The 144,179-nt window shown below is 44.5% G+C and overlaps 1 protein-coding gene across 1 annotated transcript; it reads left to right on the top strand.

Annotated features, from left to right (window-relative positions):
* The first annotated feature begins 49,023 nt into the window (after positions 1–49,023).
* On the top strand, positions 49,024–143,053 carry SLC35F6 (solute carrier family 35 member F6). Its single transcript, XM_078649968.1, has 6 exons — positions 49,024–49,587; positions 117,660–117,732; positions 123,600–123,771; positions 128,892–129,104; positions 136,067–136,177; positions 142,194–143,053. Exons 1-6 carry the CDS (start codon positions 49,511–49,513, stop codon positions 142,670–142,672), a joined length of 1,125 nt encoding a protein of 374 aa, XP_078506094.1. The 5' UTR covers positions 49,024–49,510; the 3' UTR covers positions 142,673–143,053.
* The last annotated feature ends 1,126 nt before the right edge of the window (positions 143,054–144,179 follow it).

Here is a 144,179-nt window from a genome sequence, read left to right as displayed (position 1 = left end):
CAAAGAGAGGTGTAGAAATAGATAGGAAATGTGCAGAAAGGGAACAAAGGTACAAAAAGAGGCAAGAGAGGTACAGAAAGAGGGAAGAGGGGTGTAGAAAGAGGCAAGTGAGCTGCAGAAAGAGGCAACAGAGGTGCAGAAAAATGCAAGAGAGGTGCAGAAAGAGGCAATAGAAGTGTAGAAAGATGCAAGTGGGTGCAGAAGGAGGCACGAGAACTGCAGAAAGAGGCAAGAGAGTTGCAGAAACAGGCAAAAGGGGGCAGAAAGAGAGAACAGGTGTGCAGACAGAGGCAAGAGAAGTGCAGAAAGCGGGAAGAGGGGTACGAAAGAGGCAAGAGGGGTGCAGACATTTGCAAAAGAGGTACAGAAAGAAGGAAGAGAAGTGCAGAAAGAAGCAACAGAGGTGCTAAAGGAGGCGCAAGGGCACAGAAAGAGAATGAGAAGTGTAGACAGATGCAACAGAGGTACAGAGAGAGGCAAGCAAGGTGCAGAAACAGGCAGGAAAGGTACAGAAAGAGGGAACAGGGGTGCAGAAAGATGCAAGAGAGGTGCAGTAAGAGAAAAAAGGGGTGCAAAAAGAGGCAAGAGGGGTGCAGAAAGAAGCAAGAGGAGTATGTATGTATGTATGTATGTATGTATTGGCATACTTATATAGCGCTATGTCTGTCATCCAACGGGCATCCTGGCGCTTAGACTTTGATCATCCATACAAGATGTTACCAGCTACTGTCCCACTTACTCTGGGAAAGAGGTGAGTTTTTAAAGCTTTCTTGAAGGAAGTAATATCTCCCGTGTTTCTCAACCCCAGCGGCAAGGAGTTCCACAGTCTTGCTGCAGTAAACCTAAAGGATCGGCCTCCCATCCGGGATCTTAGAATCTTGGGGACTGATACCAAGCAGGCTGAGGCCGAACGGAGAGATCTGGAAGGAGTATACCAGGAGAACATGTCTTGCAATGGTGCCGGTCACTGGCCATGAAGGCCCCTTAACACCAAGCAGAGGGCATTAAAATCAATCCGCTGAGAGACTGGCAACCAATGGAGATCCTTTAGTGCCTTTACAGAGGAATCAGAGCGACGACGCGAAAGAGCCAATTTAGCACCAAAGTTCTGCACACGCTGCAATTTCCCCACCAGAGTCGTTGGCGCCCCCAGAAGTAGTGCGTTGCAGTAATCAAGTCTACTCAAGACAATGCTCCGCACTACCTCTGGCCTAGCCTGCGCGGGGAGCAAGGGTAAGATTTTCCGCAGCGTGCGAAGCAGGGCCATACAAGTGCCCACCGTTTTGTTCACGGCCACGTCCAGCTGAAGGAGTGCAGAAAGATGCAAGAGAATTGCTGAAAGAAGCAATAGAGGTGGAGAAAGAAGCAAGAGAAGTGCAGAAAGAGGCAAGTGAGGTGAAGAAAGAAGCAAGAGAGGTGTAGAAAATGGGAAGAAAACAGCAGGAAGTGGCAAGAGGGATGCAAAACAGGGAAGAAGGGTACAGAAAGAAGCAAGAGAGGTGCCAAAAGAAGCAAGAGAGGCGCAGAGAGAGGAAAGACAAGTGCAGAAAGAGACAACAGGGGTACAGAAAGGGACAGCTGGGGTTCAGAAAGAAGCAAGAGAGGTGCAGAAATAGGCAAAAGAAGTTTAGAAAGGGGCAACTGAGGTGCAGAAGGAGGCAAAAGAAATTCAGAAAGAGGCAGGAGAGTTGCAGAAACAGGCAAAAGGGGTGCAGAAAGAGGGAACAGGTGTGCAGATGGAGGCAAGAGAGGTAGAGAAAGAGTGAAGAAGGGTACAGAAAGAGGCAAAAGGGATTCCGAAATTTGCAAAAGAGGTGCATAAAGAAGCAAGAGCAGTGCAAATAGAACTAACAGAGGTGCAAAAAGAGGTAAGAGAGGTGCAGAAATAAGTAGGAGAGGTGCACAAAGAGGCAAGACAAGTACAGAAAGAGGCAGGAGAGTTGAAGAAAGAAGGAAGAGAAGTGCAGAAAGAAGCAACAGAGGTACAGAAAGAGGCAAGAGAGGTGCAGAAACAGGTAGGAAATGTGCAGAAAGGGAACAAGGGTGCAAAAAGAGGGAAGAGGGGTATAGAAAGAGGCAAGAGGGTGAGGTTCTGTAATTCTCGAGCCTGACTCCATTTTGTGTTGCCCTCACGTAGGCCTGTGAAAGAGGCCCGGCGAACAAGTGGCCTGGCCTTCTGAGTCCATGTATACATTAACTAGGTTTCTTTCTGACTCTGGAATGAACTGTAAGAAACTGACCTCTTCACCTCAAACTGATCTCGCAAAGCCAATTTCCCTGATCGATCTTTGTCTGAAGTTGCCAATCAATGTTCAGGACATCGTTAACTTTTAGTTTCCTTGCATATGCCTTATCTTGTTCATCATCTGTTACTGTTTCTTTTTTATGTTTCTTCATTACATGGGTTATGCTTTCAATTATAGGTTTGTCCGGCTTTTGGAGATTGAATTTGGGACATTCCTAATGATTAACTTTTGGGTTGGGATACTGTACATGTAATCATGCCATGCCCTGCAGTGCCATCTAAATCAGATTAACCTTTGTGAACTATGTAATTATAATGTTTTGCCCATATCCTGCTAAAACCCCAAAGGCTACTCACCTGCTGACCCTCCTGATTTTCCATTTGTTTAGGAATGTAATTGGTACAACTCCCTTACATGCCTTGAAGAACTGGGTTTTCAAGTACCCAGCGGCGCCAGGGACACGCCCAAAGTCCCCTGGGTTCCCCTGCCTTGGTATACAGAGACACGGAATACTTCTAGGTGGCGTCAGAAATCAAATTTATTAGCTGCAGCTAGTAGCAGAAATCCCAGTAATACAGCACGGTGTACAACTCAAGAAACTGCTCAATTTTACTAAGGCGAGACATCCCTATTTCTACACAAAAAGGTACATTTAAAATGCACGCCCCTGCACCAAAATTCAACCAATAGAAAATACATGACATCACACAGCATCATACAGTAAAGCTCATTTTACAGTGTCCCAACCCACAAGTTAATATTTAGGCATATCTAAATAATAATCTGGAAGGGCCGAACAAACCCTTAATTGAAAGCGTAACCCATGAAATGAAGAAACAGTAAAGAAAAGTAGTTTCAGATAATGTGCAAGATAACAGAAACGTAAAGAAACTTAAAAGTTAACAAATGTCTTGAATGGTGATTGGGAAAAGTGGATGACGATATTGCAGGGAAATTGGCTTGGCAGGGTCAATTCTAGGTGAAAGGCCAGCTTCTGAAATTAACTCCAGTGCACGAACAAAACTTTAGTTAATGTATATATGACCCAAAAAAGGTCAGACTGCTTTGCTCGCAGACTAACTTCTGAGGCCTAGTAAAAGGCAACACCAGATGGCAGTCACGACACATGGCAAAAACCCATGTTTAGAAAAGAAAGTCGTAAGGAAAGAAACAATTTAGATATTGTTTAGGATAAGATATGTGCAAGGAAACTAAAGGTTAACGAGGTCCTGAACAGTGATTGAAAAACTCAGACAACGATCAGCTAGTGAAACTGTTTTTTGCAAAAGGTCAGTTTCAGGTGAAAAGGGTTACTCTCTCTGCAGTTCATTCAGAGTCAGAAAAACCCAAGTTAATATATGCACGAACTCAGAAGGGCAGACCACTTGTTCGTTGGGCCTACTTCACAGGCCTACGTGAGGGCAAGACTAAAATGGAGTCAGGTTTGAGAATTACAGAACCACAGACCCTCCTTTTGCCATTACGTGGGCAATACCTAAACTCATGTCAATCTGAATCTAGGTCTATATCTATTCTCATCAGGTCATCAAGGTGTTGCTGTAACATCATCTTATTAGCCTTCACTTCTCTCGGGACGGGTCTTCTCACACAGATTGTAGCACAAAGACTACAAATGGCGGGACCACACTGGATGCAAAGGCAACAAGAGAAGAGAATAGCCAAAACCATACCAAGAAACGTCAAGATCTTCCATCCCCATGTGGACAGTAGTCCCCAAAACCATCCTGTCAATGACCAATCTCCTTCGTCTACGTGAATAGACTCAGAGATCTTGTGCAATCTAGAGATGGCCTGGTACACTGTCGGGGCATTATCTGGTATGTATATACAGCAACTGGATCCGATCAATTTGCATACTCCTCCTCGATCTGCAAGTATAATATCTAAAACCATACGGTTCTGCAAAGTCATAAGGCGGTCCGCTTGAAGCTCCGCTGTAATATTACTCAACGCTCCAGCTGTTTCGTTAATGGTAGCTTCAACTACGCGGACAAGCTGTCGAATATGCCTACTATTCATCATAGGACCCCAAAAGGGCAGGAAACCCTTAAAGAAGTCTCCTACTTCCTGTGCAGCATTATCTTCCTGATCGAAGACACCTCTACCATATCTTGTTCTATGATAGTCTGAGGAGGCAGTATATGTCGGGGGAAGCAGAAACGCCACATAACACGTTCCTGAAAAAAAATCAGGTGGCAACCAAGTGTAGGCTCTGTCGTGACAAACAAAATATGTACCTTTAGCTGGCACAAACGGTAGAGAAGTTCTGGATGCATAAACGTAGGTGTGATCACAAACACTTTTACCTAACTGAGCTCTCGGATTCCGACCATTACCCTGTAAGCAAAATTGACCTCGATGTGGCACAATCCAAATAGGAGGAGACCTTTTTTGTCTCTCCTTCTCTGTCAACTTAGCACTGTATCCAGTCACATTCCAACCAATGTAAGGCAGCACCTCATCCTTAGGGATAGCCTTGTACGCATCAATATCTCTGATCATATCGGCTATTCCCTTTATCAAGGCACTATTGCTCGGATTGACTTTCATGGAACGTAAAGGATATACCTCATTGGCATAGATGAACATAGTCTGGAAAGCCCATGCAGAACCATTAAAACTAAAGGGCAAAACCAAATATGGCATGCCTCTATCTGTTGTATGAGGCATAAGACCACACACCCAACAATTAGTGGTATTGACTACTAACTGATGCTGAGGCAACAGCTGAATAAACGAATTGTTGACAAACTCTGATCTCCTTATCTGTTCGTGTTCAGGCAAAGTATGAAATTGGTGCGAAGAAACAGTAGTAAAGGAAAGCATAGGTTGAGAAGTTGGTGCAGACGTCAATTGTGTAGAAGGAACAAACCAGAATATAGTAGCTAATAGAATACATAAAAATATTAAAATAGATAAAGCTATACCACACTTGGAGAACAACATTCTATAATATCGGTTTTTCATCTCTTGCCTTTTATCGTCATTCCTCAATACAATCTTCATTTTCTAATGTTGCTCACGCAATCTTGACAGAGTACTTCAGCTGTGGTTCTGAAAATCTGGATTCATATAATAGTTCTGGACTCGAGAATTAAAACTTCGTCGAAACATGACGAATTTGGTATCAAAAGACCGAGAATGACGAGTACATCATGTACATGTATTTTCAGCCTATTCGAGTGACGATTTCACCCCGAAATCGTCACTTACATTCTGACCCCTTCATTTCCATTTATGTGTTGCCCTTTACATAGGCCTTAATCCAGCTGAATTCGATTCCACAAGGACACATACTCCTTAATCGACTTTTCCATGACCTATACAAGTTGGAACCATTGCCCCAGGCCGAACTCGTTAGGTCAGTTTCCCTCCCAGTGGCCGAGCAAGATAGCATCTAGGCTCAACAAACCATAAAACCATTTCAGCGCGCACACCTGCCATATCTCGCTCACATCTATCTCCACTCTTTTGCTTCACTTACTTTATGGTGGGGAGGTGCCCGTTTTTATTAGGGGTCCAGTGATATCTGATGAAATGTTGGGCCTTGCCAAATGATTTGTTGTAGGCAGCACGAAGTGAAATATGGACATGTCATCATGACTCTGCTTTTTCTTTGTACTAAAAAATTTGTTAACGATTTACTTTACAACTAAGAATGTTTTGCCTGAAGCCTAAAATTGTGTATAAGAAGAGAAGCCTGACTTTGTAAAGGCGTGCAGTCTCCTGAGAATATACCCGTATTGTACTTCTAGAACACTTGTTACCTTGGTTGCAGCCAATAAACTAATCTTTGACTTCACCTAGAAGACTCTGAGTTTCTGTGGTCTGGATCAGGAAGAACCCGAGGTCTCTGGGTGTTGATTCCCTGGCACCGCTGGGTTACCGGTTCTGTGCCGGTTCTTAAAAACCCAGTACCTCAGTTGGAGCCCAACGTTTGGGGCGATTCCAGTGGTACCAGTCAGCCTGAAGATCGTGAGGAGCTTCGTGTGGAAATTCCGGAGGACGGCCAACCACCTCATCGACCCCTGCATGTCGACGTGGTCCGAAGGTCTTTGCTGCGAGGTTCCCCGCTTCCCGACAGCTACAAGGACTGCTGCCCTGGCTATCGCCCTGATTTGGACCCTTGAAGTTTGGTAGAGCGAAACACTAAGACGAGTCTTCTGGTGACGTCATCGATATTTCAGTTAAGTATAAGTGGAGCGTCTCCCAGTCCTTAGTTGGACTTAGTTTTGGGTATCTTTGGGATACAAAGTTTTGTATTGGTACTTGCAAGCACCAAAACCGAAGGACTCGTGTATTCACGAGAAATATCGTAATCGATAATCCTTTGAAGTTTGGAACTAGACTAGAGAGCGAAGATGCCTAGTCTTAGACTTGGAAACTTGTTTTGTCTTGGTGGTAATAATAGAGACTCCCGATTGGAGGACTCATGTCCGGTTCCTCCAGTTGGAACTCCGACTTATGAGCTATATGTAAAACATGGGGTAGGCCCCATCACCTACAACGAAGTATGGATTAAATACACCAGGAAATATGGTGTTTTAAAATGGCCCCAATATGGTAGCTTTGATTCCGAAATCTTAGACAACCTTGAAGTAAAACTCTTTAAAAAGAAAGCCCGGACGGCGATGTTTGACTCTTTCCGCTTATGGCGTAAAGAAGCCAAACAAAAAGAAATTAAATTAGCTAAGAAAAATAAGAGAGAAGGGGGACTTTCAGTAATGCAAGCTGCTGTGTAGTTTAAAGATAATGAAGAAGAGCAGATGAATGAGCAGTTGCACAGGCAACGTAAAATGGCAATAGGTAAGTGTTATCCAGTTTTGCCGTCTCTTCAGAAAGAGGCAGCAAAAGAGCATGAAAAAGACTCATTAATGTCGCATTTATTAAATTCACCACCCCCCTATGCGCAGAATGCCACAGCACCCCCGCAACCTTTAGTTGCGCAAACTACGCCTCCTGCTCTTCCACAGCACCCACCAGCTGTTCTTCAGCTGGCTCCTACTTCTTCGGTGCAGCCTCCTTCAGGCCCACCGACCACCTCTGTTTCGCCTGTGTTTTCTACGATTTTGCCTACTGTACTTTTTACATCTCCTAATGCTCCCTCTACGATTTTGCCTAGTGCCCCCTCTATTTCCCCTGATACCTCTTCTGCTATCTCTACCCCTGCCTTATCTCACCCCGTTTTCCCATCTGTTTGTCCTTCAGTTTCACCTTCCATTCGGCAGAAAATGGCCAGCACTGTTACTAATCTTCTTTTACCTCTTTTCGGGTCGCCTACTACGACCCCTAACATGGGAAGAAGACAGTTGCGAAGTCAACTACCTGATTATCAAGAGAGAGATTCACTGAATAGTTTACCGTGGAAATGGGTCATGGACACTGTAAAATATGATGTACAGTCTGTCATGGAAGTCTTCCATCAATGGGAAGCAGCGACACAGAGATATGTTTTCGAACAGATGTGTGTTTTCCTTTGCGAGGATTTAGAAGACAATGATCAGGAATGCATCCCACGAGAGATGTGTCGTGTACGGTTTAGGTTCGGAGAGGGTATGATTGTAGGTCCAGATGTGGAGAAAGCAGTTGAAATGTTGTTATCATATCGGAGTAAGGGAAGCAGTTCTGGGTCACCATCTGACTCTAATACATCCAGTAGGAAAAAGGCGCGACAATACCCTATGAGAGAAGTTCCCCCACAATGGAGAGAGGGTGACACGACTGCTGTCCCACCTATTCTGCCACACTTTCAGCGTGTATGGGTACATGTCCCATGGAAGCGAGCTGAAGTTTTAGCACTCAAACAAACATTACCAGATCCGCGTAAAAATCCTGCAGGGTACTATAAAGAGTTGTCACAAACTGCTGGGTCATGTATAATGAATTTAGCCGATATCGATATGTTATTTGGAAATGTTGTTCCACAGCCTTTATGGGGTAAAATTCGTCATATAGATCATGACCAGGAATTAGGGGACACATGGGCTAATATTACTGCTGCAGATGCCCGACAAGTTGGGGGTGCCAAGCCTGAGCCTTTGATAGCAGAACTCCCTGGTAAAATAGTAGTTTACATGAAAACGATAATGCCTGCAATACGCGTAAATTGGGATAAGTTGTCTGCATGCAAACAGAAGAAAGAAGAAACCATCTCAGATTTCTTCACCAGATTTGAAGAAACATTTGTTGACCACAGTGGTCAAGATATGACCACAGAAGGTGGTCAGAGATTATTTGTCGATAAATTCGTGCACAATCTGCTTCCAGAATTGTGTAAAAAATTAAAAGATTCAGAAAGTTCTTGGGCAGTCTCATCTTCAGCCCAGATATTGGCTACCGCACAATATTACGAGAATAGGGACAAAGATGAGAAAGATAAAGTGGAAAAGAAAACTAGAGAACTGAAAACGAAGGTTTTGCTACAGCAAGCCTATCCGCCACGTGGTGGTGGTAATCAAAATAATAATGGTCAAAATCACTACCAAAATACTTTTCGGCAGCCTCAACAGTATCAGAGAAATTCGCAAAGATTCGAGTATACTCAACCCTGTGTACCTGTAGGCCCCAACCAGTGTTTATATTGCAAACAAGAGGGTCATTACAAGTATAATTGTCCTATTCTATTACAACGTGCAAATGGAGTTTCTGGTGTTAGAGGTCGTGGCAGTCAGCAAGCACCTAGAGGTAGAGGGCGTGGAAACGCCCCTCAGGACACACGTCCCCTTCCACCACAAAACTCTATGAACAGGTTTGATCAGCAAAATAACGTATCTGACAGGACAGCTCAATACTACGTTGATGATTATTACACAGAAGATGAGCATTGGGAAGGTAATGATTGCTAGGACAGCCATAGACAAAGAGAGGGAGTTGTTTCAGTTCCAGTAGATCAGAATGGACCTTACGTTGAGGTGATTACATCAGGTGTGTCAGAACCTTTTCTGTTGGATACTGGTGCTACAAAGAGTTCTATTATGCACTCCAAACTCCCTGGCGCACCTTTGTCTGGCGAAATGAACGTTTCTGTAGGTTTTTCCGGCGCCCCAGTTAGAAATCCGATTTCTGACCCTTTATCTCTTTCTGTTGGTCCTTGTGAATTCGAAGCACCCCTTATTCTGACGACAGGTTGTGGTGAAAATTTGCTAGGATTAGATTTGCTAAAAAGATTGTATGCGACTTTGTACTGTTCTCCTTCAGGAGTACAACTTACTTTAGGTAAGAAAGTGGTTTCTCCCATGTATTTGTCGAGAGATGCACTTCCAGCAGACTTGTCACTTCTCCCAGATATTCTTTGGGCTACTGGTCCTAATGATGTCGGTCTTTTAGAAATTCCACCATATGTTGTAACATTGACGTCCAATGTCAAAATGCCACGAATTCCCCAATACAAAATATCTAATGAGGGTGAAAAAGCTTTGCTAGCGATTGTTTACGAATTGATTGAAAAGGATGTGATTGAGGAAACACGGGGCAACGTTTGCAATAGTCCTGTTCTGCCTGTTTTAAAACAAACTGACCCTTCTCAGCCACCTGTGTACAGATTCGTGATTGATCTTCGAGAAGTAAATAAGATAGTTGTGCCACAATTCCCAGTTGTCCCCGACATTACCACATTATTGACTATGATTCCAGCTTCTGCTTCGTGGTTTTCGGTAATTGACCTAAAGAATGCTTTCTTCAGCATCCCAATTGCTGAGGAGAGCAGGGATATCTTTTCCTTCAGTTTAGGAGGTAGAAGCTTCCGCTTTAAACGCGCTCCTCAAGGCTACTGTGAAAGCCCCTCAATATACAGTCAAGCTTTGAAAGCACAGCTTGACACGATTGTTTTACCAAAAGGTGCTACTCTTGTACAATATGTGGATGATCTGCTCATTGCTGCAGATACTGAGAAAATTTGTAAAAAGGCCACGTTGACATTATTGCATCATTTGTGTGATCTGCATCACAAGGTGTCACTTTCCAAGCTTCAATATTGCCGACAAGAAGTGACCTACTTAGGTCACCTCTTATCGAAGGAGGGAAGGAAACTGACCCCAGAAAGAATTCAGGCAGTAGCGAAATTGAGTGTGCCAAGAACACAGAGAGAAGTGCGTGCTTTCTTAGGCATTACATCGTACTGTAGACAGTGGATTCCAAATTTTTCGTTATTGGCCAAACCCTTGGTGGCATTAACGTGTAAAAATACACCCAATCCCATTCCTTGGTCTGAAGAGTGTCAGAAAAGTTTTCTCGAATTACGCACAGCATTATGTTCGGCTCCTGTGTTAGGTACCCCCAACTACAGTAAGCCTTTCACATTGTATGTCCACGAGAAGGAAGGCTGTGCATTGTCTGTGTTGACTCAGTTATTTGGAGGTAGACAGCGGCCATGCGCCTATTTTTCGTCAACTTTGGATCCGGTAGCACAAGCATTGCCAAGTTGTTTAAGAGCCACAGCAGCAGCAGCTTTTTCTATTCGACAGTCTGCTGGTCTAGTAATGAATAATACACTAATCGTGATGGTCCCGCATGCAGTAGACACATTGTTAAATAAGACCAAGACACAGCACTTAACTAGTGCTCGACTGTCCAGTTACGAATTGACGCTGCTAGCGAGCCATGTGCACATAAAAAGGTGCAGTACCTTGAATCTAGCTACGTTGTTGCCAATTGCAGAGGAATCAGATGCTTTAGAACAACACGATTGTTTTCTCGCAACAGAGGAAGAGACAAAAGGGAGAGTGGATTTATTTGACACTCCTCTTGCTGAATGTGATGGTACATTATGGGTGGATGGTTCATGCTTTAAGCTCCCAAATGGTAACGTGACTGCAGCATATGCTGTCACAACTTTGCACACAGTCGTTGAAACTGCGCGAATACCACATGGTTCAGCTCAAGCCGCAGAATTAGTTGCACTAACGAGAGCATGTATATTGTCTAAAGGAATGAGAGTGACTATCTACACTGATAGTCAGTATGCTTTTGGTGTGGCTCACAGTTTTGGACGATTGTGGAGAGAACGTGGGTTCCTGACTTCGCATGGAGCTAAGATTCAGCATGGTCAGTTGGTGAATGAGCTTCTTGAATCACTGACCTTGCCTCTGCAAATGGCGATTGTGAAATGTAGTGCTCACAAGAAGGTGACTGATGATGTTGGTCGTGGAAACGCATTTGCTGATGAGATCGCTAAAGAAACGGCAAAGAATGTGATGAGCCGAATGTATGTTGCAGGCCCTGAAAGATGGAATGGTGATGTTGGAATATGTGAGGATACGATAGAGAGTGTGAAATCCATCCAAGCTGAGGCCACAGAGAAAGAGTTGAGCACGTGGAGTGAGAGTACAGGTAGAATGGATGCAAATGGTTGTTGGATTGAATTGACAGAGCATCAGAGATGGTTGTTACCCGATGCATATGTGCTTGCAGTGGTTACAATGGCTCATGGAATGGCTCATATCAGCGTGAAAGGGATTTGCGAGTTGTTGGCCCCAGTATGGAAGAATTCAGGGATTCCCAAGTGTGCAGAGAATGTTGTCAAGAATTGCATGGTATGTCTGAAGCACAATCCTGGTAGGGGAACCCCAACTCCAGCTGGTCATTTTGCACCTCCTACGTATCCGTTCGAGGTTTTGCAGCTAGATTTCATACACATGGAGAGGTGCAACAACTTAAAATACGTGCTCGTTGTTGTTTGTGCTTTCTCAAGGTGGGTAGAAGCCTATCCCCTAAAAGACAATACTGCCTTGTCCACAGGAAAAGCCCTTGTAAAAGAGTACTTCCCCAGGTTTGGAATGCCTAGAATGGTCTGGTCTGACAAACGGAAGTGAATTTGTGGGTCGTGTGATGAAAAGAGTGTGTGAAGGGCTAGGCATTAGGCAGAAGTTCCCCACTGAAAATCACCCCCAATCAGCTGGATTAGTAGAATGTTACAATGGCACTTTAAAAGTTAAATTGTCCAAAATGCAAGCGAGCACAGGTCTTAAATGGCCTGATGCTCTACCCTTAGCACTCCTATCCACCAGAATGACTGTGCATTCGCGAGTGAAACTCAGCCCTTACGAAATTGTCTTTGGCCGGCCAGCCAACATATGGGGAGTGCCTAGACCCACGAAGTTCAGCGAGCTAGAACACCCTATTTTGCTTGATTACTTGTATGAATTGACGGCTAAATTGCGTGTTTTACATCAACAGGTCCACAACACCCTGCCTCCGGTCTCTGAGACTCCAGGTCACTCCATTGTCCCTGGATCCTGGATTCTCGTGAAAAACTTTCAGAGGACAAAGAACGACCAGCCCAGGTGGACCGGGCCACATCTCGTCCTTCTTTCCACGAGGTCAGCCGTTCGAGTGGAGGGGAAGGCCAACTGGATCCACGGGGTCCACTGCAAGAGAATCCCTTCACCTCCGCCACATGACCAGTGGGTCCAGAAGGGTGTCACTGACTCAGAGCCTACAACTGTGCCACGTATCATACCTTTCAGCAATGACCGTGTAAAAGAAACTAACCCTGAATGTGAAAACGAGGGCACTTTTCAAGAGACTGTGCCACCATCAGAACAATTGAACTTTTTGGAGCCTGAACTGCTGTTTCAGGACCAGACAGTACCAGGAAAAAGACACTACAATTTGCGACCGAGAAAAACGAACTAACACAAGTGATTCCTTTTTATGAATTGAGACCAAGACCTATGGACAAATAAAGATACCTTTTTTTTTTTTTCTCCCAAGTACTCTTTTTGAAAGTGCAGATCTCCCATCTAGGTAACTTGCTTATTTTTGTTTTTCGAACCACCATCCGGGTTCCGCTGCTAGGGCCGCGGTTGATTAAAGTCTTTTGGGTGCAGCTGACGACGTTAGGTCGGTAGTTCTGGTTAGTCCAAGGGAGTTGCCCTAGACTGACGGAAGCATCCTTTAGCAGAGGCAACCTCCCACCGCGGGCAGCACCTTAGAGAGGATGGAGTTTCCTGATGTGGAGAGACCTGCCAAACAAATGAACTTTAAGCAGAGACTGTGTAACACGATGACAAAGAAAAGTTTTATAATATTGTGTATTTTTATGCTATCCAGCGTAATGATCTTTTTGATAAGTTATGTTTTATTCTCTTTCCATGTAACATTTGCGCCCACTGCATCACCCATACCTCCTCCTACTGTTTCCTCTCATTCTTTCCACCCTCTGCCTGACCACGAATCAAATAGGAGATTAGAGTTCATTAACAACTCCTTTGTTCAGTTATTACACCAACACCAACTTGTAATGAACACAACTAACTGTTGGGTGTGCGGTCTCATGCCTCACACAACGGATAAAGGTATCCCCTATTTGGTCCTGCCATTTAGTCACAATGGTTCAGTATGGGCATATAGGACAATGTTCATATATGCATGAGAAGTCCAACCCCAACGTTCTGTAAAAGACAACCTCAAGACTAGCGCCTTAGTGAAAGGTATAGTTGACATGATCAAGGAAGTAACTTCCTATGAAGATACTCCGGATGATGAGATACTTGCATATGTAGGTTGGAATGTGACCGGATATGGCACTACTCTAAGTGAGAAACAACAAGCCAAAAGGTCGTCCCCTATCTGGATCGTACCCCATCAGGGTCACCTGTGTCTGCAAGGTATTGGCAAGAATCCCAGAGCTCAGCTAGGGAAGAGTATCTGTACAGAAACGTATGTTTTTGGATCTCAGACTTCCCGTGCGTTTTTAGCCGCTAAGGGTACTTATTTCATCTGCCATGATAGAGCCTATACATGGTTGCCCCCTGACTTCTCGGGCTCATGTTTTGTTTCATTCCCGTTGCCTCCCACCTACACAGCAGCGGCGGATTACCACCGGACAAGGGTAGTTAGAGGTGTTTTGAGTAAAGAAGACACTGCAGGTCAAGAATTTGGAGACTTTGCAAAGGGGTTTCTGCCGTTCTGGGGATCCATGGCTAACAGTAGAAACATAAGGCATTTAACAAGGGTAGTTGAGTCCACCGTGACCGAAACTGCTGGTGCCCTTAGTAACTTGACTGCTGAGCTCCAGTCGGATCGACTTATGACCCTTCAGAACCGGGTCGCTTTGGATGTTATACTTGCAGACCGAGGTGGAGTATGCAAATTGATCCAGTCTAGTTGTTGCATTTTCATCCCAGATAATGCTCCAACAGTGTACAGGGCCATCTGCAAACTGCATAAGATTTCCGAATCTATTCATGTGGATAAAGGAGATTGGTCGTTAATGGGATGGTTCTGGGAACTGATATCTGCCTGGGGATGGAAAATTCTGATGGTCATTGGGATGGTCTTAGCCATTCTTTTCCTGTTCTGTCTATGCATACAGTGTGCTCCTGCAATATGTGGCCTCTGTGTTACATCATGTGTAAGGAAGCCTGTGTCAAGAGATGAACTAAGTACTAGAATGATGTTACAGCAACATCTCAATGACTTTAGGAATATAGATCTGGACTCAGACTAACATGAGGATGATTAATTGCCTATGTAAGGGCAAAAGGAGGGTTTGTGGTTCTGAAAATCTGGATTCATATAATAGTTCTGGACTCGAGAATTAAAACTTCGTCGAAACATGACGAATTTGGTATCAAAAGACCGAGTATGACGAGTACATCATGTACATGTATTTTCAGCCTATTCGAGTGACGATTTCACCCCGAAATCGTCACTTACATTCTGACCCCTTCATTTCCATTTATGTGTTGCCCTTTACATAGGCCTTAATCCAGCTGAATTCGATTCCACAAGGACACATACTCCTTAATCGACTTTTCCATGACCTATACAAGTTGGAACCATTGCCCCAGGCCGAACTCGTTAGGTCAGTTCCCCTCCCAGTGGCCGAGCAAGATAGCATCTAGGCTCAACAAACCATAAAACCATTTCAGCGTGCACACCTGCCATATCTCGCTCACATCTATCTCCACTCTTTTGCTTCACTTACTTTATGGTGGGGAGGTGCCCGTTTTTATTAGGGGTCCAGTGATATCTGATGAAATGTTGGGCCTTGCCAAATGATTTGTTGTAGGCAGCACGAAGTGAAATATGGACATGTCATCATGACTCTGCTTTTTCTTTGTACTAAAAATATGTTAACGATTTACTTTACAACCAAGAATGTTTTGCCTGAAGCCTAAAATTGTGTATAAGAAGAGAAGCCTGACTTTGTAAAGGCGTGCAGTCTCCTGAGAATATACCCGTATTGTACTTCTAGGACACTTGTTACCTTGGTTGCAGCCAATAAACTAATCTTTGACTTCACCTAGAAGACTCTGAGTTTCTGTGGTCTGGATCAGGAAGAACCCGAGGTCTCTGGGTGTTGATTCCCTGGCACCGCTGGGTTACCGGTTCTGTGCCGGTTCTTAAAAACCCAGTACCTCACAGCTGTGATTATTAGCAGGTCGTAGGGACACCGCAAGTCCTGCAGACCAATTGCCACTACTCAGGTCACAAACTGAACCGTTGGTACTCCTACGTGACCCTGCAACTGGCAAATGGTAACCAATCAAACATTTAACAGAAAACCATAATACAATTTCAGAAAAAGCAAGAGAAAAAGAAAAACAAAAGTCAAATGCAAAATACTTGAAGAAATTGTCTCTTTTTGATCTCAGTGTGGAAAAAAATAATGTTCAAAGTCTCTTTATTTATTCCGAGATCGGAGGTTGTAACGTAATTTAGTCGGCACAGTTTGGTCCGTAAACAAAAGTTCAGGTTCGGTAGTGTCCAATCTCAAACGTGGCGGAACAGCTTCTTGCAACACATTGTCATTTTCCAGTTCAGATTGAGTCCATTCAAGCTGTGCGTCACTAAAAGGGACAAACCTAGGGACACGTTCTCCTTCAAAATCTCCCACACCCTCTCTAACCCAAGTGTCGTACGGCAAAGGCAGGGGTACGCACTTCGTATGGGCAGCGTGCACCCAATTCTTTTTTCCAAACACCTTAACAGCAGTCCGAGTAGCCAAAAGAATTTGGTGGGGACCAGTCCAACGAGGCTGTAGGTTCTTTGTTCGTTGGAAGTTACGCACGAGCACCCATTGTCCTGGATTGAGGGTATGGCCTGGGTCCACAGATGCTGATGGGAGCTGGTTGTGGACCTGTTGATGAAGGACACGCAGTTTAATAGTCAAATCGTGCAAGTAGTCAATTAGCATAGGATGTTCGATGTCGCTATATTCCTTCGGTCTAGGGACACCCCAAACATTGGCAGGACGCCCAAACACAATCTCATATGGGCTAATTCCCACACGAGAATGCACTGTTGTCCTTGTCGACATAAGAGCCAACGGCAAAGCATCGGGCCATGTAAGGCCAGTGCTTGCTTGCACTCTCTTTAACTTAAGCTTCAATGTCCCATTATAACCCTCAACCAAACCCGCTGACTGTGGGTGATTCGCAGCATGAAATTTCTGCTTCATGCCCAAGCCCGCACACACTTTCTTCATTATCTGACCCACAAACTCACTTCCATTGTCAGACCATACAATCCGTGGCATTCCATACCTAGGGAAAAATTCTTTGAGCAAAACCTTGGCAGTAGACAAGGCAGTATTATCCTTTAGGGGGTAGGCCTCTATCCATCTGGAAAAGGCACAAACAACCACAAGGACATACTTCAAGTTATTACATCTTTCCATGTGTATATAATCTATTTGTAGAACCTCGAACGGATACGTTGGAGGAGCAAAATGACCTGCAGGAGTTGGAGTTCCCTTGCCAGGATTATGCATCAAACACACCATACAATTCTTGACCAGATTCTCTGCACATTTGGGAATTCCACTATTCTGCCATACCGGAGCCAACAACTTGCATATCCCTTTTGAACTAATGTGAGCCAATCCATGAGCCATCGTAACAACTGGAAGCACATACGCATCTGGTAACAACCATCGCTGGTGCTCTGACAACTCAATCCAACAACCTCTAGGATCCAACATACCCGTAGTCTCTCTCCAAACACTCACTTCTTTCTCAGTCGCTTCAGCCTGAATCATTTTCACACTTTCTATTGTGTCTTCACACATTCCACCAGCCATAACCCAATTAGCTGGGCCTGCAACATACATACGGCTCATCATATCTTTTGCCGTTTCCTTCGCAACTTCATCTGCAAACGCATTCCCTCGACCAACATCGTCCACAACTTTCTTATGCGCACTACACTTCACAATTGCAATCTGCTTTGGGAGAGTGAGAGATTCCAAAAGTTCATTCACCAACTGCCCATGCTGTATTTTTATCCCATGCGAAGTAAGGAACCCACGCTCTCTCCACAAACGCCCAAAACTATGGGCAACACCAAACGCAGACTGACTATCGGTGTAAACATTCACTCGCTTTCCTTCTGACAACACACACGCTCTAGTCAGTGCAATCAACTCTGCTGCTTGCGCAGAATTCTGTGGTATGCGTGCTGTCTCAACAACTGTATGTAAAGTTGTGATAGCATACGCTGCAGTCGTTTCACCATTCGGAAGCTTAAAACACGAACCATCTACCCATAGGGTACCATCAACATCCGTAAGGGGAGTATCCCTTAGATCGACTCTAGCTTTCGTTTCTTCCTCTGTACGAAGAAAACAATCATGCTGTTCCTGAGGCTCTGTCTCTGTAGAGATCGGTAACAACGTAGCTGGATTCAGCACATTACATCGTTTAATGTGAACATGACTAGCCAACAATGTCAACTCGTAACCTGACAGACGTGCACTAATAAGGTGCTGTGTCTTAGTCCTGTTCAATAAGGTATCCACTGCATGTGGGACCATCACAATCAACGTATTGTCCAATACCAAACCAGCAGACTGTCGAATAGAAACAGCCGCTGCAGCTGTAGCTCTCAGACAACTCGGCAACGCCTTAGCAACTGGGTCTAACGTTGCTGAAAAATACGCGCATGGACGCTGCTTGTCCCCAAATGGTTGTGTCAACACTGACAACGCACAACCTTCTCTCTCGTGCACGTACAACGTGAAAGGCTTACTATAGTCTGGAGTACCCAACACAGGAGCCGAACACAATGCATCGCGTAGTTCAGAAAAACTTTTCTGACATTCGTCAGACCAAGGAAGAGGATGCAGAGTATCTTTCAGAGTCAATGCCAACAGAGGTTTCGATAGCAAGGAAAAATTGGGGATCCATAGCCTACAATACGAAGTGATAGCTAAAAAGGCACGCACTTCTCTCTGCGTGGATGGCACATTCATTCGTGCAATCGCTTGAATTCGTTCTGGGGTCAATCTCCTTCCCTCCTTCGATAAGAGATGACCTAAGTAGGTCACTTCTTGGCGACAATATTGCAACTTTGAAGGTGACACTTTATGATGAAGGTCAGACAAATACTGCAACAAAGAAAGAGTAGCCTCTTTACAAATCTTTTCATCATCAGCAGTAACCAACAAATCATCGACGTACTGAATAAGAGTAGCACCAACAGGTAACACAAAACCGTCAAGATGAGTTTTCAACGCTTGACTATAGATGGAGGGACTTTCACAATAACCTTGGGGAGCTCTCTTAAACCGGAAGCTTCGGCCTCCTAATGAGAAGCCAAAAATATCCCTGCTCTCCTCAGCAATAGGAATACTGAAGAAAGCATTCTTCTAATCGATGACAGAAAACCAAGCTGCCGAAGCAGGAATCAAAGTCAACAAAGCAGTGATATCAGGTACCACAGGAAACTGTGGCACGACTATCTTGTTTACCTCTCGAAGGTCGATCACAAACCGATACACAGGTGGCTGAGAAGCATCAGTACGTTTAAGGACAGGCAAAACAGGACTGTTACACACATTACCTTTCGTTTCCTCAACTACACCCTTCTCAACCAGATCATAAACAATCGCTAAAAGAGCTCTCTCGCCATCGCTCGAGATCTTGTATTGTGGAATACGAGGTAGCCTAGCATTTGACTTAAGGGTGACAACATAAGGTGGAATCTGCAAAAGACCAACATCATTTGGACCTGTAGCCCAAAGTGTATCAGGAAGCAAACGCAATTCCAGTGGCAAACAATCCTTAGACAAATACATTGGGGAAATCACTTTCTTACCAAGGGTAAGTTGTACTCCCGAAGGAGAACAATGCAATGTCGCATACAATCTTTTCAGCAAGTCCAAACCCAACAGATTCTCACCACAACCAGTCGTTAAAATAAGTGGAGCTTCCAATTCGCAAGGGCCAATGGTAAGGGACAAAGGACTAGAAACTGGATTACGAACTGGGGTGCCTGAAAATCCTACTGAAACATTGGTCAAGCCAGACAAAGGTGCGCCAGGAAGTTTAGAGTGCATAATAGAACTCTTCATCGCACCAGTATCCAAAAGAAAAGGTTCTACCGCACCTGATGTAATCACTTCAACATAAGGTCCACTCTGGTCTACTGGAACTGACACTACTCCCTCTCTTTGTCCTTGGCTGTCCTAGTTATCATTATAACCAGAACACTCACCTTCGACATAGTAATCCTCAACATAATACTGGGCAGACTGACCACTCGGAACATTCTGTCTATCAAAATAATTCGCAGAATTCTGTAGGGAAGAGGAACGCTCATTCTGAGGGATCACACCACGTCCCCTACCCCTAGGAGCTTGCTGAAAACTACCACAACCTCTCTGACCAGATACACCATTCGCACGCTGTAACAAAGCCGGGCAACTATTCTTGTAATGACCTTCCTCTCTGCAATAAGCACACTGATTAGGGCCAGGAAAGAATCGCTGAACATAAGGCTCAGGCTTCTGTAACAATCTCTGAAATTGTGGAGGTTGCTGAAACTAAGGCTGATTCTGACGAGACGGATGAGCTTGCTGCAAAAGTACTTTCGTCTTTAACTCTTTAGTTTTCTTCTCCACTTTATCCTTCTCATCTTTATCCCTATTCTCGTAATATTGTGCAGTAGCCAATATCTGGGCCGACGAAGAGACAGCCCATGAACTCTCAGAGTCCTTTAACTTATTAGAAAGCTCGGGAAGCAAATTAAAGACAAATTTATCCACAAACAACCTTTGACCACCCTCCGTACTCATATCCTGACCACTATGATCAATAAACGTCTCTTCAAACCTAGTGAAGAAATCAGATACACTCTCGTCTTTCTTCTGCTTACATGCTGCTAACTTATCCCAATTCACTCGTAAAGCGGGCATCATCGTTTTCATCAGATTAATAATTCTACCAGGTAATTCTGAAACTAGAGGTTCAGGTTTAGCACCTCCCTCCTGTCTACCATCTGCGGCAACAATATTCGCCCAGGTATCACCTAATTCAGCAGCATGATTCTCATGACGAATCTTCGCCCACAAAGGTTGAGGGACTACATTACCCATCAACATATCAATGTCAGCTAAATTCATAATACACGCTTCAACTGTCTGAGACAACTCCTTGTAAAAACCAGCAGGATTCTTACGAGGGTCAGGTAAGGTCTGCTTAAGAGCCAAGACCTCTGCTCTCTTCCAAGGGACATGTGGAGTAGTGTGGCTCACTGGTTAGAGGCGGCAGGCCCGAGAGCAGAAGTCGGCCGGGACCAGGGTTCAATTCCTGACGCGGCAGGGTCGTGGACCTTGGTCAGCGGACTTGATAATTCTCGCTTCGGTGCTTACTCTAATCAGGGGTTCCACTCGGCAACTCTGGGCATCAGCTTGCCTAATCTCCACAACGGCCCCACCAATTCCGGGGATGCCTGGCTCCACCTTGGGGACTCCCAGCAAGGGACCATCCCACAGGGAAAGCCAGGACGGGTTCCCCAGAGTTATACAGCGCCAGGAGACCTATGGACGGGTAGCAGTGCGCTTTACAAGCTCAAAAACATTTACAACATTTACATTTACATTCGCTGAAAATGCGGCAGAATAACTGGATTAGCGTTTGGGTCCCCTTCCTTCCAAATTGGGGGAACTTCTCTCATTGGATACTGTCTCGCTTTTCTTCTAACAGAAGAATCAGGTTCATACAATGTCTGAGGGGGAAGGCTAGATCTAAAAGCCAGTATCGTCTCTACCGCATCTGTAATATCAGATTCTACTATCATCCCTTTAGCAAAATCCGGGTTGCGCAGGAGGAGGCAAAACCATCTGTGGAATACCGGGTGGCTGAACAACAGCAGGAGGTTGAACAACAAAGGGTGAAACAACCGGGGGTAATAGAGGCGCAGTAGCACCCTGCACATAGGGAGGAGGCAATCTCAGTAAATGAGAGATCAAAGGATCTTTTTCAGGGTCTTCCATCACTTTCGGAGGAGAAGACGGCAAGGCCGGATAACATTTATCTATGGCCATGCAACGCTGTCTATCTAAAACTTCACTCGCACACTCTTCTCCATCTTCCTTAAACTGTCTAGCAGCTTGTAGTACTGACATATTCTTATCTTTCCTATCTCTCTTTGCTTGTTTAATTTCTCTCTGTTTGGCTTCCTTACGCCAAAGGCGGAAAGAGTCAAACATTGCCGGCCGGGCTTTCTTCTTAAATAGCTTAACTTCTAGATTATCTAAAATCTCTTTCAAAACTACCATGTGGGGGCCATTGCAAAACACCATCCTTTTTAGTGTAGTGGACCCATACTTCATTATAAGTAATAGGGCCCACTCCATGTTTTGAATAGAGGTCATAAGTCGGTTTTCCAACCGGAGGTATCAGACATGAATCCTCCAATTGGGAATCCCTGTTACTATCACAAACAAACCAATTACCAAATTTACCAAGACCAGGCATCTTGCTCACTAGTCTGGTTTCAAACTTCAAAGGGAATCAAAAAATGATACACTCGTAAATATACAAGCCCTTCGGCTTTGGGTACTGCAGCAACCAAATCAAAACCAAGGGACCAGACAAAGTCGTGGGAGCGACCCACTTATACTTAACCAAATATCTGTCACGCCACCAGAAGACCGTCTATCGTCTCGCTTTACAAACATCAATCGGAGGGTCCAAGACAAGGCGACAGTCAGGGCAGCAGTCCTTCGTAGCCGTTGGAAAGCGGGAAGCCTCGCAGAAAAGACCTTTGGTCCACGTCGACATGCAGGGGTCGATGAAGTGGGGGCCCTCCTCCAGAATTTCCTCACGTGGCTCCTCGCAATCTTCGGGCTTGGACCGGTACCACTGAAGTCGTCCCACGTTGGCTGCGCCAACTGAAGAACTGGGTTTTCAAGTACCCAGCGGCGCCAGGGACATGCCCAAAGTCCCCTGGGTTCCCCTGCCTTGGTATACAGAGACACGGAATACTTCTAGGTGGCGTCAGAGATCAAATTTATTAGCTGCAGCTAGTAGCAGAAATCCCAGTAATACAGCACGGTGTACAACTCAAGAAACTGCTCAATTTTACTAAGGCGAGACATCCCTATTTATACACAAAAAGGTACATTTAAAATGCACGCCCCTGCACCAAAATTCAACCAATAGAAAATACATGACATCACACAGCATCATACAGTAAAGCTCATTTTACAGTGTCCCAACCCACAAGTTAATATTTAGGCATATCTAAATAATAATCTGGAAGGGCCGAACAAACCCTTAATTGAAAGCGTAACCCATGAAATGAAGAAACAGTAAAGAAAAGTAGTTTCAGATAGTGTGCAAGATAACAGAAACGTAAAGAAACTTAAAAGTTAACAAATGTCTTGAATGGTGATTGGGAAAAGTGGATAACGATCTTGCAGGGAAATTGGCTTGACAGGGTCAATTCTAGGTGAAAGGCCAGCTTCTGAAATTAACTCCAGTGCACGAACAAAACTTTAGTTAATGTATATATGACCCAAAAAAGGTCAGACTGCTTTGCTCGCAGTCACGACACATGGCAAAAACCCATGTTTAGAAAAGAAAGTCGTAAGGAAAGAATCAATTTAGATATTGTTTAGGATAAGATATGTGCAAGGAAACTAAAGGTTAACGAGGTCCTGAACAGTGATTGAAAAACTCAGACAACGATCAGCTAGTGAAACTGGTTTTTGCAAAAGGTCAGTTTCAGGTGAAAAGGGTTACTCTCTCTGCAGTTCATTCAAAGTCAGAAAAACCCAAGTTAATATATGCACGAACTCAGAAGGGCAGACCACTTGTTCGTTGGGCCTACTTCACAGGCCTACGTGAGGGCAAGACTAAAATGGAGTCAGGTTTGAGAATTACAGAACCACAGCCTGGGGCAGGATAAAGAGTATATAAGACGTGAAGTAAGACCATTCTAGCAGACTGCCTCATTCAGTTGCTAAGGCTTCTGTGTGACATAGTCTCACCTCATTTAAGGTTAATAAAAATGTTCTTTTATATTTCAGCTTCATGCCCAAATTCTTTATTATTGGTTTGAATGGACTAAGTATCAGTGAGACCCCTGAGAAGGAGTTCAAATTTCTTCAAAACGCGCGGCCAATGCGGGCCTCATCAGAGAAGTGGCTATCTGAGGGAGTGATCTTGTCAGAAGACAGAAATCTACTGAGGAGGACAGGACAGGACTCTACTAAGGAGGTACTCTGTGCACGGAGGTTCTGGGGATTCTTTGTCTCTGCAGCCCAGTATATTTCTGATCTTCCTGATTTTGATCCTCCACATGATGTCACTCCTGACTGAGAACCTTTTTGGCGTGAGTATTTTTAAAAAAAGACCGTTAGGTCATTTAGAACTTGGCAGTTAGAATTTGGACAACTATTTGTTTGGTATAGCTTTGGAATTTTGGAATTTGTGTTGGCCAACTTTGGATTTGTATAGGTTTGTATATGCGAATTGCAATTCGTGTAGGCAGGTAATGAGGAGACTTTTCTCTACTTTGTATAAGATTTGAACGGTGCAATGTACAGAGAGTACCTTAAGCACTATTTTGATGATAATATTTGCAGATTTTGCAGTATTTTTGGCATACCTGTTTTCAAGCTCACATCAGAGAATGTGTTGCTTTTTGGAAGGTACCATAGTGTGATGTGAAGTAAATTAGCCGGCTCCCCTAGAGGGAAAACCTAAATAGGTTTAGGTATAAAAACATATTTCTTCCTTGGTGATTCAGTATCCCCAGGGAATTAAAATATGGACATAATACATACAAGGATCCTCTGTTCTGTGCAATTTTATGAATGAAGATATGCAGAGCGATTTTTGGTGTTCTGCCAGCCAAAGCTAGTGAATTGAGTGTATCTTGGCTTCTTGGAAATAAAGGTCTGTGGGGCTGTTTTTGCAGTTTTTTGGAACACTATTGAGAAGTGCTTCTTGTAAATATGACTTACAACTAGTATTTACAAATGGTTTGGTTTAAGTACAGTCTGTGGGCTGTCCTTTGTTTCTGTCTTGAGTATTGATCTGTGGGTTAAATGTGTGTTTAAATGTCTGTGTGGTTTTCCCATTAGTGCAACTTCTGTAAGTAAATAGCGATGGCGCTATTTATGAAATAAATGACTAAAAGCGCGCTGTATTGTGTGTCCTGAGTGTTTGACCCCTTTCTGTTTATGTCTGAAATGAGCTCAATGTGTGTTTGTGGTTTTTTCTTGATGTTTTCAGTCTGTTATGCAAAATGTTAGTTAATTAATATTAATCAGAAATTAAATAAAAATCCAGAAATTAACCATGTGATATGCTAAAATAGCTATATGTTGCTATTTAATTTATAGAGTAAGCAATTATGCACATGTACAATGCTTTAAAGGTAAAAATTAAAATTCACATTCACTAAGAATAAAAAAGCCCTCAAAAACGAAATTGTGTGTTTTGCAAAAAATAAACTTACAGCATTTTCCTTAGATACATTGTATTAGATATTAACAGGCAAAAACATCATCTGAATACATTGGATTTTGCTGTATTGCATACACATTTTGAAACTTGAAATGTCTTAGTTTTAGTTTTAAATAGACAGCCACCGTGCCGACGTTTTCAACACTAAGAAACAGCTGTTGCTGCCGCTAAGCAAGCAACACGAAGCAATCATGAATAGACAGGAATGTTTACTCAGTCAGGACTTTCCCAGTTAAACACAGGTGAACCTTTGCATTTCAGAATAGTGTTTTAAAAAGGTTACAAAAATAAGGTTCATTATTTTGTATTACAGGAAAACATTTCAATTAAGGGTTTCCTTTCTTTAAGCATTTTTTGTAAGCACATTTTTGGTTCTAATATTAAAATAACTGTCCTTTTAAATAAAAGTGGCGCAAAAAATTGTCATGTTTCAAGTTAGGCTTATGTGCTTAGGCTTGTGAATGAATGCGTTTAAATATGATAGGCAAGGGATGCAGCTTGCTATTATATGTGGAATTATTAAAATGGTTTTATTAAAAGAAAAATGACTAATTATGGAAAAATGTTTTTTTTAAATAAGTGCTTTTAAAATTGTTTTTAATATTTATAAAGCTTAATACTCATAATATGACCTCCTAGCATTAAAATTTAATTTAAGTTGTGTTGAACCGCAAAAATGAGAACATTTGTATATGGAATTTCACTTGGCGCAGGCATAAAAAACTCATTTTTCTAAGGATTTACATGAGATATGTCTAATGTCCAATCTCTGCAATCTGTAAAGAACATTCTGAGGATGATTAATATGTAGCACAATTATAGGATATTTATTTTTAAGTGCCACAAATATCAAAGTCGAATTTGGGTAAATAGACTATTTAAACAGCATTTTTTTCATTTAGAGTAGCTTTTAAAGTGCCTTAGGCTTCAGTAAATGCATACATTTAGGTATGATACAAATTTGCAGGTTGTTCTCATTTGGGGTTGCTCTTAATGGCTCAGTGAGCCAATGTGCCCGGTACAGAGGTTTGAGTTTAATATCAGGGTTGAAGGTTTTAACTCTAGCTGGACCTACTGAGACGTTCATCCATTTAAGGTTGATGAAGTGAGTACCATTGCATAGGGTGGTAACAAGCATTTGTTCTAAAGCTGGTATGTTGTGTTGTTGTGTTCTGCTAATTATTCATAGTAGATGTTTTTGAGTCTGGGAATAGGAGTGGATTGTGGCACCTAAAGGGAGTAATATATATGGTATGTGGTTTTGGATAGGGTTGGTTATTGCAGGTTAGAAACTGTTGGGAAGGCTTTTTTTTTCTTTGACAGCTTCAGAGTGACGAGCCGCGTAGTGCGCGACGCAGATTTTGACCTTAAGGTCTGTCAGGTGGGGGTTAGGAGTAAGTGAAAACAGATGTTCTGCTGAGGTGTTATTCTTAGCTCTTGGAGGACTGTGCTAGGCTTTCATGTATGTCGACATCTGCAACCTATTAAATCAGGGCCTTGTCTCCAAGAAGTGCATTCCTGAGTGGCCTCGCTCAGAGCAGGGGCTAAAAGGGGGTGATACATTTGTATTTCTGTTTTTGAAAAATTATGTCCATGTAAGTTGCTTTCATTTAACAGAACAAGAAATGTTGCATTAGATTTAGAAGATGGTTGGTTACAGTTGATATTTTGTGTGTTATGTGAAGTGTCAGCAGTATGTTGAAGCAAGATGTGGTTTTTGTATGGCTCCTTTGAAAAGAAATGTTCGTGTGTTTTTCACGTTTTTGCATTTTGTCCTTCTATGAATTGTTCCTGTTGGTCCTGTGTGTCAGAAGCGACACAGTAAGTTGTATTTGACAGCCGATCTCCACTAACTGGTGATCTGCTGTCAAAAAGAGGGTGTGTAAAGTAAAACAAAGTGTAATTTTAATTTTAAGCCTGACAAATTAAGCAGGCCCGAATATTGGGTTTTGGGCTGCAGGTTCACAATGCATGAAGTGCGTGCGTCACCGCTCATTTACATGTGCTATTGTAATTTGTCTATGCTTTTTGTGCTTGGTATACAGCACGTATTTCTGATGGCTTGATATGTGTGTTTTTTATTTTATGTATGTTTTTGTTTTATGTTGCTGCTTTTGATACTATTACAAGTTCCCCTGTGTTGTGAAGGGATTTGCATGACGATGCGTATCGCTGCACAACAGTTGGGTGGATTTGCTCTGATACTAAATTTCACAGATGTGATATTTTCATGCTGTGAACAAGACAGACAACACTTCACCAGTGTATGTCAATTTGGCTATAATAGTATTGAAAAAAAATAAAAGAGATATACAGGATCAAAGTGTGTCACCTGCAATTAGTCACGATACTGCCTCTTCCCTTAAGGAACAGGCAGCCCTAGATTTATGTTTCCTTGAATGGACCTAAGGATGAAATTATAGATCTGTGACTCTTGTACAAGGTGACCTAATTTCTATATTGCATTAGTCTGCGTCCTAAGTAGTGTATGGCTTTGTTCCTCAAAGGAAACCAGGTTTAATTTTTTCCTGAAGAAGGAACTGGAACATTAGCTGAGATTACCGTACATGGTGTAGCAGCCAGCGGTAGAGTTAAAATGTGTGTACTATTTTGACTTTTGTGCATCACCCATACTTTTGGTGTTGTGTCACAAACTTGACTATCACCTGAGTAATTTCTTGTTCTTCCTATAGATTTTTCTTTTGCCGCTTCTCCCCTTGATCGATGTCGCATTGTGTTTAGTTATTGGGGATTTTAGCTGTGTCCTAGTCCCATTTCCCTTTTTCCATATTCCTTTCACTAGTCAGCCCATTTATTATTATTATTGGTGTATTGTTCAGGTTCACACTTCCAGACTGCAGTAATGTACCAGGGACCCCCATATTATGTATAATTCCCTTTTGTATGACCAGACTGGTTTTCAAGAATTTTCTTCAGGCCTACTTTGATGTTTTCCAGTCTGACTGTCAGGGTAGTGATGGACTGGTTAACTGACTTGATACTATAGTAAGACAAGTTTTCCACCTCAATAGGAGATACCTTACGTTTATTTTTTGAACATGACAAATTCAATGCCTATTTTAATTTGGTTTTCAGTTCCCTTTTGTTCCTGCTGCTTTAATTTTTGGTGGGGTCAGATGTGTTCTAATCATGGAAATACTAGGATTTCTAGTTCTTGTCTTTTGTTTCTACATTTTGATCATTAGCCTTTGTATTGCATAGTCCACTTGATGCACAATTATTAAAGGGAGGTATCTACATGTCCCTGATAATCTGTATCATGTGATTTCTCCTTTGAGGTGTTTTAGATAAGGAATTTAGGAACACCTAGAGGTAATAATTGAGGAAAAAAAATGTTTACCCCATTAGACAATGCCACTATGTGTGAGGACATCCATTCAGATAGAATTCCCATGTAGCTATCTACCCTTAGATGGCAGAGAATAATGAAGACAACACAATTGAAGAGGCTAGAGGCACTGTTTTGCCTACTGCCTTTGTCTTTGTATTCTATGAGAATGACAGTGTATTTTAGATCACAATAGTCCCATGTCGTATGGACTCCTTTGAAGATTGCACCTGCTTGCAGTCCCCTTGTTAAATACAATGAACTGTTTTTGTACTAAATTGAAGAAAACTAACAACTGTGTCACATTTCCTACATCACTAGGTTCTGCGGTGTCAAGTCATAATAACCTGCAGAACATTTATTTGAGCCTAATTTCCATCAGTGACAGCTACAGATGAATGGCAGACGTCTTGGCCCTACAGTCCCAGCACCCAGAAAGTAGCAAGGCTGGACAGCGATCGCCAGCGCGCCATCAATGGTATCTCCAAAGCATCGTACTTGCTCCATCAGACGGCATTGGACATCACAGAACCAGAGTTTCAGTGCAAAAGAGCGAAAGAGAAGGATCCCTGTTGTTTTGAGGCTTCAGTTTTCTACCTGTCATGTGCTGGTAACCTCTGACAGTGTGCAATCCCTTGAGCCCCTTGGCCTGAGTTTTGGCCATCCCCCCTTCTTTCCTTTGCTCCAATGGAAGGGTGTGATGTATTCCTATAGGTACTGTATCGATTCCCCTATTCCTGACCCTGGTTTGGTTAATAATTAACTATCAGCCATCCAACGGTGCAAAAACCGTTATCTGATTAAGCCACACCACGGCACAGAAGCGCGTTATCTGATTAGGTCATAACGCATGCCATCTAATTAGACAAGCGATATTCCTCCAGCCCCTGATAAGGCATACGGAGTTCTCAAAACAAATCAAACCTACAGCGACCTGGGAAATTCCCATAGCCATTGTTTTGATTTCACCGAGAACTTCAGCAAAAGAATGTGCGAACGAGCCCGTTCATATGACATCCTTATTGACGTATATATGTCCATCCTTACGTCAATCTCGGCACCTTTCAGGTATAAATATTACCGACATTGCCTTAAGCAAACACATGCGGTGGTGACGAGATCGGAGCAGCGAGACGTGCTGAAGAGCCCAGCAGAGAGCGAAGCCCACAGACGCTGCCCCGCCTTCCTGACGCGCTGAGAACGAGACGCTGCCTTTCTCCTGCCGAGAAATCCAGCTCCGGCGCTTCCAAGCAGCCCGCGCAGGCAGCTGGAATATCAAGACCTGGGATAAGAGATACCAGCCCTCCATCATTCTAGATCTCAGGTACAGAACTGAATAACCCCTTGCAGAGAATTCTCGAATCAGTCCCTTGGCAAAACAAACTTAACTTAAACTGCTACTTATCTACTCCCGCCCACGTATTAGGCTTAGGTCAGGTACACTGGGGTAGGCGTGGTTAGAAGCACCAGTTGAGTATGATTAGTCAAATGTATATATGTATGTATCTATTTTATCCATTTTAAAGTATCATATGGCTCAGAAACCATATCAACGCTTTTACAGTATTATTTTATAATTCTGTCTCTACTGTATGCACTTTACTTAACTACAAGTATTGCAATAATAGCGATTCATTTCTCTTGTATGAGAAAAGAGACTGATCAATAAATAACATCTTTTATTGAACCACGCCCATCTCTTATTTCTCTACAAACTGGTGAAACTAAGAATGCACGTACTGACTGAGTAAAATAAGTTGTCTATTGTTTTCACACGACTCTAGAGATACACTCTTGATTAGGGGAGAGCAAAGTTGTCATGTTCTATGGTTGTCAGAAACTAAATCCCTTCTTGTCTATCCAGGGAGGTTAAAATCCTCCTTGCCTATTCGAGAAAGTTTCTAGTGAACTCTGAGCTAGCTGGCAAACACAAAACTTTAAGTCTAATATCGTCGGTAGAAGACCTAGTTAACCTCTGCCCTAGGTCTATACTATTGAAGATATTATTCCAATGCGCAGAGCCTATTGGGATAATAGGAACTACACTACATGGCGCCCAACGTTTGGATAGGCGATAAAACTAACGCAAGACATTAGAGTAACTCAGTCGTGCTTTTTCACACAGAACCCCTTTTTTCCCATAATACTCCAAAGACGTCTGGAGTGGGTGAAAGGTCATATCCGCCAAACCTCGCAGGAGGAGACTCCTATGTATGGTTCTTGGTTTATTCAACGTTGAAGGATACACTGTTCCAAAATATTGTGCATCTAATCTTTGTTTCCATAAAAACCTGATCTGCAAACAAACAGAATAACCTTCCTGTCAGTAAAATGACAGAAAGTGAAGAAGAAAGGGAGACAGTTAGACTAGCAGCTGAACTCCTAGTAGCAGACAATACTCTGCTGGAAAATGACCCAGATGCAATACTCATCCCGGTCAACATAAGGAAATCTATAACCCTAAAACTTATAGAAAATGGACTGACACCAAGAGGTGGTACAGTCATATTCGTAATTGAGGCACACGAATATCGGCAGACAGAGGTATTCTATTCATGGATAAACTTTCCAGCAGCAAACGCTGTAACAAAGGACTTCCACTATTACAAAATAGAGGAACCTCCTAGTGAGTACACTCCTTTCGAGGAGGTGGAAATACCACTCAAATTCCAAGAGCATCTGCTCTTGTTTAATGGCGCCCTAAAACATAATAATCACATCACCAGGCTCGGTCCACTAGGTAGACCAGGAGCAACGTGGCCGGTCCTAGCCGGATACACACCACATCCAGACATTGAAGAAATGCCTGCACCAGAACTTTTAGCACAGCTAAAACAATTAATAAAAATACATAGACAATTAGTCCAATATGTAATGCGGACTTCAACAATCCAACCAGCAATAAAAATTCCACAGCTGACCAGTCATCAGGGGAACACAAATAAAATTACACCACAGAACATACAGTCCTGTCTAGGTAAGGTACCCGCAAAACGGGAACAAATTCCTTTCTGGCTAGCACAAAAAATAACTCAAATAGAGGCGGTGTTTCCAGATACCACCCCTGTTGAGAAACATAGGATTCTGACTATCTGTCTTCCAATGGGAATCGCACCACATGTGGAGCATTGTGACACTTGGGGAACAGTCTTTGCTTCCATTTACACAAAAACACATGGTGTACCATCCATGTCAGTAATACCAGATGTGCTAAAACAGATTCAAGATGAATACGGTCCAGAACCCGCTTTAACTCTCGGTATGAAACTACTGAAAGACTTCAAGCAGGTCTCTGCAATATTATTAGCCAACATAAAGGGAGAAGCAGCAAATGTGGCGATTCGCCAGAGGTTAAAAGAGACAAATATAGCAGACCAACCATCGGAAATTGCCAGAATCATAGAAAAATCCTATGAAGAACTAGGAAGAGATAGTTTGGGTGGAATACCAGTGAAACCCCAACTAGTTGAAAGTCCTGAAAAGGTATTTATAAAAAATAATTTAAACACTCAAAAAAAGAGCTGGGATGGAAATAAGCAATCCAATCCTAAAGAAAAAAGATTCCAGTCCAGAGGAAGGTCTCCTTGGCGGAGAGAAAGATCTCCCGACCAAGGACGCAAGTCTCCCCAACGGGAGCCCTCTGTGAAAAAATACAACCTTAGAAATAGGGATAATATAAAGGAACCTGATAGATATCAAGATATTGATACACGTCCCTCTCAATCTTTTCAGACTTCCTCGCAGAAATCGGAAAGAAGAGGACGATCAGAACAAAGGGAAGAGCACGTCAAGTCCAAAGACAAAGAACCTGCTCATCTGAATAAAAAATTACAATTTCCAAAAAAGAAGGTAGCCAGTATTAAAGTAATCAACAATGCCGAGAATACTGAGGACACAGCTGAAAAACGGAGAATGGGCTCAGACAATGCTAGACAGCGCAGCAGAAGTGAGCATAGCTCGCAAAGTCCTTATGAATCATCTGGAGACAGTGGACACGAATGAATACATTCAGGTGGAAACTGCAGATACCAGAGTTAGCAAACCTCATAAAATATATGAAATAACATTGCGAATAGAGGGGGATAAGACTAGAAAAATAAGGGGACTATTTTGGGATAATCTGTCCAAGGGCTATGACATCCTTCTAGCTGAACAAGACTGGCCTCCAGAGTTTGTCAGGGAGTGCCCACATGGCGAAGAAATAATTATGCCTGCCTTCTCAAACCATATTCCAATTCATAAAAAATATACACTTGCAAGAAAGTGGGCAGTAGCTCAAGCCCCTGCCTTATATAAAAATCATGTGGGATGGGATGAGGACTCTCCTCCTCACAAAATCCAGTTAAAATCACAACTTACTGCACAGAGGCAGTACCCGATTAAGCAAGAAGCTAAAAAACAGGTAAAAGAAATCCTAGATCAACTTGAATACCAGGGGGTGATTGAAACCTGCACCTCACAAATGAACAACCCTTTGTTTCCTGTCTCCAAGCCAGACAATTCATATCGTCTTGTTTTGGACTACAGACACCTTAACTCATGTTGCAAAACATTTGCAGTACAAAACTCGCACAGTGCTGCACTAATGAATAACATAGTGCGCAAAAAATACAAAACAACCTTAGACATTTCTAATGGTTTCTTTTGTCAAAATATAGCACGGCGTTCTCAATAAATGGCACGCAAAAGAATTTCTGTCGTTTGCCCCAGGGGTTCAAGAACAGCCCAGGGTTATTCTCAGCGAGGGTAACAGAGTTACTACAAACCTATGATGACAAGGCATTATCTTATGTCGACGACATCTATCTAACAGACGATGACTTGGATACTCACTTGAAGAGAGTGAACACCATAATACTTGGGTTCGCAGCAGAGGGTTACAAATTTAACTTTAAAAAGTCAAGAATTGCCTATCTAACAGTCCTGTTTTTAGGATATGAACTATCAAGTGAAGGCAAAAGCCTGGCTGACAATTTCCTAGAGAAATGTGCTGTAATCCAAGCACCCAGAACACTAAAAAACCTACAATCAATTCTAGGCTTCCTGAATTTCGGAAGAACTTATATTATAAATTATGCAGAAAGGGTCAAACCCCTTTATGATCTAATAAAACCAGATTTTAAAAGAATCAATTGGACTCAAAAACACACAGAAATTTTGAGATCTTTACAAACAGACATGTTAATTAAAACAAAATTACAAACACGTGATAACACACGCAACCTTGTGATTCGAGTCATCCCAGGAAGATGCGGATTCACATACCTGACCTCTAATGAGGGAGAGAAGGTACCAATAGCATACAAATCACATTTGTACACAGAAGCTGAAAAAAGGTTCAGCATTAAGGAAAAATTGTTCATGCGGTTCAAACAGCTGTAGAAAAAGAAAAATACCAAGCAGACGGTAGACAGGTTACAGTCAGAACAGCAGAATCAGCTTTTGAGGCATTAACAACACCATGTAATTTACCGACAACTGCACTAAATCCAGAATGGATACAATGGGTAAATTCTGTTGCTACAGACAAAGTAAAATACTATTTTGACCCGGAAATGAAAGAATTAAAATATCTAGAATATGAGAAAGAATACCCTCTGCCAATCGACATTCTGCCTTTACGACAGTACGCCTGTGTAATACATACAGACGGGCATGCTCAACCCTCAGTTTGGGGAGAGCTGGCTTACAAGGCCACATGCGAAATTGTAAAAGAAGTGTGGCGCGGAGGTAAATTAAGACCTCTACTTACAAAAACACACTCAGTGGAAAATAATTCAGAACAACAAACTGAAATAATAGCGTTAAAAATGGCGCTAGATAATGCCGATCGCGAATTCCCGACACTTATTGTGTGCGATTCGTATTACTGCGTCAAATCATACAATAACGATTTACAGAAATGGATTCAAAATGGTTATAAAGATGACACAGGTGCAACAATAAAGCAAAAAGTGCTTTGGGAACAAGCAGTTCTTTTACAGAAAGAACTACCAAAAACTCACGTGATACATTCACTGAGTCATCAGCGTGATGGCGTTCACGTTGCAGGGAATTCATTGGCTGAGACAGCCACAGCGGTAGCAACTAAACCGGATTCCGTAGCTACAAAAAAGCGTGCAGTAAAATACATTGACGGTGAAACTGTGCTGGCGGTGAAAACATCATCAAAAGGCGACTGTTCAGCACTACTGATCAATTATCCACTCAATTATACATACATAATCGATGCAAACTCAGTCCCTTTTGCTCGAATCCCTGGAGTGGGGGATAGAGTAATTCCAAACAAGGACAGGAGAGGCTTGTTAATAGCAGACACACATATGGGTGAGGGTCTCAGACACCTTAAGCTAAAAGATTCTCTGGAAGAATTACAATCAGTGTACTGGTGGCCAGGCATGAGCCTGCATCATCACATTTTTGTAAAAAACTGCCCAGACTGCAATAGAGATCGCAGTGGCGAGCGGGGAGGACTATTGCCATGGCATTTCACTCCAGATGAACAACAACAATAAGAAAGCCCCATCATGAAGAAAAAAAAAAAAAGCGTTATATTAACATAAAAAGACTAATTTTCACTTATAATGTAGACCCCAGCGCTTGGCTGACGTCTGGACTGTTATAAAAGGATTTGCGAGTCTATAATGGCATATACGCTAGGAGCATGCTACGTTTTGACTAATGTATTCCTTTTAGCCTTCAAGCTTATGGGGAAGCATGGCCAAATGAGCATAGCATAGCGGGACTCTTCTCACTTCCTTCCTGAGGGATACGGGATGGTGTAAAGAAAAAACCAAGACATAAAGCAATCTATAACGGAAAAGGTATTAGGTTCGGGTGCTGGGTGGGTCAAACATCTAATAAGTGTCCAACATAGTCTAAATAACCTGCCAAGGAATTCTCTGAAAGGGTTCAGTCCGTACGAACTATTGTTCGGGACTAGAATGATGATCCAAGATCTTGATAGTCAGACTTCAGTGGTTAAAGACAAAAGCTTTGATATCAAAGATCGTTTGGCTATTTTACAGGACTTAAATGAAACAAGAAAAGACCTGAGCAACATAAAACTGAAACAACAGCCAACAACCACTGAAGAGAAACCACCTGTCCCAGCAAGGCCTGTCTGGATTCCAAAAGTCGGGGATCTAGTCAGAGAGAAGATCGCGGTAAAGAAGGAATTTGGGCCTTCTTACAGAAAAGCAGTTCCTGTCTTGTCTGTCAATGGGACAAGATCAGTAGTACTACCGCCCCTTGCTGGTAAAAAGGAGAACCGAGTTGTATCCATCGACCTGGTTAAACCACAATCATGTGGCCGATAACAAACAGTAGGCCAAGTGGACTCCCAAGAAGTAGCAGAACACCAATGTTTGCTACGAATACAGAGGCTCAAACTGTAAGACTGATCACATTTGGAAAATCTACAGTGAATCAACAAGGACTATGCAACAAAGCAATGGAACTTGAACCTCTTAAAACCCAAATTAAAACTTTTCATCAAGAAACAACAACCTATGATGATGTAACTGCAGACTTTGCTAATGAAACAAAGCAAAATCCAAAAACAATTGGAACAATTGACAGAACAGCATCCGGCTACTTCATCAACTTCGATGATTCATCTGAAGACCTGAGTGAAGCAAAGAAACAGCCATCAACAAAAACTTTTAAAGACAAAGCTAAGGAACTTTTTCAACAGCTGAAAGAAACCTATCTGATCTCTCCATGGATTGAATTTTGGGTGGCCTTCGGTGCATGTATCCTCATTCTTTGGCTCATCTTAGTACTATGTTTGGGACATTTCATTGAAGGGAAATATGCTAAAATGGACACAGCAAGCCAGAAAATCAACTTGGTCCTTAAACCACACACATCTTCACACATCGAGAAAGGAGAACTTTCTTCAGTAAACTTGACAGCCAATCCTATACCAGGCGGTGTAGCATGGGACAAAACTGATTATGAAATCTATGGTCCGGTTGAAATCCTGAAGTATCCACACCAATTCAAGATCTCATTGAGTGACTTTGTAAAACCAAGCTCATTTGCGGATGATTGGGACTTTGAAAGTATTAATGATATGATGTCTGATCTTGTGATGTCTGCTAAATTTACAGAACATGATTATTTGCAGGGTTCGTCTAATTATGATCAGATGTTCTGCTACAACCATTATGGTAACCATTATCTACATAAATCTGCTCAACCTAGAAATGTTTTAAATTATAACCAATGGGAACATTGTGCTACTCCTCCAAAAGATAGCTCGAAAACATTTTATGATAAATATTCATACTTTTCAGGGTTTAACACAAGTAAAGCAGAAACATTTTATTTCAAATTGTCAAATAAGACAGGTATGAAGACCATGCTTACAAACACAAAATTGATATATTCCGATTCATTCTTTGAACAAATGAATACATTTGGGTTTGATTTCTGGAACAATAATATTGAAACAAAAACTGTTTGGGGTACAAGAGATTGGCAAGTACAAGGTATAGAATCATTGTTTAGAGCCTGCATGATCCCAGAACAAATTATATTTTTGAACGACACTATTCAACAAACTACCTGTCTTGGCTTAGCCAAAATCAAAGATTTGAACAAACCGTCTATTCCAAAGCCAACAGTGAACAGTAATAGCTCTATAGATGTTGAGATAGACGTAAACCATATATTAAACCAAAACAGAACACATCCTGAATGGAAAAAATGGTTGATCTGGCCCACAGATACAAATAACTGTCAAGACAGATTCCTGAACAAAGAACAGGGGTTCACATTGACTAGGCCAGACCCTAGATATTCCCAAAGACAACATCCAGGGATAGTAACCACCTACAGCGTGGGCAAGCTCTGCCTTCAATGGCTACAAACGTCCACACTGGCTGAAATTAAGCAACACCTAACTTTACTTACAGAAGGTGCTGACTTGCGTGATTTCATATTGGGACCACGCAAACAGCGTCAAAAACGTTTCATAGCGGCCTCTATATATGCAGCTTATAACGAAGTCTGGAAAGTAACTCAAATTGAGACAGCAGAAAAAATACGGGAAATTGACCGTATTAATTTGGAAAAATCACTTTCTGTGGTGGACAATGGGTTAATGACTCTGTCCTCCAGAATATATTCTCTGGACAGCATTGTGTCTTCAGCAATCGATATATTATCGCAAGACTTACTGATGTTACAACACGGTCAGTCCCAATTGCGTTCTATTGTACAGCTTGGCTGGACGTTACAAAATTTGCGTTCTGGCTATGTGCCTTGGCGTTTAATCAACACAACGTCATTATTTAATATCTTTAACCTCACTGATAAACAAATCAGTTTGGCACAGAAGGGTGCTGACTATACAATTCTGAGCATTGAAAAACTTGAGAGATTACCATTGACAATGTCAGAACGACCTGTCATTGAATGGATAATACATGGAATAATAAATATTCCGATAACTACTTTCCAGTTTCAATTCTGCCAAAAATATATACAGGCAGGCCAGTATGAAAGGTTGGGTAAAGGATACATTAAGTCAATATGGAACTTGCCCTATACACACGAATGTGTCAGCAATAAAGGCCAGAAAGTGTTTCTCAGTGGCGATAATTGTGCAAGATCACTGAGCGGTACACTTCTGTGTCAGGGTATTAGTTTGCACGGAGCCTGTGAAGGGACTTCAAATAACCTTTCATGTTACCAGCTAGGCACACCTGCAACACGAATAGAACCATTCTTTAGGAGACTCTCGAACGGGAGTTACATTCTAATAGTAGATCGCAGATGTTGTAGTTTGCTGCCCGGAAAACCTTATCTCATAACTGTGACTAGGAAGGTCATGTGCTGTGAACATGTATTGTTCCCCAGCGATTCTCCAGACAGGGAGGCAAGGTTATGGCCCGATTTGAAAATTGCTTCTATTCGAATAGATACTTTAAGCAGACTGTGCTCCTACAGACGCCGACCAGGCTCACGTCATCAAAAGAAACGTATGATCTCCAAGTTGCAAGGACAACAGAAGAGATTCATTCATTATTATCAACTAATTCCCCCATACATTTCGCAGAAATACTGAACGAAATCTTAAATATTTCTGATACCACTGGTATCTCCAGTGTATTTAAAGCAGTGTTTTCGGGTGCTTTAACTCCATTCAAAGCCATCCTGGGTATTTTTCCAGACTTTGTCCATTCCATTTTTGGCGGACTTCCTCTCCTTTTAGGACTAGTAGCGGGTATTCTATTTTTGATCCTGTTATTTCGCTATGGCAAACCATGTCACAGACAAAACACCTGCGACAAGGGAAGAAATGATCCTAGCCATTGGCTACCGGGACCGGGTAACTAAAATCCTTGGACTATCCCGGCTCAGAGACCTGAACATGACTTGGTTTCTTTCATTTAGACCAATGTGGCAAAGTTGTGTTATGCCTGTATTAAGGTGCTTGCTATGCGGCGAAGAATGCGTGTTGGACACCTGTCTGGCACTACAATCGGATGTGCCAATGGACGCAGATACCTTGTTGGGTCCGGTAACGGCTCATGCATTGTGCTGTCCCCAGCGGCTACCAATCCTGATGACGACATTCGTGGAGTCTTCACCACTACGATTGAGGGGTAGTGAAGTACAAGATGAAAGCAGCATCGATCAGGTACGACCTTCAGTCAGCTATGCTGATCCAAACATCAATGGAGGCAATCATGCTCAGGCTCATGAATGCATGGTAACAACCTTTTCCGAATTAGTGGAACTTACGCAGGAAGCTGTTGACAGTTTTTTCAACAGTCTAAATGATATGATGTTTTCACCAGAGCAGCAGGAATAACTTTGAGCAAACTAGCACTTGGAGTTCCCTACATGCTGAATTTGGCCTTCAACTTTTTGAAGAAAAGCGATATGAAAAAAAATTTCTTATAATTTTTTTTCAGACTGCAGGAACTTTTTCCCCAATTCCACAATATTTACGATTTTTGGGACACTTATCTTCTGCTTAAAGTAGACGTTATTCTTAGAGAACTAAATTTCTATTTTTAGGTAGTCACAAGACATTCGCTATGCTAGCCCTGTTATACATAAATTTATGATTGTGATGAAATGGTCTCGCACTTTTTTTTCTGTATTAAGAGCCATTTCATGTGTGGTTTTCGCATTATTAGACTGCTTGTGCTTATAGTATACGTGACAGTACATGTGATTGTGTTTCGTATATTTTATAAAATCCAATTTTCGGAATGCATATAAATGTATTTTGGGGTGGTACGGTATACACAAACGCTACTGATATTCACTATGCCTAGATTTGTAAATATGGACATAGTCTACGTGGAGTGGGAGTGATGTATTCCTATAGGTACTGTATCGATTCCCCTATTCCTGACCCTGGTTTGGTTAATAATTAACTAGCAGCCATCCAACGGTGCAAAAACCGTTATCTGATTAAGCCACACCACGGCACAGAAGCGCGTTATCTGATTAGGTCATAACGCATGCCATCTAATTAGACAAGCGATATTCCTCCAGCCCCTGATAAGGCATACGGAGTTCTCAAAACAAATCAAACCTACAGCGACCTGGGAAATTCCCATAGCCATTGTTTTGATTTCACCGAGAACTTCAGCAAAAGAATGTGCGAACGAGCCCGTTCATATGACATCCTTATTGACGTATATATGTCCATCCTTATGTCAATCTCGGCACCTTTCAGGTATAAATATTACCGACATTGCCTTAAGCAAACACATGCGGTGGTGACGAGATCGGAGCAGCGAGACGTGCTGAAGAGCCCAGCAGAGAGCGAAGCCCACAGACGCTGCCCCGCCTTCCTGACGCGCTGAGAACGAGACGCTGCCTTTCTCCTGCCGAGAAATCCAGCTCCGGCGCTTCCAAGCAGCCCTCGCAGGCAGCTGGAATATCAAGACCTGGGATAAGAGATACCAGCCCTCCATCATTCTAGATCTCAGGTACAGAACTGAATAACCCCTTGCAGAGAATTCTCGAATCAGTCCCTTGGCAAAACAAACTTAACTTAAACTGCTACTTATCTACTCCCGCCCACGTATTAGGCTTAGGTCAGGTACACTGGGGTAGGCGTGGTTAGAAGCACCAGTTGAGTATGATTAGTCAAATGTATATATGTATGTATCTATTTTATCCATTTTAAAGTATCATATGGCTCAGAAACCATATCAATGCTTTTACAGTATTATTTTATAATTCTGTCTCTACTGTATGCACTTTACTTAACTACAAGTATTGCAATAATAGCGATTCATTTCTCTTGTATGAGAAAAGAGACTGATCAATAAATAACATCTTTTATTGAACCACGCCCATCTCTTATTTCTCTACAAACTGGTGAAACTAAGAATGCACGTACTGACTGAGTAAAATAAGTTGTCTATTGTTTTCACACGACTCTAGAGATACACTCTTGATTAGGGGAGAGCAAAGTTGTCATGTTCTATGGTTGTCAGAAACTAAATCCCTTCTTGTCTATCCAGGGAGGTTAAAATCCTCCTTGCCTATTCGAGAAAGTTTCTAGTGAACTCTGAGCTAGCTGGCAAACACAAAACTTTAAGTCTAATATCGTCGGTAGAATACCTAGTTAACCTCTGCCCTAGGTCTATACTATTGAAGATATTATTCCAATGCGCAGAGCCTATTGGGATAATAGGAACTACACTACAAGGGCAGTGCACCGGAGGATTTAAGATTGACAAAAGGCACTACATTATGGTGCCCATGAAAGAGCAGCCTGAGCGTCCTCTGACACTGAATAATGAGTGTTGGAGCCTGAGAATGTAGACCCGGGTCTGCACGAGATGATCTGTGCCCATGACCAATGAAGAGCACATTATTTGTACTGTCTGCCGCAGAGGAGAGACAGTGGTGCACTGCCTTGAGACATTGAGACTTTCGAGTGAGCTGTGGGTGTTTGCCAGGAGGGCACTCCAACTAAGGAGTACTATTTTCATGAAGAGGCCTGAATCGAGAGGCCCAATGCGGAAGAAGACATGGAAGCAGATTTGATGGACGATAGAAGCCTGCCAGAGAGGCTTTGAACGGACTTTGGGCACAGTTGCACAAGCGGTTCCAGTGCAATTGTATAAAGTAAATGTTAATTAAGTTCTCATTTGACTGAATTGCCATGGAAGAGGAAGGGGCTCCGCCTCTAGCATCCAAAAATGGTCCACCACAAGTGAGTCTTTGTGCTACTATATGTGTTCGGAGACCTGTCCCGAGAGAAGTAGAGAATAATAAGATGATGTTACAGCAACACCTTGACGACCTAATAAATATCGATATAGACCTAGATTCAGATTAACATGAGTCTTAGGTTATTGCCTACGTAATGGCAAAAGGAGCAACTGAGGTTCTGTAATTCTCGAGCCTGACTCCATTTTGTGTTGCCCTCACGTAGGCCTGTGAAAGAGGCCCGGCGAACAAGTGGCCTGGCCTTCTGAGTCCATGTATACATTAACTAGGTTTCTTTCTGACTCTGGAATGAACTGTAAGAAACTGACCTCTTCACCTGAAACTGACCTCGCAAAGCCAATTTTCCTTATCAATCTTTGTCTGAGATTGCCAATCAATGTTCAGGACATCGTTAACAGGCCACGCCCCCTTTCTCCACCACTCTGCAAACACACATCCTGGTGCGCTCTTTGTTGGGGGATGAAGTCCCCTTGCTTCCTGAGGGTCCTGGGGTGCCAACTAGCACCCCAAGGTATCACCAGTAAGTCCCACACACCTGGATTGCTGAGAGTGGTCCGAGGCCATGCCCCCTTTTTATACCACTCTGCAAATACACCGCCTGGCGCACTGCTGTTTGGGGGATGATGTCCACTTGTGTCCTGAGGTCCTCAGGACACAAGAGGACCACATCCCCCACCAGCAGTGAGCCAAGAGACGTGTTTGCAGAGTGGTGTAAAAAGGGGCGTGGCCTCGGACGACCTCTCTGCAATCCAGCTGTGTGACACTTACTGGAGGTACCTGGTGTGCTAGTTGGCCCCCAGGGACCATCAGTATTGAAGGGGACCTAATTCCCCAACTTAGAATGTGCTAAGGGGCGCATTTGCAGAGTGGTGCAGGGAGGGGGCGGGCCTCCGACGAGATGTCGGCTTTTCTTTAAAAAAAAACATTTTTAGAAAGGGGGCTGTGTGGCCCCCCTTCTTTTAGTATTTTGTGAGCCCTGGGGACCCCATCCCCCAGGGACCGAGCATTTATTTTAAACAAAAAACGGGAAGGGGGCCGCGTGGCCCCCCTTCCCTTGGCCCCTGGGAGACCATCCCCCGGGGACTGGCCAGCACTTTTTATTTTTTTATTTTGGAGGGAGGCCGCGCAGCCCCCCTCCTGAGGCCTATAATGGCCCGGGACCCGTCCCCCGGGGCATTGTCTCGTTCTTTTTGTTTTTTTTAAATAAAATAGTACGGGAGGGTGGGCCGCGTGGCCTCCCTTCCCTTGGCCACTTCTGGTCTCGTGGACCCCATCACCCAGGGCATGCCCAGCCTGGTTTTTGTTTTGAGAAGGGGAGCGCGTGGCCCCCTCCTAAGGCCAATTATGGCCCCTGGGACCCCATCCCCGGGGCCGGCCTTCCATTAAAAAAAAATAATAAATTAATTAGAAGGGAGTTTGGCCCCCCTCCCGGGCCACTTCTGGCCCCAAGATCCCATCCCCCAGGCCTGGCCTCATGTTGGGGACCGTGGGGGGGAGCCCCAAAGCACCCACAGTCCCTGCCAGCCCCCACACCTTCTGCAGGAGCCAGCATTGCTTTTGGGCAAGGGGAGCTGTTAACATACAGCTCCCCTTGCCCAAAAGCAATTCTGCTTTGCTTCATTGAAGCGAGAGCAAGTTTCCTGCTCTCGCTTCAAGGAAGCAATGCAGAGTTTGCTATGACAGGGCAGGAGCCGTGCTCCCACCCTGCCATACCAAACAGCAATGTCCCGGGGGTGGGCATCCCAGGACATTGCAGGAGCTAGCACTGGAGGGTGGCGGTCCCCAGGGCCATTGGGGGCTCCAGTAGGGGGAGCGCGGCCCCCCTCCCTTCAAGTACAAGGCCCCCGGGAGGTGTTGGTCCCCAGTGCTTGGGGGGGGCCGCGAGGCACCCCTCATTAATGAAGTAAGCCCTGAGGAGGTGGTGGTCCCCAGGTCCTGGGGGGCCCTGCGAGGGCCTGCACTTAATTAGGAATGCTACGGGGAGGTGGCGGTCCCTGGGGCTTGGGGGGGCCCGCAAGGCCACCCAGCACTTAATTAGGAATGCCCCAGGGAGGTGGCGGTCCCCGGGGCACCGTGGGGGGGCAGGAGCCCCCCACGCATTTTTTAAAACAAAGCCCCAGGGAGGTGGCTGTCCCCGGGGCTGCGGGTCGCGTGCCCCCCACATACAATTAAATACACCCTGGGGAGGTGTCAGTCCCCGGGGCCTGCTCATTAATTAGGCATTGCCTCCGGGACCTGGCTCACCCGGGGGCTGATAGAAAACAAAGCACGGGAGTCCGCGCTTCGTTTTTTTTTTGGGCCGGATTTGCGCACCCAGGACGAATTCGGCCAAAATTATTTGTTTTTAGTTGCTTTTTTTGGGCCTGGGGGTCCCTTTGGGACCCCTGAGCAGGCCTGGGGGGTCAGGATGTTTCTACTCTGGCCCCTTTTCTTGTTTTTTTACATTTTTTTAACTGTTTTCCTGTCACAAGATGGCTGCCAACGCATTCTGGTTTGGAGTGTTGGCAGCCAATCAGAATGAAGCTCATGCCCGGGAGGGTTTGCGGATCCTCCTCGGTGCTCAGAGATATACATTTTTATTTTTTTTATTTCTCAGCAACTACTGAACGGACTTACACCATTTAGAAAAAAGGGTGCTTTCTGAACCAAGAGCTACCTTTTTGACAAATTTGGTGTAATTCCGTTCAGCAGTTCGGGCTGCAGCCTGTTCCAACATTTCCCATGGAAATTAACATGGGGAAAACACGTTTTGGGAACCCCTTTTTTCTCGGCCCCGCTTGACGAATCACCCCCAAACTTTCCAGACAGGACCTGACCAGAGTGAACCATTTGTTTTGAAAATTTTGCGAAGGGTCGTCAAACCACGCCAAAGATATTGGTAAACGAAAAAACGCTTATTTTTTTTTTTTAAACCTTTATTGGCATCAAAAGGATATACAATTCTAGGCCTACAACCAAACCGGCCGGCCGCAATGTGTAAAGCAATCAGAGGTTCCAAGGCAAACATTACAGAATCAATCAGCAAGAAGCAGAGGCAGTACAATCGTAAAAAGGGGAGAAGAGACTTAGGAACCAGAGGGCCAAAACACAGGAGCAAAAAAAGGTTAATTTTATAATATGGGGATAAGGCGTACGACAGGCTCACTTTCAGTATAGAGACGTCCGATGTCCCAGAACCAGCCTCAGCGTCAATAAGGGGGTAAGGGGCCGCAGTACAGGAGAGACAACACAATGCACGCAAGAAGATCAGGATAATTGAGACATAAACGACACCTGAGCATTATCATCGTCACATGCCCACCACCCAAACCACAGCTAAGCCAGAACAGAGGGATCGGAGAAACAGCACATCAAAACTAGCCCGTCATAGTGACCTCTAGGAAAAAGGAGGGAGGGGGGCGGGGACGAGGAAAAGAGGGGGAAGAGGGGGGGAAGGAGGGGGAGGGGAGGAGGACATGGTGGAGCAATGAGAGAAGGAAAAAAGAAATGAAATATAAAAACGAAAGAAAGAAGACACGTCGACACAGGCGTCCCGTGGCGGGAATACAGGAGACAACAGGAGTATCAGCACCAGTGAGGGTACAGCGATCGAGAAGAAAAGCAACCGAACCATAAGAGGAGGGTTAACGACGCCACACACCCCACCCCGAACACACCACGGGAGGCCGGGACAGACGCGGCTTTACGAAAAGGAGATACAAAAGGGCCATAGAACCATAAAACAAACAACAAATAGAACCCAACCCACCCACCCCACCCTGCACCCCTGTAGAAGGCTATGGCCTACCCTTCAGACAGCGTGCCTGTCGCCCTAAACCAGAACCCGAAATATAGCGAGAAGGAAGGAGAGAAGAACGAGACAAAAAAGAAACAGAAACGGAAATAAGAAAACAGGAGGGAGGAGCATAAGAACAGCAATCAATATGGTCGGCCGCCGCCCTCCGCCCAACCAGACAATCACAGCAAAAAACAGACCAGGACGACACCCCATCAAGCGCCATAAAACGTACAGAGAAGGGGACCTCCCACCGCTCCACGGGTACAAACAACTGCGCCACTAAGTCGTATACCAAGAATCAACCAAGAGTCGTGCATATCACCCCCATCCCTTCCGAACCACAAATCCCACCCATCACATGACAGTGTAAAATGAGATACTAAATACAAGACCAGCATACAGTCGAAAAAAATGGTGACTACCATAACAACATGGGGGGTAAATCGGTCCGCAAGGGAGCAGAAGTCCAAACAGAGAGTTTAGATGCATCAGCAATCACAGCACGGATGATGAAAAACAGGAGTTCAGTTTCGCCGCTGGGGAGGGCGAGGGGGTCTCTATGATAGACACAGGCAAAGCCATCGGAGCAGGTGCAGGCGGCAGTCCACCAATAGTTCCAGGCATCCATGCCGGACAGGGCCGCGGCACAATGTCCAAGTCCCCGGGGTCAGAACCTCGAAAAACAGGGAGCTCCAAAGTCACCGGCACACAAAACGATCTTCGATCAGCGGCCGCAACACTTGCAGCAATCAAGGGGGGCGAGGCAATGGAGTCACTGAAACAAGAGGGCGGCAAGGAGAAACGGCTGCCCAAAATGGCGGCAGATCGTGGCGGACCCACAGGGACATCGGGGGCCAGGGATGCGCGCAGGGATCTCAGAGCTTCCAGGATATCTATGACCGTAAGCTCACGCTCACCAGACCAGACCCCCGCGTAATTAGGCAACCCAAGCACGCCGCCACAGGGCGATTCTTGTTTCAGAGGGTCGGCCGCCATTTCGTGAAGTCAGCCCAGTCGCCGCCCTCCACGACCCCCGGAAAAACAGTTAAAAAATGTAGGACTTTCAGAGCTCCGGGGGTCCCAGCAATGGCAGCCCTGGTGCCGAAAGGATGTCCGCCCAATACAAGTCCCCGCCTACACCAGAACCGGCGTCCCCAGCAAGCAGAGTCCGGGCGCAGAGGAACAGGGCCGCCGGACAAAGCAGCGGCGGGGGGAGGACCCCTTCACAGAATCAGTCCCCGGTGCACCTCACCCACATCAGCCGCACGGTCACCAGGGCAGGCCCGGATCAGGATCGCCTGGATTTTCGCACAACGGCTCTCATCATTGGTTCACGCTCTCGGCCGGGGCCGAGAGCCGTCGGATCCCACCGGCTAGGTCCCGGTCTAGGTTCCACGGAGGCCCCGATCTTGCGGAGGGCACAACTTCGGAGCCGCTGCATGTTGAAATCACAGGCCCAAATGGTAAGTACAAACAAGGTGTTCTGTTTCCAATTCCCCGATAATGTGTCGTCTCCGGACAGGATAGTAGACAGGATAGGCAATCAGGCCGGAGGGCTGCGGGAACCGAGCTAAAAGGCGACCATTACGCTCGCCAGCTTGGCTCCTCCCGAAAAAACGCTTTTTGAATAGAAACAAGGTCCTAACTATAACTACCTACTGGCAACGATATATGTATATATATATATATCAACAACGCCTGCACATGTATTGTTCTTTAATATCAATATGGCCCTGCTAGCAAAATTGGTAAGATAATTTGGGTTGGAGGTGTTGACCTATGCAGACGACACCCAAATAATGGTCTCCATAACGCAATCTGTAAAAGACTCTGCCCTCAATTTCAGGAATTGTATGGAGGCAGTTTCCTGTTGGATGGTGGAAAACTTTTTGAAGCTGAATGGAGAGAAGACCGAGGTCTTGATTTTTGGGAGCAGTCAGGACATCTGGTCTAGTGACTGGTGGCCAGCATCGCTGGGAGCATGCCCCTGCCCAGTTTCTCATGGGAAGAACTTAGGGGTCAACGTGGACAATGCCCTTTCACTGGATCTCCAGGTGAATAGGACTGTCTCCACCTGTTTCGGCATCATTAGAATCCTTAGAAAGATCTCTCATTATCTTTCTCCTGAAGCACGTAAACAGGCTGTTCTGGCCTTAGTAACGTCCAGATTGGAGTATTGTAATGCCCTTTATCTGGGCATTCATAAAGGTCTTATCCACCGCCTACAGATGGTGCAGAATGTTGCAGCCAGACTGGTATTGAACCTCCCTAGACATCATTCAGTCTCGGCCTCGATTAAGCTTCTGCACTAGCTTCCGATGGACTGTAGGATCATTTTTAAGGTCTTATGTTTGACACATGAAGCATTTTATGATTCTTTCTCTGAGGGCATCAAGGCAATTGTCCAGCATTATGCTCCCACAAGATCCCTATGATCTGCGGACAAAAATGTGCTTATTATTCCAAGATTTAAGAGGGTTAAATTGGGTGGCAGAGCCTTTTCCACTGCTGCGCCCAAATTGTGGAACTCACTTCCAGTAGAAATCTCTTGCTTGGTCTCTTTACCACTTCGAGGCTCATGACGAGCTGAGCTCGTCATGAGCCACAGCGCTCCGGTGCTCATGACGAGCTCAGCTCGTCATGAGCCGTGGAACGCTCAGGTGCGGGGAGAATTCCCCTCCTGTGCTGAGCGTTCCATGGGAGGTAATACACCTGTGACAAGCTGAGCTCGTCATGAGCACAGGAGCGCCGTGCCTCATGACGAGCTCAGCTCGTCATGAGCATGGGGGCGCTGTGCACGCCCCCCTGCCCCCAGCGCAGCTGGGGAATAACCCCCGCAGCGAAGGGGTTAAAGGAGGCCTTTGTACCTGCTTGTTGTGCTATATTGTGTGACTTTTCTCTCCCAGTTCTGCTATGACTACTGTAACTGATGTAAACAATGCGCATGTAACTCTCGTAAAGCCCTATCCTATGATGATAGCTCCTGTAATCGATCTATGTGTAACTCTTGAAAAGCGCTGTGATGCCCTTGGGTCTAACTCACGGTATATAAAACTAAAGTAAATAAATAAATAAACAAACAAAAAAATATATGAATATATATGTGTGTATTTTTATTAAATGCTATATCTATTGGCTATATTGTTGGTGTATAAAAACAGTAAAAAACAGTAAATACAAACATAAATAAAAAATACATAAATATGTAGACACATAAATAAACAAATACATAAATGAAGACATACATAATTAAAAATTACAGAAATACTTACACACTTAAATAAAACATAAATAAATATAGACATACATACACATATATGCCTAAACTAAACTAACAATACATTCACACATACATTTATACATATAGACGAACATACATACACATACGTGAATAAAAAATGTATATATACATACACACATACATAAACCAATGCGGAAATGCAGACATACATTCATATAGCTACATAAATAAAAAACACATGCGCACGCATAAAGAAATGAAAAAAAGACATAAATAAATGCACACACACACGTACACAAAAAAGCGGTCACGGAATATATTGTACTAGGTCACTGCCATTTAAAAACTGAACGGCAGCTGTGTGAAATGTTTGATGACAGTGCACGATAGTGTAGACCGCACGAGTGTCGCTTCTGCCCGGTGCTGGGAGCCGCGCGCTGCCGCTTCCTGTCAGCAACAGTTCAAGGCCAGGTCCGGGCGCTGGCGGCTGTCTGTGCGCTTGAACTTGACCGTCCGCCCTCCCCCAGCCCAGGGCTGTCTGAGCCCCGCTCTGCAGCGCGGGGAGGGCTGGGCCGCACCTCTTCCCACGGTTGGCACCGCCGTGCCCCCTCTCCAGTGCGGGGCATGGCCGGGCCCTGCGTGGGAGGCAGGCTGCGTGCTCCCCTCCTTGCTCAATCTTGGCCGGGGGCCAGCTTTGACGTTCTCGCCTGATGCTCCCGGTGTGACGGGGGCTCAGCTGACTCGGCGGTCACGTGACGCCAGACAGTGCTGCGCTGCACAGGAAACTGTACTCTGTGCATTAATAACAGCCTGTGCAGTGCACTGTACCAGTCCGCCGAAGGCTCGTGCGAGAACAACACTATATGTCTGCGCGTGCCAGGCGGTGCCCGAGGAGAGGGGTGCACGGGGCAGCTGCTGCACAGGGGGCACCACTGAGGCACCCCAATACCCAGAGCCATGGCCTGGACGTCATACCAGCTCTTCCTGGCCGGGCTGATGCTCGTCACCGGCTCCATCAACACCCTGTCTGCCAAGTAAGTAGGAGCGGCGGGCATCAGAGCTGGCGTTTCCACGGAAACCCTTCTCTAATGGTCACTCTTCTTTTGTGGTGTTTTTTTACACTTTCCCTGCATGGATGTGATCAAATGTGGCCTTACTTGTACCTATTATTCTTCAATTTTAATATTTTTATACATAAGCCAATATCCTGGAACGCTGAAGAGATGTAAGAGTTTAGGGACTGGAACAGATGTGTATCCTGCTGAGTCTGTCGTCTGTGTTTTGATCTCCCCCTCTTTTGCTGACTGATGCCAGGGTAGGTGCCTGCGTGCACTTTCACCTGTACTTACGGTCCTGTAAGCCCCAGGGACTGTTGTCGCGAGGCGCGCCATGGCATAAACATATACATAACTGCAGATCTGTAATAAACCCAGTCTGGAAAAAAAACATCATTATTTTTGTACAAATATGTGATTCTTCCTTGGAGCTACTCCTTGTCGATGGCTTTACCTAGAGTGCACTCCAGGCAACTTAGATTTTGTAATTTGATTTATTTGGGATAGTTTTAAACTGCAGGCCTCTCTTAAGTGGCACTGTACGTAAAAGACATTCTAGAATCACCAGGGCATGATTCTGGTCTCGGAGGAGGGTCTTCCATTGACCAGGGGCAGAAGTTGTTAAGCTACAGAATGGTCTAATGTCGCCACTACCGTGTGGCCAGTGGTCCATGGTGGCCCGAGGCAGTGATCGCAGAATAAAGTAGGCAGTCGTCAAAAAAATGCAACGCTGGGTGTTTAGCTGCTTTCTGGACTGTGTGAGAAAGACTGAGCCCCCAGGGGTCTGAGAACCCACGAGACCTACTTTCAGAGTCTGGGAGCATTACAGGATTTTTTTGTAATTTTGGTGTGGAGAAAGTTCATGAAAAACTTTATACACCTCATGGATGTGATAGAGTCGATTCTGGACGCTAACACACAGAATCAGGGGTGCAGGAGTGCACTGCGATATTCTTAAAAATTAATTTTGTATGAAAACCTAGGGAATACGACCTTTGCTAATATTTAATATTAAATAAAAAAAACTGGAAAACAACAAACATTGAATATAAGAACAAGGCCACATTTTAGATATGGTCTTGTACTAATGACCAAACGATAGTCTTAAATTTGTATACCTGTTTAGACAAATGTTTTATAATGTCGTGAGATACGTATTTTATTGTATTTCTGGATAATGCGCTGCAATTTTGCAAAGATTTTCAGTAATTATGCAAAAATAAAATTCATTCATTCATTCGGTATTCTGGAGGGTTGGGGAGGGACCACAAAGAAACAAAACGTGCGTGGAGGTGAGCGCATTATTCACTCGGTCAGTGTTTTTCACTTCTTGGAAACTAAAAATGAGAACATTTTGCACATCGGAGTACCAGAAATGTCCGATTGTCGTAGGTTTCCTCAGTACTCCTGGGATGTTGGTGGATCCCATAAAAGCTACTCCGAGCATGTGGGAGGGCACATTCCCACTCTGCCCTTTGTGAACCGGTCCTTGCTGCCTTGGGATATCCTTCTGGGTTGATTTGTGGCAGCCATACCCAGTTAAACCTCGTGCAGAGTGGATGTGAATGCTGAACTTGCCTCTGCCCACCCCAGTGTGGGCGCCATTTGCAAGCATGGACATCAGTCCGGGTCGCCAAGTACAGCAGTGCTCCTCGGGCCTGCTCTTCAGGCCCCTGACTGACACTTCCTTTCCTAGCCCTCGACTCAGTACTCCAAGAGGCATCACAAGGAAGAGATAGGAAATTGACCTTTTTTGGAGTCCCTTTTCCTTTCCAATAAAAGCTCTGACTGTCCAATGGTTTATTAAGTGCTGTTATTTTCTGGACGGAGTTCCGAGTCTTTCCATTATACCACACCCCTGAGCAAGCCCTGTGCTGCTGGCCCCTGCTACCCTGTGGGTCAGTCCCTCAGGGCTGTACCTGATGCTCAGCTCTGGCTCCAGCTGTGAACTGAAGCCCCCAGACCCCAGAGGGGAAAGGCTCTCACTGTCACAAGTGAGACAAGTAATTCCTGATTGCCCTGGGTTCAAGAAAAATTCCAGCAGCATTCTTTGAGCAATACAAATAGGTACAAATGAAAAAATATATATATATGTGTATATATATAATAATTCATTGACCCGCTGCACTTAGGAAAGGGGGCACATGGAAACGCTTTCTGTTAAAAAAACCCCCACAATTAATGGATACATTCATGATAGATGTTTGCAACCAAGAGCAGGCTCACCTTTAGCATTCAGAGAACACCAATAGTGCAGAGTGGGAGGATACATCTTCTTTTAAAGTGCCTCTGGGCTAAGCCTGCTTTTGAAATATATAAACACTTTTTGCAGTACCAGTGCAGAGACCTGATCTGAGTGGGACCTAGGGGAGGTAGCCTCATCTGCCCTCCCCTTCTACCAGCCTGGGGCAGCTGCCAAAGTGAAGTGATCTCTGCTGGAGCCCCACCAGTCGGGGTGAAGCAGCATATTGGAAACAGGGAGATGTAAATTGGTCTGTGATGGAGCAGGGAGCAATCAGTACCATCAGTGGTAAAGTGGTGTGTGTTAGAATAGGTAGCAGTAGAAGTGAAGTGCTCTGTGATGGAAAGGGTACCAGCGGAGGTGAAGTGCTCTGTGATGGAAAGGGTACCAGCGGAGGTGAAGTGGTCTGTGATGGAAAGGGTACTAGTAGCAGTGAAGTGGTCTGTGATGGAAAGAGTACCAGCAGCAGTGCAGTGGTTTGTGATGGAAAGAGTACCAGTAGCAGTGAAGTGGTCTGTAGTGAAAAGTGTACCAGTAGCGCTGAAGTGGTCTGTAGTGGAAAGGGTACCAGTAGCAGTGAAGTGGTCTGTGATGGGAAGTTTTACTTTTAATTAACCTGTGTCGCTACCGGGTCGGAATTATCACCGGTATTGCGATTATTATGACCCTTTTTGCCAAACATACAGCTCTGAAGAATCACAACTGTACCACGTTGTGACGTAACACGTGTCGGCTGGTTTGTTCTTTCTGTATTGATCTGGATTGACATAAAAAAAATCCTTGTTTATGATACAACTGATGTCGACCTCTATAATTTTCGGCGACGAAGAATTTTTGACATTTATTTAAAATGTACTTGGTACACTTGAACCCCTATCCCTATATGTGTGCACAGGACTTGGCTTCATACCAGCGGTAGGGAAGTGGTCTGTCATGGAAAGGGTACCTGCGGAAGTGAAGTGGTCTGTGATGCTGATATAGGGAGCAGCCGTGTTCAAATGGTCTGCTGTGAAGTGAGAAGTAACCAAGATATGGTTTTGTATGAGGAATGAGGAAGAGGAAGGTAAAGTGGTCTATAGGGAAGCGGGAGCAGCAGAGGCCCAGTTTTCTGTGGGAAAATCAAATAATTGAATGAATGAATTTCGTGACTTGTAAAGTGCACTGCTACTAGTGTCCCGGCGCTAAGGTAGCGCACTCCAAAAGAAAAGGAGGCAGAATTTATTCTTTAAACAGATGGGTTTTTAATTGTTTAGGGAACCACTTTTTGTGTGGGGGTGCATTTAATGGGGAGAGGAAGAAAGTGCCTCCCAGTGTATGGCAGCAAGGACCGTATATTCCAACGCTGCATTGCATCTGTGCCTCCCAACATGGCGAGCTCACCACCAGTGGAGAAGTGTGGCTCAATGGTTAGAGCGGCAGACCCTGATGCAGAGGTCTAGCCCGGGACCAGGGTTCAATTCCCTCGGCGGGTCTTGGGCTCAAAAAAAATTCCACGGACCTGATAATTCTCGCCTCGGTGCCTATTCCAATCATGGAGTCCCACTCTGCAACTCTGGGCAATAGCTTGCTTAATCTCCACAACGGCCCCCACAACGCTAAGGATGCCTGACCTCCACCTTGGGGGTGCCCAGGAGTGGACACTTCACAGGGAAAGCCAGGATGGGTTCCACAGCGGTATTCGTACAAGCGCCTTGAGACCCTTGCGGGTGAGTAGTGCGCTATACAAGTATCAATTTACATTTACCAGTGCAGTCATTCAGTTCAGTAACCTGACCTGATGGCAGCCATCTTAGTTTTATTGTACGCTACTTTCCTTCTGCGAAGCTCCTCCCACAGGCTGGAAGTAAGCTGGGGGATCTTGTCAAAGCAACAAATACTTTGAACTCTCGCGCTATAAAATGGCCGTCGACTCAGTGCATTTCATTGGAAAATTAAACGATCTCCCATTTCTCACTCCAAATCTACACATTTGGAGAGTTCACTTGTGAATTATAGTGTGTTTTCTAAAATAACACTTCCTGAACGGTTGTTTAGCCACAGTATTTGCTTTCTACTTAGCACACATCATGGCTGTTCCAGGAAGGACGGTACAACAGGAGGTAACCGTAGCCCTGGTCGCAGGCCAGGAAGCGCCTTGCCTGCTTTCACTTCATTGCACCTGAGATAAGCACTCCAGACTGTCACAAAGATCTGGTTACCTGATCACTGTTGTAGCTGCTGCAGCCCTGTATACTTACACTTACAATGATAACGCCTTGGCCTTGCCCTTGGAGGGCTGCCTTGGCGGCAAAGCTGTCTGTTACCTGTTGTACTTGACTATATTTGCATTTGACCTGTTGTTATCAATGTTTTATACTGGCCTATTTGGCTCTGTTTCGATGAGCATTCTCCCCTCACCGCCAGCAATTCGTTGTTTGTTGTATCTTTCCAAAACCTATGCAGTGCTTGCATTGCAACGCGGGAGAGGCTGTTTTATTACTATTGGTTTTTTTTCACTGCAGCAGATTTAGTTAATGTTTTATCCACTGTTTGACCTGACATCCTCCCTCCAACGTTTTGCTTTCACCCAGTGTTGTCTGAAATTCGTTTTTGTTGGCATAGGACTTTGTGCACTCTAACCAGTGCCAAAGTGCTTGTGTTCTTTCCCCAAAACAAAGTAAAATTGGACTACTCCAGATTTACACATTTAATTTACTTACAAGTCCCTAGCAATTACTACATATACACAAAGTTTGTAAATTAAATGCTTCTAGAGGGCAGCACTAATAGTACCACCCACTACAGTAGCCCTTTAACCGCATCCGTGCGGTGCCGATTCCGCCCCTGTGCTGGACATTCCAGAACAGGGCGCGGTCGTGACGGAACCGTTCCGTCATCAGCACAGCTCAGCCGTGACTGATGACGGAACGGTTCCGTCACCAGCATCGAATGGGTTAAAGCGTGTTTCAGGCCTGCCATTTCAGCCTGTACTGCAGTTTTAAACTGCTAATTCGGCCAGGCAAAATAACATATTTGCCATGGCCTAAATCTTCCTTTTTAATACATATCAGTCACACCTAAGGTGGGCCCTCAACAGCTCATTGGGCAGCGTAAAAAAAGTAGGATATGTGTTTTTGTTTTACATGGCCTGGTAGTGAAAAACTCCTACTTTTGTTTTTCACTACGGTAGGGCCTATCGCTCCCATTGGATAACAATTGGTTACCTTGTTACATTTAATAAGTGTTAAAGTTTGATTGGGATCAGACAGAGATGTCAAGGTTGAACACGAATTATAATTCGAAATTCTCTTTAAGAGTAAAATTGGATTTTAAGTCCAAATTTTGAACATGCCACGTTTGGAAAGTTAGCATTTTTTATCCTAACCATTTGGTGTCTGCTGCCAGTGTCCTGGCCCACATAATTGTGAATTGTTTCGCTGTTGGGTTTTGTGTATTCCTCCTAAAGAGTAAGACGAAAGGGAACTCGTTGGCAGGATGGGCTATCCTGCCTGGATGACTGGGGGCTGAGATGTTTCCTGCCCCACTTACACTTCAAAAGGCTGACATTATCACACACACAAAGGGACCTGACACTAGTCTTTTGTCACCCCAGACTTCTTGGAGCCTTGGTTCTTGGAGCCTTGACAGGGGAAGGGAAGAACTTTCCAGAACCAGATGTGGAGGTAACATAGGAAATTTCCGTACTTCCAAGGCTAACATAATATATGCGTATGGGACGCTCATAACTACTCTTGAGTACACTGCTGGACCTGTGGACATGACAGAAGAAGGACTGCTTTGTTCCCCAGAGGTCTCCCCTGCTGCTTGAGGCCTTCATTGTTCCTCAGAGCACTGTCCTGCTGCTACCAGAGGACTGCCCTGCTGCTTGAAGTTTGCCTTGTTCCCCAGAAGACTGCTCTGCTGCTTGAGGCCTAGCCTGCTCTCTGAAAAGGAAGACTGAACCTATTCCAATCATTCCGGGCTACCTGAGTGACTCCAAGGGTCAGTTGACTGACATCATGTTGTGAGCTACAGGGGCACAACATGCTTTAGAGGCCTCCTTGCAACTATCCCTCTGACCTGCTGCATTGGGCCTGCAACTGGACCTGCCTGGGCCCTGCTGACCTCTGCTGGAATGAGTTCCTGATCCTCAAGAGTTGACTCCCCAGGTCCTGGACCCTTGGCTGGCATCAGTTAATCTCCTCCTGTGAAGAAAGAAGAAATCTTGAAGTTTTGGGTTCTTCATTTCACAAACGGGCCTGTTTGCGCCATGATTCTGCCACCGGCTACAACCACCAATGCAATACTCTGGCAAACTTGACTCTTTGCACTGCGGCAACCCCCAGTGATGACTGGCAACGCATAATGTGCTTTTTGCACTACAGCAAAGCTCCAAAAAAGACCGTCCGCGACGCCTTACTGGTTCATTCCTTTACAGTGATGACAGCCCGCGCCACCCGATCTGCTCTTAATGCTACAGCAATGACCATCCGCAACGCTTTCCCTGCTCCTTGCAGTCTCCTCTACCAACTCTCCACGCTGGACTTTTAGAAGATAACTTTTTCGCTACCTAACTAACCTGGTCCATGTATCCAGTTTACACTCCATCACCGTCGGGCTGAACTTGTGACTTTCCCCCATTCTAGCACAACCAGATGACAGCAAATGACGTTTTGTACTTTTAGGAGCTATACTTACCCAAAGCTTTAAAATTCAATATTTCTGGTTCTACTGATTGTATTTTTATTTTTGTTGTCTCATTTTATTTATTAAAATGTTTCATATTTTTCTTAATTGTTTTGAGCGTTTTCTTGTGTTGTGTTTTCACTTTATTACTGTTTGTATGTTACATAAATACTTTACACTTTGCAACTAAGTTAAACCTGAATGTTTTTGTGCTAAGTTACCAGAGGGTTAAGCACAGGTTAATTCAGTGACATTTGTAGTGCACCCTTACAAGGACTGCGGGTGTTGCCTGAGTGCATCTCCCACCCCCTCCAACCAATAAGCCCATTTCTTACAGCCAAGAAAGGTGTATATATTTCCTCTCTGTTTCCCCATTTTCCTTTAGCCTATGTGCCTATTCATTTTCCATTTATGGTTATTACCTGTTGCTTTTTTCCCCCGAAATTAATTTTGCCATTGTTTTCCCCATCTGACTTCTATCTATTATTTTTCCTCTTATGTTTTCAAATGAAAATCTGATAGGCCTGGCAATAATGAGCTGAAACGTGCAAACAAAGCTATGGACAAATTTCTATGTACCAGCACATTTTCCATACCTATTGGCTCTGCCAATGCTTGTTTGCATTGAAGTAAATAACAGTTTTTCTTACTACTCGGTGTATTGTCTTGGTAGAAGCAGCAAGTACACTGAACTGCTAAGAAAACTACAGAATCACCTGTAATGAAATTCCAAAAATGCACACGTGTGCCATGCTGCAATGTGAGGCACTTTTAACAACTCCTAGCGCTCAGAAGTGCCTAAAAGAGGCCATGAGCACTTCAGTCTCAGGGCTGATGTGATAAACTCTCTTTTCCCTGTCAAGGCATGGCCAGCAGTTCTCAGTTTCCTTCCATGCACTAAAGCCGTGCTTTATTTAGTGCTCGGATTTTGCGTTCAGTCACTTCTGCAAGTGAAAGTAATGGGTCCGTTCTCCTCGCCCACGTGCCACGAGCGGCTCTGCTCCAGGTACGGTCATTGGCCCCTCTGCCCGCAGCCAGCAGCTCGATGTCGGTGTTTTCCACTGTGGTTAAATGTTTTTTTTTGTCTTGTTTTGTTCTGAGCTCATGTTTTTTAACAGCAGTGACAAGCAGCATGCGTTATTTTTCAGTGTTCCACTGTCAGTGCTCGCACCGTGGCTTGTACGTGATTTAGGCTTCTAGGCGCCTGAGTTGCAAAGGAGACTTTAAGAGTGAACCTATCTGTGGTCGTCAACAGCGCCAGGAAGCTTCAGACAGTGAGCTCGGCACTAGTTTGATCTTTCACACGCACTCAAGACATACTTTATCTATTGGTGTTTCACTTTCAGTGATAAGAAATGAAAGGACGTTATAAATTCGTTTTACTGCTGCACATCAGGGCCCTCCACCAACAAACCTTACAATGGCGACGAGGCCGGTAGTACAGCCCATGCGTGCCACTACCCTCGGCTAATCAAGAAGGAAAAGGGGAAGAGAGCTGCCCGCCTAGAGGGCATCCCCTGTGGCGAGGCGCAACGCGCCGTGAAGCCGGTAGGCACGTCGGCGCCACACAGCAAGCCGACCAGAGCCCACCCGCGTCGACCGCCACCACCGAGTGCCACCAAGCAACAGCGGACCGCCCAGAGCCCACCTGCGACGGCCACGAGGCTGAAGACCCCCACCGGAGAGGTGCACGGGCCGGGCGGAGCCCACCCGCCGCGACCGCGACGGAGCATCTGGCCCGCCGGCCGAAGGTGAGCCCCACGGGCGAAGTGCCCGCCATAAACTGTGGTGATCAAAAAGCAGCGCCAGCGGAGCCTACCCGCGGCCTGCCCGAGTCGTCCCCCGCCCCCGCCGCGTGTGTGCTTGGAAGCGGCAGGGGCACAGTGACTGAAGACCGCGTGGAAATTAGTGCGGCCGGACCCGCAATCACCAAAGACTACGAGGGGGAGGGAGCGGAGTAGCTAACCGCCTCCCGACCCCCCTCGCCACGTCATCCGGGCCAGCGGAGCCCACCCGCGGCCCGCCGGTAGCCCCAGCGAAGGAAGACTCAGCAGAGCCAGCGGAGCCCACCCGCGACCTGCCGGTGGCAGCCCCAGCGTGTAAAGACACTGCAGAGCCAGCGGAGCCTACCCGCGGCCTGCGAGAAGCATGGCAGGTCTCCGCCGCGCAGCGTGAGCACGGTGAAGCTGCTGCGGCGGGAGACCGGGGGAAAGTGAAGCCTGCCGGAGAACTAGTAACCGTTACATAGGCAGAGCCGGCGGAGCCTACCCGCGGCCTGCCTCGAGCGTCCCTGCCCCAGGGAGGAGTGACCGGAGCGACACGCTCCCCGCCTGAGGAAGCCTCATCACACACACCCCCCCCCCCCTCGCGAGGACTGCCGAGGCTGCAGCGAGCGGGGAGGGGAAAGCAGGAGAAGCGTCTGCACGCGGCCAGCGCCGCCAACATCCAGGAAAGGAACAAAACGCCTATAAGCGGCCAGCACTGCTGAAAGCAACCCTAACTGTGCCTAGGGACACTGGCTGCCACGCACAGACACTCCTATGTGCCACATCTCTCAAAAGGTGAAAGTGCCGGTGCACCCGGCAAGAACCTGAACATGTGCCCCTCTGCAGCAATCAACCAACTGTGAGGCGCCTGTGCCTTTCTGCCCCCAAAAGTGAAAAACAAAAGAGACTCACCAGCTCCCAGCAGCAGCAGCTCCAGCCCCCTGTGCACTGTGACCATAGAGTGCACATCAGGGGAAGACAAGACAGGCTGCTAACAAATCCAGCAACACTGCCACCCAGTGGCCAAATGCAAAAGTGCACCTACCTCCACAAGAACTAAAACAAGCATTGCAAAACGCCAGAAAAACTCACGCAGCAAGCAAGTTCTCCACAGCGCAAGTGACAGCGAAAGCGTCTAAACTCCCGCAGCAAGAAAGCATCCAACCTCATGCAGCAAGCAACTGCGCAACAGCGCCAGTGACACCCACACACACCAGCAAGGAGTCGGCGGCTGCCACTTCCAACGCGACGTGGGAAAAAGGCACCAATGCCTCACAAAGCATCCAAGCACTGACGTCTGGAGGAAACGACCGCCAAGCACTAAAAGAACGTCCAGGGAAACGACTGCCGCGATCAAAGGACGGAGAGAGCAGCGACGCCTTGTGGCCACAGGCGCTCACCGCAGCATCAACTACTCCCGCCAACGGTCCAAAGCATCAAGTACCTGACGACAACCAAAGCAGCAAGTACCCAACGTCCTGCAACAGGCGTCCCAGAACCCTGAACAGTAAGTGTGCAAACAACGCGCCACGTGGCGACGCACAGCCACCGCCAGCAGAAAGAAGAATGCATGCAGCGCCATCGCGCAGAACAATCTTCGCGAACGATCGCCCATCAAGTGCCAACCCGCGACAGATCCATGGCGCCTCCCCGGAGCCGATCCCCAGAATGATCGCCAATCAAGTGCTGACCCACAACGGGTCCCCCAGGAACTGTTGTAGCGCAAAGTCCGACAGGACGACCGAAAGCAACCTGCCAGGCATCGGCAGAAGTGGACCACCAACCGGTCCACGACGTTCAACCATGAACAGGTCTACAAACATGGACCCCCGAACGTCACCAACAACCATCAAGAAAAGAAAGCATCAAGAAAAGAAGGTTCGCGACACCAACTCTGGCTGCTGAGGAAGAAGGAGAAAGTGTCCCCGACGAGGACAAGACCAGGGGTGCACATGCAGAGTGCGCGCACTGCATGGGGGACCCAGGTCAGAAGAGAAGACACAAGATTGGTCCAAGTGATGTCGCGATGCAGAAGGAAGAAAAGGAGAGATCTGAGTGGCACGTTTGCCACTGCGAAAAGGAAGGAAGAAAAGGAGAGATCTGAGTGGCACGTTTGCCACTGCGAAAAGGAAGGAAGAAAAGGAGAGATCTGAGTGGCACGTTTGCCACCGTGAAAAGGAAGGAAGAAAAGGAGAGATCTGAGTGGCACGTTTGCCACTGCGAAAAGGAAGGAAGAAAAGGAGAGATCTGAGTGGCACGTTTGCCACCGTGAAAAGGAAGGAAGAAAAGGAGAGATCTGAGTGGCACGTTTGCCACCGTGAAAAGGAAGGAAGAAAAGGAGAAATCTGAGTGGCACGTTTGCCACCGTGAAAAGGAAGGAAGCATATCCATGTGGCCTGTTGCCACAATTAAGAGTAGAAGGAGAAGTCAGTGCGAAGCAACGTCCCCACGGTGAACCAACTAAGGAAAGAGAGAGGAGTGCAGGAAGACCACTCACGCTCCCGAAGAGAAGGAAGGCGACAAGTGCCAGGACAACGGTGCGAGGAACACGAGGCCGGAAGAACACCAGTGGCAAAGAAGACCAGCTGACAGACGATGTTTCCGCACACCCAGGATCTGCGGAGAGGAGCAAGCGAGACCGTTAGTGACATCCACCTTTGGGGTCACACGGACACTGGACACATGCCAGCCGTGGTGACCCAGGGGCAGAGGCCTCCGGGACGCAGTCCCCGCGACGAGAGACGGTCCTCCGACGCCCATCCGAAAGGTCCGGGGAGGGCGAAGACATCGCAAGCAAAGACAGAAACCAACAGCTACCTTGGGACGAGGCTGCGGAATCTGAGGTGAGACACATCGTCTCTTCCATACCCCCACTGACGGCGGCGCAGGAACAACTGATGTGGACACATCCAGCCCAGCGCGAATCCGAGAAGAGGACCTCAAGGATATCCCGTGGCAGGGGAACACCGACGAGAGGGGTCATCCTAGTGAGAGGGATGCCTTGCAACGGATCTGCCTTTTGCCAAGTAGGACACAGACTACAAATAAAGCTAAGGCCAAGGCCGGAAATCGTGCATCATTCCCCGGCGAACCACAAGAACTCTAACTGCACCCGTCGCCATGGAAGTGAGCAAAAGAAGGACTGTGAGGACAATTTGGTTGCAGAGTCGTCAACAGACTGTTTCCATCGAGCACCATAAACCGGTGCCACTGTGAACTGATGTTCCCCGCAACAGATTGAACATCATCTGTGATTCCAAGCAGCGGCGGATCGAAAGACACTGCGGAAGCTGAACACTTGACTACACCCTGATACATGTTATTTTCCCCACAGGTTGATTTCTGAATGTGGGTCCTTGCAATTAAAAAATGGGAGGGATGTAGTGTCCTAGCATGGACACGTTCTAGTGTTCCAGTGTGATGTAGCTTACTTTACACCCACCCACCACAGACGTCATGGTGTCACATGACGCTGTCAATAAATGGGGGCCGAGCGCACGTGCTCGAGGCCATTCCCACTACCCTGATCTGGTGTCTGTGTCAGGTCATTGCTGCGCCTAACATGCGGGCCTAGGGCCCTCCACCAACAAACCTTACAGCTGGGTCGGTTCAGCACTAGTCCAAGGTTACTGTCTAACGTCTCAGTACACATCAGATTTCAATATTGCCCTCCGCAGGCGAGTGTTTTCACCTTAGAGTTTTCATTTTGTTTGGTTCATATTCTAAAGAATCCGTCATAGCTTTATTAAATTATCGATTCTAAATCTGACTCCTAACCGTTCTAAATTATACTTTTTTTTCTAGCCATCCACGCTCAGAGTCAGCCCTTGGGTTTGTGTTGTGTGGGCGCACGGTTTTTGATTATCAATGAAGATTTTGAAAGAGTGCACCGTGGTTACCAGTTATCTAATCCTTTCCATGTGCAAAGCATTATGGGTTTCCGGAGATAAAGACCAGCTGTGATGTCTTAATCCCCCACCCTGCACCTCCATAGTGGTGAACATGCTGTCCTGTCCATCAGTCTGCCTGAGTTCTGCTCTGTCCATCTGCCTGTACGAGCTCTGTCCTGCCCATCTTTCTGTCTGCGTCCATCTGAGCTCAGTCTACCTGAGCTGTGCCCTGTCCATCTGCTTGCCTGAGCTCTGTCCTGTCCATCTTTCTGCCTGAGCTCTGTCCTGTCCATCTGCCTGCCTGAGCTCTGTCCTGGCCATCTGCCTGCCTGAGCTCTGTCTGCCCGAGCTCTGTCCTGTCCATCTTCCTGCCTGAGCTCTGTCCTGGCCATCTGCCTGCCTGAGCCCTGTCTGCCCGAGCTTTGTCCTGTCCCTCTGTCCTGTCCAATTGCCTTCCTGAGCCCTGTCCTGTCCATCTGACTACCTAAACTCTGTTTTCTCCATCTGCCTGTCTTAGTTCTGTTTGCCCATGCTTTGTCCTGTCCATGTGCCTGCTTGAGTTCTGTCCTGTCCATGTGCCTTCCTTAGCTCTGTCCTGTCCATCTGTCTGCCTTAGCACTATCCTGTCCACCTGCTTGATGAGATCTGTCCTGTCCATTTGCCCATGTGCCTGCCTGAGCTCTGTGCTGTCCATCTGCCAGCCTTTAACGGTTCTTATTAGCATCCTGCATTCATTCCCTGGACACAAAGAAAGTATTTGTCAGTCCAAGTGCAGGAGGGTCCAATCCCCTCCTCATTTAGATCAACAATATGCACTGCTGGTGAAGGGGATGGATACAGAGGGCTTCATTGGTACAAAAAGTGGGTCATCCCAACCCATTGCGGGTGAAGCTGCACTGCCAAATTAACCAGTTACCAATTGTCACTAGCAAAAAGCTGATTCTAATTAGAATCCTACGTATGAGGCAGGGATTATTTGGTGATAATGGACTTGGACAAGAGGACGCCCAAAGTAAGGCCAAACTGGGCATCGAGAAAAATAAAAATGCTATTAAAAAATGTCTTCTGATTACTAATAATCCTCCTTTGCAGAATAATCCAGCAGCAGCCAACCCGTTCATTTGTATTATGAAAAGATTAACAGGGTGGTACCTAAACAGATTACAAGGATATGTGCATGGAAGTTAAGATGGAACCATACTTCTGTACTTGAAGTCTTCTGACAGATGAACTGCAGTAAAGTATTTTTAGGTCTGGCCAAAATCATACTAAATTTATCTCCAAAGAGGATAAACAACGGGTTGAGGCAAGGCTGCGTCCTGGCCCCGCTGCTCTTTGCCATATATTTAGCAGACTTGCCACTTCTCTTGGGCACAGCCAGAGGTGCAAGCCCAAAAATAAATGGTAGGCACCTGTCACGCCTGATGTATGCTGGTGACCTTGTAATAATGGATCAAACAGAGGTGGGGCTTCGGAGGAAGCTAAATGTATTCAATGATTATTGCACCGCAAAACGACTTACAGTAAATATGGACAAAACAACATTTTTGTGTTTTGGGAAGAAGAGGACGAAGTTTATTTGGTACTTGGGCCAAACCAAACTGGATACTGTAAGCAAATACAAATACCTCGGAATATGGTTTACAAGGACCCTGCAGTGGGGCACACATTTGGAAGCACAGAAATTGAAAGCACACTTAGCGGTATGTGGGCTGAAAAGATGTAACCATAGTTATGGCGATATGTCCCACAAACCTCTATTGACAGCTTTTAAGGCCATGATTCCCCCGCAACTCCAATATGGGGCGGAAATACTCTGCATTGACGGTAAAAGCTCCTGGGACAAAGAGGAGGGGAAATGTTTAAAATCCCTACTGTCTCTTCCTGGGTCGGTAATGATCCAGGCAGTCAGACTAGAATTAGGCCTAACCGCATGGAATGTGCAGGTGCAGCAGAACCTCCTCAGATTCTGGAATCGGTTGGGGCAGGGGGAAGTTACAAAGGTGTCGCAATGGTGCATGAAAGAAATTCAGACCAGTGAGTTAAAATGGGCCAAGGAAACGAGAAGTAAACTCCTGGCCATCTGTGACCACCTAAATGTGAACATTGACCATAGGACACTCCAAATTAATGTAATAAAGAGTGTACTCAAAGTGCAGGGTAAAGACATTTCAAGGGTAACAGACCAAGAGTATTTGAAAAAGAAAGACTCTGTAAAATTTATGTGCTCAGGCTGGGAGAAAGATGTAAGCTTTCCTTATATATATTTGCTACCGAACCGTTGGCTAAGAATAGAAGTTTTTAAGCTAAGAATAGGTATTAACCCGATATTCGCAAATAGTGCAATAAAAGCTGCCTTAACGCATCCGGATGGCAAATGTGTTTGTAAATTAGAATTGAAATGTAATATTTTGCACTTTTTATTGAATTGTTATATATTTTTAAATTTACGTAAACAGTTCCTGCGCCCGATATTTTTAAAATATGATGTTAAGGAGCGTTCACAAGCACGGGAGCTACTAGTCGATATGGAAAATTTAGATATCGCTATAGCTGTCGGGAAATATATGCAGGGTGTGTATAAGTTCCCTGAAAGGCTAGAGGCTTAAAAGTACCTAGTAGCTCCATAATCCAAATTAATTCCTGATTTTAAAGTGTTATAAATGTAGTTTTTAGGACAATATGACTTTTTAACTGTTAAAAATATGAAGTTGTGAGATGTAGATTTTATATGAGGAACTCTGGTTTATAGATCAATGGTCTAAATAAACTTTTTTTTTTACTTGACTTGATTTGACTCCAAAGAGGTGCCTTTGATTAGTTGGCGTCATCTATTACTCTGAGCCTGTGACGTCCACATTGTGTCCACACTCTGACACTGTAACCTGCACAATCAATTTTTGGTTTGCTCCACTAAAGCAAACAGCATTGAATAGAGGTCAGCCCACTTTATCCATTGGCTCCCTTCTCTTTGAGTGACTGCACAAAACGTGTGCACATTGTACATATATATTCTGCCTTAAATAGTTCCTTTCTCTTCAGTAACACAGCAGGTTCAAATGATGCTTTTAAAATATTTTTTGTATTAACTTTTAATAGCAGCTATTTCTTTCATCTGCACTTCAGATGTCCATTTTGTGTCACTGTGGACATTGCATTGTACATGTTTTGGCCCATTGCATTGACATGGGGTTGGTACACCCACATACGGAGGGAGCATTTGTATTGGAAGAGGGGTGGGAATATAGCGTGGTAAGACTTTGATCATTGACTGGTTGTGCCTGAAATTTCTGTCACATAAATATAGTGGGGGACATGCAGTTCTTTTACCACGACTTTGATGTTTGCAGAGCATTTGGGGTAAGAGAACATGTTAGTATCCAAATAAGCCACACCACCCTGGAGTTCCCTGTGTCTTTAGGCTGCAGAAATGCCAAAGGTTGGTCGGGTGCATGGATGCCAGGGAATCCTGGGCCCAAATTCTGCAGCTCTCCCACCTGCAAAGAGAGAGAGGAAATTTGATATTTGACATTTACAGGGTGTTCAAGGTACGAAAATGTGCTAGGATCCAGGCAAGTCCAGGATCCTGGATTCCCTGAGTCTCTGTTTCAGATATGCTCATGGTTGGTATGGTTCCCTGGATGCCGGCTTATCCAGAACCTTAGTCCTGAAGCCATTCCCTATGGCAAGTAAGACGTAGTTAGGATTTCTTTGGGTGCAGTTTTCACACATGGTTTAGAAGAGAGAGGGTTAATCCTCCCATTCTGCCACCCACTCAGGACAGAAATACTTTCTGTTACCCAAGGGTGGGACCAAGTAGCAAGGTGATCCAGCACCTCAGCCCTTTCCTTTACTCATCCCTAGTAGTCCGGTGGGCTTTAAGCCCCCCTGTGTGGAAAGATTTGGGTGTCGAGCCAATAACCTACATATCCCAAGAAGCATCAGAAAACCCACCAGACCATCAGGGAAAAAAGCGAAAAACAAAATGAGGTGCTGGACTTACCCATCCTGGCATTGGGTTGCAATCCCCACCCTTAGGCACCTCAAACGATTTCTGGCAGTAGGAAGAAGATTGGAGGTTTCACCTCCTATCTTCCTTTATCTGAGGTGGCATGGGGCAGAAAGCCCACTAAACGCCAGGGATTGGTGTCCAAAAAGGCATGGTGTGAGGCATCAGCTCTTTTTGGCATTGAGGCCTATCCCTGGGCTCCAGATAGTCTTTCTACCACCTGGGGGAGGCAAAGTGTGAGGTTACCCCCTCTCAGCTGGCCCATATCTCAAAACGACACCCTGTGGAAGCCACATGTCTTATTGCTTGCCCTGGGGTTTGCAACAGTATGTGGGCTCAAGGCACCACATGACAAAAAGGCAGTTCAAAGCAGGGATTTGCTATGGATAACAAAAGTATTATTTGAAAATGTCAGGATCCTTCGATCCTGCCATCAGGTGGCGCTACTTGAATTGTATCTGTGAACCTTCTTCCATCATAAAATTAGTTGGAAACCTGTACTGCACTTCAGTGTTCATTCAAAGAGTTTACAAATCCTCATGGAAATTAGATCCACTCCAGAACTCATTCCAGGATGTACATACCATATCCTAATGCATTATGGTACTTGTATGCCTTTAGCCTGAGAGCTAGGAGGAACTTGGAACTTGATCTGACCACTTCCAGCATACCGATGTGCTAAAGAAAAGAGATGAGCAGCCTCTTGACCTGTATTACTTCAATTTTGTGATACATGCTGTTGGTACTATCCCATTTATGACGAATTATTCACATGTGAATGATTTGTTTTAATATTAATTTTATTGTGTTCTCTTTTGCAGTTAAAACATATATTTTTTAATATTAACACATGTTCTATTACTCCTCATACAATATTTGAAAAACATCATATAAATAAAGATGGTCTTTAGTGTCCTGCTTGTCTGTGATGGCTCTCTATAGCATTGTGCTTATGTGTTTTCCTTGAGTCACAATCTCACCTTTCTTTCTGCCTATCCTTCCTTGCCCGATATCCTGTTTTCTGTGTTTCCCTGTTTGACTTCTGACCACGTATTCACTGAGTTGGCAATGGCTCCTTTTGTTTCCTTGTTCTGAATTATAGTTCTGACCTTGTTCAGAATTCCTGGGTTTATTATATGTATCAGCTGGGGGTTACGTGTTTCATTGCCTGTTGGGTACATTCTTGAATTCCTTGTTCTGAATCCTGGTTCCAGTTTCCATATCCCAGCAGGGCTTTACTTGCCCCAGTGCTTTTTGGGTTAGGCCTGCTCTTGATTCCTGTATTCCTTGTTCTTGATCTCTGAAGCCCCGTTCATAAATCCTTGTCTTGGTTTTCACTCTGTCTCCTTGCTGTCTTATATGCCCAGTATTCAGTTTTTTCTTTCTACTCTGGTATTCTGTCCATTCCAAATTCGGCGAACACATCTGTTTCCATTTACGGTGTAACCTCTGGCTTGGTCTCCATTCTGATCAGGTAAGGGAGAGACTTCTGTTGTTGCGCCTAGGTCCCTTGCAGTCTTACCTGTCTCAGTGTTGTTGTCAGTCTCTGTCTACCTTTCACTGAGTACCAAATTATTTATAACAGCAGGCCCAACTATGACTTTACTGCAGGGCTGTTGTTAGGAGGAATCTGCTGGTTTCAGTCCAAAGGTTGTTCCCTAAGCTACAAGGATACCTCCTGTCATACCAGTACAGCAGTCACTTTAATCAAACATGTCTTCTCGCCTCTGTAGTTCTGTGACCACATTTATTCTTTGAGTAGCTTGGTATTTACCTTGATATGTCACCTTGCTTACTGTTACCTCTGGAAACACCAATCCCTACCTTCCCTCCTTGCCAGAAAGGCGAGTGCCTCCTCTTTCTGGTAATAAATCTCCTTTTGTGATCAGTACTCAGGGGGGTTGAGTTGTGCCCAAGAGCCCTGAGTATAGTGAATGGAGATGGATCCAAATGGCTCCTTTTACTTTCACTTTCAGATGTGCTGCTATTATGCAGCATACGCACTGATCGTCATTCACAAAGAAAATAAAGCATCAGGCTGCTGAGGGAGCTCTTTCCCAACAGCCTGAAATGGGGACTGCAAAAGGGCATCCCTTTGATGCTTGTACAAAAGGGTCTCTCTGCCCCTCGTTCTGGGATGAGAATTTCACGTTCTCCATACTACAGACGTAATGTGGAAGACATGAATGTCAAGTCGCCATCTTGTGGTTAAAAACTTAGGACAATAGGTGGGTCTTCAAAATGTGACTAAACGTGGTGAGAGAGGGCACCTCTCCAAGGTCATCAAGGAGAGCATTCCAAGATTTAGCAGCACATATCAGGAACCACCGTCCACTTATTTAACTTTTGTTGAAGTTAGCTATTTCCACCAAGTTAGCAGAGGAAGATCTAAGAATTCTTTGTGGTGTGTAACATTTAATATGCTTCCCTGTGAATGAGGAGATATGGCAAACATGGCCTAATGAATGGCGCAGAGGGCTTTAAAATTAATTTTTAGTTTCCTGGGGAGCTGATGCAGCATTTGTAGGAGGTGTTTGGTGTAGCAGAACCGGGGGGCTCCGGACACCAATCAGGCGGCAGAGAACTAATTGACTTGAAGCTGTTTAACTAGATGAGATGAAAGACCACAATAGTCAAGTCGGGATCTAGCACTGGCAGCAATCACAATCGTTCTTCCATTCTCAACAAGAAATGGCATCATTTTACAAAGGATTTTCATGTAGTAAGTACAGGAAGAAAATGTATTTAGAAAATGAAAGCTTTGTATTAATCTTGCGTCTTATACTTTTCACTGTTTTGACCAGGATAGGGATCACACCCATTTTTGAGGGCTTAAGTAGCCATTTATGACCTTAATTGAAATGTTTTCTGCTTTCAGTTTTAGGTTTTTGCTGCCCATCCATTCCTAGATAAATTTCACGCTATGTTGGAAATGTTGGCAAGATGTTTTATAACCATTTAAGCGACCAAATGTGTTTTATCAGCATAGCATTAGCTGAAGGTCACATATGGTTGTTGAGTGGATGTTATGACGGTGCCGAACGTTGTTGAAAGCCATATTTGAGGTGGACTTCCGGGCCACTAAAAGGAGGCAGGTTAACTGCTTGGGGGTGATTTTCCAATAATGAAGTAAACAAAGTGAGTGCAGTATGAGAAATGCCACCAGCCCTTAGTCGATCCAGAAGGCATGGTCAACGGTATCAAAAGCTGCCGATATATCTAGTAAAATCAAAACATTTCTGTCAACGGTATCAAAAGCTGCCGATATATCTAGTAAAATCAAAACATTTTTGTTGCCTTCAGTAGTCTTCATTCTCAGTCCGTCGACTGCCCCCACAAACACCAATTCCATACTGCAGGTCTGATGGAACCCCCCTTGGGTCTGGCGTGGTTCTTGTTGGTGGCAGGATTAACCTTTCATCCCATGACCTTGTCTTCCATCGTTTACCTGCCCCGCACCCCTCTTTGTTAATGATTGATTGACCATCTTGATGTTATTGATAGGCATTGATGTACCTTTCTTATTTATTTTTTCCTGTATGAAGGTATGAAAGATTGTTTGAATGATAGACAGTTGAACTGATATGGTTGTGATTTTGAGTCTGTGATGGATGTGGATTTTGTGGGACTTTATTAGTTGTATTTATTCAAAACGTGCATAGATTTTAATGTGTGTAATGTTATTAACCAAATTTGAAAAATCATGAAATCCCCCCAAAAATATGAATAAAATAATCAATAAATATAAAACTTCAAGACAATAACGTGTTGTTTGGCTTTGAAGCTATACATTGTTGCCCCTTCTAAATCCTAGGATCCCTTCTTGGGACCTTCTTCTTTTTAGCACCGGCAGGGTTCTGTTGTTGATCTTTTGCACCCCCCGTGGGTCTGCCCCAACAGCCTTGTTAAGGACAGTTCAGTGCTTAGTTGACTCGTTACATGATTTTCTAGAAATTTAGAAGCAGCTGCTAAAGAAGAAACAGGACAACAGTTCTTCATCTCTGTAGGATCAAGGGCAAGCTTTTTCAGGGTGGGGTTAACTGTGGCAATCTTTTGCTGGGAAGGTAATATATCTTGAACAATTGAAAAATTTACTAGGGGGTGTATAGACAGAAGAGTGCCATAGTCAAATAATTTGAGAATGGCTACTGAACAAGGATGACAGGTGGAGCTAAACTTCATTTAAAACTTGATGAAGCAGGAGTGCTTCCATGATTAAAGGCTGAAAAAGTCTAGGTAGTGAGGCCCTTTCTCTGATAGCACTGGAGGGAAATATACCTCTTATTGCCTTTTCTACAATGTGAGATTTTCATAATGAAATAATTGTTAAGATTATTACTTAATACATAAAAATAGTGTTTGACAGGGAATTAAGTCTAGTATTGCTCTAGAATTATGAGATAATTCCCAATATGTGGAAACCTGCAATCCCCGTATAAAAGTATGTCTCTAACTTCCTTATTACAGTCAAGTTGCAGCATAATTTTTTATCTGACTTACATTAAATTGATGCTATTGTTTACAACAAATTACTAATTGTGTTTTGGTCTGTTTAACATCGCTCTAGTACACTCGTTTATTATTACGTATACTACAAACCTGTGTATTTCATATGAAAAAGCAAAACAAAAAGGATTTAAGTAGTTTGTGGGAAGGGTGATAGTGTCACTACGTATTACAAGGAACAAAATACCCCCTGCCATAAGCTATAAGGCTATTTTTTCAAGTCACCTCAGAGTTCCATGATGGTATAAAATAACTCGTCCTTTGGCTTCATTCTTCTATATGGTCACAGAACTCCCCACTTGCAATAATCATTTAATGAATTCCGGGATTACTTTATCACATATATTTTCTGGATTATAGGTGTTGATAACTTTTTCAAAGTAAACTGTATGTCTGGCTGTTTTAATTGGCTGTATACATTCTAGCATAGAGTCTTCTTTAAAGAATTTGTTTATTTTCTCTTCTTAATATTTGCATCTACATTTATGTTGAACATTTCTTAATATTCTTTTGGTACATTTGAGCACATTAGTGAACCACGGGTCTGGGCCGTTCTGTTATCACTTTAACGTAGATTCCCATGTTGTAGCTTCCCATGTTGTAGATTCCCATTCTCCCTGGGTTCATGATTAATGGTAGTACATATCATGAGCACACAGGGCTGCGGATCTAGATATCGGTCAGCCATCCTTGCTGGCTTTCTGATCTGTCTGCATTGCTACTCACCGCAGTCAATCATGCTAAACTCTATAAAGGTGACACGTGGCATTGCATCTCTTGACATGTACACCTGGACTCCAGGCATATGCAAGAATTCAGAAGGTACACATTCCTAAGTCATTCCTAAATAAAGACAAATAAGTAAGCCATGGTAAATTAGGATAAAACATTACTTACATCTTGTGTATTGTAGCCAAGATGTGCTGCTTCAGCACCTAGGAATGTACACGGTGGTGATTCAGTGCACATTGGAACTCGTGACCTAAAATAGCTGTGGAAGGAAGATGCAGAATCAGCAAATCTGTACTAAGATGTAGGGAAGAGGGATTTGAAATACTAGCAAAAATGTTCTTGCTAAATACAAAAGAGTGGAGTCATCAACAAGCACAAAGCGGCGGTGAGTCAGAGTAGAACTTAAGTGCTCTGGTAGTCTGCCACTTCAGCTACCTCTGAGTTGAGTTTGGACGCGTTGACTCACAGGATCACAAGCTATACAACAGTGCGTGCGGAAGTGAATCTCACGCTGGTGGATTTGGATGAACCTTGGAGCTTATCTCTTTTAGGCCCCATTGGGATTAGGGCCTTTTCCTGGGTGTTGGGTGTGGAAAGTGTGCCAAGCAGACGCTTAGGCATGCCATATTTTGAAGTTAACAATACACAATTTCTTGATTCTTTATTATGTTTATATGACTAACACACAACACCAAGGTATATCAATTCATAAAACAACAACATACAATGCAAGATACAAAATCCCAACAATATCATAAGAGAATTAAAATGGGCTGCATTTCAGAAACTTTTATGCACAACTATTTCCTGGTATAAATATTGTGACCTAAATATAATTTACCAGAAAATATTGCCCCATTGGGGGTAGATTTTCTATTATTAACACCAATAGGTGACAATATTATATTTACATCGGACAATTTTCTGACAATGATGTTCTGGCACAACACCCTAAAAAGGTGTCTTTAAAAATCCAAAAATCTTATGACAGTTTCCACAGATATGAGAATAGTAATACATTAAGGATCATCTAGCAGAGTTACAGCGTTAGATTTAGGTCGATTAAATGCTTTTTCCTAGCACCAGATAAACAAGGGTTGCACACAGCACGATAAATATCCTGTATTCCCATTTTACATATGGTAGAAAGATGCTTTTCGTGGGGATCGTAGCTCAACATCCCCAGGTAATGTCAATTAGGAGACTACCACGCCCCAGATTAAGATAATATCAATGAGCATTTTCATCTACTAAATTTAATAGATGTTTCTGCATTCAGCCACATCATCTCAAACTGATTTTCTTCCAGAAATTAAGCTGGAATGGGCTATTTTAATTCAATTACTGACTACATGCATTAATACAGTAATATTTCTTTTGCAACACCAACATCCCAGGTACAGCAAGGCCAGGTTCCATCAATTCATGGCTAGTATATCGTGCTATGGTTTTTTCATTTCCTAGGCTGATGAAAATGTCCTTTCTGCCCAAATCACGGATACTTGCTTCCTGCGCGTTGTTCAGACAAACCATGGTACAAACCCTCAGGCTACTTACTCTCGATTCCCACCACTCCTAATTCAAGGTGCAAGATGCCTATGAAGATGGATCGACAGCCCTCTAGTAACCTCGGTCCCAATTTTCCCACAAGGGCTCATACCTTCCTATATGCAGGACCTAAGCACCCTCCCGGCTACTGATCGAGCGCAGAGATGTAGCAGAAAGAGGTGGAAAACTATATTGCATTTTCTTCTTTTCAGGGATCATCCCCCAATATTACATAAAACCCCCAGAAACTTAGAAATAAGGACACCAATTTTGCACGGAGGCTTCTGCACATCTCCATTCATTTCCAAGTGACTCATGGATAGAGGGACTCCTAGGCAGTGATGTGCTCTCCTTTTTCTGCCTAGTACTTTGTGCTTTCTGTTTGCTCTGGACACAGTCACTAAGAAAATGGGAGAGGTATGAAATAGAGTGCAGGGCAGGAGCGCAGACATTTTACCCAGTACACCAGCAGCTCAGCGTTTCACCTTTTTAGGGGTAGTTAGAGAGTAGGCTTTCCTTAGTATTGTAATAGTAGTGTAACCCACGGCCTAAATTGAGCACTCATTGTCCACGCTGTAATAGACCAAGCTCCTTGAGGAGTCAACTCAGTGTCCCGTTACATGTCACTATGTCAGCTCTTGCACTAGTGGATGAAAAGCAGTGCTTAATTTGAGCCGGTGCTTTCCGGTGCTAAACACCGGCACTTAATTGGTTTCCAGTGCTCTGCACCGGCATCTAATTGTCAACACCATACATAGAACAGTCCAGCACATGGTGACGATGCTCATCTACTTTAGAGATGGGCAGAACAGCGGTTGTTTATGAATACAATATACGTTAAAATTGCTAATACCTGCCTCCCCAGCCATTCCTTTAGCTTTGGGGACCTGGAATAATCTGACCTGTCGCACTTGCAGGCGAGACAGACGGTTAGTAATTGTTTTGGCAGCACTGACAGGGGCGAGGGGTGGTGCAAGCTGCAGCGGCCTCCTGGCCTGAGCCCTGGCACTTAATATTTTAACAAATTAAGCACTGATGAAAAGTACTGGTTACTCCATATTTCATAGTAAATGAGTTTTACTTCTTTTATTGAAACTTTTTTGCCATGTAGTTAAACAAAAAGTTGTACGTGTATATGTGGTGTTTGTATAGCAGAAATGGCGCCAAAAAACAGCTGAGTATTTTATAGGATCAAAGGCAAGCGTACAGTCAACAAGTGATGGGAGAGGTGGCAGAATACTGGGAGCAGCAATGTACTGCTGCTGCACTGCGAGGTAGTGTCCTTGAAAGAGAACCAGCTTCAGCTCTTTTATAAACTGAAGCAGCGTTGGGGTGGTCCTGATGGTGTGCTGAAGCCACCTAAGATGGGAAGCTTGGCTGCAAGAAAAGCAGTGGTGCTGGTCAAAACGGTTCATGTCATTGAGCCAGGCTTGTACTTCCTTTTTTTCCTAACAAAATGGATTGGATTTTCGAATCTGCCCACACGAGCGGCACATAGGCACAATAAAAACAGTATAACAATAGCACATGCTCTACTTCCGACCACCCACCTGCCCTCTCTCACTGTCAACATAATACATCATTTTCTCCCTGGTTACCCCAAACCTCCTCTGAACAGCCCTCACTATCCCTCTCTCCAGGGTATCAGACTTTATAGTCCTGCATTTCCTCATCAAGTGTCGCGCGGATGGAAGTAATGGGAACCAGCTCTATGCCCCGAAATAACTCCAGGTCCCGCAGATCTTGAGGTATTTATGTGGGCGTCCTCTGGTCATTCTGCGGTCATACAGCTGTCCAAGCTTTTCTGTCACCACTCCGCCAATGGAGTCTCAGTGTCCCACAAACGAAGGACTATATCGCTTTTCCCCATAACTAGGCCTATTCAACGCAGGTCCATCTGATATGTGTTAGCTTCTGTAAATGTAAATGTAAATGTAGGTGTACTTATATAGCGCAAACCTGTCACCCAAAGGGCATCCTGGCGCTTGCTTAGGGAACCCGTCCTGGTATTCCCCTGTGAGAAACCCCGGCAGGGTGTCCACGAGGTGAAAGCCAGGCATCCCGCCGCGAGGGGCCGTAGTGGAGATTAAGCAAGCTATTGCCCAGAGTTGCAGAGTGTGACCCCGTGATTCGAGTAGGCACCGGAGCGAGAATTGTCGAGTCCGTGGAATTTTGAGCCCGAGACCCGCCGAGGCGGGGAATCGAACCCTGGTCCACGGTCTATCTCAGCTTCCGGGTCTGCCGCCTCTAACCACTGAGCCAAGCTTCTCCCTCACAGTTTTTGAAGAGAGTAGCCAGTTTCTGTTCAGAGTGCAGCATCCATGCCGGTTCATCCGGATAGAAATCCACAAAAGTTATTGACTGCCCTACTCCTGCCTGTGCTGCTGCCAGAGAAAAACAACATACATTATCTAGTTATCTAGGACACTTTAATAGCATTACAATGTCATGTGTGTGTGCTTGAAGATTCAAGCTCAGGCAGCTGGATAAATAATCAAAATGATCGCAGCTGTGTGGAGGGCAAGCACTTTTTTGTGTAAACACACAACTTCTGCCCAATCATAACGTACTCCTGGCTCCCAACATGTTGATAGAGCCAATGCCACTCTTTGGTAATGCTCACATAATTGTCTAACTACAGCTGCGCTGTCTAGCCTGACCATAATGTGGGTGGAGCTTTGCCAATGCTTGTTAGGCCTCGAGACAATGCTCCTGTGTTTCTGAACAAATCAGGTAGTCTCCCCGGGCATGAAAAAAAGAGGAAAAATATGACATTTGGCAAACAATCTTAATACAAAAAGAAAGCAATTGCTCTATGTCTTAGTGAATATATATTTGGAAGCAGATAACACCTGTTGTCACACAAAAACATATAACAGCTGTTGCCATAATAAACACCCCTTTCAAAGGAGCAAAGAGCATCTTTGAAGTGTTTGTGGCATAGTAAAACATAGCTACAGATGGTAAGAAGTTCAACAAAGAAGACAGGGAAGAATACCAATAAAAGTAGTACATCAATTACAGCGCCATCAGCAGACGGCCAGAAATCAAGCTGAAGCAATATGTACTTGGTCCATGCTCCAGCTGAAAGATGAGGAAGTGAAGCCAGCATGGTCTGGCCAATTAGAAGTCAGCAAATAGGAGTGACAGTGAAGCCAATGAATGGTAAGCAATGGGCGGGCTGCCAGTCCCTTGTATACAATATCTCTCGCAAGTGAGAGTGTATCTGACACATACACTCAGGCAGGCCAGTCCTAAAAAGCCAGAGCTGGCTGAAGATGTCACATGCAGATTCCTGGTAGAGAACTTGTCCATCGCCGGCGGGTAAGTAAGTCTGCCATTAGTCTCCTGCCTCGAATATACTGCGCCTGATTGACAAACGATTGTGGTCCTCACAACCAAAGATTGATCCATAAGAAGCTCAGCTTTCTATGAGGCAGCAGATACCTGCTCATGCATAACTGCTGTGAAAACTGTAGTATGGGTATGGCCGGATGAACCAGACACAGGGCAGCAACACAATCAGGCCATTTCCTTGAGAAAATGACTGTGAAAGCCACTTGCATGCAAGGCAAATGGGGATGTGTTATAGCCAAATATGTGGACACACACGCACACACACATAGAGCAACCACCAAAAAGATGACAAAGGGCACGAAAAATAAAGAATATGCTAATTTGATGTTTGCCTTGACCCCTACCCAACCCCTTCCTCAGGCTGCATTATTGCAAAACCTAACAAGGTGAGCAGGGGCACAGGTGACCAAATTCAGTGGTGTAATATTAGCCCCTGCAGCCTGTGTAGTGCGGGGGGCCGAGCTCCAAGAGGCCCCCTCCAGCACTGTGCACGGGCGACGGGCCACTGGCAAGAAAGCTCCAGATTTGACCGGAGGGTGGGAGCCCCCTCAGTGTACATTACACCACTGACTAAATTGTGCTAGTGTTATCATCAGGATGAATTCAGTAAAGTGACTTCTGTGTAGGCGCGCAATTGCACATTTTGCATTGATGACTGACTGCCCTTTCAATGCCACATCAGGGGCAGTAATATAATAACAATTTAGATTTTTGCACCTCTGAATGGGCACTTTGGCTCCTTCGTTTGCGCTATGCGACCAATTTTCCCTCGTCGTCATCTGTAGAAATCCCCCCCCCCACACCCAGCCCCACCGCTCTTACCTGCATGGGCCGCGGCTGAGTGTAAATGTAATTAGCAGTGGGTTCTCTGATCTGTGTATGTCATTTTGCTCTTGTCACCCAGGCAGATTTTCCCTTTCATCAGAGTTTACATACACATTAACATCCCGGTGATAACTCCATGCCTGGGTTGTTCCAAGTAATGTTACCAAGGCAACATGCATAGAGATAAATAAAATGTAACCCAACCATTCCAGTTGCACAGGAAGTGCCCCATTGCCTGACCACAAGGGTGGTGCTTATTCGGAATTCTTCCTGTAGATGAAAAGTCTAATTAAAAAGAAAAAAATATTTCCATTCCCCAACTTCAAGGGAGGGAAGAGGGGAAAGGCAGGGCTGTGGCGATGAAGACTATGGCTCAGAGTAATGAAGACTACCGACAAGTAACCAAGTCAATCCCATACATGGGGTGGGGCTAGGAGGACACACTGAAGGCATCCGGAGATTGAGCTTACATTATTGCACTACAGTCCATCCCACTGAATACAGCATCAGGAGACCACACTGAGGGCTAGGACCACACAGTGGGTTGAGCTCTAGCTGCAGAGATATGTCTGTAACTTGCACATTTGAATTCCTGCGCTGATAGCTTAGGGTTTCAGCCATCCTACGATGATTATGGAAGGGCGAGATTTTGATCGATACCTTATCACTATTGATCTAAACCCCGATCTGGTCGACTGAACCTTTGTTGCCTGTCATTGAAGGAAGAAAGTGCCTCTGTTACCAAGCTAGTTCACCCAATAAAGGACCCCGCTCCAAAAGATCACAAACAACTTCTAGCTTTCAAAAGTTTATTGTAAGGATAGGATAAGCTGCAAATACAGGCATCTCAGAATGAGATTCACGAAATACACAGGTCCAACTACATACATGTGCTCTCTGAAAGCCCTCAGACGAGCAACGGAAATTACTAACACAAGTTCTAAGAATAATAAAGCTATCAGCATTGACGCATATCTCTCCTTCATTTAAGTTGGAGGAAAACACACAGGTTAGGCTGTCCCTACCCTGCTCTAGATGGTATCCCTACTTAACCAAATCCCAACCTAACAAAGGTGTCAGCAGTGAATGACCCCCAAGGGAAGTCACTCACTCTTAGTCTCTTGGTGAAAACCTATAGTTCTCCAGTCATGACCCCTCTCTGCCTACCCATCCGCTCTCTAAAGGGTCCTCAGGTATCTGCTCTAACTCCACCCAGGGGTGCTGTCCCTAATACAAAACAGTCAACAACATTTGAGACGCCCCTCATGAGACGCCCCTCACGTGGTGTAGCTTCTGGCTTTTTCCATGCTGCTTTGTATTGGGCCTCATACGTTGGAGTTGACCTTGCTTCTCAGACTCTTCTCCGGCCCGCTGATACCCCTTAAACATTCCGGAACCCTCCTCCATGTCTGGGCCGTCTCCTGAACAGACCTCTATTCATTTTATTTATAATTGGATTCCCCCTTTTCTCTTGCAGACAGACATCTGCAGCCAAGATCCCAACTCTCATAGACTTCCAAAAAGGTTCGCAACATTTCTTGGCCCAGACATGTACGTGTAAACCAACGTTAAACATTTCAGGCCTACAATATTTCTCATAATGATTATAGCATTCAACTTCTTCATTAATTAAAGCATGTTAATACTCTTATTCTATTATTCAGTAAACACATCTATAAATCATGGCCCATTAATGCAATGACCAAAACATTAGTACAATCTATGTCGTGAAAAGAAACACCTTCCCCTTCCCTTCTAGCACTGGCCCTGAGGCCTACCACATTCTGCGTTTAACCACATGCCATCTTACATTTTAGCAGCTACACGACATGGATTCAGGAATAATCACATCTAATAAAATCATATAGTGTCACACATTTCTGTATTAGTTCCACTTCTACTTAAATCTCTACATTAGCTATACATTCAGAATATAATTGCAGATACTACTAGCACTCATGGCATTTCTCCTCATGATTTGTGCTTACTACAGGTAAGTGTGATACACTCATACATTTAGGTCAGTTTGCGCTCTCTCAGTTCCCCCCTTTGATGACCTCTCGGGGTCATCACTAACATTTAAACTGCAGTTATTGCTAGCATAACTTGTCTCTGCGTTTCCAGAGCCCTCAGACTCCTGTACTGATTATCTTGTATGGCAGCCAATCTCTGCAGCTGCTCTCTTTGGGCCCTTTCTGACCTTCTTGCTCTGTACCATTTGAATACCCTCACCAATCCCCACAATATGATCCCACAGATCAATATTATGATGATAGGTTTTAGTATATACCACACAAAGCTTTTGCCTAAGGTGGAAATCCACCCTCCAACTTCACTCATTCCGTGGCCCACCTTTTCCCAGACATTTTCTCTACTCAAGTCTTCGATCTCCTTGTGAATATCAGTTATGTTCCTAATAACTTTCTCAAGGGGCTTTGAATTGTCTGGAATGTAAGTACAACATTCCTGGACCTTCAAAGCCTTACAGACTCCGCCCTCTTTTGCTAGTAGGACGTCTAACGCAAGACGGTTCTGAAGAACCATAGCCCTTATCGATTGCATCTCTCCTTCTACCAGCATTAAGGACTGAGCAGTGCTGGCAGACAACCTGTCGACGACTGTTGCCAGTCGTCTAATTTTAACATCATTAAGGATTAGTCCCAAAAGAGGGAACATAGCTCCAAAGACATCTCCAACCATTTCTGCATCTCCTACATCTCTCCTTCCCCTCGATGATGTCTTGCCCTCAATGATCTCTAAGTCTTGTGCATGATATATTTTGGGGAAGACAATTGCTAGGTAACATGATCCATACCAGTTGTCAGGTAGTCTCACGTAGGCATTTCTTCCACATACAAAATACACATTTGGAATCACTTGCATTCCCTTCAGGAAATCTTTAGTATAGTACTCTATATTGAAAGCATGTTCACAGTCGACTTCTCCCACGTATATATTTTCATAATACGTTTTGGCTCGGTGAAGACATAGCTTTCCTCTCTGCGTCTTATCTAAAGCTATTGGACCACTACTACCCTTTCTCTTGTGTGCCTTCTCTTCCTCGGTCCAATCTGTTTTCCATTGTCCTGATTTTTTCAAAATCTTTTGTCTCCTGTAACGATCATCCACCTGCCCTATGAACTTCTTCTCGACTTCTGACACCTTGCATGTCAGGTTATTTCTACGGGCATGTGAAGTATTTAAGGTAATCCAAGGAATGAAGAACTTGGCCAGTCTGTCTTCACTCTTCCAGTAGTCCCATTTGTTCATCTGCTTATAATTTGGGACTTCTGGCAACACTGAATCATAATTGGAGAAATAGTATTCAAAACTATCTCTCTCATAAAATATACTAAGCAATAAGCTACATGTAATGCCATATGTCAGCGGGAGGTGATGATATCTAATGCCTTCATCTACAGACGCCGGCAACTGCATGCAGACGTAACAGTCCTTAACCTCCATGGCATCCACGTATTCATATAAGAGTTTAGCATAAGCATTTGACCTAAAGTCTCCTTGGGACTCATCTACGTGTAACCTGCGGGCTTCTGCAGCTAATAACGCCTTCTCTTGAGTGTTTTCCCTTTTCTCACCAGCAACAGTGGGTGTAAGCGTTTCTACAGATTTCACATCAGTTACCTTCGCCTCTTCCTCATGTCCCTTTACATAAGAAATTGTTACCACTAAAGCTATTAATATTATCACTCCTACTATTAGTGTACCTATTATACATTTAGCTCTGCGGTTCTGGGTGCCGGCTTCCATTTCGTCAGACAATATGGCTCTCTCTTATCTTGGCACAAAGTTCTTTTCTTCTCGTTCCTTTACAGTCTCTTTTTACTCCTTTTGTCTTTAGAATCCACACAACTGGAAGCTGACAACCTTCTTCGCAAAAGTCCTTTAACAGTTCAATAAAGACAACCCTAGCCCTTCTCCATCAACTCAAGGGAAGTTCCCTAATATTCTCTGCTTCCTGGGCGCTAGGTAATCTTCTTTGTTTCTGCTCGCTTTATTTACAAAGTCCTTTAAGCATCTACTATCAGGTTTGTACCTGCAGCTTCGATAGCAAAGTTCAGTATTTCCAAACGAAGATTGTGCTCTTCATGGGCTGTTATCGTTGTACCAAAGTCGGGGAATTGCAATTCTGAAAGAAACATGTGTTTTAACTTGCTGAGGCGGGGAGGTCTGGGGAGCATGAATGTTAGTGACCCTTCTTGTTCGACTCCGGGTACCAACAGTCGTATTTCCACGGTGACGATGGGCTCAGAACTGGACACCACCACCGCTCGGATCCTCCCTGTCTCCTGTTTCACAGACATTTGTCGCCAGATATGTCCACTCAGGGGTGGAGTATCTTCTGCTAGGCACACGCACTCTTCTTGACCTTCTTCGGTCCGGTGCTTCAGCGCCCTGAGCACCTTCTTCCGGGTCTGAGTCTTCTGATATCGGAGGGAGGGTTATCTCTGGAGTTGACCTCAGGCTAGAGCTCCTTCTTTGCGGCCAATTAGCTTCTCCACGTGCCCTTCTACTCCTTCTCCTTCTTGTCTGTTCTCGCTCTCTGTCAGACCTGTCAGTGTCTGACTCGTACTCCCAGCTACTTTCTCCTTCTGTAGCGTCGTCTGTTTCGCTGTTGTACTGACCGTCCTCAGCTTGGTCAGACTCGTTACCTGCTTCCGCTGGCACCTCTACAGCTTGGCTAGCCCCCTCTATGGCTTCTCGGTCCTCTGTTGGACGTCTATCCGAGAGAGGAGCTGTTTCTTCCAGAGGTGCTGGAACCCTTCGCGTATGTGACGCGTGGATCCAATTGGGCAGGCCTCCCACCTTCACAGCCGTGTTCGTGATCAGGATGATCTGGAAGGGCCCACGCCAACGAACATCCAGGCAGCTTCTTCTCACATGTTTTTTCACCAGGACCCAGTCCCCAGGGTACAGGTCATGGCACGGGCCCTGGCACGATGGAACCTTGGCAGCCTGCACCTGAAGGGACACAGAACGAATGGCGTCAGACAGCCCCTTACAATAGTCCAGGATCATATCATCTGTGATATTTAACAGTGCAGTAGTTGGGACAGATGGCAGCCTCATTGCTCTCCCCATTAACACCTCATGTGGTGACAACCCCGTTCTTCTGTCTGGGGTACTACGAAGGCTCATGAGGACCAATGGCAGGGCGTCAGGCCAACTCAGGGTCGTTGAGGAGCACACTTTTGCAATTCGGGCTTTGATCGTGCCATTGATCTGCTCCACAATTCCTGAGGCTTCTGGTCGGTAACTGCAATGCAATTTCTGATCTATGTTCAGAGCCGCACAAATCATTTTCACAAGCTCGCTGTTGAAATGCGTTCCCCTATCTGATTCCAAAAAGGCCGGCACCCCGAAGCGCGGAATGAGTTCCCTAAGCAGTAACTTGGCCACTGTGAGGGTGTCGCACCTACGTGTAGGGTATGCCTCAACCCATCTGGAGAATACACAAACAACCACCAGGACATAGCGGAGGCGGTTGCACCTCGGCATTTCAATGAAATCTATCTGCATTCGATTGAATGGACCTCCAGACCTTCCTATGTGACTCAGTGCAACTGGTGTTCTTTTCCCTACGTTCAGCTGCTGACAGGTCACACAACGCTGGCACACTGCTTCTGCTGCTATTCTAAACTTAGGATTGTACCAGGTCTGTCTAAACACTCTCAGCATAGCATCTCTCCCTAAGTGTACGGGACCATGTATGAGTCTGGCCATTGGACTCACCATCTCATTGGGCAACACTGCTCTGCCGTCTGCTGAGACCCAAAAATGGGACTCACCCATTACACATCCTGCCTTTTCCCATGTTTCTTTTTCAAAATCAGGAGCATTTTCTTGCATGTTTGACAGTTCATCCCAAGTATCAACAGTTTCCAATATCATGGCTAATTCAGTCCTTACATTTATTCCACCCACTTCCACCTCTGTGAAAGAGTACCCTTGCTCCGCGCAATACCGCGCAACTTCATCAGCATATCTATTGCCTTTCGAAACGAAGTCCTCATTTCTGGTATGTGCGGTGCACTTTACAACTGCGATACCTGCTGGACATTGCAACGCCTCTAACAACAGGCGCACAAACTCTCCATTGCGAATGGGAGAGCCTGAAGAGGTCATGAACCCTCTTTGAGACCATAACTGCCCGTAATCATGAACCACCCCATAACCATATTGGCTGTCGGTGTATATGGTGACTCGAATTTGATTGCTTGCCAAGCAAGCACGTGTCAAGGCAATAATCTCGGCTACCTGAGCGGAGTGTACTCCTTCCAGGCACCCAGCTTCTACAACTCCAGTAATTGTACAAACAGCGTAAGCTGCTCTCAACTGCCCAACTTCGTCTCTTACACATGAGCCATCGACAAAGAAAATTTCATCTGGGTCGGTCAGTGGCTCATCTACGATGTCGGGTCTGGGTTTGGTGCATAGTTCAGTCACATCGAGGCAGTCATGGTCTGTACATTCATCATCATCCTCGATATCATTTGGGAGTGGCATCAAGGTGGCAGGGTTCAAAACAGAGCATCTCTTGAGGGTCACATTCTCTGCAGCAAGAATAACTTGCTCATAGCGCGTGAGCCTGCTGTTAGTCAGATGCTGTGTTTTGGTCCTGGTCATCAACAGTTCAACAGAATGGGGCACGCACACCTCTAACGGGTGCCCCATGACGATATTTTCACATCTCTCAATGCTGACACCCGTTGCAGCAACGGATTTGAGACATCCGGGCAACGCTGCGGCTACTGGGTCTAAAGTAGCCGAGAAATAAGCAACTGGTCTACGGGCATTCCCATGGATTTGGACTAACACAGACAACGCGCAACCTTCTCTCTCACAACAGTAAAGCAAAAATGGTTTATTGTAATCAGGCATTCCCAATGCCGGAGCACGACACAGGTCCTCTCGCAGCTGTAGGAATGCCATCAAACAGTCTTTGTCCCATGGTACCGGATCGCTCACCTCCTTGTGCGTCAGTTTTTGCAAGGGCTTTGCTTTCAGTGAAAAGTTCGCGATCCACTGTCGGCAATAACCCACCATCCCTAGGAACATCCTGACCTCTCTCTGTGTCTTAGGCGCATTCATTTTCATGATCGCCTCTATCCTGTCTGGTGACACCTTTCGTTTGCCTTTCTCTATTCTGTGTCCCAAGTACTGCACTTCTGTCAGGCAGTACTGCAACTTTCCCGGGGACACCTTGTGCCCATTGGCAGCTAGGTGATTTAACAAAGCAATGGAGTCCTCCCTGCAAGCTTCTTCTGTTTCTGACGCCACGAGGAGGTCGTCTATGTACTGGACCAGAACTGACTTCTGGGGCAGCACTAGACTTTCAAGATTTTTCTTCAAAAGCTGGTTAAAGATCGATGGGCTCTCTGTATACCCCTGAGGAATACGACACCATGTTAGGACGCGACCTTCCAGCTTAAATGCGAAAAGAAAATGGCTTTCTTCGTCCAGAGGGATCGAAAAGAAAGCCTGACAAAGATCAATCACAGTGAACCACTCAGCTTGGAATGGAATCTGAAACAGTATCACTGATGGATTCGGTACCACTGGACAACACGAAACGACTATGTTATTAATCTTTCGAAGGTCCTGTACTATCCGAAATTTCCCATTTGGTTTCTGCAGACCCATAATCGGGGAGTTGCATGGACTACCCACGATTTCTTTCAGTATTCCCTGTTTAATCATGGACTCGATCACGGGTTTTATGCCTACAATCGTTTCTGGAGTCAATTTATATTGGGGTGTTCTTGGGAACTCAGCATGCGGTTTCACTACAATTTTCACTGGGTCCACCCCTTTGACCAATCCTATCTCTTCCCCAGTGAAATCCCATACTTCTGGTGCCACTGTCTCTCTCAAGTCCCAGGGGAGCTCATCTACTGTCAAAGTAGGGTACAGCTCCACGCATATTCTTGAGTTTGCAACTTTGAAGTCTGCGTCATCATCATTGGTCAATACCTCCACTCCCTGAGGTGTACAGTATATTGTACAATTCAATTTACACAACAGGTCTCTACCTAGCAGACACACAGGACTTGAATCGCAAACCACAAACTGGTGCTCATCGCTGTACTTCCCTATTTTCACCTGTACGGGTTCTGTCAATTGGCTGGTTATTCTCCTGTTTGCGACCCCCACCACTTGTATGGTCTCTCCAGACATGGGCAGGTCTGGAACTGCAGCTGATCTGATCGTGGATCTAGTGGCTCCTGTGTCCACCAGAAATGTCGTGGGGCACCCTGCTACTTCTGCTTCGACATAGGGTCCCCTCTGGTCCACCTCCAAGGCTGCCCCGAGGGTGCAGTCTTCTCTTTCCACTCTCTGTCCGGTTAATGGGTCCACATAATAGCACTCTTCTCCTTCTACAAACAGGGGCATCTGCCTATAGGTCTTACCCATAGTCCCTACTCGAGGAGGTTGCGGGAACTGGGCTCGGGGAGGAGCCCCCCCCCCTTTGAGCACCTTTCCCTGGTATGGCGTCACCCCTCTTGTAGGCGCGCTCTGGACCTCTTCCTCCTCTATCTCTTGCTCTCCTATCTCTACATTGTAGGGACACTCGCGTTTCCAATGCCCCACCTCGTTACACTGGTGGCACCTAGTCGTTTTCTTCAAGGCAGCTATGTCTAATCTGGGTCTAAAGGTGGAACTCTCCTCATTGCCCTTGTTCTGACTGTACTGCTTCTTTCCTCCTGTACCTATTCCTTGCTGCTGTTGCTGCTGTCCCCCCTTTCCTGCTGCCTGCATCTGTACCACCATCAACTTTTCTTTTAGTTTCTTAGCCTTGGAGTCTATCTCATCACAGCAGTACCTGGCATACCTCAGTATTTCGTCTAGGGGTTTACTTTGCCAACAAATCGAGTGTTGCTGAATCATTAAACTAATATCCGGTCTCAGTCCCAGGACGAACTTGGACACGAATTGCCCTATGTCTTTTGGATCCATTACATCCAGGCCGCTATACTGTTTAAACGCCTTCAGCAATCTCTCGTAATATTCGTGGACGGTCTCTTTGGGTTCCTGTCTGGTTCGGTCTATTCTGACCCAATCTATGTCTTGCATTGGCACTTTCTCTTTCAGCCAAGTCATCACTCTCTCGAATTTTGCCATCACAATCTCGGACGGCCCATTAGTCTTAGCATCTCTCTCCGGCTCCGTTGTGGGCCACTCAGCGCTAACCTTGCATGCTGTCCACAGATCTCCTGGTACTACAATGTCGAACAGCGTGTTCAGATCTATCCATAGGACCTTTGAGATTTTTACAAATCTCTCGACTTGCTTGTACCACTCCACTGGGTTTTCCCGCAATTTGGGGAAGGAGGTGGTAAAAGCAGCTAAATCTCCCCTACTCCAAGGGACATGCACATAGTTCCCATTGGCGACTTCACGCAAAGGGTATGCTTCTATTCCCTGCAGCCTTCCTGGTGTCGTCCCAAGCGTGCTTCTCCTGACGGTCCCTTTCTTGGACCACCTCTCTTCCCACTTATCTAGTGCCCTCCATGTCCTTATTCCAGTGATCAGTTCCCTTATGTGCGTTTTCAGCCCAATCGTTCTCCTCTCATCTAGGTCTCGATCTGTGTAATGTAGCCTGTGGTTACCCTGTAATGCTTTGGTTCTTGACAGGTCCACCATATATTTGCCTGCTAGTTCGACTAACTTCTCATGGATTGCTCTCGCCTTTCGAGTGATGTCCTTTGCCATATACAGTATTTCATCCTGCTCATACATTTCCATTCTTTCTAAAGGCAGGGTACCATCTATCATGTCATCCAGGTCTGACCTTAAGCTGGCGACATCGAGTCTCTTAGCTTTTATCTCAGCTCGCAATATGTCTTTCGAAGGGGGCTCACTGGTCTCCCTACCATCCCAACTCCGAGCTCTACGTTTGGGCTCGGGAGAGTTAATGAGTGCTCTCCCTTGCTCCCATCTCTCCAGGTCCCATGCTCGGCCATCCGATCTTGGAAGGTGATGGAACACGGGCCTGTTACCCCCACTCTTGCTCTGCCCACTCTCTTCTTCTTCTCTCCTTTCACCGTACGCCTCTCTGTTATTTTCCCTCTGGTCGCTACTCTCCCTTTGCCTAGTATCGCTCAGTATCCGATACGATCCTTCCTGGTTCCCCATATTCCCTGGGCTGCGCTCATTTCCGTCATCACAGGGACTATGGTGCGACCTCTCACAACTCCCATTCTGTTCTCTGGTGCCGGGCACACAGTGTGGACACTTAAAGCTGTTTCTGTACTCTTGCGCTCTCCTCTCCCCTTCACTGAGTATTGGGCACGCCACCCCTCCACTCCCGGGGCCCCCGTTTTCCAGGTCTGTTCTATCCCCACTCCGGGCCCAATGGGTGACTCCCCTACTATCTCTCTCTCTCCCGTCCCACTCCGGGTTGCTCTCCCCAGCCCCGCAGTGAGTCCGAGCTCTGCTGTCCTGACTTTCCCTTTCAGCTTCTGCAGCTATGATGCTCTTGTGAGCCTCCACTGCCTCATCCCACTTCTTCATGTACTCATTTAGCTCTTGAAAGGATTTTCGTCCAGATCCCCTCAGATCCACTGGCCATCTAGGGCCCCCAGGGTCCCCTCCTGGATCCCCTGCTGTGTGCATCGGGGTGCTCCACTCTCTTGGTATCGGCATCTGACTTGGGGAATTAATCGTATCGTTCCTCCTTGCCGTCCCTGCTCTTTCTCTGTCCTTCCGTACCCGTTCTTCCCCTCTTGCTCTCTCTTGGTCATATATCGATATTATAGGACCTATGGTAACAGGTACCTGTAGTGCATCTGGTAATGCGTAGGATGTGGCGCTCTCCGTTTCCGGCGCTCTTTGTACCACAAACCTCCCGACTACCTGTTGCACCTGACTAGGCTGGGACAGCTCTTTCTTTGCCTCAGGATCCCACTCTGAACTGGGAAGCGGTCCATGCTCCCCTGCATTGCCCCCCTTTTCTCTTTCACTATGCTCGACCTCCCCCCCTGCTCTATTATACGGGGGTGGCCTGTCTGTCAATAATCTGTTTATCAGGCTGTCCTCTGTTTCGCTCTCATCATCTTCTTCTAGGGGGCTTTTATTTCCGGGCACCTCTAACACCGGGTACAGTTTATTTACTTCCATGTTATGCACTCTCCATCTTTTAGCATCCGCATCCCACCTGGCATCCTGCACTGCCCTTACCGATCGTTTCACCCTTTCTTGTCGTCTGTTCATATTCTTTTCATGCGCTGCCCTAATCCATGCATCAAGAGCTTCAAACTGGGTCGGTCTAGGCAAGGGTCTCATTGAGGTCATGACTGATTTTAATCGATGTAACACCTCTAATCTGAACGTCCCGTACTTCGGGAACGTCAGTTCCTCATTTCCTTCCGTAATCTTACTCCACTCTGATATCCAAAGGATCGTATGCAACCCAACATTCACTGCCATGTAACGAGCCGGCGTACCCTCCGGCGGGGCTTCTTCCCCTTCATACGATCCCCGCTTCTCTTTTTTAAACGCCGCTCTCAGCCATTTAAAACACTTCATAATTATGCGCACAATATCCAGCCTCGCTACTCTGTTTACTTCCTGATGACAATCCACCAATCCTGTCGCGGCTTTGCTAACTTGGCCTATCGCAGCGCGGTCTTTCTCCGGTCGGCCAATCACAGAGCGACACTTTCTGACGTCTTTGCTAGCTGGCCTATCACAGCGCGGTCTTTCTCCGGTCAGCCAATCACTGCGCGACACTTCCTGACGTCACTTTTCTCCGCTTCGCAGCAGCACCCCTCCTTTCTCAACTCGTCTCCCGGTCATGCATGCGTCCCATTCATACACCGAAAAATGACTACTTCCGACCAAGCGGTCACTTCCCTCGACTGTACGTCCACAGTCTATATGTAATTGTCAACACAACTGACGAAATGTCTATCGTCTCTCTGATAGGTTGCTTACACACACAGTAACCTCCGACCAGCGTCCGTTACTCACGCACTCACTCTTACGTTCCCCCTATCTCGGTCTTTCGGGTGATCAATGGTACCTCATGACCCCCTTCACACTATTTGACAATTACTCTGGGTGTCCGATACACCCGAACCACTTAAGCTCTCCTTGAACTTAAGATTTCCACCGGTTGCGCGCGCTCACAACCTGTTCCACAGTCACTCAACAGACATTCCAACTCCGCCAGACATTACAACATAGATACAATACAAAAACACCGCAATCTAACACGCATGACCCTTTATACTCACTCTCGACCGATACTGCTGCTTTTTCTGTCTCACGTCATCCGGATCTTCTTCGGCGGGCGGTTCTTCCGATCATCGATTTCTAGGGGCCTTGGGGTAAGCTAACCTGGCCTAGGTCACCGTCCTCAAGAAGGCAACCATCCTCTATAGCTACCAACTGGAAGGGCGAGATTTTGATCGATACCTTATCACTATTGATCTAAACCCCGATCTGGTCGACTGAACCTTTGTTGCCTGTCATTGAAGGAAGAAAGTGCCTCTGTTACCAAGCTAGTTCACCCAATAAAGGACCCCGCTCCAAAAGATCACAAACAACTTCTAGCTTTCAAAAGTTTATTGTAAGGATAGGATAAGCTGCAAATACAGGCATCTCAGAATGAGATTCACGAGATACACAGGTCCAACTACATACATGTGCTCTCTGAAAGCCCTCAGACGAGCAACGGAAATTACTAACACAAGTTCTAAGAATAATAAAGCTATCAGCATTGACGCATATCTCTCCTTCATTTAAGTTGGAGGAAAACACACAGGTTAGGCTGTCCCTACCCTGCTCTAGATGGTATCCCTACTTAACCAAATCCCAACCTAACAAAGGTGTCAGCAGTGAATGACCCCCAAGGGAAGTCACTCACTCTTAGTCTCTTGGTGAAAACCTATAGTTCTCCAGTCATGACCCCTCTCTGCCTACCCATCCGCTCTCTAAAGGGTCCTCAGGTATCTGCTCTAACTCCACCCAGGGGTGCTGTCCCTAATACAAAACAGTCAACAACATTTGAGACGCCCCTCATGAGACGCCCCTCACGTGGTGTAGCTTCTGGCTTTTTCCATGCTGCTTTGTATTGGGCCTCATACGTTGGAGTTGACCTTGCTTCTCAGACTCTTCTCCGGCCCGCTGATACCCCTTAAACATTCCGGAACCCTCCTCCATGTCTGGGCCGTCTCCTGAACAGACCTCTATTCATTTTATTTATAATTGGATTCCCCCTTTTCTCTTGCAGACAGACATCTGCAGCCAAGATCCCAACTCTCATAGACTTCCAAAAAGGTTCGCAACATTTCTTGGCCCAGACATGTACGTGTAAACCAACGTTAAACATTTCAGGCCTACAATATTTCTCATAATGATTATAGCATTCAACTTCTTCATTAATTAAAGCATGTTAATACTCTTATTCTATTATTCAGTAAACACATCTATAAATCATGGCCCATTAATGCAATGACCAAAACATTAGTACAATCTATGTCGTGAAAAGAAACACCTTCCCCTTCCCTTCTAGCACTGGCCCTGAGGCCTACCACATTCTGCGTTTAACCACATGCCATCTTACATTTTAGCAGCTACACGACATGGATTCAGGAATAATCACATCTAATAAAATCATATAGTGTCACACATTTCTGTATTAGTTCCACTTCTACTTAAATCTCTACATTAGCTATACATTCAGAATATAATTGCAGATACTACTAGCACTCATGGCATTTCTCCTCATGATTTGTGCTTACTACAGGTAAGTGTGATACACTCATACATTTAGGTCAGTTTGCGCTCTCTCAATTACATTAATACAGTTGAGGTTGGTGATGATAGTACATGCACCTGCTCCGGTGAAGTGCAACTGCACCAGCACTGCACCAAGGCGATATCTGAACGCGGACAAACAGGTGAAAAAATATGTTTGCACAATTAACTAGTGCAAAAAGATGGCAGAGCAAATTCAGTTTCATTAGAGGTCTCTTGGAGCAAATGTTGAAGCACCTGCACTGCTCTAGGGAAATGGGCGGAGCGTTATAACCCGAGTCATTTAAGCAGGGAGAGGCAAATCACCTTGCAATAATATACTAATCATGATGAACATACGTACAACTTTACATCTGCGTACTGCACATTTCTCACAAACTCAATAGTGAGATGTTGGATCACAAGAGATGTTTCTGGTGCTGCACCACACTCTTTAAGTGCACGTTGGTGCCGCCTAGAAGGCTACAGACTCATGCCACATTGGGGGCCGTGTCTGTCTTTGACCATCAAGGAGAACAGTTGACAGAGGCCAAAGAGAAGTGTTTATTCTCCTTGACCTGTCTGCCACTCACACAATTCCTTTGCAATCAATGGTTCTCCAGTGACTCAGTTTACATCTTTTCTGGCGAGTCGCTCTACAGTGTTGCAGTCCTTCAGAAAGCATGCTTTCTGCAAAAGCTTCCACTACTTTCCTAAAACCCCGCATGGAAACAGACCTTCTCTCAAAACTTCTGATTGTCCCCTCTATTCTTTCCTTCAATGGCACTTTCCTACTTTCCATACTTCTGCCCCTTCGTTCATTGAATACAGCCTACTCTGTCACATGTGTTTGCCTTAATTTTGTATTTCTGCATAATTGCCTACACCTCCTTTCAAAGATCACTAAGAAAGTATTCTGTAAGCAATAACCAATAACACTGGACTAACCACTAACCTTAGGTTCCGGAGTAGTGAGCTTCCCGGCATAAAGTGCTTCCAAGCCTCATCAGGGTAGTAAGCACTATATAAATACAATCACAGTTACTGCTGCTGCATACAGTGGTACAAAACCACTGTGATACTGGGTAGAATGGTGTGGGGCATGCTTGTGCAGCACTGTATTAGCTCATACTAATCCTGACCAGTGCTATACGGGCAAGGCATGAGAGGGTTAAAAGAGGAAGAGGGGAGAGAGAGAGAAAGAGGAAGAGAGGGAGAGAGAGAGAGAGAGAGAAAGAGAGAGGGTTAAAAGAGGAAGAGAGGGAGAGAGAAAGAGAGAAAGAGGAAGAGAGGGAGAGAGAGAGAGAGTGAAAGAGGGAGAGAGAGAGAGAGTGAAAGAGGAAGAGAGGGAGAGAGAGAGAAAGAGAGAGGGAGAGCGCGTTGAAAGAGGAAGAGAGGGAGAGAGAGAGAGAGAAAGAGGAAGAGAGGGAGAGAGAGAGAGAGTGAACGAGGAAGAGAGGGAGAGAGAGAGAGAGTGAACGAGGAAGAGAGGGAGAGAGAGAGAAAGAGAAAGAGGAAGAGAGGGAGAGAGAGAGAGAGAAAGAGGAAGAGAGGGAGAGAGAGAGAGAGTGAACGAGGAAGAGAGGGAGAGAGAGAGAGAGTGAAAGAGGAAGAGAGGGAGAGAGAGAGAAAGAGAAAGAGGAAGAGAGGGAGAGAGAGAGAGTGAAAGAGAGAGAGAGGGGTAAAAGAGGAAGAGGGGAGAGAGAGTGAAAGAGGAAGAGAGGGAGAGCGAGAGAAAGAGAGAGGGAGAGCGCGTTGAAAGAGGGGGAGAGAGAGAGAGAGAGAAAGAGGAAGAGAGGGAGAGAGAGAGAGAGTGAACGAGGAAGAGAGGGAGAGAGAGAGAGAGTGAACGAGGAAGAGAGGGAGAGAGAGAGAAAGAGAAAGAGGAAGAGAGGGAGAGAGAGAGAGAGAAAGAGGAAGAGAGGGAGAGAGAGAGAGAGTGAACGAGGAAGAGAGGGAGAGAGAGAGAGAGTGAAAGAGGAAGAGAGGGAGAGAGAGAGAAAGAGAAAGAGGAAGAGAGGGAGAGAGAGAGAGTGAAAGAGAGAGAGAGGGGTAAAAGAGGAAGAGGGGAGAGAGAGTGAAAGAGGAAGAGAGGGAGAGCGAGAGAAAGAGAGAGGGAGAGCGCGTTGAAAGAGGGGGAGAGAGAGAGAGAGAGAAAGAGGAAGAGAGGGAGAGAGAGAGAGAGTGAACGAGGAAGAGAGGGAGAGAGAGAGAGAGTGAACGAGGAAGAGAGGGAGAGAGAGAGAAAGAGAAAGAGGAAGAGAGGGAGAGAGAGAGAGAGAAAGAGGAAGAGAGGGAGAGAGAGAGAGAGTGAACGAGGAAGAGAGGGAGAGAGAGAGAGAGTGAAAGAGGAAGAGAGGGAGAGAGAGAGAAAGAGAAAGAGGAAGAGAGGGAGAGAGAGAGAGTGAAAGAGAGAGAGAGGGGTAAAAGAGGAAGAGGGGAGAGAGAGTGAAAGAGGAAGAGAGGGAGAGCGAGAGAAAGAGAGAGGGAGAGCGCGTTGAAAGAGGGGGAGAGAGAGAGAGAGAGAAAGAGGAAGAGAGGGAGAGAGAGAGAGAGTGAACGAGGAAGAGAGGGAGAGAGAGAGAGAGTGAACGAGTAAGAGAGGGAGAGAGAGAGTGAAAGAGAGAGAGAGTGTTAAAAGAGGAAGAGAGGGAGGGAGAGAGAGGAAGAGAGGGAGAGAGAGAGAGTGAACGAGGAAGAGAGGGAGAGAGAGAGAGAGTGAACGAGGAAGAGAGGGAGAGAGAGAGAGTGAACGAGGAAGAGAGGGAGAGAGAGAGTGAAAGAGAGAGAGAGTGTTAAAAGAGGAAGAGAGGGAGGGAGAGAGAGGAAGAGAGGGAGAGAGAGAGAGTGAACGAGGAAGAGAGGGAGAGAGAGAGAGAGTGAACGAGGAAGAGAGGGAGAGAGAGAGAGTGAACGAGGAAGAGAGGGAGAGAGAGAGTGAAAGAGAGAGAGAGTGTTAAAAGAGGAAGAGAGGGAGGGAGAGAGAGGAAGAGAGGGAGAGAGAGAGAGTGAAAGAGAGAGAGAGGGTTAAAAGAGGAAGAGGGGAGAGAGAGGGAGAGAGAGGAAGAGAGGGAGGGAGAGAGAGGAAGAGAGGGAGAGAGAGAGAGTGAACGAGGAAGAGAGGGAGAGAGAGAGTGAAAGAGAGAGAGAGTGTTAAAAGAGGAAGAGAGGGAGGGAGAGAGAGGAAGAGAGGGAGAGAGAGAGAGTGAAAGAGAGAGAGAGGGTTAAAAGAGGAAGAGGGGAGAGAGAGAGAAAGAGGAAGAGGGAGGGAGAGAGAGGAAGAGAGAGAATGACAGAGAGAAAGAGAGAGGGGAAGAGAAAGAGGGGAGCGAGAGAGAGAGATGGGAGAGGTAAATACGGAGAAAAGAATAATGAGAGAGGGCTGAGAAGAAAAGGTCGAGAAAGAAGAATCAACAGAGGGGTTTAAAGAGGTGGGGGCTTGGGCTGGGAAAAGATGAAGAGCTCGGGTAGAGTTGGTGTCTGGGGGGAAGGTGAGCGGATCGAGAGAGCCAGGGATACACTGAGAGAAATTAAGCTGATTACAATTGTTGTGAAACTTCAAATTGTATTTTTTCGAAATTAATTAAAATTGGTTAAAAATGTCTAAGAAGCGTCATACTTTCTGTGTGTGTGAAGATTGTATGTGTGCGTGTGTGCAAAAGGATGTGTGTGAAACTGAACGTGTATCTGGGAATGATTTCTTTTTTTCCTGTGAGGATTGAGACATTGAAGTGCAGGTCTGTAAAAACTGACCCAAATGTTATGCAGCACTTGATATTCATTCATGGCATTTAGGAAATGTAATGACTGTTTACGGGCCGGAAGTGCAATTCTTCAAAGTGTACATAAAGCTTCCCTGGCCTGTTTGAATGACTTAGGTGAATGATAGTGGCCCAGACAGTGGCCTTTGGATAGAATTAAGTGCTTCTACAGGTCCCAGCTTTTGATACTGTTGGCACCGAAGTGTAGTTGGTTTCATCTTTGGGTTCACATGTGGCATCATTCTCCAAGTCCTAGTGAAACCTGACATGCAAAAGTTGATTTTAAGCTCACAATTGGTGTATGGTGCACAGAACCAATTACACGTGAGGTATACATTTTTGATTGTCTCATTGGCATGTTTGCCCACTTATCCCCACACAGAGGCATGCATCCATAAGTCAAAATTTTTGCCTTCAGCCACTGGTTACACACCTCACACGCCACAGGGAGCAACCACGCGCCGGGCACTAGTGAGGCTTCTCACACGTAGCCCTCAGAAGAGTGTACGTTTGTTTATAAATAGATAAGCGGCCCTAACGTGACCTGGAGATGCCGGTCTTCGGTTTGGGGTTCTGGCGGGACTCCTTCATCCTTCATCCATGGGAAAATCTGCTTGGAGGTGGTGGGCGAGGCCGTGGTGGAGGAGGCCGGGCTGCTGTCGGAGGGCGGCGGCACGGGTCTTGGGGGCCTGGTGCGGGTCCTGTGGCTCTTGGAGGAGCAGGGGCTGCTGCTGGCTGGCATGGGCCCCCAGGCCCCTCATACAACTCTCGCTGACGTCATTTGCCTTGTGGTGGGGCAGGGCGCCGCCCGAGAACTGCAGGGAGCCGGCCGGTTGTACTCGCTCTCCATAAGCGGCGAGGCCTGGGGGTACTGCGGCTGAGCGCCATTGTGAGCAAAATCATTTTACTCTCAGGTAGGGGTAACCACCGTAGACTGCAGCGCTGTCGTAGTAGGTCGCCTTTTGCATTTCGTTGTTTCCCAATATTTATTTCAGAAACTGACTGGGACACCCGTAAAGAGTAACATTGGCACCTCTCGGTCACGTGGTCTCTCTCCTCCAATGGGCGCCGCGGGTCTACCTAGGGTGTACAGAGTGCATACCACAGTGAAGAAATCGCACAAATCGATCTTAATTTCAATAGCTAAGTGACAAGGAAGCCATAAAAGAACCAAGCATCCGCGCGGCCGTGAAAGCCATCATCTGCACTTTAAAAAAAAAGCCCTGCTTCGCGCGACAGCAGGGGGAGGGGGCATGGGCGATTTCCTTTCGGGAGCGGAACCATATGGCGACGCGCGCTCCCGAAAGGAAATCGCCAAGATGTGCACGCGTTGCATTGCAAGCAATGCAACGCGTGCACTTCTTTGCTCAAAAAGATCTGCTGATGGCATTAGGTCCCCTCCTATGCAACGAATGCGCGTAGGCGAGACCTCTCGTTCTTGCTCAAATGAACAAGAACGAGAGAGCTGGTGCCCACCTGGAGGAGGTTAATAGGATGATCAAACCAGTGCCTTCCGTCCTAAATGGAACTGGCTGTGACAGAAGCACGCTTTGGGAGGAACAAGACCAGAGAGACCATATATTTTAAGACTCGGTTTCAGTTATTAATGCCTACATTCAGGGATAAGAGGCTGGAAGAAATTGTATAGGACTAACAAATACAGAGGTAATGAGCAAAGAGACAGACTGCGAAACAAAGGGTTTGACGTCTGAAACTTCTCCACTGGTATCTCTTCCCCATATATTCTTTTACTACACTGGAAGAAAGTCATACATTACGGTCCAATGGCTGTCTACGATCGTCCTAGACTCAATCCTCCCTCCCAGTCCTGTACCAACTAACTGTTGGCCCACTAAAACTGAGCCCTACACAAGCTACTGATCTTGGTCTTTTTCCTCTGCCAACGGCCGTCGCGAGCACTACCTTCGTAGTGCTGCGCACGTCTGTTGGCCGACGCGGCCCCACCCACCTAATCAAGCCGCCGCGGTTAAGAATCTCTTTGACATCCCTGATTTATGATGTTGCAACCGACACTCAGTGAACAAAAACCTCTTGGCCACACCCAAGCCAAGTAGGGCTCAATCATTTCCATTTCTGAGTACATTAAACATATCCGGGCGGAAATTTGCTTATTCGCTCTACTTACAACATTTAAAATTGCTCTCAGGGAACACCAGTCCAAAGTGCCACTACTGATGTATGTGCATCTGGGTGATGATACGTGGACGTGGTGTCCTCGTATTGTTTAACGTTCTTCAACCTTGTAGTCCCATTAGTAGCGATGGGTGCTGCACCTAAAACTGCCAGCGTCTGATTGCAGCAACAAATACTTTTGCTATGTATCAAAATGCTTTGTTGTAATCTCCTAAATAAATAAACCTTGAAATGGTAGTAACAGTAGTTAGTTCCAAAGCAGCTGAAACTCCAGGATCTGTGGATAATCAGGAAGATTCAGATCACAGAACGTGATCAAACACATGGTATTGTCATTGGGTCTGGAAGTGGAAGCCTCCCATTGTTTGAGGTATGAGTAGTGGCCCGAATTCTTTCGTCCAATGGGACTCACCAATGTTCCAGTCGAATAAATTTAATAGGTGTCCATTAACAGGCAAAGTCAGTAAAAGTCTAATAAACCCTGAAATTAAGGCTATTGCTAACCAGCTCTTCTGTTCCTCACAGCGATGTGTTTGTGCTGTACAAAGGACCTGTTTGATAACGCTGCTAACAATCCAATATTTGGAAAGAATGAGTTGGAAGCCACACAATAAGTGAGATGATTCATCAAATACCGTTTTTTAGGTCGAGCCTAGACATGCAAGCTGGCTCGAAACCTATTGTCACCCGTATTTGGGAATGTGGACAAGAAATATGCACGAGCGCAGATTGCACCTCGTGGGCGCGCACGGCGCCGTGCCTATCTCCTGCCTCGGAAGCTCCAGCACCACACACGCATGCGCATACACAGAGACACACAAGCGCCCATGCACGCACCCATACATACAGAGAACCTATCCCCGCCGTCGCATACACACACACACACACACACACTGCATACACAGACGCATACACAGAGACACACACACAAGCGCCCATGCCCGCATGCACCCATACATACATACATACATACAGAGAACCCACCCCCACCGTCGCATACACACACATGCGCGCGCACACACACACAGCACACACACAAGCGCACCAAGACCCCCGCCGCCCCGCCAGACCCGCCCGACCCGCCCCACTCACCATGTTCTTCGTTCGTGTCCCTCGGCAGCCATCCGGTCATTCTGTGCAACAGGCGGGTGCCGCGCTGAGACGCAGTCACGCAAAGCTTCCGGAGGGCACAGGAGCGCGGGGTAGACTCCCGTCTGCTTCCTGTATTTGTCTGGCCCCGCCCCCGTCCCAACAAAGGTTGCCTGGCTTCCTGTTGAAGCCGGGCTGCGGCGTTTCATTCAACAGAGGTGTGGGGTAATGGCAGTGTTTACTGACCTAAAACTCCCTAGGGCTTGTTTTTTTTCTTTCTAAGTTTAACACTGAAGGCGGTGTCCTTTATCCGGGCGTTGCGCTCAGTGTTAAAGTTAAAAGAAAAACAAACAAACAGAGCGCGGTGTGCGGTCCACGCACATTAAAGAAATAAAGAAAAGTAAAAACATACAATTTAAGGGTCTAACGTTTTTTTCTAACTTTAACACTGAGCGCGTTGTCCTATATGCGGTCGCTACCCCCTGAATTGAGTCTTCCACGTGTACGTAATCACCCCGGATTAGCAGATGTATAACATTATATAATGTCACAGGGGTTCCCGGAACGATACTAAACACATACTGCACGAAGTCTCAATTGAGGCATTACACAACATCGATACAAATAGCAATGATGTACATACAGAGGATAGTGAGGTTTAGTGGGAGGGTGTATTCGGGCTATACAGAAACTACGTTTTATCTATAGGCTCCGGCAAGAGGTGAGATCAAAGCACGTTTTGCCTTTACAGAGTGTGCCTTGCAAGTAAATGTTTCTGACTTATCCGCTGTCTGATTGAGCCTGTGTCCCTTAAACACACAAAATGCTCTGAAACTGCCAAATATATCAGGTAAAGCTCCTTGACGCACAACTGCAATCACTGTTCCTATGTTCATTTGTTTACTGGCACCTCGCCATAAGCTAGTGAGAGTTCAAGGAAACCGATCTCTGTTCCCAGGCAATATCTTAGATTGTAAAAACAAAACAAATAAAATGCATCCAAGTGGAAATACTGGCCGTGGGAGGGAAAGAAAGGATGGATATGTTAGAGGATGAAACGTAAATAAGGAAGACGTGTGAAAAACAAGTAGGGGGAAGCGAGGAGAAGCATTTGAACTTTGCAGACTGCATTTCACTTTTTTATGATCTTAAGCAGGAGTAACCTACTAAGCACATCTATTAAACACTACTTCAGAATTACGTAAATGAAATAAACACCCTGCGTGCCCCCGGACTGTTTGCTGTACTACCAGGAGGCAGTTCCATGTAACAGAAGTGTGGTACTTGGGCAAACCAATTCACCCCTACCCTCCTCTACCCCCTTCCTCCTTAGCTACGGAGTCCCCATAAAAGTCAACATCGGGACAGGAGTCCTGAGGAAGTTTCACATCTAAATGGTATATAAACACAAGCATTTGCAATGCAATAGGTCTCGCATTTATTCGAGTTTAAGCTATTGGCATTGCAAATGACAATGCCTTCTATTTATGTGTTTCAAATGAAAACAAAAATAAAAGACATTGTTATTTGCAATGTCATTAGCTCAAACTCTCCTGAAAGCGAGACCTATTGCATTGCAAATGCTTGTTCTTTGTGGGTGTTGACATTGTTTTTTCCACTTTCCCCCTTCTTTCTTATTAGGTCTGACGTTAGCCAAGAACTTTTGACTATACTATAATTACACTCATATATATTATATACCCACTTACATGCGCTGTCAGACAGCCATCTTCATCCATTAGTCATTAATGAACTTCTTCTGCCAACTACTGCATACAGCTTGGAGCAGTGATGAGACCACTTCCGCCATTGGCTGACTTCATTGCAAGCAACGCTATTCTGCTCTTTAACAGGAGGCATCATTTCCACAGAAAAAGTAGTTCTCTTCAGTGCCAGTGACTACTCTGGCAGTGTTCACTTTTTGAGACTAAAAATATTTTTGCTTTTAGCCAATGTTTTTTTAGCGTGGTGAGGTTCCAAGAGCTCCCCCAACAATAACGTTTTACAAAAGCCATGACAAAACAAAACAAGCATTGACAGACCCAAAAGACTTGCAGTTGATACCAGACCTAATGGCTTTGCCGGTGCTGGTTATAGTTATTTGTATTTATGCACAAAAAAGGCCTGTTGTTCTTAAAATGCTTAATAACTTGATTCAGAGATTGAAATTAAATAGATGTGAACACTGATTATAGAAGACCCTACGTAACATGTAATTGTTTGTGCAGATTTATATAGTTTAGTCCAGTCCAGATATCAGAGCACCTTACCGTAAGACTCATGTGAAGGGTGCATTACCAAAGGCAGCTTTGTTATAGGAATGTGACTCACCATTGATGACATATCTAGTGATTCAACCTTCACAAACATATAGTCGCCGACTGGAAGTGATCACAGCGCATGGCCGCATGTAAAGATACTTGGAGAATGGTTTGACATGCATATACTGGGTGGTCAATTCGATGACGTGCTAACTAGAGTACAAGATATCACATGGTCATCGTAAGAGCATTAGAAGAAATTCAAATGTGTACAACGTCCAAGCTGAGATTCAATCAAAACCGATGCAGGTCAATTAACTTGAGAGAAACCAACATGAATGCAGCTGTAATCACAAAGTAAGTATACTGTAGTTGACCTTCCAGTAGCAGGTGACACCTGGTCAGCCTTGTAGAGGCATGTCATCCCACTGACTTAAGAATCCATGCTTGTCTGTCAGGGATTTACCTAAGATGAATGTCTTGAGTTCATTTCTGAAGAAGAGATAGGATTGGACAAGGCCTAAATCCGTAGCTGGGATGGTCCAGAAGCGATGGCAGCTGGATTGCTAAAGCATTTGCAGTTCTTGGAAGACAGCGAAATGTACTGGTGAGCTCCCACTAGTGGATATAAATCACATTGCTTGGGCAGAAGTGATATCCATCTTAGAAACTGGAAGTCTGACTCAGCGGGTGAATGCAGGCAGGAAGGACCTAGTTTCGCTTAATTCAGAAGAAACTGAACAGGAGAGCGCTTGCTCAGTTCCGTAAATTATAACCACAAAAGAAGGTTCCTCTTGCACTCTCTACGACAGCTAGAAAGCCTGCCCACACTCCCTGTGCCAACTCAGCTTCTTCAAAACTCATACATATCAGCTGGGATTCCCTAATAAGGTGGATTGGCTGGAGGCCATGTCTTTGTGACGGCAAGTCTTGGCCAGTATGAATCACAGCACGTGAAAGCCAGACCGTGATAGAGCTCTCTCAGCATTTGTGATTTCATCAGTAGAACACAGTGGCACATAAGTGTCCTAAAGAGCATGGTAGACCAAGAATGTGCCTGCTGTCCAAGAAAATGTTTTTAAACTTTTTATAATTTATGTCAATGTTAGGAATCCTCACTTTGCCAAGAAAGTTCTTCATGGCAAGGGCCTGATTTGGAGTTTGACAGACAGGATTTACTCATTCAGGGCAATGGGGTAAAGTGCTCCATTGCTCCGAAGGAGTACCCGTCCACCAATTTACGGATGTCCGCTGGCCGAATAGATATATCTTGCATTGGTAAGAACCCCCATTACTGATTTGCATGTGGCTGAGTCCAATCTGTGATAGATTAGTGCACAAATGCTATCCCAAGCAATTGCCGGTGGTTAGACTTTTTGCATCAACTTTTGTGAGTGGTTTTTTTTGGCCTAAAGTTTTCCAGGCAGAGAAATAGTTGTATAATGTCTTTGGGCTTTATTTATAGTTTGGCAGGTGGGATACAATGTCAAGAGGTGGTGGATGCCACATCCGCCATGTTACAATGCATTGTAGCTCATGACACTCGTAAAACGCAGACAAGGCATCCGTTTATGATGAATTATCCTGTCTATAGATCTCTAAATAAGACCCTTTGTATGGTAAATATGACACTGAAGTACATGCAAATGCAATGACCTTTACCCAATGCATGTCTGAAATGGCTATCTCAAGAGGGATTGGCTGTTTTTTAAAATGTGCAATTTATGAATCACTTTTTTCCTTCACTTTGAGACCTTCTAAATCATAATTTGTGGTTTTCAATTTGTTTGTTATCATTGTGTATTGACATTAGACTATCTTTTAAACTAGTCAATGAATAGATTAGTCAGTACATCTATTTTACCTCTCTAGCCCTTCCCCTTTCTACATCATTGAAACCATATTTTCTTTGTTTCTGTCACTGGAAGATGGTGCACTGACTTCTGCTTGTAGTGGCTATGTATCTTGTGGGTCAACCTAGCAGTAGTTTTAGGTCTTGGCTACAAGCAGCTTTAGTTGTGTATTGACAAGACATTTTTCTTCCAATACATATACATAGAATATGCTTTGAGACAGCCCCTATCTCATGATTGGATGTCTTTTTTGGTCACATTTCTGCTTTTGATTGAATGACTTACTTCCCTAATCTTGTGATTGTCCTGCCTAGAAGTATTTCAGTCTTGTGCCTTTTGGATTAGTTGAGTTGTATCCTTCCACTAGTGACTTGATGGGGCTGTTTTAATTTAGTAGTTCGCACTCCCTGGGGTGCATGCTTTCTTGCATTTTTTCCTGCTTGTTTTTGTCATCCATGTGTTTTTAACTCACTAATATGATAACTCCACATTGTCCTTCCCAGTTTTTAATTTTTAGGTTGAGGCTGGGCAGGGCATGCACTGCTCTGCGAGGCGTGCTGTATTCAGGTGTGGACTTGAAGCTCCGCCCACTCTCCTCCCATATTGGCTTGGGTCATTGTCCTTTGTAAGCGGTAGCTTTTCATTAGTCAATAGGCTTAGTAGTCCCTCCTTAGTACATCCTTTTCTCATCTTGTAACCCGCCCATAAGGACTCGCCCTCTTACGTGTGTTGGTTCTCGGTAGGCTTTAATTTAATTACATTATTTTCACCTGCCTGCAGGCAAGAAACGCTCTCTCCTAACACTTTATTATGTTTTTTAATAGCAGGGCACGCCACATGTGTGCCGCGTCTTAGATTTATTTATGGTGTCGAACGTGACGAGCAGCATCTAAAGAAAGTTCAGTAGCTGCCATTATAGTAAAAGCGCGGTATGGGCGCTTTTACAAAAAAAGCATTTGTTTGTCAAGTTGACAAACATATGTTTTTTTTTGTTAACGTGAAAGTGCAGCACGGGGCGCTTGTAAACCACAAAAAAATATTTGCCATGCAATATTTAATTTAATTAATTTAATTTAATTGTGGGTTTATATAGCGCTAGAATCAACTCCCGGAGGAGTATCTCCGCGCTTCGACCGCTGGGGAACCCGTCCTGGCTCACCCTGAGAGATGGTCCCTAATGGGTATCTCTAAGGTGCGACCAGGCATCCCCGGCGGTCTGGGGGGCCGTTGTGAAGATGAGGCAAGCTAATGCCCAGAGTTGCCGAGTGTGGTCCCTGACTGGAGTAGGCACCGAGGCGAGAATTATCGAGCCCGCTGACCCTGGTCCACGACCCTGCCGCGTCGGGAATCGAACCCTGGTCCCGGACCGTCCTCTGCTTACGGGTCTGCCGCCTCTTACCAGTGAGCCACACCACTTCACAATAGGTCTTGCATTTGTGAGAATTTAAGCTATTGTCATTTACAATGCAAATAGCTCAAACTTTCATAAATGCGAGACCTATTGCATTGCAAATGCTTGTTTTAAATGTGTTTATTTACGAGGGCTTTCGAGTGCAGAGTGGGCAGGGTCGCTAACTTTTCTTGCACTTGCCCACACTTACTTTGTCCGTCCATCATGTTAGAATAAAAGATTAAAATTGGCACCGTGTGTCCCTAGGCACTGTCACCACAACGCGTGCTCGCACATCAGAGGCCATCTTGGAATGTTTTTCTTTTACTGAAAATCCATTGCAAAATTGCTCCTACTGTGTCTGCATGAGATGCAAAGGATGTAATTAGAAATAAAAAAAACATTAGCAAAGGCAGTGGCTCATCCTTCTCAAGGCCGATTACTGCCAGCACCAACCCTTTTCCAAAAAACACTTCGAGTTTTGGCAGATAAAGTCTTTGCAGCAAAGACAGATTGACTGTTTTGCCCAGGGTCAAACGAGAGAGACAAGTTTGAAAGCCGGGATTAGAATGCACAGTTCCAGTTTCTAGAATCACCTGCTTCACCTCCAGGCTCGCGCTGCTCTCTGTGCGTGGTAATGAAGCAGCTGTTGTTTTTTTGTTATCTTCCAGAACAACAGAGGTTTGCCCACAACTTGTTTTCCGAGTAGGCGCCAAGTGACGGTCGGCGAATACACAAATATGGCTACCTTCCCTGAGCATGTGACATACAGGGTTTGCTGTTTACCTGTAATGTTCTGATACATATTGAACAAGTGCACCTTGTGACTGCAGAGCCTTGTGCTGTGTACAGAGTTTGTCTGCTAAGCTGTCTCTGTGCCCAGGTGCCTTGTTGCCATCTGCAGCCTGAGAAGTCAAAGAGTCTGACGTCACTGGGAACGCCCTAGGCTCCCCCCACCAGCTCTTGTGTTCTCAGGGCTTAGACTTGTTTGTGACTCAGTGCTCTGACCCTGTGCACCTCATCCAGGCTGCTGTCAGGTGGAATGCTCCTTCATGAGAGCAAAGGCCTCTCTGCAGGCTTAATTTGTAAAAAAAAATATATACATAAATGTTATGCCCAAAGTTTATCCTAGGCTCCTGGCTGATGCTGCCAAATGCCTAAATTGGTGAATATTAAGAGTGCCAGGTTCTGGTGTAGGAGAGCAGGGGATGCCCAGGTAAATGGACTAAAATATGGGGCCCCTGGAACGAAAGCAGAGGTTTTTTGAGCACCCCCTTTGGTGATGGTTCCCCATGTAATGTTGATACTGAGACACTTTAAGGTTTAATACCAGCATATGACCGAAATATTATTAGTGAAGCTACTTTCTTTTCTATTATATTGATTATACGTACCTTGTGTTTATTCCACGTGATCTGATCACCTCGACAACTGCTCTCATTTGTGTTTGTGTTTCTTTTTTGTTTTGTTTTTCACAGTTTCTCTCAATAAAAAAGATATAGAAAAAGAAAAAAAAGTGTCAGCTTCTGATCCCGCCTCATTTCTCTTTCTTCCACCATCCTACACTTTCTGTTGCCTTATCTCATTGCTGGTGGTTCTTTTTCATCCCTGCTCTGGGATGCCACCTTTTTAAGTTAAATATATTGATCGTTTATGGATGTGTGAGTACTGGAAGGGAAAGGAGTTGATAATGTCATTTTATGTTATGTTATGAAGATTTGTAGCACCCACTATCACCTGGGAGAGTATCCTGGTGTTGAGCTGGTGTGAGTCGAATGACTGTTTGGTTAATATCCTTTGTGTTATGGTTTTAACACCGCAATTCTAACAGAGACAAACAGTTTTACAATTGTTTTGACATATTTTCTTTTTGTGTTTGTAGATTTAATTTTATATTTCAAAGGGAAAAAATACCATATTTCGATGCTTTTCTTTATCTTTTGTATGTTCTGGTATGACCATGAGGGCCATATCTGTAATATTCTGGTCCTGTGTCATCCTATACCTGGTCTCTATCTGGCTCTCTGTTTTCCTATCTTTCTCCTCCTCCTTCTTTCTCCCTTTTCTGCCTTTCTTTCTCTCTCTTTCGCTGTGTCATTGTTTGATGATGAAAATTAAGCTGCAGCTGCTAAAATGAGTGCCGGTGCTTAATTTGAGCTGGTGGTTTCTGGTGCTCAGCACTGACACTTAATTGCCAACTCCAGCACTTATGACAGTCTGCCAGATGGTGTCGCTGTTTGTCTAATTTAGAGATGAATACATCAACTGCTGTTTATTACTTTAATGTACATTAAAAATGACCAATACCTGCTGCCCAAGCCATACTTGTAGGTTAGACGGTCTGGAATAAACAGACTTGTCACACTGTAGGACTGTGAGAGTTAGTATTTAAGTTGGTACTGTCATTTGGCAGTGCTGGCAGGGGCAATGGAGGATGCAGACAGCTGTGGGTTCCTCACAAGGGCTGTGGCGCTTATTTTTTCACAAATTAAGCACTGGCTGCCTACAGCCACCACCACTAATACAATGTTCTTCCTGCAAGACTGCATGTGACCCTGTTCAAAAGTTGGAATATCTGCATACAGCATTACATGAATGTGGTTTGACCTATGGTGGAAGTGTTTGGTGTGGTGGTAGAGGATCAGAGACATGCTCCACTATGATGACTTCTGCACTAACAGAATGCTTTATGTGTTATTGTTACTTGATACCTTGAAGACAACAACAATTCATTTTTAATAAGAAAAAAAAGCTCTTCCATCTAGAATTCAGGAAAATACGTAGTAGGTCGGTAAAGTGAGTGTTTTTACGATAAAAGTAACAACGCCTGCTATATACAGCACTTAGAAAGTGCAGCATGAAGCACTATATATAATGTGACTTATTTATGAACTATAGCCTCAATGCCCAGCTACCCTTACAAGAGCAATTCAATCAAAGATATATTTAACAATCACTCCTCAATCATCCCAAAGGCCAAATTCAGTACCACAACACTGTAGGAAACATACAAAAGATTTAATGTGATCTTGATTAAAAATACAATGTGCCCATCAATAGTTAAAATACAGGATAAAAATAGAGATTTTCACAATAATTTTAAAAAAAACATGCGATCTTCACAGTATGGCGCAACACAATTAAAAAATTAAAAAATAAAACATGACGATGACAAAAACAGGGAGAGCGAGAAAGCAGACACAATTGCCTATGTTTAAAAAACTGATCTGTTCAATCTGGTATGTCAAATACTTAATGTGGTGTCCACATCACTATCTACCAAGTCCCTAGTCTTTACAGATTCAGTATTATGGATTGGATCTTCAGAAAACTCCCCATGCTTTTAGCCCTTGGCCTACCCTCACCCAAGTGAGCACTAGACCTATTGGAACGTAGGATGGGACTCTCAGGAACCGCCCTAAACTGGTTTACCTCGTTTCTCCAAAACAGAACCCAAAAAATCAAGGGTAATCAGTACGCACCGGTCACCTTAGGAGTTCCACATGGTTCCTCCCACTCACCCACTCTCTTCAACCTGTTCATGGAGCCACTAACATTAATTCTAAACTCATCCAACATCCATTAGCACATGTATGTCAATGACACTCAACTATACCTGAACGTCTCCTCCCCTGAAGACATCAAAGCCCTTAACTTACCCTACAAAAATCCCCAAACTGGCTGATAGTGAACCACCTCAAACTGAACACTCTCAAAAACTGAATTCCTCCTAATCGCCCCCCTCCGAACAGAACCGGTTATTAACAAATGGATGAACCAACTAACAGACTACAATTGCCTGCCTAAGGTCATTGGCTCAGTGAGATCACTGGGAATAACTCTCAGTAAGACCCCTAACATGCAGAAGCACACCAGTGCTGCCACCAAAGGAGCAAACCTCCAAATGTGCATCTTAAGAAAATTAGAACCCTTCCTTCCCCCCAAGGACTTTACCTCTGCTGCACAAGCCGTAGGGATTCAGAGGCTGGACTATGGAAGCATAACCCTAGCCAGCCTGCCCAAATACAAAAATGCCCCCCTTAAGGACCTCCCTTAACTCTGCGGCAAGGCTCATCATTGGATCGAAAAGAAACAACCATGTCACCCCTGATTTGAAATACCTGGACCGGCTCCCTTACGAAGCAAGAATTCAGCTGAAAAATGCATGCATGACCCACAAAGGCCTAAACTTCAATACCCCAAGTTATCTTACTCAGAAGCTTGAACTCTCTGGGGGCTACAGATCCTCTAGATGTTCCAGCATGTTACTGCTGAACCCACAGATATTTTTGATAAAGAAAATTTACAAGAGAGCCTTCTCTGGTATCGACCAGGGAATTTGGAACACCATCCCCCCTGAAACCAGGCTGTACCCCTCAATGACATCTTTCAAGAAAAAAGTTAAACTACTACTCATGAAACCATTTCTGTCCTAGATCCCTGGAACTCTCCTCTCTGGGTTTATCAGGACTCATCAACATCGCTTGTGATTATGGCCAGCGTGTTATATTACTGATTGCTTTATCTGTCCTATCATTGTGGTGATCCCGCCCTCATGGGAGATTTGCCATATCTTCTAGTGTTTTCACAAATATTTAAATAGTGATTATATATGTCTCTGTTCTTTAACATGTGTAAAGTGCTCTGATACCGCAAGGGTCTTGTTCGCATTATATCAAACCTTAAAATAAATAAATTGCGCAACCTACACCCCAAACAGTGGTCAGGCTGCATCAAATGATCAGGCAAAGTTGGGAGCCCATTAGCTCCCTCACTGCACCATTCCTACCTTCATAAACTAAGTAATCTATGGGATTATTCAAAGAGCAACATGAGGTCTCCTTGCCCCATGTTGGTGATGTCTCTCAGGGCAGTTTAGCTGTATTTCTCCAAGTGTTGTTGGTGTGCATCCCACAGCGAGGCCCTGTTATTTGCTAAGGACGTTAGCTAGTGTCAGGGCGCAAGTCCTAAAAATAGAAGAGGGGGGACTAACCAAGATAGGCAGTATGCAAGTAGCATCACAGTAAGTGACATCACGAAGCGTGACATCGCACCTGGCATCACAGGAAGTGGCAACTAGAGAAGTAGAGGACAAAGTCCCCGCTCTACAGTTTCCTCGTAACACACTAAAGTCTCAAAAAAGGTAGGGCAGTTTATAAAGCGGCTAACCTTCGCTCCTTCAGGTATTTCCCATCACGTGAGCACAAGAACCGGAAAAAAACATCCAGGTGTTTATGGGCCGAAAGGCCTCACCCACTTAGTCGTGGCATGCTTCAACATCGGCCAGTCCGCATCACCTTGTTAGGACCAGTCTAACACGGAGGTCTCCGCCTTTTTCTTAGAAAAAAAGGGAGCTCAGAATAAAGTGGTTCTCTTCAGTACAAGCGTCCAGATATTCAAGTTAAAATAAAATCTCTGTCAACCCAGGAGTTATCCTTTATTCAAAGAGTACACAGGGTAGGATTAACCAAAGGTTCTACTATAAATCTTCTTAGACTTGCTAAGGTTTAAGTCAAATGACATTCTAATCAAACTGATTCTGATCTGATCAATGAGTCGCTTTGGCCTACAATGAATTTAGGACCTGTATACGCTCCTTTCAAGGTGCGTCAAGAGTTATAATAGTGACATCTTAAAGCATACTGTGCAATGCATACTGGGTTGGGGTGCTACACCTCCTAAGGATAATCCATTAGCCCACAATGTAACCCTCTTAGGGAGTTTGGGTGGTGACGTTAATCTTCCATTTGGATTGGGGTGGCGTACCACACGTATTCCAGGCCCACATTAATAACTTTCTCTCCCACCCCCCTCCATTTTAAATTATCAGCACCAACTCGGGTATACAGGAGAAAACTTTGTACTTAAGTATACTGTAACGTCTTGCATGAAGGTTAAAGATAACTCTATATTTCCACGTGTTGAAGAGAATCCCTCAACAATTTACACCATATATTCCTTACTTCTTAATGTGTATAGAGTATGTTGGGTCTGGCTTCTTCATTTGGTCACTGCCACCTTATCTGGCCTCCCATTGCATTTCAATCATGTCCTATAAACACGAGGACATCAATATAGGGAATCGACTACATTTCCCATCATCCCTGCGCACTTCCCTCTGTCATCTAAACACGCCCTATGAACATTAATGGGGTCTTCAATACAGTGAAATGACTACATTTTCCATAACCTCCCAGCATGCCGCCGACACATTACTTGAAGGGATGCACCAGCCACCGCCGCTTGATATATATAGCGGCCTCATCCAGTGTTCCTCCTGTAAGAGCAACACCATGGTGGCCTGGAAAAGGTTACAAGGTAGGGCCATCCTCTGATGAAGTAAGGAGTAAAGGGGCAGGGGTACTGGAGTGCTGAATGGTTCCGGGTGCTCGGGAGGAATGTCCTGCCTTTGTGTGAGTTTAATCCCAGGAAGTGGCATCACAAGAAGAGACATCAGATCTTAAGACCTCACACATATGTTTAGCACGTCTATCATGAGTACATTTGAGCTGTACAATATTTAAAAATTGACATTTCGCATCTGAGTTGTGCCAAAAAAGTGACACAACCCGACTCAAAATCTAGGCCTCAATTTATACACTTATTTTTTTAACTCTGCCACAAAGAAATTGGTAACAAGGAGAAATGCAGCTGTAAATCTGTTCTACTTAATTGGTTGCAAAGGCTGCATTTTCAAATATTTTATGGGGTAAAGGAACCTGTTGCATATATCTTTATGTGCCCAGTTAATCTCAGTGAATAATAATAATGGTAAAATAACTCCAGAGTTGAATGCACTTGCTGGAGAAATCTGTGTTTGATCTAGTCTCAGTTTTGAATCAAAGTAGCAGCGAGGTTAAATATTTCTCCTGCAAAGCACATTATGTGAAGCGGAAAGGACAGATTTTTATTTTCTGTAAGTGGGTTACTGCTTTTTAACACAAATAACCTTTTGTTACTTGCAGTTCACACATTGTAATCCTTCCAGGGACATGTGACTCCTATACCTTGTAATCCTCACTGTTTTATGTAACACATCCTGTACATTGATTTAAACACATGTGATTATTGCCAATGTATAATGTGATGTAAAGCGCTTCGACACGCTGAATTGGGGATGAGTAGCGCTATAAAAAAAAAATTAAAAAAAAGTTGTTTTTAAATTGTTATTTGTGTAAATACTGGGACAGACCAACACATTCAAACATTTTTACAGTGCGTATATATGTCCTATGTACAGGGACTGAACAAAGTCACAAGCATGCCTCTTTAAAGTACCCGTTACGTGATAACAAGCTGTGTGCCTTTGTTTTCCCTCCATTACATTTGCATCTAGGTGTGAGGTTCCAGATAGCCTGATGGCCGCTTAACTTGGTCCTTTGTTTTGAGCTCAGCTGGAATTTAAAGTAACAAAGCCCCCTCACTTGCACATTGATGCTCCGAATGAAAGCAGACAAAGTGCAGGCGCTGCTGAATGTGTCCTGGTGTCTGAAAATTACACCAGGAAGAGTTCAGCATATTTTTGTGGGGCCCAACTTGTTGGCAGGGGAAACGACATTCACCCTGTGAAAACAGCAGGCAGACGAAATTTACCTGCATGAAAGGACTTCATTTAGGGGTCGCTACTGCAAACCATACAGTTTGCAACCCCTGGCAGGTGGCTCGCAGCCTGTCAAGAGAGTGATCTTGTTTGCATGTCTCAGTCTGGGTGGCATAGCTGTCGAACTGTGAGTGTGACGCTGAGTGTAGGTTTTTAATGGGTGCTTTGCTGTTTCTTTGAGGAATGTGTGTTGGTTGCACCTATGTTAGGATGTGTTTTAGGAACGTATGCCAGGTTGTGTGTGTTAAGAATGTGTATGACGGTGACCATTTTAGTCACTCATATGTGACTTAATGAAGAACAGTGCTGGAGCACTACCTGCACTCCAGCGAGACATGTCTTCATGCACACATGGTGGTGTCACAGGTTTAAAACTGAAAAAGAAACTGCCCTGTTGGATACCACCTAATAATAAAGGTTGAAGAGACAATTCGGTTTGAGGCATAAACTATACATACGGCTGACATAATTCATGTATGTCATGGGTGTCCAAAGCAGGCCCAGGCAGGCTGGCTCCATGCCAGATTTGAAATTTTCATATAAAAGCAAGAGATTTTCCTGCAAATATATCGACTTATCTTAAAAAAATAGTACTCAAAGGTAGATATATGCTACACATATAAGTGATAAGCTAAATCGCCTTTCCTATAATAGGCACTCAGATTTCTTGTGCATGCTGTCAGATTTGACTGGAGAAAAACCAAATGACTGGAAATTGTGTGTGGGCTCATTGACTGTTTTTGTGGTGGGTATATTTGCCCTTGGGGATTGGTAGATGCAATCTGTGTGCAGATTGCCTCATATCAGAAGAGTTTACACATATGTACCATCCTAGGTGAGCCTATGATGAATGGTTATGCTATTATGAGTCAGCACGGGGATATTGGGTTTTGACTGGCATCTACTGGTTTTTCCATGACACATGGAGATGCTGCCTGTACTTTTGAAGCTATCATTTGGTCTTTGCCGCTATGCCTTTCTAGGTTTGCTATGGTTGCGCCTGTGGTAATTATGGATGACATACACTGGCTGAGCCCAGTATAACAGCCTGTGTCAGAGCATTCGAAACTATGTTTAAGTGAATTATTGGTGAGGCCGGTCTATGATGGCTTCTCCAGGCCTATGATGCTGTGTGTTTGTGGTGTAGCCCCTTTAAGGTCATCACAACAGCCTAGTGAACGTGGCTGATAACTAAAGCACACTTTTATCTACTTTAATATACTTTTGATGTTTTTTTATTCATCACATAGTGTAGGTTTTAGTTTTATCAAATTCAGTGATTTCACTTTTGTTAATGACATCAGGACCAATGATTGTGTGACATCACTTTCTGAGAAATCACCAGAGTCAAAGGTCAAATGATGTCACCTTCCGTGGCCACTAGGGTCAAAGGGCATTGGTGTCACTTCCGCTACCCCTGGCATTTTGGTGAATCGACGTCCATGCCCGTGTGTACCCTCGACTTGTGTCCTGCCTAGCGACAGTTGTGCAGTTTACTCTGACGGGCTGCTCGGCCATCACTGTTGTGAGGTGTGGACGGGCGCCGCCCTCGCACCGACAGAGCTGGTTGTGCTTTCAGCGCACCGTGTGTTTCCACTGGAATAGTTTCTATCGCTCGTGATCAGCCCTCAAAGTTCCAAACATTCTTTAAAACTGCAAACAACATGCGTGCAGAGGAAGGAATGGTCCACTGACTCCAGGGGCTGCCTACAGGCCAGGCGGCACGCAGGGGCACGCTGAGAGGCGCACACATTCCAAGAGACGTGGTGTCTGACGTATGACGCAGGCGTCTTAGCTTCAAGTGTACACAGGTTACATGGCCACTTCGCCAGGCGAGGCTTTTTTTATCAAGAATCATTTGCCTTCTTGGCTTTAAAGTTTAGTTTTTAAACTAGTGAAGTTAGGCTGAAATATCCCAGTATGGTCAGTGTTGTTGTAGAAGTCAGACTGGTTAATGGTGTAGCATGACAAGAGGCTGCATGGTTGCATTTGTTAATTACAATTGGCTATTTCTATTTAATTTGTTTATGTGTGTACAGTCCTGCCAAGTATCACGCATCTGGCGTGATACTAACGCATTTCAATGTGGTAATCCGCATTACCGCATTGAAATGCTTTGTCACGCATATGCATAGCATCTCAAGATGTTACTGCAAACTTTTTAGTGGGGCAGGAATCAGCGCGGAAAGCACCCACGCAGCTCTCCCAGGCTTGGGGCTCCCTTCGCAGTGATCTAAGGCAGCAGACAGGCTCACACTCCCTGCTCTAATATTTTATAATTGCGATTTCCCCTGGTGCGCTCTGGCTGTCAGCCTGACGTCACAGGGCCCGTCAGGTTGTGTGCTAGTATGTGCCGGCGCCGAGAGGGGGGAACTGTCATCACATCCTGCTTTCAGAGCGGGCGAGTTCAGTTTGTTGAGGGAGGGAGACGGCTGGTGGCAATGCTGAATTTGCCGCACCGCCCGCATTCTCAAACCATTCATGGCTCTAGCAGCTTCCTGCTGCAGTTCGCACCGTCCCGAGCTGGGCCGCACTGTGCTCTCAGCTGCTGGCACCCTGCCAAATTCAAGTCTTGCCGGCCGTAGCTGAGAGAAGGAGTCACTCACCTGCGATACAGCAGCCGTCAGGACAGTAACTGACTGGACCATCCCGCTCGGGAGTCACAGGACATCCCGGACGACTCACAGCTCCTTTAGGAAACGTGAGTGATAAATCAATTTTAGCATTTAGTCTTTCATTTGTGCTAAGTGTTGCACCACGTATCGGCCATGTGTTTTCAGAGTGCTAAATGTCAATATCAGCTTCATGTGTAATTAAAGATGTACGCTATGTGCACAGTCGGAGTAGACAGTTAAACCAAGAAACAATAATACAATGGACCATCCCCACCTCATCTGTCTGATTATGAACTGCTGAAAATCATATCGCTCCGCATTTTTTGGGCCGACAATATGCACAGTGGTACAGGGCCGTTTTTCAATGGGAGTGTATTTTACACATGGAATCAATGAAGGGGCACGAGGCCGCAATGTTGGTGCTATGAATGTGTCCCACAGAGCTACAAATACCTAGGGCCTTATTTATGAAGGCCTTGCGCCACCGGTGCCTCACTTTTAAACTGGGAAAAAGTGACGCACCGGCGGCGCAGGGCCTTCATAAATAAGGCCCCTAGAGTTTCTGATTCAAAGTGTCGTAATGTTTCTGCATCATTGACCATGTATAATAAATACCATTGTTTGTGACATGGTTTCTTCATTAGTTATCCGATAAAATAACATGTCTGCTGAAGCTTGTCTATAAAACTAAGAAAAGACTGGCTGTGCAATTTGTATTTCTTTGCACTACCACGTGTTTAGAGCGAAACACCAACAGGTTTTGCGCTCGTGCTTCTCAACATTCTTTTTCACCTTATTGCATTAGCAATCAATTACGCCTGTCATTGCGTGATGGTATAATCTCCAAGTTGCACTTGCTATGCTATACAATTTGCTTTTTAGGCTAGCACACAGGTCATGAATGATCAGATCAATGAGATCATCTTCTGAGCAGAAGTGCCTGCCCGCCTCTGTTACTAAGAACTACAGTCATGCAGTCTGTCTCCCTTCCTTCTGTTTCTTGTGCTTCGCAGTACTTTTAAGATCTTCCTTGAGTTTCCCGTTGCTCAAATGGATGTCATGACTGATATTTATATGTTTTGCCTCGTCTTCATTGCCTGATTTTGCTCCTGAGAAAGTGTCACTCATAGTCGTTGAAATGTCACTCATAATTACTCTGAAATTATGGAACTGTCACACATAGCATTCTGACACCTTGGCAGCTATGTGTGTATGTATTTATTTACTAAAAGTATTTCTACAGCGCCAAACTAGCCATAATGGCAGAGGCACACTTGCAATATAGGTGATTGTGCAGGCATTAAACAAATAAACAACAGAAGAGTGAATGCTGAATGGATGAGAGCGTTGTAAAAGGAGTCACTCTTATTTATTAGAAGAACCCTCACTCACCAGCCTAGTTGGTGACAAGCTTCATCCCTGGGTTCCCACCAGAGAGGCTTGCTTCCAGGAATGCTGAAGGCCTCATGGTAACTGTTAAGTTGTGCGTTTTTTGTATGTCACAGGTTAGGGCACACCTTAGCGTGTGTATACCGCTGTGACATTTGGTCCTGAAGAAAGCCTCGCTACGGGCATTTAGGAGGCTGAAACATGTAGACCACTTTTTACTACCACTTGGGGATGTTCCTGGTCAATTTAACCAGTTCCACACATCCTCCTCACTAACTTTTTAACCTTGTCTTACCTCTCCACCAATAAATTATTTCAGGCAGGTAAAGGCAACTTTATCTCATCGCACTATCACTTTTTGCACCACCACAATATCAAAAATCCGCTCCGCTGTAAGCACTCTTTGCAGCACACCAGAGAGGCACTCGGCCTCTCTGGTGGGAACCCAATGATGAAGCATGTCACCAACTAGGTTAGTGAGTGAGGGTTCTTCTAATAAATAAGAGTGACTCCTTTTACAACGCTCTTCATCCAGTCAGGATTCACTCTTCTGTTGTTTATTTGTATAATTAGCAGGGGGACTAAGAGTGTCTTGTTAGTTTTCCCTCCCTCTCTTGTGTTAGATTATATGTGTATGCATTAAGCCACAGTCAGTGCTCAGTTGGCAAAACAACATAAGTACCAGGGTCGAAGTCAGGAGGCCATTGCATCTTACAGCACCCATGGCCACTGCTAGCGCTGCCAATGACAGTACCATCACAACTACTAACCATCACACTCCTACGAGTGTAACAGTTTGGACTATTCCAAGCCACCAATGGATTAGTTGGCAGTTATTAGTCATTTTGAATGTGTACTGAATTAATAAACAACTATTGTGTTGAGCTCTAAATTAAGCAGACAGCAACACCATGTGGCGGACTGTCATAAGTGCCAGTGAGGAGCACCATAAACCACCGGCTCAAATTAAGCACTGGCCACAGTTAATCCATGGAGTCTTGGACTTGAGGACTTATAATTCACAGGCAAATGCATCCGAGGTAAGGACACTCAATGAGTTAAGCACGTCCATTTTGTGTTTCTGTGCACTGAGAATACAATCTTGGTTCACAGATGTGCATGAAGACATGCCAAAATATTCCCAATCTGTTATAGTTTTATAAAACGGCACAACTGTGTTAGCAAGCATTATATAAATAGGGAAAAGGAGAGAAAGAGTCTTTAACAGGTATAGACATGAAGGATGTGATCTGATGTCTGGCTGTGAGAGGCTGGGTGTGCTGGAATGCACGGTGAAAACAGGGGGCTGATTTAGACTACTGCATTCAGGCAGGCCAGAGGAAGCATGGACTCTGCTGCTGCAGCGCAATACAGCCCACCATATTTAAGGCCAAATGTACAAAGCTTTTTTGAGGTCGCAAAGAACCTTATTCACAGAATCAGGCCATGTGTGACCGCAAAAAAGCATTTATTAATGTACAAAGCCCTATTTGCGATTCGTTAACCTATTACCAAATTGCAAATTGGGGTTGTTATTCGGTATTAAGAAGGGGCCTGTTTATGGCATCTCTTGCTAATACCGAATAGCAGTGGTATGTCTGCATATTTTGCAACCGAAATTTGGTTGGAAAACATTTGCATTTTAACACCAACTTCCAGTAGGTGGTAACCCATTCACAAATGCAAGGGGTTCCCCAAGGGACAACTGCCTAGTCTTAAAAAATGAAAAGAAAACTTTTCATTTTTCTTTTTTGAAACGTATCCTGTTTTCCTTTAAGGAAAATGAGCTGCATTAAAAAAAAAAATGCTGTATTGAAAAAGCAGTTACAGACCAGGTGGTCTGCTGACCCCAGCAGGCCACCATCTCTGTGATTTTAGCTATTTCCAATTGGTTGTAAACCAAGACCTACCTCATGAATATTAATGAGGTAGGTCTATTTGTGACCCACCGGGAATCACAGAAAGTGTAAAGCACACCCGGGGCCGGACTGGCTTCTAGCGTTTTTTGCTGGGGTGGCAGGGTGGGGTCCATGTTCACTGCTGAGGGGATGATTTGTTACTGGGGAGCTGCCGGCGCTTCGCAAAGAACCATGCTAAACAAATAGCTTCAAAGCATACTTTTTAAAACATTTGTTTTGCATTGTTTATTAAGGAAAGCCCGGTAGCCAGTCCGGCCCTGAAGCAGACTTTCGTACATTGTTGTTTGCGATTACCAAATAGGGAATAGCAAAAATTAGCTATTTGGTAATCACAAACCTTTCCCTATGTACATCGTGGCCTAAAGTGCTCCGCCAGGCAGGCACAAACCTCTCTGTGTTCAGAGGTGTGCGCCGTGCTGTGTCTGATGATGAGGGTATGGGGTGATTAGATAAGGCAACCTGAGTTTACTGGCAAAGATATAGGTATTGAAGTGGAGGGAACAAACACAAATGACCTTGAGTATGTTCAGAGTCTATGGCAGGCTGGAAAATGCTAATTATTCAAATCAAAGCTTACAGTAAGCAATAAACCATGGTATGATGAACTTTACTTAGTGTGCTGCCCTCGGACGCAGTAGCCGTAGTGTAGGAACATTCTTGAGTAATGTAAAAACTGACACCAAATTTCCTGAGAAACTAATATGCCCTTTCTTTTTCAGGTGGGCTGACAAGATCAAGGCTACAGGTTGCAATGGAAGCGCAGAGCACAACTTTGACCATCCTTTCCTACAGGTACAAAACGGCTTACACCCAGAAGGCTGGAGTTAGTCAATAACTTAACCTAAGCTCCATGCAAAGGGGAGGGGTTTCCAGCAGCAAGGAATGTAATGTATGCAGTTACTGAGAAGCAGCTGAAGACAGTGATTAGCCCACGTTAATAGTGGCGGCTCATGTACAAGGGTGTTGGGGCTCCAGGCTCATTGTGTGTCCTTATGTCTAAGTTTGTAACTATGTTAAAAGATCATTGTCTGCCTGGATCTCATTCCAAGTGAATATAAGACAATGGTGAAGAGTTGCACCAGCCCAGCAAACATGCAAGAGCCTGACTTTTTGCATTTGAGGTGTCCAAAGCTCAAACATATTACTCTGAATTTTGCATGAAATGAGGAGAGCACAAGACAAGCAGTGATTGCCTCTGTATTTCTGACTTGGTCTGTCTAAAGTTCATACATTAACTTGGAGAAATTCTGATTACTATTACCGTAAGAAAGGCATGCATAGTGGACATTGGCCAGACAGTGCTACATCCCAGAGACACACTGTGTGGATATGGTCCTGTTCGTCTGTTCTCAGGGCTCACAACACTTGATGCATGCTTGCAAGGGCATTGGTTTGCAATCCAATATCACACAAATCCCTAAACATAAGATGCTTCCCACCTCAGCCACACCAGTAACACAGACTGAAAAGTAAACGCTATGGGAGAACTAGTTTAAAGCATGAGTGTTGCTCACTCTGGGTAAAAGGGAGTTGAATGTTTGGAATAGTTGGAAAAACAGAAAAGAGATCATGGAAGGAAGCTGATGGATGTCTCACATAGAGTTAGCAGTTTTTTAGGTCTCAACTAGACAGTGCATGAGCTGTCTCTTCACGATACATTCAGTGGGCTGCAGCCCGCCTATAGGCCTACCATTTGTTTGCTTCAACATCACTCTTGTATCCTTTATTCCCGTTTGTCCATGGCATTCATGTGTCATGCCTCTTCATGTGTTTGGCCCTTCCTTGGAGCATGGACCAAGTACTTGTGTTCATCCACAGCTCCCATTTTTGGGTGTGCTTTTTATTTGCGTTTAAGCAAAAAACGGAATGCAGAACAAATCAAAACATTCACCCCCAGTCAAGAGATCTGGGTTAAATCCATCATTTTTTTGCTCACCATGCCACCCCAGTTTAGACCTGGCCAGTCTTGACCCTGTGCCTCATGGGAACAGACCAGCCCAAACTGCCAAGCCAGGTCCTCCCTGGACCGGAAACAAACATCCTAGGACCGGTTTTGGTGATTCACCCCTCTTCAGCCAGGATAGCTTGACTCCAGTGGCACAGTGAGCCCAGGACCCACGTCTGGGCATACCTGGTGCACGAAGGGCACGAAAGCAAAAGACACACAATTGATGGATGGAATACAGAACAAGTCAAAACAATCACCCCAGTCAAGAGATCTGGGTTAAATCCATCATTCTTTTGCTCATCCTGCCACCCCCGTTTAGACCTGGCCATATGCAAATCAGTCTTGACCCTGTGCCTCATGGGAACAGTCCAGCCCGAACAGCCAAGTCAGGTCCTTCATGGACCGGAAACAAACATCCTAGGACCGGTTTCGAGGTTTCAGCCCTCTCCAGCCAGGATAGCTTGATTCCAGCGGCACAGTGAGTGCAGGACCCACGTCTGGGCATACCTGGCGCCCCTTAGGGTGAGAAAGCAAAAGACACACAATTAATGGACGGAATGCAGAACAAATCAAAACATTCACCCCAGTCAAGAGATCTGGGTTAAATCCATCATTCTTTTGTTCACCAATGCTCACCCCAGTTTAGGCCTGGCCATATGAAAATCAGTCTTGATATAACTGCTGTAGTGGGCATAATAAAAAACTAGAGTCTAAAAACACTCTTGTCTGCCAAGTGTTCAGCATGATTGGTGTAGAAGAGAAGGCTGGGCGACACCTTTAGTGACTTTGGCACTGCAACATGTTCCATATTAGAATGCTTGCCACTTGGTAAGCAAAGCAATGTTGAAGGGCAATTCAGGAACATTTATTTTACAATGTATTAGAAATGGCTTGCAATGATGCATAGAAATGTCCCTGGAGCCAACCATGGCATTTGAAGTCAATGAAACCTCACTGTGGTACAATTCTAGATCCTGTCTGTAAAGGGGAATTTCCTCCGTAGAGCATTAATCTACACTCCATAGAGCATTAATCTACACTCAAATTCACATGTATTTAGTCACATGAAACTACTGCAGTTAAAATGATTTTGCTTTTACATGTTAACGTGTCCTGGCTTATGCTAACTATGTCTCAATTAGACCTCAACACCACCTTGTTCAAAATGGAGGTCTCTGCATCATATGTATTCTTTGTTTGTATGTCTGCTGCACATAGTTAAGCAAGATGTAGATGTATTTCCTAATGACACTGCTTTTGAACAGGTCCAATTGAATCAGTTTCTTACCTTCTTCGGACCTTCTGCTTGTACGTGGTATTACATTCAACCACAATGGTTCACTATAGCCTTATAGCCACCGTAGCGGTGTATACCGGCCATTACAGGCCTTCTCCAGCATTAAAGGCTTGAGTCAAAGGCGAGGGCCTTTAACTAGGGAGTGGGCCTTTACTGGCCGGTATAGCCCAGCTACGGCATGCTATAAGGCTATTAGAACATTCTGTCGCTAGAGTGCAGAATGTTCTAACAAATAAAGCAAAGGCGTTAGTGAGCCCAAGGGGATTTATATCCCCTCGGGCTCCATGAGGCCTTTGTTCACAGCAACAGATGTAAATGACAAACATTGGAACGTTGGAGCTCTGGGCTTTGACCGGTCATTAGAAGCCCGGAGCACTCCATTGTCTTAAATGGAGCTCCCAACATTTCAATGTTCTAATGTTGTTTATGTAACTAGTTTGTTCCGACACCTCTGGATGACATTAGGCCAGAGATGCTGAATCAGTATTCATGAAGTGGGTTAGTGCTAAGTTGGTAGGGTTAGGGGATGGTTTTAAAATCTGTAATTTGATTTGTTGGTAATGTACTTCTTTGCTCAATCCACGGTGACTTTGCAGTACTAATGCTTGTCTATGGAGAAAATGGCTATATAAACCCTTGAATTTGCGGGTGAGCCGGAACTCTCTTGATCTTTATGGGTCTTTAATAGAGATGTTTTCTGATTGCTTACTGATTTAGCTTCACACTTTGGAATTTTCTCAGCTTCTTGTCACTCTCTTTTATTTTGCTTTGATGGCCTTTATGGCAGTTAACTTCTATGCAACCCCGCAGCTTTTGCATTCCTTTATTCTGTATTGTACTCTTAAAATTGAAATAAACCTACATGGATTTTCTAAATTCCTCTCTAGAACTTGTGTTTTGAGTTATTCCTGTCTTATTTGACAGAATTTTGATATGCTGTGTTGTATTCTCTGAAACACATTGCCCCATGAAATAGAGGTTAACATCGCCCCTGATCCACCCCACTCCTGGTCGCGCCACTGAGCTATAAGATTCTAGGGTTTAGCACCCCACAAAAGTATTTGCGAGCCTGAGATCCAGGACACAATTTATTTGCCTCCATGTTTCCATCATTTGATGTTCTCTTAGTATCTGTCTATGTATGGGTATATACATAGCATGAACCTACAGAGGTACAAGCTCACCAACTGTAGGCTTGTATTATGGTTCAACATATAGCTGGTTCGTTGCTTAGATTGCAGGCATGGGAGGATTTATGCTGCCTATGGGTCGTTGTAGGGATGGACTCTTGATAGTTGCATTCATTTGTTTTACCCAAGACATCTCATTGAGAAGTTACACATAGCCGTTGTTCTAAGCACTATGCTTTCAGAACTGATGTGATCTTGGATTACCTTGGAAAGTTTCTGTTTAATGTTTCAGTTCTGTATTACAGACAACAAACAGAAAGTACATTTTATTATGGGAGAGTTATTGAATCTACTCCATATGTAGATACCCATCTTTTTTTCTAAATCAGTATCCTGTTTACAGTTATGTATCATCAGTGAAAAAACTGTAGTTATTATGTCTTACGGTTGAACCATTGTACAACTGATGCCTAATTAAGCATTGATGTATTTTGTGTAACTAGGCTTATTGTGCAAGAAGGCTTTGCCAAGATGTGGGTTGGTGACAGGTGCATTTTTTTGTTTTTGGTCTATGTTGACCTTAGTGCCGCATTCGATTGCGTGATACACCCCAAACTGTGGGATATTCTGAGGGACCTGAGGGTCGATCCACCAATTTTAAAATTCCTCCGAGAACTTTATACCGACGCCAACGCGTGCGTGAGGTATGGTACAAACGGTGAGCTATCTCAGTCATTTAGCGTAACAAAAGGCGTTAGACAGGGGTGCGTTCTCGCCCCGTTCTTATTTAACATCTACACTAACAGGCTGGAACAGGCGTTACTGGAAGGTAGTCGGGACCTTCCATGTATTAACACCCGGCCTATTCCAGCCCTATTGTACGCCGACGACTCCGTTATCCTGGCGAGAACCTTAAAGCAGCTCCAACTACAACTGGACAAGTACTGCCTGTTTATGCTCTCCTTGGGACTAAAAGTTAATAAGAGCAAGACTTTCGTGATGCATATCGGCCCGAAAGTGAAGACACCGAAACCCCTTTTTGTAGAAAATGTTAGACTAGATTACGCTAGGGAATATCCTTACCTGGGCATCCTCATTGACGATCGAATAACCTGGAAACCTGCCATTGTGAGTAAAAAGTTGTCATTTCAGCGAGCAACTGCCGCGCTGATTTCTTTCTCGAGAAAACTAGGCAAACCCGCTCCCGCCGAGTTGCTTAAAATTTACCACGCTAAATGCCACAGCGTAGCAACGTATGGCGCGGGAGTTTGGGGCTATGTTCCCTCCCACGAGCTCCAAAAAATTCAAAATGGATTTCTAAAATACACCCTTGCGCTTCCTCAAAGCGCCCCAAATTACGGTTGTCATATTGAGCTCGGCTTGGATTATCTATCGGATACCATCAGTTACCAGCCGATTCTCTTATGGCACCGTATTTGGACTAAAGAGCAATGCCACCTCACACGGTCTTTAATAACCGATTGCTTATCTCTGGCTCATTGGAAAAAGATCCCATGGTTATTGTATGTTTTTAACTTTTTGAAAGATCTAAACCGTTTAACATTATTTACAGACCCTTCCTCGCTTTTTGATTTATCTAGGAAGGCCTTGAAGAAACTATGTGTAAATCATCTTAGTGATTTACGCCTATGCTCAGAGATAGGAAAACGTAGAAACACTCATGTTTTAACGATACAAACTTCACCTGGTATTCAGCTATATTTGTCTTTCTTTCTGTCAAATCATGAAAAGTTTGTCTTAACTAGATTTCGTTTTGATACCTTCTTTCGCCTTGTTTCTTTTCCCGGGGTTTCAAACTGGTCTCATGAATTGACTAGATGTCCCTGTGATGGAATTGCTCATCAGTCAACCTTACATGTAACAATGTTTTGTAGCTATTATGTGATCCCACGCAAACGTTGGATCATTCCTCTTCTCCGGCAAATGGGCCTGAGAAGATGTAGGCCCGCGCTTTTGGCTTTGCAGTTCTTAGAAACCCAATTTGGTGCTAAGTCAATAGCCTGTTTTTTAAAAGCATGTTTGAAAATCCGTTTGCAATTATCTGAGTTATCTGTGTAACTTTTATCTAATAGATATCAATCTGTCTTTTTTCTATACTGATATGTTTTTACCTCATTTGGCAGCAATGCGTATGTGACAATTTGTTTTACACGTGTTTCGACGTAACGCTTTTTTTACTATGTACTTTTTATGATTGTAAAAAATATTCAATCGAAATAAAGACTTTTGATGATGATGACAGGTGCATTTGTTTGTTTCCTAGGCCGCAGGTATGTTCCTTGGGGAGCTCTCCTGTCTTGCCGCCTTCTACATCATGGTGGTGAGCGACAGAAGAAGACCAGAACCTCGGCTCCCACCATCTCGCCCATTCAACCCACTACTCTTCCTCCCACCAGCCCTATGTGACATGACAGGCACCAGCCTCATGTATGTGGGTGAGTGATGGACCAGTCTGTAAATGCTGTATGATACCACCAATGTTGAAAACTATTGGTAAGAGCAGTAGATTACTAAATGGTCCTCAAGTAGGGACTGAGTTAGACAGGAGGTGCTGTATAGCAGTAGTTCTCAACCTATGGTCCCGGAACACGTGCTGGTCCACAACTCCTGGTTAGAAAAGTAAATATTATTAGCAGATTAATAAAATGTATATAAATAAAGAAGCAAAATTCACAATCTTAAAACGTTCTGTAAATATGATGAAATTTGAAAAACAGGAAACAAATTAAGTTTGTATCTTCAGATTTATTCATGGGAGCAGTGCAAGTGCATCAAACAGATTATAGTATTGGCAACAGTAACCTCAACTGAACTTAGAAAAGGTCCAACCTTCCAATTAAAATTAAGATTTTAATTTTGCTATTTTTTGTGGATTGAAAACAATATTCCATAATTTGTGTTTTTGAATGCTTGTTTCAGTATTTTTGTGTATTGTTTTGTAGTTCAAAACATCAAAATTGCTTACGCCAGGGTCAGGGAATCAGTAGCCATTATAAGGCAATGCACTGGCAAATGGTTGGTGCCCTATCCTATTTACCAATAATAGCATAACAATAATTACAGGTCCTATCTTTTGTGTTTACAGTAATTGTAAAGTTTCTGTTAGTCAATTCAAAATCTGGGGACTGTCAAAACAGAAAAAAAAGAATGACCTCAGAACTCCAAAAGAAACACTGCTATGTATTCAGTCTTGTGTGAAGAAAGCACCAGGCAAATGAAATAAATATGAACTATTAAATACACTGTAGAAATCAGAGATGAGATCTCGTCTAGGTTTGGCGGATCACACGGCACAGGTGAGTATACTTTAAGACTCTGATTTATGAATGGAGAGGATCAAAGCACCTTGAAGACACCCTGAATGTGTATAAACGCTTGGTGATAAAGGCGCTGAGATGTCTGGCTGTAAGAAGTCTTTTCAGAAGTGAGGGTTGAAGCGTGACTCAAGATGGATGTAAAACGCTGTGTGCAAGAACAATAGAAAGGATACACAGTGAGACATGGTGGATGGCTTGAGGACCAGATGGCAGGGTAGCACAGGTGGGAGCCGTTAAAGGTGGGATTAAAGCACAGTCCAATGACAACAGTCGCTGAATGTGTAACAGGATCCCTTGGTAATGCGCTTATACTGTCCTTGAGGGATGAACATCATTTGGGCCCCTGCTGCTTTCCATCCTAACTGAGCCCTTTCTGAGCTGTGTTGGGAATTTACCTCTTCTTAAATATTTCTCTGGCTGATGAAAAGTGAGAGTACTATGAAGAGATCGCCTATTACCAGGAGTTCAGTGTTAGTGCTCTTCAGATGGAGGTCCCTCTTCTTCATCCAAGGTGGCTACGTCAATAGCAATTGATGATCTTGTACTACTGATTAGGACCATGTGTGTAGATGGGCAGTACCTGCCTGAGATTTACAATATCAGATGGTGAATTTACCTCTACCTGGCACTAATCATGTAGAAACTGTCAATAAGGAGCCTTGGGCGTTCAGGTTTTCACCAGGTTGCTTCCGTCTGTAGGACTCTACCTGTTACCCGCGCCCAGTTCTCCTTTGCTCCAGTAAAATGTCAAGGTCCACATGTCGCAAGTCAATGGAAGGTCAAGGAGTATCATGACTTCCAGCTGTCCATCTTCAAGAGACATGAGCAGATCTTCAGTGACAATGGTTTCAGTGCCTCTGAGCAGTCAGATGTTTGATTGGTGGTTATGTAATATGTTGAACAACAAGGGGTGGTGATGGACAGAGTTTCTGAATTAAGCAGAATACTCTCACCCAGTCAAGAGATCAGGGCTAGATCCAACACCGTTTTTTAGCTCACTGCACCATCCCAGTTCAGAACCTGGCTATATGCAAATTAGTCTGTTCCTGTCCCAGTGCATGATGGGAACAGGGCAAACCAAACTACCAAGCCAATTCTTACACTGGGAAGGAAACAAGCTTCCGGGGACCGGTTTCTGGCATTTCAGCCTTCGTCGGCCCGGCTTGCTTGAATCCTGATGGTGCAATGAGCAAGGGACTCACATCTGAGTATACCCTTCCACGCTTAGGGTGGACAAAATATTTAACAACAAGGGGTGGTGATGGACAGAGTTTCTGAATTAAGCAGAATACTCTCACCCAGTCAAGAGATCAGGGCTAGATCCAACACCGTTTTTTAGCTCACTGCACCATCCCAGTTCGGAACCTGGCTATATGCAAATTAGTCTGTTCCTGTCCCAGTGCATGATGGGAACAGGGCAAACCAAACTACCAAGCCAATTCTTACACTGGGAAGGAAACAAGCTTCCGGGGACCGGTTTCTGGCATTTCAGCCTTCGTCGGCCCGGCTTGCTTGAATCCTGATGGTGCAATGAGCAAGGGACTCACATCTGAGTATACCCTTCCACGCTTAGGGTGGACAAAATATTTAACAACAAGGGGTGGTGATGGACAGAGTTTCTGAATTAAGCAGAATACTCTCACCCAGTCAAGAGATCAGGGCTAGATCCAACACCGTTTTTTAGCTCACTGCACCATCCCAGTTCAGAACCTGGCTATATGCAAATTAGTCTGTTCCTGTCCCAGTGCATGATGGGAACAGGGCAAACCAAACTACCAAGCCAATTCTTACACTGGGAAGGAAACAAGCTTCTGGGGACCGGTTTCTGGCATTTCAGCCTTCGTCGGCCCGGCTTGCTTGAATCCTGATGGTGCAATGAGCAAGGGACTCACATCTGAGTATACCCTTCCACGCTTAGGGTGGACAAAATATTTAACAACAAGGGGCGGTGATGGACAGAGTTTCTGAATTAAGCAGAATACTCTCACCCAGTCAAGAGATCAGGGCTAGATCCAACACCGTTTTTTAGCTCACTGCACCATCCCAGTTCAGAACCTGGCTATATGCAAATTAGTCTGTTCCTGTCCCAGTGCATGATGGGAACAGGGCAAACCAAACTACCAAGCCAATTCTTACACTGGGAAGGAAACAAGCTTCCGGGGACCGGTTTCTGGCATTTCAGCCTTTGTCGGCCCGGCTTGCTTGAATCCTGATGGTGCAATGAGCAAGGGACTCACATCTGAGTATACCCTTCCACGCTTAGGGTGGACAAAATATTTAACAACAAGGGGTGGTGATGGACAGAGTTTCTGAATTAAGCAGAATACTCTCACCCAGTCAAGAGATCAGGGCTAGATCCAACACCGTTTATTTAGCTCACTGCACCATCCCAGTTCAGAACCTGGCTATATGCAAATTAGTCTGTTCCTGTCACAGTGCATGATGGGAACAGGGCAAACCAAACTACCAAGCCAATTCTTACACTGGGAAGGGAACAAGCTTCCGGGGACCGGTTTCTGGCATTTCAGCATTCGTCGGCCGGGCTTGCTTGAATCCTGATGGTGCAATGAGCAAGGGACTCACATCTGAGTATACCCTTCCACGCTTAGGGTGGACAACATATTTAACAACAAGGGGTGGTGATGGACAGAGTTTCTGAACTAAGCAGAATACTCTCACCCAGTCAAGAGATCAGGGCTAGATCCAACACCGTTTTTTAGCTCACTGCACCATTCCAGGTAATATGTTGGTTACCTAATAATCCTGAAGGATGGCCTCCCCCTTCATCAACGTCTTTTTGGAAAGGAGTGATTGAGGCTGGGGCAATGGTATGGCTGGTCCTTAGGGTCTGCAGTAGGCTTCCTCAACAGCAAGGCAATGATTGGTGAAGGTTATATTGGACTGGGGTGGCTTATTTCAGTGCCTTCGGTACATGCTTATTTAGAGATATGTGATGATCATGTATTCTCAGGAGCCAGTGTGTCGATGTGGTCTTTATTTTTGGTTGCTGGACACCGTTAAGTGTCTACACTCTTGAGAGCGTGTACTACACTCTGAGTAGAGCAATCCCAGCAGACTACAAGGTGACGGAAGGAGTGCTTTCATTAGTCTTAGCCACTGGTGACCGCTCTGGGCTGCAATCCAGGTTAATTTACTGATGTTTAAAAATAATCCCTTAGGTCTTCTAAAATTCAATAAAAATGTTCCTAATATAATGTTTCATGATATATAAAATATAATTCTGGCACTACCTATACGCTTAATCTTACATTAATATTCAATTTTGTTTGTGTGCTAGTAGATGATGTTTTTGTTGATGAGCTGCTGGTTCAATCTAAAGGCTGATGTCCATTAAGTTTGCAATTTGATGTGCTGGGAGTTTAAAAACTGAGATGACACAAATATTAATCAGGTTGTTCAAGACTTCAAAAGCAAGTATGTCCCGTAGAATGTCAAACCAAACATTGAACACTAGCTAATATTTATGTATTTGTGGAGATACCTCATTGTTGGTTAGGGATGAAGTGCTTACAGGTGATTCCTTTGACAATTAGCCCCAGAGAAAACTTGAAATAGCCACCAACTGAGCCTATCAAAGTCAGCAATTCCCTAAAAGCAATATCCATATCATGGTGGTTTGTGTAAAAAAGATTTGTACCATCTTGTTCAGAAATTGAACTTTCCAATTCTGATCTCAATTGATTAGATAAACATCAAAATTGCAACTGATTGAAAATGAAGTTTGTAGAATGTATGGATGAAACACTGCTTCAGACTGGGTGGGGTGCATGGGTTGAACTAGCACTATGTTTTTTACTCCTGTGCAAAATTATTCCAGGTGTGAATCCTTCATACAGAGGTAGTGCATTACAGCTTGACTTAATAAAATGATGGACACCTCTGTTAAATAGAATATCCGGAGATGATTGAATGTATCAGATTTACTTTAGTCCCATAAATACAGGCAGGTACTGCAGCACAACTGGTCAGCTGGCCGTCTCTCTCCTCTCCCAGTGTACAACTGCTCTTGGCTTTGCGTTCCATGTTCTATGGAACGCGAAGGCACGCAGCGCGCAGCAAGATATACATAAAATGCATAAAACAACACCTCCCCTTCTGAAGATAACACAACAACCTCATCATGACATATATTATGAACATCTCTATATAGCATACTTCCATTTATTGGATGACAGTTAATACACTCCATCACTAAGCCATTCCTCCTCTCTCCACAGCTCTGAACATGACCAGCGCTTCGAGTTTCCAGATGCTGCGGGGGGCAGTGGTCATCTTCACAGGGCTGCTCTCTGTGGCCTTCCTGGGCCGGAAGCTGCTATGGAGTCAGTGGATCGGGATTTTCATCACCATCGCCGGCCTCGTGGTTGTGGGCTTGGCTGACCTGCTCAGCAACGAGGACAGGGAAGGGAGCCTGAGCAATGTCATCACAGGTGCAGACGTCATTATCGTGACATGTGTCATGATATATTTTGTTCTTATGAATGGTGACTCATTGTCATGCACAAATGAACATATGGGATTTGGTTGTCCAGCAAGGTTTCCACACACCACAAGGACAGAAAAACGTTATTCTGCACCCTGGGCTTCTCTTTTTTGCTCCAAGGTCTTCTTTCTCTTCCTCTTCTAGTGATTCTTGTCTTACTCAGCATTAGTGAGCCAGAAGGTGAAGTGGGGAAGAGGACCAGAGCGCCACTGTTGTATAGGCTTCACTAAACTCTTGCTTTTAGTAGTGTCCTACAAGTGGTGCTTGCAATTCAAGGAATGTCTTTGTAGCATCAGCAACATGGCTCTGTTAATCTGTTGCATTCTCTTTCTGTTAACATGAAGTTTAAACTGCAATTGAAATGTGATCACCCACTCATAACTTAAAATAGTAACAGGTGTTTGGTGTCCTTCGTTGAAAAACAAGCGCTTTGATTGACCAATAGGCTGGCAGGGAACAGAGTGCAGTCGCTCACGGTGCAATGTTCAGCGCATAGTATTTATTGCTGAAGACCTATGCCTCACTACACTACACTACAATGCTAGTGTCATGGAATGTGCAGCACACAATGTACAACGTGTAGTATAGAGCATTGAATGCACATCATGTATTATGCAGGACAGTTCATGCAGTATGAGAAAATGACTTTGTTAATTTCAAACGGACTGACCGCAACAGGTTAATAAGGCACTAAGGCACTATTGTGCCAGGTTAGAAATAGAATTATAGATGGGGAACAAGGAATTGGGGATGTTTTCCCTGAGGGGTTCTGAGTGACGTCACATAGACAACGAGAGAAAGCTCCAGTTGTCTGTGATGTCACTTAAAAATCCAATGTCACTCAGAAACCTGTACTTCACTTTTCACCCATCTATAACTTGATGTTATGTAAGGACCCCAAAATCACATGCACCTGCTTTCAACTGTTACGGAGTGACAGAGGAGTAATGGGGGAGCCATACATAACATATAGAATTATAGATGGGTAACAGTGAATTACAGGGATGCTCTTTACCAAGGGGATCGGAGTATCATCAAATAGACAATGAGAGCAAAGCTCGAGTTGTCTATGATGTCACTCAGAACACTAATGTTACTCAGAAGCCCATAATTCCCTTTTTACACATCTGAAACTTTATGTTATGTATGGCGCCCAAAATCATCAGCCTCTGCTATCAACTGCTACACAGTGACAGAGAAGTATTGGAGGAACCATACATAACATGGGGCCTGTTAAGTATGCCTGTCCCAAAGAGAAATACAATTACCTGCCACCCTTGACCAACCCTCACCACCTTCCCTGCCTTCCTTTCCCTCCTGCAGCAGCGCTTTCTGCTCCCATCCAAAGGATGCAAGCAGAGCTGCACTAACCGGCTCTCTGGGATGCGTGACAGCCTGGCTTGGAAGGTCCTTTATGATGCAGCATCAGTGGGTATCAACTGTTGCTATGTCATAACAGTGGGTTATGAGATTCAGAAACTGAAATAAACAATAGAGGCTATCTATGATTTGATTGATTAGATTGGTACATTTGTAAAGGGCACGATTGCCTAGGGGCGTCTTGGCACTGCAGACAGGTGGGTCAAGTAAGGTTGCCAGAATAGTGTGCAGATCCTGTTAGTTGGAAAAGAGCCAGGTTTTCAGCGCCTTTCTGTAAGATAGAAACTTGGGGCTACTCTTTATGGCGAAAGGCAGTAGGTTCCATGTCTTGATTGTCCCTAACAGGAAGCTTCTTCCGCCCAAGCGTGCTTTCTCAAACCTGGGTGTTTGCAGAACTTTGCAGTATGTGGATCTTAGACTTCTAGACGGAGCATACCATTTCAGATGAGTCCTCAGGAATAGAGGCCCGGCGCCATGTTGTGCTTTATAGGCAAGGCATTGGGATTTAAACGTAATCCTCTTGTCCACCTGGAGCCAGTGAAGGGCCAACATAATACTTGAGCTTCTCCCACCTCTAAATGGGAAGAGTCTGCTTTCGACAGAAGGAGCATCCACCGCTTTTAGAAGATTGACGCATCTGCCAATCTCTAAATGAGGACCTCAGACTTTTTTCCAGAATTCAGACTCTTACAGCAGGGCCTACCTCTGCACAGTGTCCACCATAATCCAACCCACTCTTGCATCATATCCTGTCTTGTTTGCTTGCAAGCTATCCCAAAACCTATGTCTACAATGGCAGTAGTCATCATCATCATCATCATCTTTATTTGATCATATTAGAAATGACCATAAAAGCACACATAATAAATACATTAATAAAAATATTGTTACAAAAATATTATCATTAAGATTTCAAACATTTTCTTCATGATCCTAGAATAAGATGAGAATGCATGCATTAAAAAAGAAAAAACATAATAAAAGATACAATTAATTTCTCGGATATTAATTCATTAAAATTTACAATCAGTTTAATGGGCTAAATATCAACCCCTTCCTTTTCTTCATACAGGCCCATAAGAATGTTGCTACAGAGTACCAAACCAAGGGATCGGGTAGTGTTTTTAGATAGAATAATGCTACCCGGCACTGCTTGTGTCCCATTTTCATTAGAATTGGCTTTAGGTATGCCTTAATTTCGCTCTCATAAAGCCCACAGAATAGGACTATATGCAATTCAGATTGTGGTGATAAATTATCACACAGGCACATGATTAAGTTGGAATGGTTATATGTTTTTTCTGGATAACCAAGCATTAAGGGAATTAAATTAGTGTGAAATCTTAGCAGTATAAATCTATGGCGTGCACTGTTTATGTTGGCTAGGTAGGAAAAGTCTCCCACCCTGGGCTGCGGGTTACGGTGATAAACCTGTACTGTGGATTTCTCCTGATAAATTTCCCTGTGCTTGTATTCAGCCTTTAACATAAACATGCTGATGACTTTCTGCTTCGACACCTTCTTGCATGCCAGGGGGTCTTTAAAAAGTTAGTGGAGCCCTATCTCTTATAAGACTGACTCAACGTAACTTAGCCACTTTGACCTTTTCCAGTTATCCATCGTTATACAGTTCCTTATTACCATTTGGGTCAAGGGTACTGTATCTCTCCTCCATATAGAGTGCCATAGGAGGAGCGGGGCTAGATGTATGTATTCTGATATATAGGGGAGGGCCAATTCCGTATGTAGAATACCATTTGGAAAAGAAGAGGGGAGACCCACTACTGATTTAAAAAATGTATTTTCTAAAGTTCGTAGTGGTGTAGATGTAACCGTGCCCCATACCCCAGCACCGTAAGTCACTGCCGCTTTTACTCTGGCCTGATATATGGTTTTTAATGGCAATAAGGGTTTGGCACCCAATTTCTTTGCAAAGGTTTTTATGGCCATAATACCCCTCTCCATCACCAGCCTTCTTCCTTCCATCAATTTTACCCATGACACATCTTTGTCAAAAAGAATACCCAGGTAAGGAAAATTCTCTACAAGCTCAATTTTCCCTGTATCTGTGCTAAAATATGGGACTTTGTCTCTTTTAGCGCTGCCAGCTATGATTATAAAGGACTTTTCTTGATTTCGTTTTAGGCTTCATGAGTCCATAAAAGAGACATACTCTGTTATAAGCTTTTGTAGCCCAACCCCTGTTCTTGCGATTAAAACAGCGTCGACGGCATAAGACAGTATTGGTAACATCTGGTTTTCGAAGATGGGAACATCCCTAGTGGCCACTATAAGTGCCTTCTTAACCCCATTTATGTATAAGGAGAAGAGGAAAGGGGCCAATGCGCAGCCCTGTCTTACTCTTTTTGAAATTTTTAAATGGCGTGTACAGTCACCAGTTTTAGTATAGCACACTGACGCTGTAGCATTTACATAAGATTGCCTTATATAATTTAAATGGCAGTAGTCAGGCTCTTCTCTCCAGAGCTCATGGTACTTCTCAGTGGAAATCAGGAACCAGCCCCTCTTCCTGATCTGGGACCAGGTTTCACCTCGAGTGGAAGCAGCTAAGAATGTCGAGTGGGCTCCCTGGTGTAAACCTTCTGTTACCTAAACCTGGGCTCTTTGGCCACCTGTGCTTGTCCACTCCACAGTGTGACTACTTTTTGCTATTGTAGTCTTCTCTGTTGGTGTTGATCTCCTCTCACCACTTGTAGAGATCTTTGAAATACAACTGTAGACTGAAGTCAAAATGTCTTTATTGCCTTGTTCCTTCTAGGCAGTAGATGGTTGCAACTGACCTCGTACCCTGGTGATGTCCACTCTGTCCTCAGGTGTGGCTGCAGTGGCATATGCTGAGGGGACACGTCAGGGGTCTTTTATCCAACCCTTGGTAGAGACATGCAGATGTCTCCTCATGTCTCAACGGTGACATTGATTCTTCTTGCCTCGGCTACTTCGTAGCCCCTTTCCTGCAGACCAGCATCTTCCTGGCAGACGGATCAACTTTCCCAGCTTACTAGTCCTGAATCTGGTGAGGGGATGTGGCTGTAGTTACCCCAACTCTGGAGGACAACAATATTATGGTTACCACGGGTGTAGAGACCCCAGATTCAGGCAAAGCAAACCTTGCCACATTGACTGAAAGTTTCTGCCCCATCTTCAATACAAAGTTGCAGACAGTGTGGGTTTTTATTCTAATATTTGGTGCTGAGACCAGTTTCAGACAGTTCCTGCCTTTTGCTGTTCCTCTAGGCTGGTCTATCAAAAGTCTTTGTGCTCAGGTGTCAGCAGAAAAGTGGTTTGCAGCTGGCAATCTTCTTCAGCAGAATTCTACAACTAAAGCAGACAGGCAAGGAGGTTGCCCCAATTAACTACCTACTAACTTGTGGGGTTGTCCCTATCAGAGTACAATGGGTCAGAAAAGGTCAGAAGAAAACTCCCTAGCTTCAAAGCGGTCCTCTTTCTCCTTCCCTTAACACTTCTAAGTCCGACCCATTACAAAGGATCCCTGCAATGCTCAGAGGGAGGCTCGACTACTCCCATCTGCTGCCCGAGCGCTTCCTCCAACCCTCTATCTTGGCTGCCAGTAGAAAGTAGCAAATGCAAAATGGATGGTGTGTAGCTGCAGCCATTTGTCACACATGCTCCGCAGGCACTCTCTACACATAACATGGCGTGTATTTGTAAAGCATCCGTTCACCCAGAAGGGTTTCTTGGCACTGAATAATAGATGTTTATTGTTACTCAACTCAATGGCATTCATTTTATCGACCTCAGAAGGATGAATGGCTGAGTGGACCCGCTGGAATTTGAATCTGTGAGTATAAGGACAAAAACAGGCCGCTACAGTGGGCACACTAGTCCACTAAGCCACCAGACCCGGCTAATACAGGTACTGTACACACATGGACTATGTTTTCTTCTCGTGGATGGGCAACAGATTGCAGGTGATCATCAGACCGGGTAAAAAAGCCTGCCCTTCCTCAGGAATCATATTGTTTCCACCACCGCCACCACCACCTCTCCACAGCCCAGCAACCATACAGTAGTCATGGCCACTGACGTGCACATGGTATGCCCGTCCAACCACAGGGCCCGGCTCTGGGTCTCAATTCTTCTCACAAAGGGTACCTTCAGCTGACACATGCATGATGCTGAGGTAAGGGTAGGAAAAATGCTAAAGCTCGCTATTGTGAATTCGAGGTAGGTGCACGCGCTCTCCAGAAAAATAGCATATTAGAAGTTCCTTTACGGTGAGGGAGGTATATATCATTCAAACTGAATCCTTGTTTGTAGCTCAGTGTGTATCTGTGAGACAGGGAGGGGTAGTACGCGCATGACAGTTCCTAGCATTGCTGTGTTCTTACCAAGCACGCGTTGCATTCTGGGACTGTAAGTGTGATCTCCTGCTGGTTCAAGGCTGCTTCTCTGCACGTGGTCCCATTCCTTGCTTGCATCAATAAAGACAGCATTGATCTATGTAAAGTTCCCACATACTTCACAGTGATTGAGCGCTATATACAACTGGTAAATTAATAAATAATTGTTTTGGATTATACATTGCACAGTCTGTGTCGAGGTATTTTTTTTGTACTTCAGTATATATCAGGCCCAAATTGTCACGTCTTTAATTAATTAAAGGCATACCTTCGAAATATTTGCATACTCTCTATTATGGCAACACAAGTGTTTCAGAATTATTAGATTTCAAAAGGAAATTTGGTTAGTAGTGTAACAGAAGCAGTTTGGGTTCATCCAAACTGTTTAAGGCCATTGCTAGAGCCTAATATTGCAGAAAAGGGGGTAACTTCTGAAATGTTTCCCATTGTACGACATGAGTGCCTGGCTGATCTTGCGATTATGTGTTACTCACAGTGCGCACATAAGGCAAAGCAATGTCACACGTAAGTTATCTGAGAATCTGGCAGATAAAGGTGCATAAAGAGGCTAAAGTTCGTGCCCAAATCCAGCTTCGTGTACCCTAGACCTGTGCACAATAGATTTGGGGGCTTGGTGGTTGGGCTGAAAATCCACAGAATTTTTTAAATAAAAGTAAGTTATCGTTATTAACTGAGACAATAACACGTAGTTTTACAAAGAGGCATTGAACTCTCCTAATGTACACGAGCTGAAGGATTGTTATTACAGAGCTCTCACGTTTCACGGTTCTATATGTGAGTACCTCAACCAGTCCAGGTTTTTTTGACGTTACATACTAGGGGTTGTAGTCCTGTTTTTACCTCATTATAAAACAGGACTGTATGTATCAGAATTTAAAGAAACTTTGTGAAGTGGATGAGCTAGACATAAGTGGACCCTAAAGAAATGAGAGCTCTAGTTATTCAATCAATCAATCAGTATTTGTTAAGCACGACTGCTCACCCGTGAGGGTCTCAAGGCGCTGGGGGGTTTTGATGCAAATGTTACACAGCACAACACAGCTTGCGTCTTTTCAGCTCGCCTCAGCATCTGAGGATGTTGGCAAAGATGGGCTGGCTTCTTATATTCATCTCCTTCCTTTCTTAGGTGACCTCCTGATCATCATGGCACAGATAATAGCAGCCATCCAGATGGTCCTGGAAGAGAAGTTTATGGCCAAGCATGATGTCCACCCTCTGCGAGCGGTAGGAACAGAAGGTAGGTGCATGGTAGGCGTAAAGAAGGACCTTCCTGGTCTTCTGGATTCAGTTGACTTGTACCAGGCATTCCATTTGATCAACTACAGGAAACCCACAAAAATGTCTCAGGCAAGCAAAGGCCATGACACAAATATTCTGTGAAAAAGACATTTAAAAAACACAAAAATGAAAAATACATCCAGTGCTAATCTGGTAATATGATAGTGTAGAGTTAACCAAAAATCCCCTTACCCATATGCCAGTATATTCAAACACTTGTCTGTGACATATATTTCACAGCAACAGTAAATATTACCACTTTTTAAAAATAATATTCTGAGACTGAATGCGAAATGAAGACAATCATCAGTATTTTCGGTGAACTCATGACGTTGCTGGATTTATTTATGTATTTGGAAGTCAGTGTTGGTCATTTTGATTAAATATTGAGAGCCATCCAAGAATTTGAATTTGAAGGGCATATTCTTAATATCATAATGCATCTCCAACCCTAATACAAAGGCTCACCCCAACACTAACACTACACCAATCAATAACAGCCTGGAAAAAGCTGATGAACTTAACACAGACATTGGACTACACACAGACCAAAGACCCTACTTATGCCCTTGGCCATACCAGAAACCTACTCTTCCAAAACATCTTAGTCATCAACACAAAGTTATTCATCAACCCACAGAGTACTGTGTCAAACTCCATTGACCTCCATTGAGCCAATCACCAGAAATGCAATGACATCATACAAAAAAGACAACTGATAGTCGAAAGTAGCAAAACGAGGCATCCTGAAATCAATAATCTAATGGTAGATGTATCAAGTCGTTTGCGATTCGCAAAGGCCGGAATTCACAGAATTCCGGCGTTTGCGAATCGCGAATGGTCTTTTTGCATGTTTTGACATGTAACAAAAAATCGCAAAATAAGGAATCGCAAACATTTGCGATTCCTTATTTTGCTTAAGCATTTAAGGAATCGCAATTTTGCGATTCCTTAAATGCTATGTATGTAGCATTTTGGAATTGCGAATTTAGGTTAAGAAATCGCAAATTACCACCAACTTGTAGTTGGTGGTAATTTGCAAATTCTTTTAAAAATGCACAATTTGGCATTTGTGAAGGTGGCATGTGACGCACATACATGCCCATAGGGCATGTATGTGCGCCATATGCACACACATGTACATTTCAGGGGTGCAGCAGGGTGTTCTTGAGACACCCCTGCACCCTTGAAATTATTCTCAATTTGCGATTAGCAAATTGCGATTCGCAAATTGAGAATTATTTCACAATCATTCCTATGGGCCTCCTGGCCCATAGGAATGAATGGGAAATTATTCCTTAATTGCGAATTCGCAAATTGCGAATTCGCAAATAAAGAAGAATAAGAAATCGCTAAAAAATAGCGAATTTCTACATACATTCCATTTTGCGATTTCTAAATAGCGATTCCTTAAACATCGCAATTTAGAAATCGCAAAAGTGTATGTTGATACATCTACCCCCTAGCCCCTTCCTTTTCACACGAGTCACTGTAAACTCCACTAAAAAACATCAGGGCTTTGTACTAGCTCCTCAATCACATCTGAACCACCAACAACCACTGATAATATTGCTCTGTCTTTACCCAAGCTCATCAAAATGTGCATCAAAATAGAAACAGACACTTCAAACTGGCCATATTCACATCTTTCATCAAAAAAGCAACTCCTGATGCTACCGTCAAAAACCGCTCCGTGGGCATTGATTGCCATGTCCAGCTCCCGGCTCCCAAATTAAGGAAACCGGATAGACAGACCTGCTGGTACTCCTAGATTTAAGGATTTAGTGGGTCAAAATTCTATTGTTCCAGTTTTTTTTTATTACATCTATATAACTGTGAGGATGGACCTGCTGCCCATCTTTAAGTTGGCGCATTTGTAAGGCGCATAGACCCTTTGGGTATTGTCTGTAATCAGCAGACTCTGGATGGATTTACAATATCTTTGCAAACACAGTTGAAATATTCTGTTCTTCATTACAATAAATTCTTTGTTCTAGGTGATGCTTGTCATAGAGGGGCGCTAGGTTCTTCATGTACATATTTCTAATCTTATATTAACTCTACATAAAAGAAAAGAGAACCCAGCAGAAGTCTGCAGTTAAATATTCTTCAGCTGTGCAACTGTTTCTTTGCTAAAGTTGATAATTCCTGTTTTTTACAAGTAAATCTTTATTGTTTATAGTTGTTTTCACAGACCTTTACAATATTTGTTATCGTATAATCACACATAGCAATTTAATAAAAAGAAATTCATTCATCTTCAATAAAAAAGAAATAATTCCAAGAGGTTAACATAAATTTCATTGTATAGGCTAAAAGTTAAAATATATTCAGATGCTCTTCATTAATACGGTTGATATGGTTTTGTTAAAGTGCTAGTGCAGGTCTTTTAACAACCAATATACTTCTTGTACTGTACAGTAAAGTGCAACTGATTTTTGTCAGTACCTTTCTCTTAAAAAATTAAACTACCCAAAAATAGCGTTCAGCTGCTCTACATTAATACGGTTGGTATGGTTTCGGTAAAGTGCTGGTGTAAGTCTCTTAACAACCAATGTACTTCTTATACATTACAGTAAAGTTCGACTGATTTTTTGTCAGTAAGTTTCTCTTTAAAAATACAACTACCTAAAAATTGCATTCAATATTGATTAACCAAGGACTACTTTTTTATACCCCCTGCTGGCTGAATATGCTAGCTGCCAAGATGACAAACCTTGTAAACAAAACATTCAGGACCATGTTGTCAAGGTTTAGACAGGTTATTACTGCCTGCCGGCACTAATGAACACTCAGTTTCTTCCATTCTCTTCTTAGGGAAGTCGTAGGGTGATTAAGCAGTGCTGGGCAGAGACATACCATGTGCACAAGTGATTCATCGGTGTATCCCCATCCGCTCTCACTAGGGTGGCATCGCCTGGGTTGATGGTTGAGGAAAGGCCACTCCTCAGCCTAAGTGCCATAAATCTTGTTTTCCAGTGGACAGCGTAAATGCTGGAGGTATGAGATGCCGCAATGCCTGGCTGGTACGTGGCAGTAATTGACCAGGCGTGCTGCCGCTTAGCTAATTGTGCCAGATCTGAGTTAAATGACAAAAGACGGCTACTCTTCCTTATACATGGTTTAAAATTCTGTTGGGTTAAGTTACTGTCCCATCAGTCTTTTGCTCACACTCAATGACCTTGTCCGTTGTACTCTGCACTCGCTTACATCACGGGTCACTGACGAGATGGGCTATTGGCAGCCACCCTGGAACTGAGCACCACTTACCCTGGACTTACCATATCTGACGTAATTGTGGGACCCACAGCATCATGGTGGCATTTCGGAGGATGTTGAGGCCATCTATAAACTTGGAGCACTAGCTTCGTTCAAGCAGAGCTGTCTATGGCCTGTCGTGGAATGGCCTTTCCATGTAACTCGTTAATGACCACCCATGTCCCTGGACTATCAAACCATTTCTAAGAGGTTCCATTTATTCTCATGCACTTACTCCTTCATCCATCAATGCACTCACTCATTCATTGTGTAATGCACTCAGCCATTCCTCCATCCATACAATCACCCAGTCATGCAGCCAACTGGCTATGTTCTCAAATATTCACTCACACATTCATCCAACTATGTCTCAATGCAAGCACCTTTGATAGAGTCATGCTGTCAACCATGCAACACTGCTACCCCTTACACTGTCCCTTCTACCAGCTTGCTCCCTTCACTGCCCTTTCCCTACCCGTGCACCAACACAACCCTTGCTCACACTCAACGACCTTGTCCATTTCATTCATTCATCTAGCCTCTCAGTCATCATGCAGACGTCCACCCATGCCCTCATGGTCTCCCCCTCCATGTACTCAGTCTGTTTACTATTTCCATCCATTTATGCACTCAGTCATTTATACATTGGCCCAACTCTTGAATCATTCTCATAGTTACACATTCACCCATCCTGACATGATCTATGAAGAGGCATTTTGGTTTCGTCAGGGCAACAATTGCTGCAATTGGATTTAATTTCTTACACATGCCGCTTTCTAGGCAAGAACCCGCCAAGTCATCTTGTCGGCTTCTTGGTGCCCTTGTATTTACCCCGCCTCTTCTTCTGGAAGGTTCTTTTTTAAACGCCTCCCATTTTCCTTTGAAAAAGGGTGTTACATTTATAAAAAAAAAGAAGAAGATTGCTGTACTAAAAATCATTCACACTCATGGTGGTCTGCTCACCTCAGGAGGTCACAAACCCTGTGGTGGTTGCATTTCCTAATGGGTGACAAACTGTGACCTGCATCATTAATATTCATGAGGTAGGACGATTTGCAACCCAATAGGAATCGCTAAATGAAACTCAATGTGTTTCATATATTAAGAATAACAATTTCCTAATTGTGATTCGCAGAAAATCATAATTTGGGAATTGTTTTTCCTGAAATTTGTACGTATGACCTCAGAGTACATAAAACATGAAAAAATATAAAAGCATTTTAAAAAATGGAGAAACAGGGATATCTAAAAGAGGTCGTTACATATCCCAGTAGCAAGGCGTAGTTTTGGGCGTTGGTTCTGTTTTTTCAGATTCACATCAATGTACTCCTAGCAATAGATTATTTACACCTAGGCTATTACAGTAGGCTTTCCACCACCCACACGTCCCACTCTCCTCATGACACGCCCCTAGCTAAGAAGGTAGGGGCGCCAAAGAAAATTTGTCAGCTGCAGTGGCATCGGGCATCGTCTCCAACTTTACCATTGCGGTTTCAGTTCTTACAGCCCTTTATGTAATGTAATCAAGGGAATAGCCAGAAAAATAAAATACCCCACTTTGAGCTGTACCCCGCATTGTATCGCGAGAGCGAGCACAACAAGCCAGCAAAATAAGTGATGCAAAACTGCCATATGATGGTTTATTTATTTACTTCTACGTTTCTTCTTTCTAGGAAATGTCTTCCTCTTTTTCCTTCCTTCTCTAATTTTTATTTTCCTTGTCTCATTCTCTATGCAATTGTTCCTATAATTGGTCCTACTGGGTACATTTTCTTTGCTTCCTTCTTTACTTCCCTTCCACTCTTTCTCACACACTTTCTCTTCATGTTCCTCTCTCACTTCTGTTTTTCTTTCCAATTTTCATCCTTTCTACATTCTTTTTAGACACTTTGTTTGACTTTTTTGGAATCATTAGGTCCCCTATCCCTCTTTTCCCAATCTCTTTCAGTGTATTTGTGAGCTTCTGTGCAGAGAAGCTTCTGTGCAGAGTTTGCAATCAAAGTGAATAGCACTGCAATCATTTCATGTGAACAAACAGTCCCGACTCAGAGGAAATTCCCTGCTCCCATGTAGCTGCTAAAGGATGTAGGCTTTTTGAAGTTCATTCTTTTCTGCCTACCAAATTTCCGTGCATTTTTTACACTTGTTTAGGTTTGACTACACCCACCACTCAAGGTGGGACCACTTCTGAGCAAGGTGTCCCACCCCTACTCTCTTTTTAATGCCTGTCCACACCATTAGAGACTTCCTCAGTGTACCCAGGGTGGTGTGGTGCGGTTCAGATGTGTGGGTTAGATCCGAGTTTAAACAATCCAGAAACTATTACTAACCACTCAAGGCTGTTGTGACTCGGCTCTCAGAAGAATAGGGAGCCATCCTGCCCCCAGATCATTTCACTCTGTCCTTTAAAAATGATGACTATCATGCAAAATGTGATGAACCCCAAAGGTGTTCCTTGGTACACCAGACCCTGTATACAACATTGTGATTGACATGACTTTTAGAGCGCTGTGCGTTAAGATCCGGTGCATTAGGCAGGACATTGCAGGTGGACCTCTTCACTGAAGCTGAATGTAGCCTGCATTCAAGTAGTGCACCGTGTGCATGTGTGAATCTTTGCTTGTGTGATCTTTTACAATGGGCAGACCCAATATCTTGCTGCTGTCACGATGAGCTCATCTCTTGACCTACAATATATATATTTTTTTGTCTTGTAGGGTTCTTTGGGTTTGTCATCCTGACCCTGCTTCTCATTCCCATGTACTACATCCCAGCCCCGGGCTTCAGCAAGGGAGACCGCCCAGTCCTTGAGGATTCACTGGATGCCTTCTGCCAAATGGGCCACCAACCACTCATCATCCTGGCCTTGTTGGGCAACATCAGCAGCATCGCCTTCTTCAACTTTGCCGGAATTAGCGTCACCAAGGAGATCAGCGCCACCACGCGGATGGTGCTGGACAGCCTGCGCACAGTGGTCATCTGGGCTGTCAGCCTGGCCCTGCGGTGGGAGAAGTTCCATGGTCTGCAGATCTTGGGCTTCATCATCCTCTTGGTGGGAGCGGCTCTCTACAACGGGCTGCACAAGCGGTTTATGTGCCGCCAAGAGTCGAGCGACAGCGCGGAAACAGAAAGGCTGCTCAATGGAACTCCGATAAATGAGGGAACCGACGAAGAAAAGGACATCTTGAGCCGATAGTTTGTTATGTTTTTAGAAGAACACTTTTTTACTAAAATGTGCTTTTTTGCCATCACTGTACGAATACTGACTGTTTTCATTTAGGGGAGAAGCCTGGATTATGGATTTTAATTCATCCCCAAATTTGCAAGTCTTCACGTTTTGTTTAGAAACATTTCAAATGATGTTGAAAAAAGACATTGAATACAAAATAGATATACCTCTATAAATAATGCTAAAGGGAAGCCTAGAAACACGGGTGATGAGACAGTAAATGTTCTCAGAAAAATGTTAAAATCTCTTGAAATTTTGAATTCTCTAGGGAAGTCTTGGGAAATTTGAAGAACTGACCCTAAACATGTATGTTACTTTTTCTCATTATAATACCAGAAATAATCTTAACAGACTGCATCATACTCTACACCTGTTCGGTTTAAAAATGTATCCGTTTTAGAAATCAAGCTAAGATAAGCCACTGTCACATATTTCTTTTCAGCTCCCTTTTTGTGCATCATGATAAGGTATCTGTACCACTCACCCACATTTCTCTCAATCTTTCCAATCTTTCTGAGTCCTGATATCAGGGTCTCTGTGCCCTGCCACACCTTGCTTCACTTTCCCTCCTTGTTTGTGGCCCTAAGAACATATAACTGCCTGCCACATTTAGAAAGGAGCCTGAACTGGGTGACAGAGTAACTTGCGGGTGGTATCCTAAAACATACTCTCAGGTGTCCCTTGTTCAGCCCAGTTTGTTCCTCAGGCTAGCCACAATTCAACTAAATTAATACCTACATCCGTGCCCGCAGGGGAACAAGCCATTTAATAGAACTTCAGGCAGGGCCAACCTTGGTGGCCCCAGTAATTCTTCCTTCATTCTGTTGCTTTAGTAGCCTTCATTACGAGTTTGATTTAATAGGGTTGGGAATGATAAATACCGCTACTGCAGGCTGAGATATTTCCCACATGTGGTAAATCCATTGTATTCCAAGTTTTTAAAAACAAGTGGGGTGTAACAAACAGATTCGTTTTTAACACAAAAAAATCAGCATGTTTTGCCTTTTGTAAAGGCCTTGTCTCCCAATACATTACTGCAGGTTTAGCCTGCCATAATTTATCAGGGGAAAACTGTAAGGGTGTGATTATTATAATACAACTCGTAATTCCAATCCCTGTGCAAACAAAGGTTTGCACAGTTATCAGAATTTAGCTCTTAACTTCTAATGGGGGCCTTAGGATTCCAATCTTTCTGGCAACAAAAGTTGTGTTTGAAAATCTGTGTGAAATTTCCAAAACGTCCACAATCTGAAGGAAATGCATAAAAGTTCCAAACATGCAGGGAAATTGAGTCTTCTCCATTTCTCAACAAATAGTATGTGCCTGTTGGACTGCTCCCAGAGAAGGGCTCTTTGAAAAAATTGAACGTTCAAAAGTAGAGGGAAATCACCTTTTTTAAGCTTACGTTCTTCATTGGTTGGTTTTCTAAAGGAACAAGCATACAGGTGCACAGTCCAATATATGAGTGATGGTG

This window comes from Lissotriton helveticus, chromosome 6 (genome assembly GCF_964261635.1).
Source record: "Lissotriton helveticus chromosome 6, aLisHel1.1, whole genome shotgun sequence".
Lineage (NCBI taxonomy): Eukaryota > Metazoa > Chordata > Amphibia > Caudata > Salamandridae > Lissotriton > Lissotriton helveticus.
The sequence above is the reverse complement of the archived record's forward strand: the minus strand, read 5'-3'. Positions and strand labels throughout refer to the sequence as shown.

Excerpts from the sequence above, each read along its gene's own strand:
- SLC35F6 (XM_078649968.1), top strand. The coding sequence starts at position 49,511 with ATGGCCTGGACGTCATACCAGCTCTTCCTGGCCGGGCTGATGCTCGTC. Across the intron at positions 49,588-117,659 it reads ATCAACACCCTGTCTGCCAA|GTGGGCTGACAAGATCAAGG; the intron begins GTAAGTAGGAGC and ends TTTCTTTTTCAG. Across the intron at positions 123,772-128,891 it reads CACCAGCCTCATGTATGTGG|CTCTGAACATGACCAGCGCT; the intron begins GTGAGTGATGGA and ends CTCTCTCCACAG.